This window comes from Bombina bombina, chromosome 10, assembly GCF_027579735.1.
Source record: "Bombina bombina isolate aBomBom1 chromosome 10, aBomBom1.pri, whole genome shotgun sequence".
Lineage (NCBI taxonomy): Eukaryota > Metazoa > Chordata > Amphibia > Anura > Bombinatoridae > Bombina > Bombina bombina.
Genome location: NC_069508.1, coordinates 155,299,773 through 155,443,951, shown reverse-complemented (window position 1 = coordinate 155,443,951; position 144,179 = coordinate 155,299,773). Strand labels below are relative to the sequence as shown.

The following is a 144,179-nucleotide window of genomic DNA, read 5'->3' as shown; positions in this document are numbered from 1 at the left end:
CCAAAAAAGAGGGAACTTTCAGGCCAATCTTGGATTTAAAGATCCTAAACAAATTCCTAAGAGTTCCATCGTTCAAAATGGAAACTATTCGGACAATCTTACCCATGATCCAAGAGGGTCAGTACATGACCACAGTGGATTTAAAGGATGCTTACCTTCACATACCGATTCACAAAGATCATTACCGGTATCTAAGGTTTGCCTTTTTAAACAGGCATTACCAGTTTGTAGCCCTTCCATTCGGATTGGCTACGGCTCCAAGAATCTTTACAAAGGTTCTGGGTGCCCTTCTGGCGGTACTAAGACCGCGAGGAATTTCGGTAGCTCCGTACCTAGACGACATTCTGATACAAGCTTCAAGCTTTCAAACTGCCAAGTCTCATACAGAGTTAGTTCTGGCATTTCTAAGGTCGCATGGATGGAAAGTAAACGAAAAGAAGAGTTCTCTCTTTCCTCTCACAAGAGTTCCATTCTTGGGGACTCTTATAGATTCTGTAGAAATGAGGATTTATCTGACAGAAGACAGATTAACAAAGCTTCTAAATGCATGCCGTGTCCTTCATTCCATTCAACTCCCGTCAGTAGCTCAATGCATGGAGGTGATCGGCTTAATGGTAGCAGCAATGGACATCGTTCCCTTTGCACGCCTACATCTCAGACCGCTGCAATTGTGCATGCTGAGTCAGTGGAATGGGGATTACTCAGATTTGTCCCCCACTCTGAATCTGGATCAAGAGACCAGAAACTCTCTTCTATGGTGGCTTTCTCGGCCACATCTGTCCAGGGGGATGCCGTTCAGCAGGCCGGACTGGACAATTGTAACAACAGACGCCAGCCTTCTAGGTTGGGGCGCTGTCTGGAATTCTCTGAAGGCTCAGGGACAATGGAGTCAGGAGGAAAGTCTCCTGCCAATAAACATTCTGGAATTGAGAGCAGTTCTCAATGCCCTTCTATCTTGGCCCCAGTTAAAGACTCGGGGGTTCATCAGGTTTCAGTCGGACAACATCACGACTGTAGCTTACATCAACCATCAAGGAGGGACAAGAAGCTCCCTAGCAATGATAGAGGTATCAAAGATATTTCGCTGGGCAGAGTCTCACTCTTGCCACCTGTCAGCAATCCACATCCCGGGAGTGGAGAACTGGGAGGCGGATTTCTTGAGTCGCCAGACTCTTCATCCGGGGGAGTGGGAACTTCATCCGGAGGTCTTTGCCCAAATTCTTCAACGTTGGGGCAAACCAGAGATAGATCTCATGGCGTCTCGCCAGAACGCCAAACTTCCTCGCTACGGATCCAGATCCAGGGATCCGGGAGCGGTTCTGATAGATGCTTTGACAGCACCTTGGAACTTCAGGATGGCTTATGTATTTCCACCCTTCCCACTGCTTCCTCGATTGATTGCCAAAATCAAACAGGAGAGAGCATCAGTGATTCTAATAGCGCCTGCATGGCCGCGCAGGACTTGGTATGCAGATCTAGTGGACATGTCATCCTGTCCGCCTTGGTCTCTACCTCTAAGACAGGACCTTCTGATTCAGGGTCCATTCAATCATCAAAGTCTAACTTCTCTGAAGCTGACTGCTTGGAAATTGAACGCTTGATTTTATCAAAACGTGGTTTTTCTGAGTCGGTTATTGATACCCTGATACAGGCTAGGAAGCCTGTTACCAGAAAGATTTACCATAAAATATGGCGTAAATACCTATACTGGTGTGAATCCAAAGATTACTCCTGGAGTAAGGTTAGGATTCCTAGGATATTGTCTTTTCTACAAGAAGGTTTAGAAAAGGGTTTATCGGCTAGCTCATTAAAGGGACAGATCTCAGCTCTGTCCATCTTGTTACACAGGCGTCTGTCAGAAAATTCAGACATCCAGGCTTTTTGTCAGGCTTTAGCTAGGATCAAGCCTGTGTTTAAAACTGTTGCTCCGCCATGGAGTTTAAACTTAGTTCTTAACGTTTTACAGGGTGTTCCGTTTGAACCCCTTCATTCCATTGATATAAAATTGTTATCTTGGAAAGTTCTATTTTTAATGGCTATTTCCTCGGCTCGAAGAGTCTCTGAGTTATCAGCCCTACATTGTGATTCTCCTTATCTGATCTTTCACTCAGACAAGGTAGTTCTGCGTACTAAACCTGGGTTCTTACCTAAGGTAGTCACTAACAGGAATATCAATCAAGAGATTGTTGTTCCATCCTTGTGTCCAAATCCTTCTTCAAAGAAGGAACGTCTTCTACACAATCTGGATGTAGTTCGTGCCCTCAAGTTCTACTTGCAGGCAACTAAAGATTTTCGCCAAACTTCTTCCCTGTTTGTCGTTTATTCTGGACAGAGGAGAGGTCAAAAAGCTTCTGCTACCTCTCTCTCTTTTTGGCTTCGTAGCATAATACGTTTAGCCTATGAGACTGCTGGACAGCAGCCTCCTGAAAGAATTACAGCTCATTCCACTAGAGCTGTGGCTTCCACTTGGGCCTTTAAGAATGAGGCCTCTGTTGAACAGATTTGCAAGGCTGCAACTTGGTCTTCGCTTCATACTTTTTCCAAATTTTACAAATTTGACACTTTTGCTTCTTCGGAGGCTATTTTTGGGAGAAAGGTTCTTCAGGCAGTGGTTCCTTCTGTATAATGAGCCTGCCTATCCCTCCCGTCATCCGTGTACTTTTGCTTTGGTATTGGTATCCCAGAAGTAATGATGACCCGTGGACTGATCACACATAACAGAAGAAAACATAATTTATGCTTACCTGATAAATTCCTTTCTTCTGTTGTGTGATCAGTCCACGGCCCGCCCTATTTTTTAAGGCAGGTACATATTTTTTAAATTATAATTCAGTCACCACTACACCCTTGGTTTCTCCTTTCTCGTTGGTCTTTGGTCGAATGACTGGAGGTGACGTAGAGGGGAGGAGCTATATAGCAACTCTGCTGGGTGAATCCTCTTGCACTTCCTGTAGGGGAGCAGATAATATCCCAGAAGTAATGATGACCCGTGGACTGATCACACAACAGAAGAAAGGAATTTATCAGGTAAGCATAAATTATGTTTTTTAATTTCTTCAAGCAAGAGTTTGTTATTTTAAATGGTACCGGTGTGTACTATTTACTCTCAGGCAGCAGATGGATGAAGACTGCTGCCTGGAGGATGATGACCTTAGCATGTGTAACTAAGATCCATTGCTGTTCCCACAGAGGATGAGGAGTACAGGAAACTTCAGTGTGAGGAACGGTTTCATGCTATGCAGCAGTGAGGTATGTTCAGTCATATTTTTCTGGAGAGACTGTATTTCAGAAAGACTGACATTATACCCAGGAGGGTAAGGGTAAGCAGTAATCCTAGAGCTAAAAGAAGGGCATTACTTAGCTTGCATATGGGGCCAATTACAAACATGGTTGACACTGAATTGCAAATGTTTGTGAGCAAATGTTTTTTTGATTTGGGAGTGCTTCAATGTTTTTGTGGGCAATAACATTTTGGGCAAACTTTATTAAGGGCACACATGGTTAGTTATAACCGCTCTGGTGCGGTTCTTTAAGGCTGTGGAGACATTGAGTGAGATGGGCGGGGCCTATTTTCGACCTCAGATGCACAGTTATTTTTATCAGCAAACTCTAACTCTTGAGGGCCCTGGTGTGTGTTTTGGGCCAAATCAAAGATTTTACCCCACATTTTTGATTCCTGAGGGCAGGTAGGGCCACCGCTGGGCTGTAGCAAGGTGCTGAGAGTGTTTTTTTCCGGATCTGGGCCTATTTTCAATCCGGTTTGCAAATTAAGGGGTTACTTGTTAAAATATTTTGCGGTGCAATCTTAACTACCTATATTGTGTCTACATACAAAATTTTGAAAAATTTGGTGCATGTTTAGGCTGTTTTGCAGAACGTGTATGCTTTTTTTCTCTTAAAGGCGCAGTACCGTTTTTTAAGATTGTTTGTTTATTTTTTCACTAAAGTGTTTTCATGCTTGTTTGTAGTCATTACTAGCCTGTTCAACATGTCTGACATTGAAGAAAGTCAGTGTTCAATATGTTTAGAAGCCATTGTGGAACCTCCACTTAGAATGTGTCCCTCATGCACTGAAAGGTCAATAAATTGTAAAGAACATATTTTAGCTACTAAAAGTATGTTGCAGGATGATTCTCAGTCAGAAGAGAATCAGGTTTTGCCATCTAATTCTCCCCAAGTGTTACAACCGTTAACGCCCGCACAAGCGACACCAAGTTCTTCTAGTGCGTCTTATTCTTTCACCCTGCAAGATATGGCCGTAGTTATGAATACTACCCTCACAGAGGTTTTATCTAAGCTGCCTGGGTTGCAGGGGAAGCGCAGTAGGTCTGGGGTGAGAACAAACGCGGAGCCCTCTGACGCTTTATTTGCCATATCCGATGTACCCTCACAATGTTCTGAAGTGAGGGATTTGCTGGCTGAGGGAGAGATTTCTGATTCAGGAAATATGTTCCCTCAGACAGATTCAGATATGACGGCTTTTAAATTTAAACTAGAACACCTCCACTTATTGCTCAGGGAGGTTTTAGCGACTCTGGATGATTGTGACCCTATTGTAGTTCCAGAGAAATTGTGTAAAATGGACAGATTCCTAGAGGTTCCTGCCTACACTGATGTTTTTCCGGTCTCTAAGAGGATTTCGGAAATTGTTACTAAGGAGTGGGATAGACCAGGTATTCCGTTCGCTCCCCCTCCTACTTTTAAGAAAATGTTTCCCATATTTGATGCCGTGCAGGACTCGTGGCAGACGGTCCCTAAGGTGGAGGGAGCTATTTCTACCCTGGCTAAGCGTACAACTATACCTATCGAGGACAGTTGTGCTTTCAAAGATCCTATGGATAAAAAATTAGAGGGTCTTCTGAAGAAAATATTTGTTCACCAAGGTTTTCTTCTCCAACCTATAGCGTGCATTGTTCCTGTAACTACTGCAGCGTCCTTTTGGTTCGAGGCTCTGGAAGAGGCTCTTCAGGTTGAGACCCCATTAGAGGATATTCTGGATAGAATTAGGGCTCTCAAGCTAGCTAATTCTTTCATTACAGATGCCGCTTTTCAATTGGCTAAATTAGTGGCGAAGAATTCAGGTTTTCCCATTTTAGCGCATAGAGCGTTATGGCTTAAATCCTGGTCTGCTGATGTGTTATCAAAAGCTAAGCTTTTAGCCATCCCTTTCAAGGGTAAGACCCTATTCGGGCCTGAACTGAAAGATATCATCTCAGACATCACTGGAGGGAAAGGCCATGCCCTTCCTCAGGATAAGACGAATAAGATGAGGACCAAACAAAATAATTTTCATTCCTTTCGGAACTTCAAAGGTGGTCCCTCTTCCCCTGTCGCAAAGCAAGAGGGGAATTGTGCTCAATCCAATTCAGTCTGGAGGCCTAATCAGACTTGGAACAAGGGTAAACAGGCTAAGAAGCCCGCTGCTGCCACCAAGACAGCATGAAGGGGTAGCCCCCGATCCGGGACCGGATCTAGTAGGGGGCAGACTTTCTCCCTTCGCTCAGGCTTGGGCAAGAGACGTTCAGGACTCCTGGGCTTTAGAAATAGTAACCCAGGGGTATCTTCTAGATTTCAAAGATTCTCCCCCAAGGGGGAGATTCCTTCTTTCTCAATTGTCTGTAAACCAGACAAAAAGAGAGGGGTTCATACGCTGTGTAGAAGACCTATATACCATGGGAGTGATCTGCCCAGTTCCGAAAACATAACAGGGGCAGGGGTTCTACTCCAATCTGTTTGTGGTTCCCAAAAAAGAGGGAACCTTCAGACCAATTTTGGATCTCAATATCCTAAACAAATTCCTCAGAGTCCCATCCTTCAAGATGGAGACCATTCTGACTATTTTGCCAATGATCCAGGAGGGTCAATATATGACCACCGTGGACTTAAAGGATGCGTATCTACACATTCCTATCCACAAAGATCATCACCAGTTCCTCAGGTTCGCCTTTCTGGACAAGCATTACCAGTTTGTGGCTCTTCCCTTCGGGTTGGCCACAGCTCCCAGAATTTTTACAAAGGTGCTAGGGTCCCTTCTGGCGATTCTAAGGCCGCGGGGCATAGCTGTGGCGCCTTATTTGGACGATATCTTAATCCAGGCGTCAACGTTCCAACTAGCCAAGTCTCACACGGGCATCGTGGTGGCTTTTCTAAGATCTCACGGGTGGAAGGTGAACATACAAAAGAGTTCACTTATCCCTCTCACAAGAGTTCCTTTCCTGGGAACTCTGATAGATTCAGTGGACAGGAAAATTTTTCTGACGGAGGTCAGGAAATCAAAAATTCTATCCATCTGCCGAGCTCTTCATTCCTCGCCCGTCAGTGGCTCAGTGTATGGAGGTAATCGGCTTAATTATAGCGGCAATGGACATAGTTCCGTTTGCATCTCAGACCACTGCAACTTTGCATGCTCAAACAGTGGAATGGGGATTATGCAGATTTGTCTCCTCAGATAAATCTGGACCAAGAGACTAGAGACTCTCTTCTTTGGTGGTTGTCACAGGATCATCTGTCCAAGGGAATGTGTTTCCGCAGGCCAGCGTGGGTCATAGTGACGACGGACACCAGCCTATTGGGCTGGGGTGCAGTCTGAAATTCCCTGAAAGCACAGGGATTGTGGACTCAGGAGGATAAATATTCTAGAACTGAGAGCGATATTCAACGCGCTACAGGCGTGGCCTCAGCTGGCGTCGGCCAGATTCATAAGATTCCAGTCTAACAATATCACGACTGTAGCATATATCAATCATCAGGGGGGAACAAAGAGTTCTCTAGCGATGATAGAGGTTACCAAAATAATTCGATGGGCAGAGACTCACTCTTGCCATCTATCAGCAATCTATATCCCAGGAGTGGAGAACTGGGAAGCGGATTTTCTAAGTCGTCAGACTTTTCATCCAGGGGAGTGGGAACTCCATCCGGAGGTGTTCGCACAATTGATTCAGCAATGGGGCACACCAGAATTGGATCTGATGGCGTCTCGTCAGAACGCCAAACTTCCTCGTTACGGGTCCAGGTCAAGGGATCCTCAGGCAGTACAGATAGATGCTCTAGCAGTACCCTGGTCGTTCAACCTGGCTTATTTGTTTCCACCATTTCCTCCTTCCTCGTTTGATTGCCAGAATCAAACAGGAGAGAGCTTCGGTGATTTTGATAGCACCTGCGTGGCCACGCAAGACTTGGTATGCAGACCTGGTGGACATGTCATCTCTTCCACCATGGACTCTGCCTCTGAGACAGGACCTTCTGACTCAAGGTCCGTTCCAGTATCCAAATCTAGTTTCTCTGCGGCTGACTGCTTGGAGATTGAACACTTGATCTTTTCCAAGCGGGTTTTCTCGGAGTCGGTCATAGATACCTTGATTCACGCTCGAAAGCCTGTCACCAGGAAAATTTATCATAAGATATGGCGTAAATATCTTTATTGGTGCGAATCCAAAGGCTACTCATGGAGTAAGATCAGGATTCCTAGGATTTTGTCCTTTCTCCAAGAAGGATTGGAGAAGGGGCTATCAGCTAGTTCCTTAAAGGGACAGATATCTGCTTTATCAATTCTACTGCACAAACGTCTGGCAGACATTCCAGACGTTCAGTCGTTCTGTCAGGCTTTAGTTAGAATCAAGCCTCTGTTTAGACCTGTTGCTCCGCCATGGAGTTTGAATTTAGTTCTTAAAGTTCTTCAAGGGGTTCCGTTTGAACCTATGCATTCCATAGATATTAAGCTTCTATCTTGGAAAGTTCTGTTTTTAGTTGCTATCTCTTCAGCTCGAAGAGTTTCTGAACTATCTGCATTGCAATTGCGACTCGCCTTATCTTGTTTTCCATGCTGATAAGGTGGTTTTGCGTACCAAACCTGGATTCCTTCCTAAGGTTGTTACTAATAGGAATATCAATCAGGAAATTGTTGTTCCTTCTCTGTGTCCTAGTCCTTCTTCTCAGAAGGAGCGTCTGTTGCACAACTTGGATGTGGTTCGTGCTTTGAAGTTTTACTTGCAAGCGACCAAAGATTTCTGTGAAACATCTTCTTTGTTTGTTGTCTATTCTGGAAAGCGTAGAGGTCAAAAAGCTACGGCTACCTCTTTTGGCTGAAAAGCATCATCCGTTTGGCATACGAGACTGCTGGACAGCAGCCTCCTGAAAGAATTGCAGCTCACTCTACTAGAGCGGTAGCTTCAACATGGGCTTTTAAAAATGATGCTTCTGTTGAACAGATTTGTAAGGCTGCGACTTGGTCTTCACTTCATACCTTTTCCAAATTTTACAAATTTGATACCTTTGCTTCTTCAGAGGCTATTTTTGGGAGAAAAATTCTTCAAGCAGTGGTGCCTTCTGTTTAACCATCTGTCTTGTCCCTCCCGTTCATCCGTGTCCTGTAGCTTTGGTATTGTATCCCACAAGTAAAGGATGAATCCGTGGACTCGTCTTACCTTTATAGAAGAAAAGTACATTTATGCTTACCTGATATATTAATTTCTTCTATGGTAAGACGAGTCCACGGCCCGCCCTGTCATTTTAAGACAGATTATATTTTTTTGATTTAAACTCAGTCACCTCTGCACCTTGTAGTTTCTCCTTTTTCTTCCTGTACCTTCGGTCGAATGACTGGGGTGGTGGAGCTAATGGAGGAGCTATATAGACAGCTCTGCTGTGGTGCTCTTTGCCACTTCCTGTTAGGAAGGATAATATCCCACAAGTAAAGGATGAATCCGTGGACTCGTCTTACCATAGAAGAAATTAATTTATCAGGTAAGCATAAATTTACTTTTTTGACAAAACTGTAGTCTACCTCATTACTTGTCCGGTCAATGTAAACAAGTGCTGAGTGTCTGTTTGGGTTTCTGTGTCTGAGTGTGTTTCTTTGCGTGTCTTCTAGAGTGTCTATATGTAAATCCTTATGTGTGAGTGTGTGTGTGTGTTACTACCTTTACAACATTTCCAAGTTTGACTACACTTAAGAATAAAGTGCATATACATTTAGTCACTTTGTCAAAGAGGGGGGGGGGGGGCCTGATCAATGGTTAAGTCAGGGGCCCCAAAATTTCTAGTGGCAATGCCTGTCTGATCATAAACCCCTTGTTTAAAGGGATAGTAAAGTCCAAATTAAACTTTCATGATTCAGATAGGGTATGTAATTTCTAACAACTTTCTAATTTACTTTTATCATAAAATTTTCTTTGTTCTCTTGTTATTCTTAGTTGAAAGCTCAACCTAGGTAGACTCATATGCTAATTTCTAAGCCCTTGAAGGCCGCTTCTCAGCTGAATGCATTTGACAATTTTTCACAACTAGAGGGCGTTAGTTCATGTGTTTCATATAGAAAACACTGTGCTCATGCACGTGAAGTTATTTAAGAGTCAGCACTAATTGCCTAAAGTGCAAGTCTGTTAAAAGATCTCAGATAAGGAGGCAGTCAGCAGACGCTTAAATACAAGGTAATTACAGAGGTAAAAAGTATACTTCTATAACAGTGTTCACTGTTTGCGATTCTGATGTTCTCTGTGCCAAATTTCTACAGCTGCTACAATAACTAACAGTCACATAGATTACGAGTTTTGAGCAATATAGAGAAATTAACAAAAGTTACGTTATTTAATTTCCTATAGCGCTGCCTTTACATGTTTTCAAACATACACCTTTTGCGTGAGATATGGTTGCGTTGAGCTCCATAACGCACACAATTGGAGCACTGCTGAGACGGGCTCGTGCACGATTTCCCCATGGACATCAATGGGGAGAGCCGGCAAAAAAAAAACAACCCAAACACCTGCGATTGCATAAACAAAAGTTCTGTAAAGCAGCCCCATTGATGTCTATGGGGAAATAAAAATACTGTTTAAACCTAGCACCCTGACATAAAACACCTGAGTCTAAACTCCCCTAACTGCTGCCCCCAACATCGCTGATGCTTGCCTACAGTTATTAACCCCTAATCTGCCGCTCCCGATATCGCTGCTACCCAAATAAAATAATTTACCCCTAATCTGCCGCTCCCGATATCGCCGCCACTATACTACATTTATTAACCCCTAAACCACCAGCCCCCCACATTGCAACAAGCTAAATTAAACTATATTAACACCTAACCCTAACGTGAACCCTAACACCCCCTAACTTTAACATAATAAAAATATAGCTAAATTAAATTTACAATTATTAACTAAATAAACGTATAAACCCCTAAACTGCCAGTCCCCTCAAAACGCAGCAAGCTAAATTAAACTATATTAACACCTAACCCTACCCCCCCCCCTACCTTTAACATAATTAAATTAGATCTAAATTAAATTTAGAATTATTAACTAAATAATACCTATTTAAAACTAAATACATACCTGGTTAATAAAACCTAAGCTGGCTACAATCAGGACCGGTGCTAGGATTTTTGGCCACACAGACGAGGATACATTTTGCCGCCTCCCCCCCCCCCCCCCCCCCGATTACATACCACTCCATTTCTAGTCTTTGACAAACTGTTACAGAGATATGCTAACAAAACCTACAGATAACTATTATCTTTATTTATAGATAAAATAATTACCCATTTGGGTGTTTGCATGTGTGTGCCAGTGTGTGAATATGTTCATATGTCTGTCTATCTGTGCATGTGTTTGTGTGTGTGAAGTGAGGCACTTTGATCAAACTGACAGCTATCCAGCTAAATGGTTATGCGATTCTGCAGAAAGTAGGATCACATAACTCGTTAGCTGTCAGTTTGATTAAATAAGTCCTGAGTACTGTGAATTGTACCATTACTTACCACTAGCACTATTCAGCACCTACAGGGAGTGCAGAATTATTAGGCAAATGAGTATTTTGACCATATCATCCTCTTTATGCATGTTGTCTTACTCCAAGCTGTATAGGCTCGAAAGCCTACTACCAATTAAGCATATTAGGTGATGTGCATCTCTTTAATGAGAAGGGGTGTGGTCTAATGACATCAACACCCTATATCAGGTGTGCATAATTATTAGGCAACTTCCTTTCCTTTGGCAAAATGGGTCAAAAGAAGGACTTGACAGGCTCAGAAAAGTCAAAAATAGTGAGATATCTTGCAGAGGGATGCAGCACTCTTAAAATTGCAAAACTTCTGAAGCTTGATCATCGAACAATCAAGCGTTTCATTCAAAATAGTCAACAGGGTCGCAAGAAGCGTGTGGAAAAACCAAGGCGCAAAATAACTGCCCATGAACTGAGAAAAGTCAAGCGTGCAGCTGCCAAGATGCCACTTGCCACCAGTTTGGCCATATTTCAGAGCTGCAACATCACTGGAGTGCCCAAAAGCACAAGGTGTGCAATACTCAGAGACATGGCCAAGGTAAGAAAGGCTGAAAGACGACCACCACTGAACAAGACACACAAGCTGAAACGTCAAGACTGGGCCAAGAAATATCTCAAGACTGATTTTTCTAAGGTTTTATGGACTGATGAAATGAGAGTGAGTCTTGATGGGCCAGATGGATGGGCCCGTGGCTGGATTGGTAAAGGGCAGAGAGCTCCAGTCCGACTCAGACGCCAGCAAGGTGGAGGTGGAGTACTGGTTTGGGCTGGTATCGTCAAAGATGAGCTTGTGGGGCCTTTTCGGGTTGAGGATGGAGTCAAGCTCAACTCCCAGTCCTACTGCCAGTTTCTGGAAGACACCTTCTTCAAGCAGTGGTACAGGAAGAAGTCTGCATCCTTCAAGAAAAACATGATTTTCATGCAGGACAATGCTCCATCACACGCGTCCAAGTACTCCACAGCGTGGCTGGGAAGAAAGGGTATAAAAGAAGAAAATCTAATGACATGGCCTCCTTGTTCACCTGATCTGAACCCCATTGAGAACCTGTGGTCCATCATCAAATGTGAGATTTACAAGGAGGGAAAACAGTACACCTCTCTGAACAGTGTCTGGGAGGCTGTGGTTGCTGCTGCACGCAATGTTGATGGTGAACAGATCAAAACACTGACAGAATCCATGGATGGCAGGCTTTTGAGTGTCCTTGCAAAGAAAGGTGGCTATATTGGTCACTGATTTGTTTTTGTTTTGTTTTTGAATGTCAGAAATGTATATTTGTGAATGTTGAGATGTTATATTGGTTTCACTGGTAAAAATAAATAATTGAAATGGGTATATATTTGTTTTTTGTTAAGTTGCCTAATAATTATGCACAGTAATAGTCACCTGCACACACAGATATCCCCCTAAAATAGCTATAACTAAAAACAAACTAAAAACTACTTCCAAAACTATTCAGCTTTGATATTAATGAGTTTTTTGGGTTCATTGAGAACATGGTTGTTGTTCAATAATAAAATTAATCCTCAAAAATACAACTTGCCTAATAATTCTGCACTCCCTGTGTAACCAGTGAGTGTCATCTGAGGGACACTTTTCTTATTCCGCTGACCCGCCACCCAGTACTATATTCTATTAGAGCTAGAGGACACACACATTCATACACACTCATAAACAAATAAACATTTTTACACACCTATTTACATACACACACATGCTCATACAAACATATTTACACACAGTTATACACCTACATACATACACACATGCTCATACATACATATTTACACACACAGTTATACACCTACATACATACATGCTCATACACACATATTTACACACACAGTTATACACATACATACATGCTCATACACACATATTTACACACACACAGTTATACACATACATGCTCATACACACATATTTACACACACAGTTATAGACCTACATACATACATGCTCCTACACACATATTTACACACACAGTTATACACTTACATACATACATGCTCATACACACATTTACACACACAGTTATACACCTACATACATACATGCTCATACACACATATTTACACACACAGTTATACACCTACATACATACATGCTCCTACACACATATCTACACACACAGTTATACACTTACATACATACATGCTCATACACACATTTACACACACAGTTATACACCTACATACATACATGCTCATACACACATATTTACACACACAGGTATACACCTACCTACATACATACATGCTCATACACACATTTACACACACAGTTATACACCTACCTACATACATACATGCTCATACACACATATTTACACACACAGTTATACACCTACATACATACATGCTCATAGACACATATTTACACACACAGTTATACACCTACATACATGCATACATACATGCTCATACACACATATTTACACGCAGTTATACACCTACATACATAGATACTCATACACACATATTTACACACACAGTTATACACCTACATACATACATACATGCTCATACACACATATTTACACACACAGTTATACACCTACATACAAACCATACAAACACTATACAAACCCCCACCCCCCAAACTACCAGGGGTCCTTAAAAGGGACTTTTTGGGGGGCCCTTAAAAGTGCATTTTGTAGGGTATTGCCCTGAGATAAACAGCTCTTTTGCTCTAAAAAGAATACAAACCCCCCCAACACTATACAACCCCCCACCCCCAAACTACCAAGGGCCCTTAAAAGGGCCTTTTGTAGGGCATTGCCCTGAGATAAACAGTTATTTTGCTAAAAAACAAAACCTAAAATATACATTACACAAAATAACAAATTACCAAAAATAAAAAAATGATTCCTGTTCTAATACCCATAAAAAAAACACCCCAAAATAAAAAACCTTATCTAGAATAAAATACCAATGGCCCTTAAAAGGGCCTTTTGTATGGCATTGCCCTAAAGATATCAGCTCTTTTATTGAAAAAAAAAAATTACAAAGACCCACTAACATTACAAACCCCCACCCCCCCAAACCCACAAAATAAAAATAAAAACTATCTAAAAAACCTAAGCTACCCATTGCCCTGAACAGGGCATTTGTATGGGCATTGCCCTTAAAAGGGCATTTAGCTCTTTTACTGCCCAGACCCTAAACTAAAAAATAAAACCCACCTAATAAACCCTTAAAAAAGCCTAACACTAACCCCCTGACGATCCACTTACAGTTTTTGAAGTCCCACTTGAACGATCTTCATCCCGGCGAAATCTTCATCCAGACGGCCTCTTCAATCTTCATCACAGCGGTGACGTCTGGATCCAAGCGACGAGAAGTCTTCATCCAGGCGGCCTCTTCAATCTTTAGGATTGACCCGTTCCACGCCGGCTGGATGAAGATCGAAGAGGCCGCCTGGATGAAGACTTCTTGCCGCCTGGATGAGGACTTCGCCGGCTGGATTAAGATAGAAGAGGCTGTCTGGATGAAGACTTCTTGCCGCATGGATGATGACTTTGCCGGCTGGATGAAGATCCTTCAAGCGGGACTTCAACAACTGTAAGTGGATCGTCGGGGGTTAGTGTTAGGTTTTTTTAAGGGTTTTTGTGATGTTTTTTTTTTTAGTTCAGGGTCTGGGCAGTAAAGGAGCTAAATGCCCATACAAATGCCTTTTCAGGGCAATGGTTAGCTTAACCCCTTAATGACCACAGCACTTTTCCATTTTCTGTCCATTTGGGACCAAGGCTACTTTTAAATTTTTGCGGTGTTTGTGTTTAGCTGTAATTTTCCTCTTACTCATTTACTGTACCCACACATATTATATACCGTTTTTCCCGCCATTAAATGGACTTTCTAAAGATACCATTATTTTCATCATATCGTTTAATTTACTTTTAAAAAAATGATAAAATATGAGGAAAAAATGGAAAAAAATCACACTTTTTCTAACTTTGACCCCCAAAATCTGTTACATATCTACAACCACCAAAAAACACCCATGCTAAATAGTTTCCAAATTTTATCCTGAGTTTAGAAATACCAAATGTTTACATGTTCTTTGCTTTTTTTTGCAAGTTATAGGGCAATAAATACAAGCAGCACTTTGCTATTTCCAAACCACTTTTTTTCAAAATTAGCACTAGTTACATTGGGACACTGATATCTTTCAGGAATCCCTGAATATCCCTTGACATGTATATATATTTTTTTTAAAAGACATCCCAAAGTATTGATCTAGGCCCATTTTGGTATATTTCATGCCACCATTTCACCGCCAAATGCGATCAAATAAAAAAAATTGTTCACTTTTTCACAAATTATTTCACAAACTTTAGGTTTCTCACTGAAAGTATTTACAAACAACTTGTGCAATTATGGCATAAATGGTTGTAAATGCTTCTCTGGGATCCCCTTTGTTCATAAATAGCAGACATATATGGCTTTGGCGTTGCTTTTTGATAATTAGAAGGCCGCTAAATACCGCTGCGCACATTATGCCCAGCAGTGCAGGGGTTAATTAGGGAGCTTGCAGGGTTAATTTTAGCTTTAGTGTAGCGATCAGCCTCCCACCTGACACATTACACCCCCTGATCCCTCCCAAACAGCTCTCTACCGTCCCCCACCCCACAATTGTCCCCGCCATGTTAAGTACTGGCAGAAAGTCTGCCAGTACTAAAATAAAAGCTATCTTTGATTTTTTTAAAAAATAAGCATATTTACATATGCTGCTCTGTAAGATCCGCCCTTAGCCCCCAACCTCCCTGATCCCCACCCAAACAGCTCTTTAACCCTCCCCCTCTAGTTTACCCAGTTTACAATAAAATATTTTTTTTTATATTTTTTCTGTAGTGTAGCTTGCCCCCCAAAGACCAACCCCCCACCCCCTCCCAGATCCCTTAGATCATTTTTATTTTATTTTTATATCCCCCTCCCTCTCTGCCACTTTTTGTTCAATATTTTTCTGCAGTGTAGCGGTTCCCACCCGATTCCTGCCCGTGCACGCGCCCGCCCCCCCACGTGCACGCGCGTGCGTCTGTGCGCACCCCTGGCAATCCCGCCCATGATCCCGCCCCCCTCCACATCACACGGCCCATCGATGGCCGCCCACCCGCTTCCGAGACTGGCTCCCACCCACCAACGATGTCGGCCATTGATGTCCAGTGCAGAGAGGGCCACAGAGTGGCTCTCTCTGCATCGGATGGCCAAAGAAGGTTATTGCAGGATGCCTTGATATCGAGGCATCACTGCAATAACCGGAAAGCGGCTGGAAGTGAGCAGGATCGCTTTCCAAGACCAAGGACGTATGCCATACATCCTCAGTCGTTAAGTGTCTTTTTTTTGAGGACGTACGGCATATGTCCTTGGTCCTTAAGGGGTTAAGGGACACTGAACCCAAGTTTTTTTCTTTCATGATTCAGATAGAGCATGCAATTTTAAGCAACTTTCTAATTTACTCCTATTATCAATTTTTCTTCGTTGTATTGCTATCTTTATTTGAAAAAGAAGGCATCTAAGCTTTTTTTGGGTTCAGAACTCTGGATAGCACTTTTTTTTATTAGTGGATGAATTTATCCACCAATCAGCAAGGACAACCCAGGTTGTTCACCAAAAATGGGCCGGAATCTAAATTTACATTCTTGCATTTCAAATAAAGATACCAAGAGAATTAAGAAAAATTGATAATAGGAGTAAATTAGAAAGTTGCTTAAATATTCATGCTCTATCTGAATCACAAAAGAAAAAATTTGGGTTCAGTGTCCCTTTAGGCTATTTTATTTGGGGAGATTGGTTGGGTGGTGGGTTTTACTGTTGGGGGGGGTGTTTGTATTTTTTTTACAGGTAAAAGAGCTGATATCTTTGAGGCAATGGGGCCTATCTATCAAGCTCCGAAAGGAGCTTGACGGCCCGTGTTTCTGGCGAGTCTTCAGGCTCGCCAGAAACAGCAGTTATGAAGCAGCAGTCACAAAGACCGCTGCTCCATAACTTGTCCGCCTGCTCTGAGCAGGAGCACAGACATCGCCAGAAATCAACCCGATCGAGTACGATCAGGTTGATTGACACCTCCCTGCTGGTGGCCGATTGGCCGCGAGTCTGCAGGGGGCGGCGTTGCACCAGCAGCTCTTGTGAGCTGCTGGTGCAATGCTGAATACGGAGAGCGTATTGCTCTGCGCATTCAGCGAGGTCTGTCGGACCTGATCCGCACTGTCGGATCAGGTCCGACAGACCTTTGATAAATAGAGGACAATGTGCTACAAAAGGCCCTTTTAAGGGCCATTGGTAGTTTATTGTAGGCTAGGGGTTTTTTTATTTTGGAGGGGGGGGCTTTTTTATTTTGATAGGGCTATTTGATTAGGTGTAATTCTTTTTTATTTTTGATAATTTGTTATTTTTCGTAATTTAGTTAGTTTTTATTTTTTGTAATTAGATACTTTTTGTAATTTTTAGAGCAGTGTTAGGATTTTTTTATTGGTAGTTTAGTTTAATTTAATTGGTAGTTAGTTTAATTTTAGTTTAGTAATAATAGTTTAATTGTTAGTTTAAAATTATTATTTTTTATTTGACAGGTAAGTTTTAATTTAATTTAAGCTAGGGAAATTGTAATTTTTAATATAAAGTTAGGGGGTCGTTAGGTTTAGGGGTTACTAGTTTAAATTAGTTTATTTCGTTGTGGGGGGCTTTCGGTTTAGGAGTTAATAGTTTATTTTAGTATATTTTGTTGTGGGGGGATTGCGGTTTAGGGGTTAATAGGTTTATCATAGTGGCGGTGTGGGCGGATGGCAGATTAGGGGTTAATAATATTTAAATAGCATTTGCGATGCAGGAGGGTGGCGGGTTAGGGGTTAATACATTTTTTAGTGGTGGCGATGTCATGAGCGGCAGATTAGGGGTTAATAAATTTATTATAGTGTTTGCGATGCGGGAGGGCCTCTGTTTAGGGGTTAATAAGTAGTTTATGGGTGTTTAGTGTACTTTTTAACACATTAGTTATGAGTTTTATGTAACAGCTTTGTAGCGTAAAACTCATAACTACTGACTTTAGATGGCGGTACGGATCTTGTTGTTTTAGGCTGTAACGCTCACTTTTTAGCCAGGACATAAAACTCGTAATACCGGCGCTATGGGAATCCCATGAAAAAACGTCATTTTTACGTGTGCGTGACTGACGTTGCGTTACAGGCTAAAAGTTGTGCAGTTACAGCTATACCGACAACACTTGTAATAGCTGCGGTGCTGTTTTAACGCTGAAAATGCCATATTTTCAGCGTTACAAGCCGCAAAGCAAAACTTGTAATCTAGGTGAGTGTAAGGTTCCTCATCCACCCTACCTCTACCCATTCCTTAGTCCATACTCCTGCTGTCCACTGCCCATTCCAGTAAGCTCCAAACCCTTCAGCCTCAGTGAATAACTAATGTGGTGCTTATTGAGAGGACCTTCCTACCATATCTATCATACATTTGATAAGGCTCTGGAGTTACCATAATCAAATGTATAATAAGATACTGAGCATGCTTAGGGATCCAAAGCATCATTAAAAGGGACAGTCTACTTGAAATGCGTTATTGTTTAAAAAGATAGATAATCCTTTATTACCCATTCCCCAGTTTGCACAGAAAACACGGTCATAATATTATATTTTTTACCTCTGTAATTACCTTGTATTTAAACCTCTGCAAACTGCCCCCTTATCTGAGTCCTTTTATAAAACTTACATTTTAGCCAATCAGTGCTGACTCCTAGGTAAATCCACAGGAGTGAGCACAATGTTATCTATATGGCACAAATGAACTAGCCCTGGCTAGCTCCGAAATACTGTCAAAATGCACTGAGATAAGAGGTGGCCTTCAAGGGCTTAGAAAATAGCATATGAGCCTACCTAGGTTTAGCTTTCAACTAAGAATACCAAGAGAACAAAGCAAAATTGATGATAAAAGTAAAATGGAAAGTTGTTTATCCCTATCTGAGTCATGAAAGTTTTTGACTATACTGTCCCTTTAACTGATGATCCTTTGGGAAATGAGAGGTGTCGGATTAGCCTAAATTTGCCAGGCTCTTTTTTTGGTACCACTGTTATAACCTTTATTATACTGTGTGCACCCACCCTTTAAGAACTTTTTAGTGCTTTTTGCATAATGAGAGTCTACACGTCTTCACTTACTATTTGCTTTAATATTTTTAGTGCACATTTTGCTTGGTGCATACAAACATGTTTGCTGCATGCGCACATTTTGCTTGGTGCATACGCACATGTTGTTTGCTACTTGTGCACATTTTGCTTGGTGCATACGCACATGTTGTTTGCTACTTGTGCACATTTTGCTTGGTGCATACGCACATGTTGTTTGCTACTTGTGCACATTTTGATTGGTGCATACGCACATTTTGTTTGCTACTTGTGCACATTTTGATTGGTGCATACGCACATGTTGTTTGCTACTTGTGCACATTTTGCTTGGTGCATACGCACATGTTGTTTGCTACTTGTGCACATTTTGATTGGTGCATACGCACATGTTGTTTGCTACTTGTGCACATTTTGATTGGTGCATACGCACATGTTGTTTGCTACTTGTGCACATTTTGCTTGGTGCATACGCACATGTTGTTTGCTACTTGTGCACATTTTGCTTGGTGCATACGCACATGTTGTTTGCTACTTGTGCACATTTTGCTTGGTGCATACGCACATGTTGTTTGCTACTTGTGCACATTTTGCTTGGTGCATACGCACATGTTGTTTGCTGCATGCGCACATTTTGCTTGGTGCATACGCACATGTTGTTTGCTGCTTGTGCACATTTTGCTTGGTGCATACGCACATGTTGTTTGCTACTTGTGCACATTTTGCTTGGTGCATATGCACATGTTGTTTGCTGCATGCGCACATTTTGCTTGGTGCATATTCACGTTGTTTGCTGCATGCGCACATTTTGCTTGGTGCATATTCACATGTTGTTTGCTGCATGCGCACATTTTGCTTGGTGCATGTGCACATGTTGTTTGCTGCATGCGCACATTTTGATTAGTGCATACGCACATGTTGTTTGCTGCATGCGCACATTTTGATTGGTGCATACGCACATGTTGTTTGCTGCATGCGCACATTTTTATTGGTTGTTGTTTGCTGCATGCGCACATTTTGCTTGGTGCATACGCACATGTTGTTTGCGGCATGCGCACATTTTGCTTGGTGCATACACATGTTTGCTGCATGCGCACATTTTGCTTGGTGCATACACACGTTTTCTGCATGCGCACATTTTGCTTGGTGCATACACACGTTTGCTGCATGCGCACATTTTGCTTGGTGCATACACACGTTTGCTGCATGCGCACATTTTGCTTGGTGCATACACACGTTTGCTGCATGCGCACATTTTGCTTGGTGCATACACACGTTTGCTGCATGCGCACATTTTACTTGGTGCATACACACGTTTGCTGCATGCGCACATTTTGCTTGGTGCATACACACGTTTGCTGCATGCGCACATTTTGCTTGGTGCATACACACGTTTGCTGCATGCGCACATTTTGCTTGGTGCATACGCACATGTTGTTTGCTGCATGCGCACATTTTGCTTGGTGCCTATACACATTTCATGTCCTCTTGTTGAGATTAGCCGGATATTTTGAAGTAAAACAAAGTAGTTCTGATTTAGTGACGGAGCAGATTCTCTTGTGTCTGACTTAGCTGATGCCAATGAGTTGCTTATATTTGATAAAGCAGAAGCCGAGTTGTTGCCGACTTCAAACTCGATTGTCTGATTGCGCTGTGTTTGCATAAGGAGGTTTGGCTGACCTGTACAGAAGTCATGCAGACTATACAGCTGACTATGGAGGAGTAAGTAAAAGATAAGTATGTTCAGTTTTTGAGGTTGAATAATTTATATAAAGATTCTCTATATTTTTTTTTATTATTGTTTATATACGTACACAATTTTATTGTCTAATTGCTCCAAGTGATGAAACTGTGTTAGATAACAAAGTAGTTATAACAATAAGGGCCACTAGATGGCGGTAAAGGTTAGTTCATGTAGTATACAGTTCATGTATGTAAATTACTATAATATATTTGTATTCCAAAAACCATTTAAACTGTTCAGCCTGCAGCTGTGGGATGTTGCAGGGTACAGTATTATACAGTGAATGAGAGGGGAGACTAATAAAGTGAAGCAGGAAGAATAAATAGTTAGAACTGTATTGTAAAGCGTATGGGGATGGGGCGGCAACTAATGTTGGCTGGTAACTTAGGTGGATGTGTCTCTGTCATTTATTACAGATTGTAGAGTTGGGAAGAGCACTTAGAAGTAGGCTGTAGTAGTCAGTACAAGTTAGAACAAGCAAGGCCTGTGCTAGGATTTTTAGTTACACAGGTGAAGACACATTTTGCCCCCCCCCCCCCCATTAAATTATATACCCTGCTATTACTGCTTATTAGCAAAAAGGCAGTGTAAGAACCAGCATGGGCCTGTAGCAAGCTAAGGGTTAAGGCCAAAGGGAGTGAGATAGGAGAAGAGGGCTGGCTTGTCAGGTTAGTGACAACATTGTTCCTAGAATAGGGAAGAGCCCCCTTCTTACCTTAAAAGTGGAGCACACAGTTTCCTAGCCTTCTTCTTCCTGGATCCTGGAGCAGAGTAGTTTTTCTTTCATGTAATTGGCAAGAGTCCATGAGCTAGTGACGTATGGGATATACATTCCTACCAGGAGGGGCAAAGTTTCCCAAACCTCAAAATGTATATAAATACACCTCACCACACCCACAATTCAGTTTTACAAACTTTGCCTCCGATGGAGGTGGTGAAGTAAGTTTGTGCTAGATTTCTACGTTGATATGCGCTTCACAGCAGGCTGAAGCCCGGTTTTCCTCTCAGCGTGCAGTGAATGTCAGAGGGATGTGAGGAGAGTATTGCCTATTTGAATTCAATGATCTCCTTCTACGGGGTCTATTTCATAGGTTCTCTGTTATCGGTCGTAGAGATTCATCTCTTACCTCCCTTTTCAGATCAACGATATACTCTTATATATACCATTACCTCTGCTGATTCTCGTTTCAGTACTGGTTTGGCTATCTACTATATGTAGATGAGTGTCTTAAGGGTAAGTAAGTCTTATTTTATTCATGACACTCTAAGCTATGGTTGGGCACTTTATATGTAAAGTTCTAAATATATGTTTTAAACTTATATTTGCCATGATTCAGGATAATCATTGTTCTTTCTTTCAGACTGTAAGTTTCATTTTTTGGGAAAATGCATATGAATTAATATTTTTCTTACCTTGAAATTTTCAATTGACTTTTTTCTTCTAAATTGCGGGCTGTTAGGCCCGCGGGTGCAGAAAATGCTACAATTTATTGCGTCATTTTTGGCGCAAGACTTTTTTGGCGCAAAAATATCGTCATTTCCGGCGTCAAGTTTTCACGTGGCTGCGTCGTTTTTCACGCATGTTTGTTGCAGACGTTTTTGGCGCCAAAAATGTGTGCTTCATACTTGGCGCCAAAAAATGTGGGTGTCATACTTGGCGCCAAAAATGTGAGCGTCATACTAGGCGCCAGTTTTTTCACATTATTTCAGTCTCACTTTTTAGTTGCTTCTGGTTGCTAGAGGCTTGTTTTGTTTTGCATTTTTTCCCATTCCTGAAACTGTCATTTAAGGAATTTGATAATTTTGCTTTATATGTTGTTTTTTTCTATTACATATTGCAAGATGTCACTACCTGACCCTGGATCAGAATCTACTTATGGAAAGACGCTGCCTGATGTTGGTTCTACCAAAGCTAAGTGCATTTGTTGTAAACTTTTGGTAACTGTTCCTCCGGCTGTAGTTTGTGTTAGTTGTCATGATAAACTATCTAACGCGGATAATATTTCCATTAGTAATAATCCATTACCTGTTGTTGTTCCTTCAACATCTAATGTTCAGGATGTTCCTGTTAATGTAAGAGAATTTGTTTCTAATTCTATTCGGAAGGCTCTGTCTGTTATTCCTCCTTCTAGTAAACGTAAAAGGTCTTTTAAAACTTCTCATATTTCAGATGAATTTTTAAATGACCGCCATCATTCTGACTTATCTATCTCTGATGAGGATCTTTCTGGTTCAGAAGATTCTGCCTCAGATATTGACACTGATAAATCTTCATATTTGTTTAAGATGGAGTTTATTCGTTCTATACTTAAAGAAGTGTTGATTGCATTAGATATGGAGGAGTCTAGTCCTCTTAATATTAAAACTAATAAGCGTTTAAATTCAGTTTTTAAACCTCATGTAGTTATTCCAGAAGTTTTTCCAGTTCCTGATGCTATTTCAGAAGTAATTTCTAGGGAATGGAATAGTCTGGGTACTTCATTTACTCCTTCTCCAAGGTTTAAGAAATTGTACCCTTTGCCATCTGATAGATTAGAGTTTTGGGAAAAAATCCCCAAAGTTGATGGGGCTATCTCTACGCTTGCTAAACGTACTACTATTCCTATGGCAGATAGTACTTCTTTTAAAGATCCTTTAGATAGGAAGCTTGAATCCTTTCTAAGGAAGGCTTATTTATGTTCAGGTAATCTTCTTAGACCTGCTATTTCTTTGGCTGATGTTGCTGCAGCTTCCACCTTCTGGTTGGAGGCTTTAGCGCAACAAGTGTCAGACCAAAATGCTTATAGCATTGTTAAACTTCTTCAACATGCTAATAACTTTGTGTGTGATGCCATTTTTGATATCATTAGGATTGATGTCAGGTATATGTCTTTAGCCATTTTAGCTAGAAGAGCTTTATGGCTTAAGTCTTGGAATGCAGACATGACTTCTAAGTCAACGTTGCTTTCTCTTTCTTTCCAAGGTAATACATTATTTGGTTCTCAGTTGGATTCAATAATTTCAAATGTTACTGGGGGGAAGGGAGGCTTTTTGCCTCAGGACAAAAAATCTAAAGGCAAATATAGGGCTGCTAATCGTTTGCGTTCCTTTCGTCAGAATAAGGAACAGAAGCCTGACCCTTCCCCTAAAGGAACAGTTTCCATTTGGAAACCTTCTCCAGTCTGGAATAAATCCAAGCCTTTTAGAAAGTCAAAACCAGCTCCCAAATCCGCATGAAGGCGCGGCCCTCATTCCAGCACAGCTGGTAGGGGGCAGGTTACGATTTTTCAAAGATGTTTGGACCAATTCGATTCAAAGTCTTTGGATTCAGAACATTGTTTCTCAAGGGTACAGAATAGGTTTCAAGGTAAGACCGCCTGTGAGAAGATTTTTCCTCTCACGCATTCCAGTAAACCCAGTAAAGGCTCAGGCATTTCTGAAATGTGTTTCAGACCTGGAGTCGGCTGGGGTAATTGTGCCAGTTCTAGATCTGGAACGGGGTCTGGGGTTTTACTCAAATCTGTTCATTGTACCAAAGAAGGAGAATTCTTTCAGACCAGTTCTGGATCTAAAAATATTGAATCGCTATGTAAGGATACCAACATTCAAAATGGTGACTATAAGGACTATTCTGCCTTTTGTTCAGCAAGGGCATTATATGTCTACAATAGACTTACAGGATGCATATCTTCATATTCCAATTCATCCAGACCACTATCAGTTCCTGAGATTCTCTTTTCTAGACAAGCATTACCAGTTTGTTGCTCTTCCTTTTGGCCTAGCAACAGCTCCAAGGATCTTTTCAAAGGTTCTCTGTGCCCTTCTCTCTGTAATCAGAGAACAGGGTATTGCGGTATTTCCTTATTTGGACGATATCTTGGTACTTGATCAGTCTTTACATTCTGCAGAATCTCATACGAATCAACTTGTGTTGTTTCTTCAAAGACATGGTTGGAGGATCAATTTACCAAAGAGTTCCTTGATTCCTCAGACAAGGGTAACCTTTTTGGGTTTCCAAATAGATTCAGTGTCCATGACTTTATCTCTAACAGAAAAGAGACGTCTGAAATTGGTTTCAGCTTGTCGAAACCTTCAGTCTCAATCATTCCCTTCGGTAGCTTTGTGCATGGAAATTCTAGGTCTCATGACTGCTGCATCAGACACGATCCCTTTTGCTCATTTTCACATGAGACCTCTCCAGCTTTGTATGCTGAATCAATGGTGCAGGGATTATACAAATATATCACAATTAATATCCTTAAATCCCAATATTCGAGCTTCTCTGACTTGGTGGTTGGATCACCATCATTTAATTCAAGGGGCCTCTTTTGTTCATCCAACCTGGACTGTGATCTCAACAGATGCGAGTCTTTCAGGTTGGGGAGCTGTATGGGGATCTCTGACAGCGCAGGGGGTTTGGGAATCTCAGGAGGCGAGATTACCAATCAACATTTTGGAAATCTGTGCGATTTTCAGAGCTCTTCAGTTCTGGCCTCTTCTGAAGAGAGAATCATTTATTTGTTTTCAGACAGACAATGTCACAACCGTGGCGTATGTCAATCATCAAGGTGGGACTCACAGTCCTCAGGCTATGAAAGAAGTATCTCGGATACTTGTATGGGCGGAATCCAGCTCCTGTCTAATATCTGCGGTTCACATCCCAGGTGTAGACAATTGGGAAGCGGATTATCTCAGTCGCCAGACGTTACATCCGGGCGAATGGTCTCTTCACCCAGAGGTATTTCTTCAGATTGCTCAAATCTGGGGACTTCCAGAAATAGATCTGATGGCTTCTCATCTAAACAAGAAACTTCCCAGTTATCTGTCCAGATCCAGGGATCCTCAGACGGTGGACGCGTTGTCACTTCCTTGGAATTATCAACCTGCTTATATCTTTCTGCCTCTAGTTCTTCTTCCAAAAGTGATTTCCAAAATCCTAATGGAGCGTTCGTTTGTACTGCTGGTGGCTCCAGCATGGCCACACAGGTTTTGGTATGCGGATCTCATTGCCAACCTTGGACACTTCTGTTAAGGCCAGACCTTCTATCTCAAGGCGCATTTTTCCATCAGGATCTCAAATCATTAAATTTGAAGGTATGGAGATTGAACGCTTAATACTTAGTCATAGAGGTTTCTCTGATTCAGTGATTAATACTATGTTACAGGCTCGTAAATCTGTGTCTAGAAAGATTTATTACCGAGTTTGGAAGTCTTACATTTCTTGGTGTTCTTCTCATAAATTCTCTTGGCATTCTTTTAGAATTCCTAGAATTTTACAGTTTCTTCAGGATGGTTTGGAAAAAGGTTTGTCTGCAAGTTCCTTGAAAGGTCAAATCTCTGCTCTTTCTGTTCTTTTTCACAGAAAAATTGCTAATCATCCTGATATTCATTGTTTTGTACAGGCTTTGGTTCGTATTAAGCCTGTCATTAAGTCAATCTTTCCTCCTTGGAGTCTTAATTTGGTTCTGAGGGCTTTACAGGCTCCTCCGTTTGAACCTATGCATTCTCTGGATATTAAATTACTTTCTTAGAAAGTTTTGTTCCTTTTGGCCATCTCTTCTGCTAGAAGAGTTTCTGAGTTAACTGCTCTTTCTTGTGAATCTCCTTTTCTGATTTTTCATCAGGATAAGGCGGTGTTGCGGACTTCATTTAATTTTTACCTAAATTTGCAAATTCTAACAACATTAGTAGAGAAATTGTTGTCCCTTCATTGTGTCCTAATCCTAAGAATTCTCTGGAGAGATCTTTACTTTCTTTGGATGTAGTAAGAGCTTTGAAATATTATGTTGAAGCTACTAAAGATTTCAGAAAGACTTCTAGTCTATTTGTTATCTTTTCTGGTTCTAGGAAAGGTCAGAAGGCTTCTGCCATTTCTTTGGCGTCTTGGTTAAAGTCTTTGATTCATCTTGCTTATGTGGAGTCGGGTAAATCCCCGCCTCAAAGGCTTATGGCTCATTCTACTAGGTCAGTTTCTACTTCCTGGGCTTTTAGGAATGAAGCTTCTGTTGATCAGATTTGCAAAGCAGCAACTTGGTCTTCTTTGCATACTTTTACTAAATTCTACCATTTTGATGTTTTTTCTTCTTCTGAAGCAGTTTTTGGTAGAAAAGTACTTCAGGCAGCTGTTTCAGTTTGATTCTTCTGCTTATAATTTCAGTTTTTTTCATTATAAGATTAAAACTTTTTGATTTGGGTTGAGGATTATTTTTTCAGCGGAATTGGCTGTCTTTATTTTATCCCTCCCTCTCTAGTGACTCCTGCGTGGAAGTTCCACATCTTGGGTATCTGCTATCCCATACGTCACTAGCTCATGGACTCTTGCCAATTACATGAAAGAAAACATAATTTATGTAAGAACTTACCTGATAAATTAATTTCTTTCATATTGGCAAGAGTCCATGAGGCCAACCCTTTTTTGTGGTGGTTATGATTTTTTTGTATAAAGCACAATTATTCCAATTCCTTGTTTGATGCTTTCGCTCCTTTCTTATCACCCCACTTCTTGGCTATTCGTTAAACTGAATTGTGGGTGTGGTGAGGGGTGTATTTATAGGCATTTTGAGGTTTGGGAAACTTTGCCCCTCCTGGTAGGAATGTATATCCCATACGTCACTAGCTCATGGACTCTTGCCAATATGAAAGAAATGAATTTATCATGTAAGTTCTTACATAAATTATGTTTTTCCCTTGTTCTATCGAGAACTCCAATACAGTACATCGAAAAATCCAATCTGACATCACTTCCGGTGATTCCATACATCTGATTGGCCGGTGTCCAGTGAGTGACAGGATTCACAACCAATCAGATGGGCACTGTAGTCGCCTATCTTCACTATCTATTTTGCCCCCCATTTAAACCTCATTCCCCAAGGTTTACTTGGGGTGTATGCCAAAGGATCGGTGATGTGCCCCCCAGACAGAGGCAAAACAGATACTAAAATAGAAGAGTCACCAGAAGTGTTGTCAGAATTGGAGTTCTCAACAGAACACAATCCTTCCCTTGACATTTGAAGATGGCGGATATCAAAAATAAACAAGTAGGGCGACGGCATAGATATACCTAATCAGGCTAATCTCAGTAAGTCCAGAGCAGTAATTAGGTATCTACCATCTCTGTTTACCCGGTTCAAGTGGCTGAGTAACAGATAACCTCCTGGGGGAAGAACTTTTCCACACCTTGACTGCGGCCCTGTTGCGCTGGAAAGGACGAACGAGGGAGTGATGACCAATATAAAAGTGAGAGGGGTGGACAGCCTCAAGTGCACGTGAGGTGCTCCTCCTTCCCCTTGTGGGTGGGTCATGTGATCTCAGCAACCCCTTAGTAGCATTTCCTTGGGCAGAGGGCCCCTCTGCTGCAGATTCTATTTTTGGGCCAAACCCTTCAGCCTCAGTGAATAACTAATGTGCTTATTGAGAGGACCTATCTGCCATATCCTAACCATGCAAATACTGTAAGAAGACATCCCATGTTTTTAAACCATGTCTGATCTTATCTGCACCTTGTCTTTACCCCTCTTGTTCTCCCTCTCAGTATCTTATCATACATTTGACTGATAAGACACTTTTCCGCACCTTGACTGCAGGAGGTTGATACCCTGTTGCGCTGGAAATGGCGAACGGGGGGAGTGATGACCACCTCCAGCAGCGCTGAGTTTGATTAGCATTCTCTCTTGCCGCCATCTTAGTTCTTGTCGGTTCATTTATTTATGTTATTTAAGTTTAATAAATATTTTTGACCTGTGACGGTCAAAATTTACCTATAAACAGTGGTTGTGTGTTTATTTAATTTAATTAAGATATTAGGGTTCACCACTGCTGGTAACGAATGATAGGCATTTAATCCCTTACTTTCTAGTGATGTATTAAGCAGCCATAGATAACTATTTTTTTATTATTATTTTTTTACAAATGAGAAATATATCTTTTTACTTGTAAGAAATAATACAATGTAAAATGAAAATGTTTCTATAGGCATAAAACAAACAATTTGTACAATTAGGAAACCCTTTTAATATCATAATCTTCCTTTTAAATATAAAGAAATATTTTGGTATTGAAATAAATATTTACAAAAAAATTGAAAGAAAAACAGACATAAGTCATGTGGCGCCCCAGAAACATAAAACTTTATATACTAACAGAATGATATCCCAGTGCTATATAACAAGTGCAGTTTTTATCTGTGCAAGGAATGCAATACTTGTTGCATGAAATATTAAAGGTTAATATTTACTTGTGAAGCCTTTTCAAGATTCCATTTGCTCTTGAGGCTTCCATGGAACAGAGTGCACCAGTCAGTGTACGTATATATACCAATTCTGCTCACAATAAATCAATGTCTACAGTCAGAAAACATCAGGATGTCTATATACATACATTAGCTAGATAGATAGATAGATAGATAGATAGATAGATAGATAGATAGATAGATGAAAGGTAGGTAGATGGATAGATGATAGGTGGGTAAATAGATGATAGGTAGGTAAATGGATAGATAGATAGTTAGATGGATAGATGATAGGTAGGTAAATGGATAAATAGATGATAGGTAGGTAAATGGATAGATAGATGGATAGATAGATGATAGGTAGGTAAATGGATAAATAGATGATAGGTAGGTAAATGGATAGATAGGTAGATGAATAGGTGATAGGTAGGTAGAGGAATAGATAGATGATAAGTAGGTAGATAGACAGATAGATAGATAAATGATAGGTAGGTAGATAGACAGACAGATAGATAGATGATAGGTAGGTAGATGGAAATATAGATGGTAGGTAGATGGATAGATAGATGACATAACACACCAAACTGGTGGCTCTGCACAACATAGTAAATCAGTGGTGGCTCTGCATAATGAATCAAACAGTGGTGACATAATATAAAACACAAACCTGAAAGCAAGATAAGCTTTTTTTTTCCACGATTATACCTAGACTGATACTAGTGTGTCTAACAGGAAGCTGCAGGTGAACTGATATCTTGCTGTATATCAATAGTTGTAGGATTGTCAGTGCTTCTATGAGTGCCCATCAGCCACAGTAATACCCATAAGGCTGTGGGAGGAGGCGAGTCCCACTGCTGTCAGCTCTACCAACTTTTATGAAGACTGCTAAAGTTTTACAGAGCACAGGGGCTGTGCAGTGAGATATTTTATCCAGTTGCTTGCAGCTGTTCTAGCTGACCTGCACTCTTTGCCTCCCTATGTTTTAGGGAAGTCCCCTCCCATTCTAGCCATTATACCACCACATATGGCCCCTATAAAGCCAAAGTTAGGCAGCAAAAATAAATATACACCAGAAAAACAAAAAATGATGTAATGCACCAAATTTGCGGTCCTCTCCTGAAGGATCACCCTTAGGCGGTTGCCTAATTTGCCTCTATTGTAGCACCAGCCCTGTCAATGAGTGAATTAAAGGGATACGGAACCCAATTTTTTTCTTTCATGATTCAGATAGAGTGGGTAATTTTAAGTAACTTTCTAATTAACTCCTATTATCAATTTTTCTTTATTCTCTTGCTATCTTTATTTGGAAAAGCAGGAATGTAAGCTTAGGAGCCGGCCCATCTTTGTTTCAGCACCTGGGTAGCTCTAAATGCAGCCACCAATCAGCAAGCGCTATCCAGAGTGCTGAACCAAAAATGGGCCAGCTCCTAATCTTACATTCCTGCTTTGTCAAATAAAGATAGTTGCAAAGTTGCTTAAAATTGCTGCACTATCTGAATCTTGAAAGAAAAAAAATTGGGTTCAGTATCCCTTTAATATTAGTGTATTAGTATATATATATATATATATAAGCTCATCTTTGCTTTGAATAAATAATTTTATTTAGTGCTTATTTACTGTTTAAGCATGAAATGTGCTCTCCAGTGAGACAAATCTCCCCAAATCCTTATTCTTCTGTATATATCACTTGAGACTTCTCTCCTCATATTAAGGAATATACAGCTCAGTATAGCAAGTGTAAGACTCATGTGAGAGCCCTCTGTGTTAGAGAATATACAGTGCAAGTGCTTCAGTTGCCAGTGGTTCTGTCCTGCACTGCACTCATGATGTCATGTGCTGGGGTTCACATCCCCTAATGGGCCTAGATTAGTTTTAGATTCTCATAAATATCTCACAGCTTATTTGCTTTCTACTGTATTCATTTTTGTTGCTTTCTAAATAATTGTGAATTATTGAAGAGGAGCTTTTAGCAAACAAATATTGGAGCAATCAATAAAACTTATATTGTAAGTGGAGGAGAATTTACGGGATTTTTACATGATGCATTTAACTCTTATGTGATATCTAAGGACAGAGACAGTACGCTTTGGAAGGGAAGGAGTTAAAGTGATGGTAAATTTCAGACTAAAAGAATGTTGCAATGAAAAATATATCAGTTCACAAGTTAAACCCCATAATTTGTATGTGTGTGTATATATATATATATATATATATATATTATAATCCTCTACCTCCCTTCATTTCCTTTTTTGGCTGTGATGTATAAAGCAGTCCCACCCACTCTCTACATGGGCTTTCTAAGGGCTTTAAAGGGGCTGGACTTCAAGATTGTCAAATGACACACGTGTTGATTGGACGTTTACTGTAATTGTCATAAAAATAAAAAAAAAGTTCATCCCAGTGGGCCGGCATAACATTGCAATTGAAGCATTACTTCATGCACTGATTAAACCCTTTCACAGATGGATTAAAAAAAAAAAAAGTACACATATACTTTTTAATGGCAATGATTAAATATATGGCATTTGATTAGCATTTACCTAATCAAATGCCATATATTTAATCATTGCCATTAAAAAAGTATATGTGTACCTTTTTTTTTTTTTTTTTTTTAATCCATATTTTTAATCCATATTTTTTACCATCACTTTAATGGTGCCCATTACTGCTGCTGATATAAATGTATTTTAATCATAGGCACTAAACTGCGCCCTCCCAGCGTCATGTCATTAGGTGCATAACTTGCTGGTCTGCTGATATCACAGGAAGAACGTAACTATATCATTACTAGGCGATAAGCCTGCCCAGAAGGTAGTCTATTTAAAAAAAACTACAACCCGAAGGCTAGAATTACACACAAAAAAATGTATAATTAGAGAAAAAATAAACAAAGCTATCCAAAATAAAAAAATTAAACCTAAACTAATACCCCTATATAAAATACCCCTACAATAAAAAATCCCCCCAAATAAAAACACCCCCTAATCTAATACTAAACTACCAATAGCCCTTAAAAGAGCTTTTGTAGGGCATTGCTCTAAGTCAGTGTTTTTCAACCAGTGTGCCGTGGCACACTAGTGTGCCGTGAGAGATCCTCAGGTGTGCCACAGCAGACTGACAACAGTGTGACATATTTTTTAAACTTTGCTTGTTTTTTACTCCCAGTGCAGGGGTAGTTTGTAGGAGGCATGGCATAACAGCACAATACATACAGTATGTGTGTGTTTGTGTTTATGTGTATATATATATGCTGTATTAGGCTACAGTGTGTGATTTTTTTTTTAAATTTTGGGATGGTGGTGTGCCACAGGATTTTTTAATGTAAAAAAGTGTGCCTCTGCAAAAAAAAGGTTAAAAATCACTGCTCTAAGTTAAATAGCTATTTTACCTAAACAAATGACCAGTTACCTCATAACAATAAAAAAAACCCACCCACCAAACCCCCCAAAATTAAAAAAAACTAACACTAAAACAAACTAAACTTTCCATTGCCCCTAAAGGGGCATTTGTATGGGAATTGCCCTTAAAAGGGCATTGAGCACTTTTACTGCCCTTAAAAGGGCAATCAGCTCTTTTCCAGCCCTAATCTTAAAAATAAAAAAGAAACCAAAAATAAAAATAAATCCTAACACCAAGCCCCATATAGGTACTCACTGTTCCGGAAGTCCGGCGGAGAAAATTTTCTTCCAGGCGGCTCCATCATCTATCTTCATCCGGAGCGAAGACTCGGGGAGCAAAGGTGCGGAGCTGTGGATCCACAGCGGCGGTCCTCAACGACGATGGTCCTTGGCGGCATGGAGGCTCCTCCGATGTCCGTCGCACACTAAAGATTGAATGCAAGGAACCGCAATCAATTTGAGGTACCTTGCATTCCTATTGGCTGAAATTTTGAAATCAGCCAATAGGATTCGAGCTACTGAAATCCTATTGGCTGTTCAAATCAGCCAATAAGATTTTAGTAGCTCTCATCCTTTTGGCTGATTTCAAAATTTCAGCCAATAGAAATGCAAGGTACCCCAATAAATATGGGGTACCTTGCATTCAATCTTCAGTGTGCGACGGACGATCACATGAAGAGGAGCCTCCACGCCGCTGAGGACTGCCGCCGTTGAGGACCGCTGCTGAGGATCCAGGCATCGGGAAGACAGCTCTGCACCTCTGCTCCGCGCCACCTTCGCTCAGAATGAAGATAGAAGATGATGGAACCGTCTGGAAGAAGACCTTCTCCGCTGGACTTCAGGAACGCCGTTCCTGGAACGGTGAGTACCTATTTGGGGCTTAGGTTTAGGCTTTTTTATTTTAATTTTTTGGGTGTTTTTTTTTAGATTAGGGGGGTTTTGTTGGCTTGAAAAAGAGCTGATTGCCCCTTTTATGGTCAGTAAAAGAGCTGAATGCCCTTTTAAGGGCAATGCCCATACAAATGCCCCTTTAGGGACAATGGATAGTTTAGTTTTTTTTAGTGTTAGTTTTTTTTTATCTTGGGGGGTTTGGTGGATGGGGGGTCCTACTGTTAGGGGGGGACTTAGTCTTTTTTAGAGGTAAAAGAGCTGTTTAACTTAGGGCAATGCCCTACAAAAGGCCCTTTTAAGGACTATTGGTAGTTTAGATTAGGGGATGTTTTTATTTGGGGGGGGGGGGCTTTTTTATTTTCAAAGGGATAAAAAAAAATATTTTTGATAATTTTGTTAATTTTTTTCTGTACTGTTAGACTTTTTTATTTTTTGAAATTTAATGTTAGTTTTTTTTAATTTTAATTGAAATTTAGTAGTAATTTGGGTTAATTTATGGGGTGTTAGGTTAGGGGGCCTAGTAATTAAATTAGTTATTTGTGTTGTGGGGGTTTGGCGGATTAGAGGTTAATAGGCTAATTAGGTTGATTGCGATATGGGTGTTTGGCGGTTTAGGGTTTAATAGGTTAAATAGGTTTATTGCGATGTGAGGAGTTTGCGGTTTAGGGGTTAATGGGTTAATTAGGTTTATTGCGATGTGGGTGGTTGACGGTTAAGGGGTTAATATTTTAATTATGTTATATGCGGATTAGGAGTTAATTATTTTATTGTTTTGCGATGTGGGGGTTGACGGTTTAGGTGTTTATTAATACTTTGTGCGGGAGGTTATTTTTTTTGTTATACTTTTTGCGGGTGGTTATGTGTTTTTTTTTTTTTATTTCTTGTGGGCAATTATGTGTTTTTTAGTTATTTTGTGCAGGCGGATGCATGTTTTTTTTTTTTAATGCTTCGGGTTTGCCTACGCTGCATCCAGGTGGATTCCAAAAATGGCAGGGTGGTAGCTCTTGCTAGTGAGGCGCTGCACCTGACGTCACTATACTGAGTCCTGAGTGTTTCTGCACACTAGTAATACACAATGCAGATGCGATGGAGCCGGATTTGATCCCTGTGAGCAAGCAATGGATAAAACAGCTGCCTTAACTCTGCTAACTTGTAAGCCACAGTGCGGCGTAGCAAGTTGCAACTTACAACACTGGTCCTGGTGAGTGCGGCAGCTTGATTGGCAATGGCACTATATATTTTTATATAGGCATTGCCAATCAATCTGAAGCACTCACCATGGCCAGTGTTGCTATGCACTGTGGTTTACAAGTTAGCAAAGTTAAGGCGACTGTTCCATTGCTCCTCTGGCAAAGCGCTGCTGCGGCTGGGACTGCTGCTCAGTGCTTACAGAACTCTCCGGTAGAAGGGACCATCATACTAGTGCAGCTAACGGAGTAATAAGCACTAAAATAACTTTCCTTTTGGGGGAAATTTGTCGGGTGGGCAACTGTGAGAGGGGGAGTCAGACTTTCTGCAAAAGGGTCCAAAAAGTGCCGGGGTCCAAAAAGTGCCGCCCCTCCCAAGCTGCCGCCCTAGGCACAGGCCTTGTGTGCCTAGGCGGTAATACGCCCCTGCACAGGTACTCTGAATAGAGGAACTGTTCATATTGGACATTTATTCATATCAAGTTTCTACATTGCATTAATTGCATTTTTTTGTTATTTATTTATTGTATTTTGTGTGTGTATATATACATTGAGCACATCCGGGTAGGAGATGTTGTTTCTCAACACTGGATTATTAGCTGGGAATGCTTCATGTGTTTTTAGGAATACAATACTGTATTGGCAGACCTGGACTATAGAAGGGCAACTGAAGGCCAGACATACAACATGGTAACCACATCCCAGAATTACAGTGTGGTAACCATAGTTTAGGAATACAATATGGTAACAGACCAGGAATACAGCTGAGTAACTGCAGGCCAGGAATACAACATGGTAACTGTAGGCCAGGAATACAACATGGTAACTGTAGGCCAGGAATACAACATGGTAACTGTAGGCCAGGAATACAACATGGTAACTGTAGGCCAGGAATACAACATGGTAACTGTAGGCCAGGAATACAATATGGTAACTGCAGGTCAGGGATATAACACAGTATCTGCAGACCAGGCATATACTACTGTAACTGCAGGAAAGGATACAATATAGTAACTATAGATCATGAATACAAAGTAGTAACCACAGGCCAGGCATGATTCTATTTTCTCTTTGTTCTAATAGGTGCTAGTCAAGATACTATTTCTGTTTTTCCTCCAACTTAAAAGTAATTAATATCCTAGACGAACAAAGCAGAGGGCACTTCATGTGCACATAAGTTTTCAAATAAACAGTGCAGTGTAATATGCATACAGGGTACTCACAAAATGCAGCAGCGCTCTGTTGTGCTGATAGGCGCGTTCTGGGACTCTCAGTGCTCCAGTTCACTGCACAGTGGTAATCAGCTCCCTTCCAGAAGGTCAAGTAGACAAGATTTAACACATGTAGACCAGAGGCGTGTTTTAAAACATCAAAATCATTTTTAATATAAAACTGTTTTAGGGATAAAACAATTGTTTTAAAATTTGAGGGTTAAAACATTCATTCAGAGCCCCAATAAAATGCAACGCATTTCTCCGCTAGTACAGCAGTTTCCTCAGGCATAAGAAAATAATGGTATATCACATAGCAGGCATGCTCTCCTTTTAAACAAAAAATAACAAAAAATAACCAATCAATTATCTTAATTGCTCAGAACACACCTGTTTTGGAAAACTCATCAGTTACCTACTGCAGGTCCCTGATAACAGATCCTATTAGGTCTAAAACCACACACCTACTTATCGCTAATTGGTCTACAATGGTTTTCAACTCATATATTGACAATATTGTTTCTATGTATCAAATGTACAAAAACTTCTAAACTTATCTTAAAGGGACACTGAACCCAAATTTTTTCTTTCGTGATTCATATAGAGCACACAATTTTAAGCAACTTTCTAATTTACTCCTATTACCAATTTTTTTTGGTCTCTTGTTATCTTTATTTGCATCTAAGTTATTTTTTTGGTTCAGCACTTGTTTATTGGTCGGTTAAATCAATCCACCAATCAGAAAGAACAACCCAGGTTGTTCACCAAAAATGGGCCGGCATCTAAACTTACATTTTTGCTTTTCAAATACAGATTCCAAGAGAATGAAGAACATTTGATAATAGAAGTAAATTAGAAAGTTGCTTAAAATTGCATGCTCTATCTGAATCATGAAAGAAAAAAAATTGGGTTCAGTGTCCGTGTCCCTTTAAGTGTATAATAAAATAGTGAAAAAGTACTCAAGAGTTTCTTTTTATCAAATGTCTAATTTATGCGAAAACTGCTGGCATAAAGTAAATCTTAACTCTGATTTGTTTAAATGAGCTCATCACATCGCATTGGACATTTGAAAGTATGTGTCGTATGACACTTTTCCTCCAAAAGATGTAATTGCTATTTCTGCTCTAACTGATCCATGATAGGTTAATTTGGGCTTTTATGTCCCTTTTAATATGTCACTGGTGTTAATCCAGCTGTAGATCATCGTCATCATACCGACAGCTGCTATTATAATGGGTTATTCCCTCCTTACTAAAACGGGGAACTGAAGAGACCCAGGTAAGTTAGGGAGTGTTACAGAAGCATTAGTTATTTTGTTGTGAAGAGCTTATTTCCCTGCAGCAATGCCTGAACCAGCAAGCCAGCGCCTAAGAAGGGCTCCAAGAAAACCGTAACAAGTATCATTTCATAAAGAGTTAACTCTTTTTTTTCAGCTTTTAGAAACTATTGTCTAATCACCTCTGGAGCCAGACTGCTAATTGATAAGATGAACTTGTAAACTTGTTATCTTAAGTACTGTAATCCTATTGTGGCCTGTCAAAGGACAGTGCTCTCTATCTAAATGTGTGATGGGGAATTTTGTGCTTCCCCCCCTCTCCCCCTGGGAGTGCCCTGTGTGCATGTAACCTTAATAAAAAGCAGGCTGGGCATCCCAGTCCTGAGTTCTTGTTTGACCCTCAATCGCAGCGTTGACTCGTTTTTGTGGGCAGAAGGGTATCCTAGCGGTACTGCAGCTAAGGGAGATTATTCTATATTTGCGAGACTCATATAGAATACTATGGAAAGCAGCTTCTCCCCTCTTTAGCAATAGGGATCCAGGCTACTAAGCGGTCCATCTCTCAGCGAGACTAAGGGTAACCGTAACATTTGGCGGCAGCGGCGGGATTTTCCTGGATTTCCTAGGAGAGGTACAGAACGGATGGAGAGCGCTTACGAAAAATTGAAGCGTACAACCCAAAAGGATTTACTTGAAAGCAGAGGGGGGTACGCCAGCAACCGGCCGAGGAGAGAGCTGATCGCAGAATTGACCGAACTGGATCAGAGCTTCACAATGGCGGAAACACCGACCACGATTAGTGACGAAAAAACCAGGATTGTTCGGGAAAGGCTCTCATTATACGGGCCGAACCCCTCCATGGAATTGGTACAGCAGTTGATGGCAGAGGCGGACGAGGATATACGAGAGACTCGAGCCCACGAACTCAACCTAGCGAATGCACACCGCAATGCTGAAGCCCCGCAGGTAATCATCCCTGTCGAAAATGCTGGGAGGCCCAAGATACCCTATGCGGCATTTCGACCCTTCCTAGAGAGCGAGACAGGGATTGATGAATATTTGGCGGACTTCGAAAGGCAATGTGCCCTGCACCAGATTCCCAACAGAGAGTGGCCCACGATATTGTCTGGGAAACTATCCGGGCGAGCCCTGGAAGCCTTTCGTACTCTGGGTGCTGAGGAAGTGACACAGTATGAGCTAGTTAAGGAGACACTGTTGCGACGGTACGCTGTAACTCCGGACACGTATCGCCGACAGTTTCGGGGCACGGAAAAGAAGCCTAACGATACCCATATGGAATGGGCGCACCGAATGCGGAGAGCGGCAAATCACTGGCTGAGCGGAAGTAAAGCGGTGACTGGGGAGGAAATTTTACAATTGTTTCTCTTAGAACATTTTTATAATGGCATGGAACAGCAAGGGAAGGAATGGCTGCGAGACAGGCGGCCTTCTACCTTTGAAGAAGCAGCCAAATTGGCCGATGAACATTATGACTCCCGTCTTCACGAACCCATGAACTACCGAGCTCCAGCACGGGTCGAACCCAGAGAGGTTTACCGTGCACCCCCTCGTACTGAATTCCGAGCCCCGGTGCCCACAAGGCCCGTCCGACACTCAGGACCACCCAATAACAGCTCTGAGCGTCCCAGACCGACTTGCCACCGATGCAAGCAACCAGGGCATTTCATGGCTAGCTGCCCCCTTAATACGCACCAGACACCCAGGAATTACAATTACCCCTCTGGGTCCTATCGTCCGGCCCGGGCCCTCTGTGTTAACCAAGAGGCCCCTATGGAGGGATATGTGGGGCCGCTTCACGAGGCAGACCCTGTATATGCTGCCTCAGATAACCGCCAGCACCATCGGTAGAGGGTATGGCTCGAGGGGCGATCTACCGAGGGATTGCGAGACACAGGGGCTACTATCACGCTGGTACAGAGTCATTTGGTGCCAGAGCACAAGCGATCCGGACAGACTGTGGCCGTTAGAGTGGCGGGGGGGGATGTGTACAAAATTCCAACAGCTAAAGTGCATCTTGATTGGGGAGCGGGAAAGGGGGCTGTGAACGTGGGCCTAATGGATAATTTACCTGCCGAAGTACTACTGGGCAACGATTTGGGCCCCATGACTTCTGCCTATGCTCCAGTATGCAACAACGAGGCGGACCCAGTGACTACACGGGCCCAAGCCCGGACGGAGCGAGAGCTCTCACCAGTGCGGGAGACACAGGTAAGACCTACCCCGACCTTGCCTGACAGGTTAGGCCCCATACCCTGGGACACCCCAGATGCTTTCGAGGCAGAGTCTAAGACTGACCCGACCTTACAAAAGTACCGGGAACGAGCAGAGACCGGAGGGGGCGGGGCAGATAACGAAACATTCTTATGGGAAAAAGGGAAACTATACCGCTGGACAGAGAAAAGGGGACAGCGTAGGCGACAGCTGGTAGTGCCCCACAAATACCGTCAAGAAATCCTCAAAATAGGCCACGACATCCCCTTAGCAGGCCACCTAGCCGTTACCCGTACCCTACACCGCATTACTCACACGTTCTTTTGGCCAGGGGTGCACGCTGACGTTAGAACTTACTGTAACACCTGCGATGTGTGTCAACGAGTAGGAAGGCGAGGCGATCACCCTAAAGCCCAGCTAGTAAATATGCCCATTGTAGAGGAACCCTTCAGCCGGGTTGCTATTGACCTAGTGGGACCACTGGCTACCCCTAGTCCCTCCGGTAAGCGATACATTCTTACCGTAGTGGACTACGCTACCAGGTACCCAGAGGCTGTCGCCCTATCCAACATACAAGCGGATACGGTAGCGAATGCACTAGTACAGGTGTTCTCCCGGGTAGGATTTCCAAAAGAAATCCTATCCGACCGAGGCACCCAATTTACGGCTGAATTGACCCAACAACTCTGGCAGGTTTGCAAAATTAAGTCCCTCCTGAGCTCCCCATACCACCCCCAGACGAACGGGCTGTGTGAGAGGTTCAATGGGACCCTCAAGCAAATGCTCAAGACGTTCACTCAGGAATACCGAGACTGGGAACGCTTCCTGCCGCACCTCCTATTTGCTTATCGGGAGGTGCCCCAGGAAACGACAGGGTTCTCTCCCTTCGAGTTGCTCTACGGAAGAAAGGTACGGGGACCCCTAAACCTGATCCGGGAGCACTGGGAGGGAGAGATGGAGGCTGACGGTGTCCCCATTGTGCCATACGTGCTGGAACTCAGGGACCGAATGGAGCAATTAGCCAAATCCGTGCGGGCTAATCTCCAGTTGGCCCAGAGAAGACAGAAAGTATGGTACGATCGGGGGGCCCGAAAGAGAATCTTCACCATAGGACAAAAGGTGTTAGTACTTAAGCCGGTGAAGACAGACAAATTGCAGGCGTCCTGGCAGGGTCCCTACCAGATCGTAGAGAAAAGGGGAGACACCACTTATGTGATAGCTAGCTGCCACGACAACAATCTTAGAAAGACATTCCATGTAAACATGCTCAAGGAATATTTTGAGCGGCCAGAGAACGTGACGGCCGTATGTTGTTCCCCTCAGGAAGACCCCGACAGTTTACCCATTCCAGACCTATTAGAAAAGAGCATCCCCACAGGTATAGTGGCGCAGGTTCAGATAGGGGACCGACTTAGCCCCACTGAAAGGGAGCAGCTCAACCAACTCCTCCAGTCTAAACACCTCACCTTCTCCCCGAAGCCAGGGTACACTACTTTAACCACCCACCAGGTAGATACTCCGGGACAAGCTCCCTTGCGCCAGGCTCCGTACCGAATCCCCGAAGCAGTTAGGACAGGAATGAAGAAGGAGATCGATGAGAAGCTCCAGCTCAGGGTAATTGAGCCCTCCGATAGTCCCTGGGCCTCCCCAGTTGTCTTGGTGCCCAAGAAAGATGGGACCACCCGGTTCTGCGTAGACTATCGGAGGCTCAATGAAAATACCGTGACGGACGCTTACCCTATGCCCAGGGTAGACGAGCTACTCGATCGTATAGCCAGGGGAAATTACCTGACCACTATTGACCTCTGCAAAGGTTACTGGCAGATTCCCCTGGCCCCGGAGGCTATCCCCAAGTCGGCATTCGTCACCCCATTCGGCTTATATCAGTTTAGGGTAATGCCGTTTGGGATGAAGAATGCCCCAGCTACATTCCAGCGCTTGGTGGATAGGCTCCTGGATGGCTTCCAGAGTTTTGCTTGCGCCTACCTGGACGACATAGCGATCCACAGTGAGTCCTGGGAGGACCACTTAGCTCATGTGGGAATGGTTCTGGATCAGATCCGGGCTGCTGGCCTGACTCTGAAGCCAGAAAAATGCCACTTTGGGATGGCCGAGGTACAGTACCTGGGTCACCGGGTGGGGTGTGGAAAGCAGCGACCAGAGCCGGCCAAAATAGAAGCTGTCGCCAATTGGCCCACCCCCATCACTAAGACTCAGGTCCTAGCCTTCCTGGGCACGGCAGGGTACTATAGACGGTTCGTACCAGACTACAGCACACTTGCCAAACCCCTGACTGACTTGACCAAGAAGAACTTACCTCGACAGGTCCTGTGGTCTCCCCACTGTGAAACGGCTTTCCAGGCTCTCAAAAATGCTCTAATTAACGCTCCTGTCTTGGCGGCCCCAGCCCTTAACAAACGTTTTATCGTCCATACAGATGCTTCCATGTTCGGGCTGGGAGCCGTCCTCAGCCAAGTAGGCGAAGATGGAGGGGAGCATCCAGTTGCCTACATCAGCCGGAAGCTCCTGCCCCGCGAAGTCAGCTATGCAGCGGTCGAAAAGGAGTGTTTGGCTTTGGTGTGGGCATTAAAGAAATTGACTCCCTATTTATATGGTCAGGAGTTCACTCTGGTCACCGACCATAACCCGTTGGTGTGGCTGAACCGGGTCTCTGGAGATAACGGCAGGCTATTACGTTGGAGCTTATCGTTGCAACCCTTCAATTTCACCATTACTTACAGACCTGGGAAACAGAATGGCAACGCCGACGGGTTGTCCAGACAAACCGACCTCAGCCCCGCATAATCAGCGGTCTGGACAGCCTTAGTCTGCCCCGAAAAGGGGTCAGACCGTGTCTGCCAGAGTGTTCCACAGAAAGGGAGCACTGTTACAGAAGCATTAGTTATTTTGTTGTGAAGAGCTTATTTCCCAGCAGCAATGCCTGAACCAGCAAGCCAGCGCCTAAGAAGGGCTCCAAGAAAACCGTAACAAGTATCATTTCATAAAGAGTTAACTCTTTTTTTTCAGCTTTTAGAATCTATTGTCTAATCACCTCTGGAGCCAGACTGCTAATTGATAAGATGAACTTGTAAACTTGTTATCTTAAGTACTGTAATCCTATTGTGGCCTGTCAAAGGACAGTGCTCTCTATCTAAATGTGTGATGGGGGATTTTGTGCTTCCCCCCCTCTCCCCCTGGGAGTGCCCTGTGTGCATGTAACCTTAATAAAAAGCAGGCTGGGCATCCCAGTCCTGAGTTCTTGTTTGACCCTCAATCGCAGCGTTGACTCGTTTTTGTGGGCAGAAGGGTATCCTAGCGGTACTGCAGCTAAGGGAGATTATTCTATATTTGCGAGACTCATATAGAATACTATGGAAAGCAGCTTCTCCCCTCTTTAGCAATAGGGATCCAGGCTACTAAGCGGTCCATCTCTCAGCGAGACTAAGGGTAACCGTAACAGGGAGGTGATCAGCCAGTCGTGGCATCAGAGCCACTGATCTGTGGGACCTCACTACATCAGTGACAAACAAGGCTGTCACCAGTGGCTTAAGAAACGCTTTGAAAAATGCTAATAAAAAACATCTCTCTTTCTTTAAATTCAAATCCGTAATTATCCCAGGAGATCCAACAGTAATCCTCTCCTTTTATATCCCTAATTGTTGTAGAAGTTCATAACAGAAGCTTTGCAAATGTTAATGCTCCACGGAGGATTAATTTTTTCCCAGTAAGAAGTTAAGATTTCAATCGTACTAAATGCTTTTATTTAATTATTCATTAGCTTAGAAACATGTACGTCATGCTAAAGTTTAAGAACCTTTTTAAGGTTTGTTTGTCTTTGTTGTTTTTTTAATTCTTTGTGGTTTACGTAGCCATATCAAATTTTATTTCAGCACTTTTATATTTACAATTTTCTAGTGTCTGAACACTTAATTGGGATCATAAACTATCTATTTATTTATCTATCTATCTACCTATCTACCTAATCTATCCAGATATATGTATTCAGTAGGCCTGAACATTATTTCTTTGCATGTTTATTGCATGTTGCGTGCTTGTTTACTTGCAGTGAGCGATATCTGCAGGATTCTCTAGTATTCTATTATTCATGGCTAAGTATATACAGTGAATAAATAAGTAAAGACGCCAGCAGATTAAAGGGACACTCAAGTCAAAATTAAACTTCATGATTCAGATACAGCATACAATTTTAAACAACTTTCCAAATTACTTCAATTAACAAAATGTGCACAGTCTTTTTATATTTACACTTTTTGAGTCACCAACTCCTACTGAGCATGTGCAAGAATTCACAGCATATACGTACGTATATGCATTTGTGATTGGCTGATGGCTGTCACATGATACAGGGGGAGTGGAGATAGACAGAACTTTGCAATTTATTTAACAAAAATCTACTACTCATTTGAAATTCCGACTAAGTGCTATTGCATTGTCTTTTTATCATGCATTGATTATGCAAATCTACTGTATTGACTGGTCCTTTAAGTGAGTACACGGGCACTAAGCTATAAAGACTTTGCGTGACACAGGACTCCCAGACAATAAAATATCCACGTTTAGAACTTGAAGAACAAAAGCGCAGACAGGAGGAAGGTAATTAGACAAGTGGGTGTCAGGCCGGTGTGCTCTGTTCTTGTCACCAGGGTTGCACAACAAAGGCTTCCGGCTCATCAATAGGGACAATTCTAAGCTTTCAAGTCCGGTTTCACCAGCTGCAGCACAAGTGATTTAAGATAAGATTTCATCTTCTCATCCTCCTCCTCCTGTAGTTTCTTTACTAATGAGTTTAGCTGTGGCACTCAGGGTGCCACCTCTGTACATTACACACGTGACCTTACTTATCGTTATCCAGAGTGACAACAAAATGTAACTTCATCCAAAGGAATCTACTCTCAAACCAGGACCTGGAATTCTGAGCAATAACCTTATTCTGTATGAGGAGAGGTGTGCTGGAGGGGCGCATGCACAAGCCTCAGCTTCACTACTAGTTTAGGTGTGCTGGAGGGGCGCATGCACAAGCCTCAGCTTCACCACCAGTTTAGGTGTGCTAGAGAGGCGCATGCACAAGCCTCAGCTTCACCACCAGTTTAGGTGTGATAGAGAGGCGCATGCACAAGCCCTAGCTTCACCATCAGTTTAGGTGTGCTAGAGAGGCGCATGCACAAGCCTCAGCTTCACCATCAGTTTAGGTGTGCTAGAGAGGCGCATGCACAAGCCTCAGCTTCACCATCAGTTTAGGTGTGCTAGAGAGGCGCATGCACAAGCCTCAGCTTCACCATCAGTTTAGGTGTGCTAGAGAGGCGCATGCACAAGCCTCAGCTTCACCACAAGTTTAGGTGTGCTAGAGAGGCGCATGCACAAGCCTCAGCTTCACCACCAGTTTAGGTGTGCTAGAGAGGCGCATGCACAAGCCTCAGCTTCACCACCAGTTTAGGTGTGCTAGAGAGGCGCATGCACAAGCCCTAGCTTCACCATCAGTTTAGGTGTGCTAGAGAGGCGCATGCACAAGCCTCAGCTTCACCACAAGTTTAGGTGTGCTAGAGAGGCGCATGCACAAGCCCTAGCTTCACCATCAGTTTAGGTGTGCTAGAGAGGCGCATGCACAAGCCTCAGCTTCACCATCAGTTTAGGTGTGCTAGAGAGGCGCATGCACAAGCCCTAGCTTCACCATCAGTTTAGGTGTGCTAGAGAGGCGCATGCACAAGCCTCAGCTTCACCACAAGTTTAGGTGTGCTAGAGAGGCGCATGCACAAGCCTCAGCTTCACTACCAGTTTAGGTGTGCTAGAGAGGCGCATGCACAAGCCCTAGCTTCACCATCAGTTTAGGTGTGCTAGAGAGGCGCATGCACAAGCCCTAGTTTCACCATCAGTTTAGGTGTGCTAGAGAGGCGCATGCACAAGCCTCAGCTTCACCACAAGTTTAGGTGTGCTAGAGAGGCGCATGCACAAGCCCTAGCTTCACCACCAGTTTAGGTGTGCTAGAGAGGCGCATGCACAAGCCTCAGCTTCACCACAAGTTTAGGTGTGCTAGAGAGGCGCATGCACAAGCCCTAGCTTCACCATCAGTTTAGGTGTGCTAGAGAGGCGCATGCACAAGCCTCAGCTTCACCACAAGTTTAGGTGTGCTAGAGAGGTGCATGCACAAGCCCTAGCTTCACCATCAGTTTAGGTGTGCTAGAGAGGCGCATGCACAAGCCCTAGCTTCACCATCAGTTTAGGTGTGCTAGAGAGGCGCATGCACAAGCCTCAGCTTCACCACAAGTTTAGGTGTGCTAGAGAGGCGCATGCACAAGCCCTAGCTTCACCACCAGTTTAGGTGTGCTAGAGAGGCGCATGCACAAGCCTCAGCTTCACCACAAGTTTAGGTGTGCTAGAGAGGCGCATGCACAAGCCCTAGCTTCACCATCAGTTTAGGTGTGCTAGAGAGGCGCATGCACAAGCCTCAGCTTCACCACCAGTTTAGGTGTGCTAGAGAGGCGCATGCACAAGCCTCAGCTTCACTACCAGTTTAGGTGTGCTAGAGAGGCGCATGCACAAGCCTCAGCTTCACCACCAGTTTAGGTGTGCTAGAGAGGCGCATGCACAAGCCTCAGCTTGACCACCAGTTTAGGTGTGCTAGAGAGGCACATGCACAAGCCTCAGCTTCACTACTAGTTTAAGTGTGCTGGAGGGGCGCATGCACAAGCCTCAGCTTCACCACCAGTTTAGGTGTGCTAGAGAGGCGCATGCACAAGCCCTAGCTTCACCACCAGTTTAGGCGTGCTAGAGAGGCGCATGCACAAGCCCTAGCTTCACCACAAGTTTAGGTGTGCTAGAGAGGCGCATGCACAAGCCTCAGCTTCACTACTAGTTTAAATGTGCTGGTGAGGGCGCATGCACGAGCCTCAGCTTCACTACCAGTTTAGGTGTGCTGAAGGGAGGTGCATGCATGGGTCTCTACTTCACCACCAGTTTATTTGTGCTAGAGAGGCGCATGCACAAGCCTCAGCTTCACCACCAGTTTAGGTTACTGGAGGGGGCGCATGCACAACTCTCAGCTTCACTAGCAGTTTAGGTGTGCTAGGGAGAAGCACATATGTGCATAAGTATGTACAGTATATATATATATGTACATCAGTATGTATGTGTATGAATTAGTATATGATAAGTATATATATATATATGTACATCAGTATGTATGTATGTGTATGAATTAGTATATGATAAGTATATATATATATGTACATCAGTATGTATGTGTATGAATTAGTATATGATAAGTATATATATATATGTACATCAGTATGTATGTATGTGTATGAATTAGTATATGATAAGTATATATATATATGTACATCAGTATGTATGTATGTGTATGAATTAGTATATGATAAGTATATATATATATGTACATCAGTATGTATGTATGTGTATGAATTAGTATATGATAAGTATATATATATATGTACATCAGTATGTATGTATGTGTATGAATTAGTATATGATAAGTATATATATATATGTACATCAGTATGTGTATGAATTAGTATATGATAAGTATATATATATATGTACATCAGTATGTATGTATGTGTATGAATTAGTATATGATAAGTATATATATATATGTACATCAGTATGTATGTATGTGTATGAATTAGTATATGATAAGTATATATATATATATGTACATCAGTATGTATGTATGTGTATGAATTAGTATATGATAAGTATATATATATATATATGTACATCAGTATGTATGTATGTGTATGAATTAGTATATGATAAGTATATATATATGTACATCAGTATGTATGTATGTGTATGAATTAGTATATGATAAGTATATATATATATATATGTACATCAGTATGTATGTATGTGTATGAATTAGTATATGATAAGTATATATATATATATATGTACATCAGTATGTATGTATGTGTATGAATTAGTATATGATAAGTATATATATATATATATATGTACATCAGTATGTATGTATGTGTATGAATTAGTATATGATAAGTATATATATATATGTACATCAGTATGTATGTATGTGTATGAATTAGTATATGATAAGTATATATATATATATGTACATCAGTATGTATGTATGTGTATGAATTAGTATATGATAAGTATATATATATATATGTACATCAGTATGTATGTGTATGAATTAGTATATGATAAGTATATATATATATATGTACATCAGTATGTATGTATGTGTATGAATTAGTATATGATAAGTATATATATATATATGTACATCAGTATGTATGTGTATGAATTAGTATATGATAAGTATATATATATATATGTACATCAGTATGTATGTATGTGTATGAATTAGTATATGATAAGTATATATATATATGTACATCAGTATGTATGTGTATGAATTAGTATATGATAAGTATATATATATATGTACATCAGTATGTATGTGTATGAATTAGTATATGATAAGTATATATATATATGTACATCAGTATGTATGTGTATGAATTAGTATATGATAAGTATATATATATATGTACATCAGTATGTATGTATGTGTATGAATTAGTATATGATAAGTATATATATATATGTACATCAGTATGTATGTGTATGAATTAGTATATGATAAGTATATATATATATGTACATCAGTATGTATGTGTATGAATTAGTATATGATAAGTATATATATATATATGTACATCAGTATGTATGTATGTGTATGAATTAGTATATGATAAGTATATATATATATGTACATCAGTATGTATGTGTATGAATTAGTATATGATAAGTATATATATATATGTACATCAGTATGTATGTATGTGTATGAATTAGTATATGATAAGTATATATATATATGTACATCAGTATGTATGTATGTGTATGAATTAGTATATGATAAGTATATATATATATATGTACATCAGTATGTATGTGTATGAATTAGTATATGATAAGTATATATATATATGTACATCAGTATGTATGTGTATGAATTAGTATATGATAAGTATATATATATATGTACATCAGTATGTATGTATGTGTATGAATTAGTATATGATAAGTATATATATATATGTACATCAGTATGTATGTATGTGTATGAATTAGTATATGATAAGTATATATATATATATATATGTACATCAGTATGTATGTATGTGTATGAATTAGTATATGATAAGTATATATATATATATATGTACATCAGTATGTATGTGTATGAATTAGTATATGATAAGTATATATATATATGTACATCAGTATGTATGTGTATGAATTAGTATATGATAAGTATATATATATATGTACATCAGTATGTATGTATGTGTATGAATTAGTATATGATAAGTATATATATATATGTACATCAGTATGTATGTGTATGAATTAGTATATGATAAGTATATATATATATGTACATCAGTATGTATGTGTATGAATTAGTATATGATAAGTATATATATATATGTACATCAGTATGTATGTATGTGTATGAATTAGTATATGATAAGTATATATATATATGTACATCAGTATGTATGTGTATGAATTAGTATATGATAAGTATATATATATATGTACATCAGTATGTATGTATGTGTATGAATTAGTATATGATAAGTATATATATATATGTACATCAGTATGTATGTATGTGTATGAATTAGTATATGATAAGTATATATATATATGTACATCAGTATGTATGTATGTGTATGAATTAGTATATGATAAGTATATATATATATGTACATCAGTATGTGTATGAATTAGTATATGATAAGTATATATATATATATATGTACATCAGTATGTATGTATGTGTATGAATTAGTATATGATAAGTATATATATATATGTACATCAGTATGTATGTATGTGTATGAATTAGTATATGATAAGTATATATATATATGTACATCAGTATGTATGTATGTGTATGAATTAGTATATGATAAGTATATATATATATATATATATGTACATCAGTATGTATGTATGTGTATGAATTAGTATATGATAAGTATATATATATATGTACATCAGTATGTATGTATGTGTATGAATTAGTATATGATAAGTATATATATAAATATATGTACATCAGTATGTATGTATGTGTATGAATTAGTATATGATAAGTATATATATATATATATATATATATATATGTACATCAGTATGTATGTATGTGTATGAATTAGTATATGATAAGTATATATATATATATATATATGTACATCAGTATGTATGTATGTGTATGAATTAGTATATGATAAGTATATATATATATATGTACATCAGTATGTATGTATGTGTATGAATTAGTATATGATAAGTATATATATATATATATGTACATTAGTATGTATGTATGTGTATGAATTAGTATATGATAAGTATATATATATACACACACATACACACAGATATACACACACATATATATATATACATAAGTATGTGTATGTTTATGTACGGGTGTATAACTATATGTATGTATGTGTATGAATTAGTATATGATAAGTATATATATATATGTACATCAGTATGTATGTATGTGTATGAATTAGTATATGATAAGTATATATATATATACACACACATACACACAGATATACACACACATATATATACATAAGTATGTGTATGTTTATGTACGGGTGTATAACTATATGTATGTATGCATGGGTGTATGTAAATATATATATATATATATATATATATACACACACATACACACAGATATACACACACACATATATATATATACATAAGTATGTGTATGTTTATGTATGGGTGTATAACTATATGTACGTATGCATGGGTGTATGTAAAACACAACATGATTTAGGGTAGCATATTTATTTCAGCAAGTGTTTTATGCTTCTATAAACCGATATGGTGTCCTATCAATAAATTGTTCCTTGTCTTATTCAGTGACATTTGCCACTTTTATCTGTGCAGATGAGAAACGTGGCTGTCTGAGGAGCAGTTTCCTGCAGACATTTATAACAGCCGCTGTGCCAGACACTGGCATTCTGATTGTCGCCTGGCATGTCATATCTCATCTGATAGCTGCTGCGCTGACTGTGAGACACATGCAGGGGGCTTCACTCCGCCAACCTCAGGACATTATACTGAGAGGAAGCCAGATGACTACTATAGATATCACAGCAACCGTCAGCACTTAGTGCGCAGACTATAGAACTCTGCTCTCACTGGGATCTGATTCTCTGCAACTCTCTGGCATGGGGTGAAATATCACACCGATCCTCACATGTGCAGACCTTACTCAGACCTCAATTCCTATCTGTCCAACATTATCGTTCAATATAAAAAATGAGGATCAGGTGTTATTTTTAAACATTTTTTTATCCAAATGTTCAGAATCTTATCGACACAGCTGAGGTTGAAAACTCACACAAGCACTATCTCCTACAATAAAACTGTTATGGCTAGATTGCAAGTGTTGCGGTACGGCTTTTAATGCTGAAAAAATTGCCATTCCAGTGTAATGGCCAGTAACGCATATTATGAGTCGCGGCGGTATAACTATACCGCAAGCATTTTAGCCTGTAACGCAACGTACATTCCGCACTCAAATATTTTTTTTGTGTGGGATTTTTATAGCACCAGTATTACAGGTTGTGCGGTCCGGCTAAAATGCTTGCATTACAGCCTATACCGAAATGATCCATACCTCCATCTAAGAACAGTAGTTATGGATTTTGTGAAACAAAAATGTTTCACAAAACTCATAACTAAAATGTTACAAAGTACACTAACATCCATAAACTACCTATTAACCCCTAAACCGCCACCCTCCCGCATCGCAAACACAATTTAAAATGTATTAACCCCTAATCTGGGGGAGGGGGGGAGAAAGAGAGAGGGGGGAGAAAGAGAGAGGGGGGAGAGAGAGAGCAAAAGAGAGGGGGAGAGAGAGAGCAAAAGAGAGAGGAGAGAGAAAGAACAAAAGAGAGGGGGAGAGAGAGGGGGAAGAAGGAGCAAAAGAGAGGGAGAGAGAGAGCAAAAGAGGGGAGAGAGAGAGAGCAAAAGAGAGAGGGGAGAGAGAGAGCAAAAGAGAGGGGGGAGAGAGAGAGCAAAAGAGAGGGGGGAGAGAGAGAGCAAAAGAGAAGGGGAGAGAGAGAGAGAGCAAAAGAGAAGGGGGAGAGAGAGAGAGCAAAAGAGAGAGAGGAGAGAGAGAGCAAAAGAAATGGGGAGAGAGAGAGAGCAAAAGAGAGAGAGAGAGGAAAAGAGAGGGGGAGAGAGAGAGCGCAAAAAAGAGGGGGGAGAGAGCATAAAAGAGAGGGGGGAGAGAGCGCAAAAGAGAGGTGGGAGAGAGCGAAAAAGAGAGGGGGAGAGAGAGCACAAAAGAGAGGGGGAGAGAGAGCGCAAAAGAGAGGGGGAGAGAGCGCAAAAGAGAGGGGGGAGAGAGAGAATGCAAAAGAGAAGGGGGAGAGAGAGCGTGCAAAAGAGAGGGGGGAGAGAGAGGGGAAAGAGAGAGCAAAAGAGAGAGGGGAGAGCAAAGGAGAGGGGGGAGAGAGGGAGCAAAAGAGAGGGGGAGAAAGAAAAAGAGAGGGGGGAGAGAGCAAAAGAGAGGGGGAGAGAGAGCAAAAGAAAGGGAGAGAGAGAGAGAGCAAAAGAGAGGGGAGAGAGAGAACAAAAGAGGTGGAGAGAGCGCAAAAGAGAGGGGGGGAGAGAGCAAAAGAAGGGGGGGGAGAAAGAAAGGGGAGAGAGAGGGGGAGAGAGAAAAAGCAAAAGAGAGGGGAGAGAGAAAGAGCAAAAGAGAGGGGGAGAGAGAGAGAGCAAAAGAGTGGGAGAGAGAGCAAAAGAGAGGAGGAGAGAGAGAGAGCAAAAGAGAGGGGGAGAGAGAGAGAGAGCAAAAGAGGGGGAGAGAGAGCAAAAGAGAGGGGAGAGAGAGAGAGGGGGGTGAGAGCAAAAGATAGGGGGGAAAGAGAGAGAGGGGGGAGCGAGCAAGCAAAAGAGAGCAGGGAGAGAGAGGGGGGGAGAGAGATCAAAAGAGCGGGGGAGAGAGAAAGCGCAAAAGAGAGGGGGAGAGAGAGCAAATGAGAGGGGGAGAGAGAGAGGGGGAGGGAGAGCAAAAGAGAGGATGGGAGAGAGAGGGGGGGAGAGAGAGAGATGGGGGGGAGAGAAAAAGAGGGGGGGATAGGGGGGGAGAGAGAGAGCAAAAGAGAGAGGGGGAGAGAGAGCAAAATAGGAGGAGAGAGCGAGCAAAATAGGGGGAGAGAGAGCGAACAAAAGAGAGGGGGGGAGAGAGAGAGAGCAAAAGAAAGGGGGGAGAGAGAGAGCAAAAGAGAGGGGGGAGAGAGAACAAAGGAGAGGTGGGAGAGAGAGCAAAGGAGAGTGGAGAGAGAGAGAGAGCAAAAGAGAGAGGGGTGAGAGAGAGAGCAAAAGAAAGGGGAAGAGAGAGAGCAAAAGAGAGAGAGAGAAAGAGAGGGGGAGAGAGAGAGAGAGAGCGCAAAAGAGAGGGGAAGAGAGAGAGCGCAAAAGAGAGGGGAGAGAGAGCACAAAAGAGAGGGGGAGAGAGAGCACAAAAGAGAGGGGGAGAGAGAATGCAAAAGAGAGGGGGAGAGAGCACAAAAGAGACGGGGAGAGAGAGAGCGCGCAAAAGAGAGGGGGAGAGAGAGTGCGCAAAAGAGAGGGGGGAGAGAGAGAGATAGAGGGGGGGGAGAGCAAAAGAGGGGGGGAGGGGGGGGAGAGAGAGAGCAAAAGAGAGAGGGGGAGAGAGAGCAAAATAGGAGGAGAGAGAGAGCAAAAGAGAGGGGGAGAGAGAGCAAAGGAGCGGGGGGGAGAGCGAGCAAAAGAGAGGGGAGAGAGAGAGCAAAAGAGAGAGGGGAGAGAGAGAGAGCAAAAGAAAGGGGAAGAGAGAGAGAGAGAGAGAGAGAAAGAGAGGGGGAGAGGGGGAGAGAGAGAGCGCAAAAGAGAGGGGGAGAGAGCACAAAAGAGAGGGGAGAGAGAGCACAAAAGAGTGGGGGAGAGAGCGCAAAAGAGAGGGGGAGAGAGAGCACAAAAGAGAGGGGGAGAGAGAACGCAAAAGAGAGGGGGAGAGAGCGCAAAAGAGAGGGGGGAGAGAGAGAGCGCAAAAGAGAGGGGGGAGAGAGAGAGAGCAAAAGATAGGGGAGTGAGAGAGCGCAAAAGAGAGGGGGAGAGAGAGCGCGCAAAAGAGAGGGGGAGAGAGAGCAAAAGAGAGGGCGGAGAGAGAGAGCAAAAGAGATGGGGGAGAGAGAGAGCAAAAGAGAGGGGGGAGAAAGAGAGCAAAAGAGAGGGGGAGAGAGAGCAAAAGAGAGGTGGAGCGAGAGAGAGCGCAAAAGAGAGGGGGGAGAGAGAATGCAAAAGAGAGGCGGGGGGAGAGAGTGCAAGGGGTGGGACCGCTGTACTGCAAAAAGCTATATTTAAATAAATAAAAACTTACCTGTGGAATAATAATAAACCTAACATTAAACTATAAATTAACTTAAAATAACTATTCTAATAGAATAAAAAAATACTACCAATTAAAATATCTAAATTACAAATTTAAAAAAAAACAACACCACGAAAAAAATAAAAAAATCTAAAATTACAAAAAATAATAAACACTAAATTACGAAAAATAAAAAACACTAAACTTACAAAAAATAATAAACTAAATTATCAAAAATAAAACCAATTACACCTAATCTATAAAAACAAAAACACCCTCCTACAATAAACTACCAATAGCCCTTAAAAGGGCCTTTTGTAGGGCATTGCCCTAAGTTAAACAGCTCTTTTACCTGTAAAAAAATACAGTAAAACCCACCACCCAACCAACCCCCCAAAATAAAAAACCTGACTCTTTACAAAAGCCCAAAGCCCTAATCTAAAAAAAAAATAACAACCAAAAAAAAACCTAACACTAATCCCAGAATATCTACTCACGGTTCCTGAAGTCCAGACAACCATCTTTATCCAGGCGGCGAGAAGTCTTCATCCAGGCAGTGACACCTTCATCCATCTCGGGGACATCTTCTATCTTCATCCCGGTGGCGCGGAGCAGAGCTATGTCCCATAAAAGGCCCTTTTACGGGCTATTGGTAGTTTATTGTAGGCTAGGGGGTGTTTTTATTTTGTTTTGTTTTTTATTTATATAGGGATATTAGATTAGGTGTAATTGTATTTATTTTTTTTTATTTTTTTTTTATTTTTTTTTTTTATTGAGGAATTATACAAAATACAAGTCTCACATAGTCATACAGGAAATAAATCTTATTCATACAACAGACATTGTATTAGGAATGTTAATAAGATGCATTAACTTAAATCCTCTTTTTAGTCCCTTTACATAAAGGTTAAGACCACTTTTGGATCTTTGATATTGATAAAGAAAACAAAGAGGGAATAGGGAATGGAAAGACCAAAGCCAAATTTGGGAATGTGACGTGGGATATATAGTGTATTGATCTCTGCTCTTATACAGAACACAAAGTAGGGTGGGGACCTATAAACCTGGTTAGTAGAGGTTTTAAGACTTAAAGGCAGCAGAGCAAATATAAAATCTTAATGGTGTTGGAGTATGGGAATTATAAATCTTATATGGGAGTAGAATTAATTGCCAGCCCCTAATGCATTGCTGAACAGATAAATTCTAAACGATACAGACATAACAATTAATCTTCATATTCTTCAGGGCTTAGGTTGGTACATTTTTACACTCCCCATGTAGCAGTTTGTATGTGGTTAAACTCTATTAATTAATATGTTATGTTCCTATAGCACAGATAGAAACAAGAATTTTCCTCCTTCCCCGTAGCCCCGGCCGCTGGCCACAAGAGAGGAGGCTACCACATTACTGGGTAGACACATGTAATTCAAAACTGTATGTTGGGAAGTGTCGCATCTATATCATGTATAGCCTAGTAAGTAGATGCAGCGAGTATCAATGAAGCCTAAAGGTCATTATCCCACTTATTGCTTTAATCCCATGTTTTTAACCAGAACAGAAGATATAATGTTAACTATAATACATTTAACAAGACACCGACAATAATTGCCAACAGTACCCTTCCCACATTAACATAGCCTGTTTCTTTTAATTAGTGGTAGGGGAAGCATTTCGTGAAAACATTGTCAACCCCAGGATTTAGCCCTCAGGAAGTGCTGAATCTTACTCGTGCTGTAAGCGTCTCTGTGAAAAGAGTTAATATAGCAGGCTTTTAGCAAGAATGATATGACGTCTAAGTCTGCTATAGTCCCTTCTACCGAGCTCGTGAACCACTTGTCATTCTTTCCCAAGGGAAGAGCCTCAAGGTGATAGGTTTTGTTAGTGAATAAAGTGTCCAGCTCATTGTTGCAAAGCAGGGAACCTTCATGTTGTTTATTCTTGGCAGTCCGGGAGTACACCCCCGCCTCCAGTCCCGCCATGCGTGCTGCTAAATATTTTCCCATCTTTAAAAATTCTCTTTGTGTATCGGCATATATCTTGTTGGTCGTGGTATTTACAGGATGCCCTTTGTCTGGAACAGCTGTTAAATCACTATAAGAGGCTTCCTTTGTTGAGTCGCCTTGTTTTGAAACGAGTAACATCTCAGGGTTGATCACATAATAAAGAGGTTCTGATTTCTGCGTGTTTATGTCTATGCCCATCTCCTCTGTGGACTTTATCACTGTGTCTGCAGTGCCGATCCGGTTGATCAGGAAGTCATATGGAGCACTGTCTATAAGTCGCTGACATAGTTTTTCAAATCTGGACATGATGCACTCCATGCTGTCTTTTAGGTCCGGTTGCGTTGCGGTAGCCATTTTAGGTGCAGAGATTACACGGATTCTAGTGTTGTTTCTCCTTAATTAATCGTAGCTCCGCTGCCAATATCCCCTCTTGCTGTAAAGTTATATGCAGAGAATCTGAGTAATTCTGGCAATGGCGGGAACCCTCGATTGCTCGAGGGGGGTGACGCTGCCTATGTGTGAGCCGCCGCTCTAGGCCTTCTTATCCGATGCCGGGCTCCGACTTCACTTATACAGTGCAATCCTTCAGTATGTAAGACTTCGCTGGGCAGTAAAGTCTTATAGATTAAAATTTATGTTTTTGCTCTGTTAAATCCCTCTTGTAATCGGCGGATTAGGAGTGTTCAGATGGAGCTCAGGAAAAATGCGACCATACGAGATCGCTGTTCGGACACGCCCCCGTAATTGTATTTATTTTTGATAATTTAATTTATTATTTTTTATAAGCTTAGTATTTTTTATTTTTCGTAATTTAGTGTTTTATACGCTGTCGGCATTTATCAATAAGCAGCGGACATGATACGCTACTTTGTATCATGTCCGCTCGCACATTGATAAATATGCCCCACAGACTGAACTGAGCAGACACACAGACTGCACTGAGCAGAAACATACACACACAGGGGCCGATTTATCATGTGTCTGGCGGATCTTAAGATCGCTGCTTCTTAACTCCTGTTTCCGGGAAACCTGAAGGCTTGCACTGAATTATCAAGCTCCGAATGGAGCTTGAAGCCCCTGTTTCCGCGCAAGCCTTCAGGCTCGCCGAAAATAGCAGTTATGAAGCAGCAGTCTTAAGACTGCTCCATAACTGGCCCGCTGCCTCTGAGGCTGCGGTCTTCAATCTGCCTGATCCTATACGATCGTGCTGATTGACACCCCCTGCTAGCGGCCTGCAGGGGGCGGCATTGCACAAGCAGTTCACCAGAACTGCTTGTGCAATGTTAAATGCCAACAGCGTATGCTGTCGGCATTCAGCGATGTCTGTCAGACATGATACACTACAGCACTAAGCAGACACATACACTCTATCTCACACACTCTCACTCACACCAACACACTCACACAGACTGCACTGAGTAAACATACCTACTCACACACAGACTGCACAGAGCAAACCCGCATACTCACAAACAGACTGCACAGAGCAGACCCACATACTCACACACACACACACACAGACACTGCACTGAGCAGGCACACACACTCACACAGACTGCACTGAACAGACACAGATACACACACAGACTGCACTGAGCAGACACACCTACTCACACAGACACTGCACTGGACAGATACATACAAACAGGCACTACACTGAGCAGACACACATACTCACAAACAGCACTAAGTAGACACATACTCACACAACCACTGTACAAAGAAGACACATACACTCTCTATCTCACAACATATTGTCTCTCTCACACACACACTCCCACTGCAAAAAGCAGACACACACACAGACTGCACTGAGAAGAAACACACACACTCACACACACACAGACTGCACTGAGCAGACACACACAGACTGCACTGAGCAGATACACACACACACACACAGACTGCACTGAGAAGAAACACACACACTCACACACAGACTGCACTGAGCAGATACACACACACACACACTGTGCACACACACACACAGACTGCACTGAGCAGACACACATACTCACACACAGACTGCACTGACCAGACATACAGACTGCACTGAGCAGACATACATACACACACATAGACTGCACTGAGCAGACACACTCACACACAGACTGAACTGAGCAGATACATATACTCACACACAGACTGCACTGAGCAGACACACATACCCACACACAGACTGCACTGAGCAGACACACAGACTGCACTGAGCAGACATACATACACACACATAGACTGCACTGAGCAGACACACTCAAACACAGACTGCACTGAGCAGATACACATACTCGCACACAGACTGCACTGAGCAGACACACAGACTGCACTGAGCAGACATACATACACACACACACATAGACTGCACTGAGCAGACACACTCACACACAGACTGAACTGAGCAGATCCATATACTCACACACAGACTGCACTGAGCAGACACACATACTCACACACAGACTGCACTGAGCAGACACACAGACTGCACTGAGCAGACATACATACACACACATAGACTGCACTGAGCAGACACACTCACACACAGACTGAACTGAGCAGATACATATACTCACACACAGACTGCACTGAGCAGACACACATACTCACACACAGACTGCACTGAGCAGACACACAGACTGCCCTGAGCAGACACACAGACTGCACTGAGCAGACATACATACACACACATAGACTGCACTGAACAGACACACTCACACACAGACTGAAATGAGCAGATACATATACTCACACACAGACTGCACTGAGCAGACACACATACCCACACACAGACTGCACTGAGCAGGCACACATACTCACACACAGACTGCACTGAGCAGACACACAAACACTGCACTAAGCACACACATACACTCCATCTCACAACTCACTCTGGGGTAGATTTATCATAGTGTGAGCGGACATGATACAATATAGTGTATCATATCCACCTCACATCGATAAATGTCGACAGCATACGCTGTCAGCATTTATCATTGAACCAGCAGTTCTTGCTGGGGTGTCAATCAACCCGATCGTATTCGATCGGGTTGATTTCTGTCTGCGGCCTCAGAGCAGATGGACAAGTTATGGAGCAGCTGTCTTTAGACCGCTGCTTCATAACTTCTGTTTCGAGTGAGCCTGAAGGCTCGCCCGGAAACAGGGGCATCAAGTTCCATACAGAGCATGATAAATCAGCCCCTCTCTCTCACACACACTCTCCCACCTCAACACACTCACACAGACTGCACAGAGCAGACTCACACACAGACTGCACTGAGTACACATACATACTCATACACAGACTGCACTGAGTACACATACATACTCACACACAGACTGTACTGAGAACACATACATACTCACACACAGACTGCACTGAGTACACATACATACTCACACACAGACTGTACTGAGTACACATACATACTCACACACAGACTGCACTGAGTACACATACATACTCACACACAGACTGTACTGAGTACACATACATACTCACACACAGACTGTACTGAGTACATATACATACTCACACACAGACTGTACTGAGTACACATACATACTCACACACAGACTGTACTGAGTACACATACATACTCACACACAGACTGCACTGAGTACACATACATACTCACACACAGACTGTACTGAGTACACATACATACTCACACACAGACTGTACTGAGTACACATACATACTCACACACAGAATGTACTGAGTACACATACATACTCACACACAGACTGCATTGAGTACACATACATACTCACACACAGACTGCACTGAGTACACATACATACTCACACACAGACTGTACTGAGTACACATACATACTCACACACAGACTGCACTGAGTACACATACATACTCACACACAGACTGTACTGAGTACACATACATACTCACACACAGACTGCACTAAGTACACATACATACTCACACACAGACTACACTGAGTACACATACATACTCACACACAGACTACACTGAGTACACATACATACATACTCACACACAGACTGCACTGAGTACACATACATACTCACACACAGACTACACTGAGTACACATACATACTCACACACAGACTGCACTGAGTACACATTCATACTCACACACAGACTGCACTGAGTACACATACATACTCACACACAGACTACATTGAGTACACATACATACTCACACACAGACTGCACTAAGTACACATACATACTCACACAGACTGCACTGAGTACACATACATACTCACACACAGACTGCACTAAGTACACATACATACTCACACACAGACTGCACTGAGTGCACATACATACTCACACACAGACTGCACTGAGTACACATACATACTCGCACACAGACTGCACTGAGTACACATACATACTCACAAACAGACTGCCCTAAGTACACATACATACTCACACACAGACTGCACTGAGTACACATACATACTCACACACAGACTGCACTAAGTACACATACATACTCACACACAGACTGCACTAAGTACACATACATACTCACACACAGACTGCACTAAGTACACATACATACTCACACACAGACTGCACTGAGTACACATACATTCTCACACACAGACTACACTGAGTACACACATACTCACACACAGACTGCACTGAGTACACATACATACTCACACACAGACTACACTGAGTACACATACATACTCACACACAGACTGCACTGAGTACACATACATACTCACACACAGACTGCACTGAGTACACATACATACTCACACACAGACTGCACTAAGTACACATACATACTCACACACAGACTGCACTGAGTAAACATACATACTCACACACAGACTGCACTGAGTACACATACATACTCACACACAGACTGCACTGAGTACACATACATACTCACACACAGACTGCACTGAGTACACATACATACTGACACACAGACTGCACTAAGTACACATACATACTCACACACAGACTGCACTGAGTACACATACATACTCACACACAGACTGCACTGAGTACACATACATACTCACACACAGACTGCACTAAGTACACATACATACTCACACACAGACTGCACTGAGTACACATACATACTCACACGCAGACTGCACTAAGTACACATACATACTCACACACAGACTGCACTAAGTACACATACATACTCACACACAGACTGCACTGAGTACACATACATACTTACACGCAGACTGCACTAAGTACACATACATACTCACACGCAGACTGCACTAAGTACACATACATACTCACATGCAGACTGCTCTAAGTACACATACATACTCACACACAGACTGCACTGAGTACACATACATACTCACACACAGACTGCACTGAGTACACATACATACTCACACACAGACTGTTCTGAGTACACATACATACTCACACACAGACTGCACTGAGTACACATACATACTCACACACAGACTACATTGAGTACACATACATACTCACACACAGACTGCACTGAGTACACATACATACTCACACACAGACTGCACTAAGTACACATACATACTCACACACAGACTGCACTGAGTACACATATATACTCACACACAGACTGCACTAAGTACACATACATACTCACACACAGACTGCACTGAGTACACATACATACTCAGACGCAGACTGCACTAAGTACACATACATACTCACACACAGACTGCACTAAGTACACATACATACTCACACACAGACTGCACTGAGTACACATACATACTCACACACAGACTGCACTGAGTACACATACATACTCACACACAGACTGCACTGAGTACACATACATACTCACACACAGACTGCACTGAGTACACATACATACTCACACACAGACTGCACTAAGTACACATACATACTCACACACAGACTGCACTGAGTACACATACATACTCACACGCAGACTGCACTAAGTACACATACATACTCACACACAGACTGCACTAAGTACACATACATACTCACACACAGACTGCACTGAGTACACATACATACTCACACACAGACTGCACTAAGTACACATACATACTCACACGCAGACTGCACTGAGTACACATACATACTCACACGCAGACTGCACTGAGTACACATACATACTCACACGCAGACTGCACTAAGTACACATACATACTCACACGCAGACTGCACTGAGTACACATACATACTCACACGCAGACTGCACTAAGTACACATACATACTCACACGCAGACTGCACTAAGTACACATACATACTCACACGCAGACTGCACTAAGTACACATACATACTCACACGCAGACTGCACTAAGTACACATACATACTCACACACAGACTGCACTAAGTACACATACATACTCACACGCAGACTGCACTAAGTACACATACATACTCACATGCAGACTGCACTAAGTACACATACATACTCACACACAGACTGCACTGAGTACACATACATACTCACACACAGACTGCACTAAGTACACATACATACTCACACGCAGACTGCACTAAGTACACATATATACTCACACGCAGACTGCACTGAGTACACATACATACTCACACACAGACTGCACTGAGTACACATACATACTCACACACAGACTGCACTAAGTACACATACATACTCACACGCAGACTGCACTAAGTACACATACATACTCACACGCAGACTGCACTAAGTACACATACATACTCACATGCAGACTGCACTAAGTACACATACATACTCACACGCAGACTGCACTAAGTACACATACATACTCACACGCAGACTGCACTGAGTACACATACATACTCACACGCAGACTGCACTGAGTACACATACATACTCACACACAGACTGCACTGAGTACACATACATACTCACACACAGACTGCACTGAGTACACATACATACTCACACGCAGACTGCACTGAGTACACATACATACTCACACGCAGACTGCACTGAGTACACATACATACTCACACGCAGACTGCACTGAGTACACATACATACTCACACGCAGACTGCACTGAGTACACATACATACTCACACACAGACTGCACTGAGTACACATACATACTCACACACAGACTGCACTGAGTACACATACATACTCACACACAGACTGCACTGAGTACACATACATACTCACACACAGACTGCACTGAGTACACATACATACTCACACGCAGACTGCACTGAGTACACATACATACTCACACACAGACTGCACTGAGTACACATACATACTCACACACAGACTGCACTGAGTACACATACATACTCACACACAGACTGCACTGAGTACACATTCATACTCACACAAAGACTGCACTGAGTACACATACATACTCACACACAGACTGCACTGAGTACAGATACATACTCACACACAGGCTGCACTGAGTTCACATACATACTCACACACTGAGCAGACACACTGCCCTGAACAGGCACATCAAGTCAAGTTAAGAATACTTTATTAGCATGACATTATTACATGTGTTGCCAAAGTAATAAGTAACAATAAAACAGATCAATAACAATTTATAAAGTAGGAGTATAATGGGTAAATATCCAACAATTCATTTAATCTGATAGGGGGTTCTGTTCATATGACAGTCTGTTACATATTTTGCTACTATCCTTTGTTTTTTTTCTCCTAAGAGTACACATAGGGGCCGATTTATCAACAGTCGGACGGACATGATCCACCCGACATGGGCTGTGCTCTCACTGATGTGGTTTTGCAGGTCTGTTACACACACAGACTGCACTGAGCAGACACACACAGACTGCATTGAGCAGACACACCTACTCACACAGACACTGCACTGGACAGAGACATACAAACAGGCACTGCACTGAGCAGACACACATACTCACACTCTGCACTAAGCAGATACATACAATCTATCTCACAACACATTCTCTCTCTTACACACACTCCCACTCCAACAAGCAGACTCACACAGGCTCCCACCCCACCCCAACACACTCACACAGACCAGACCCACAAACAGACTGCACTGAGTAAACATAAATACTCACACACAGACACTGCACTGAGCAGACACACATGCTCACACACAGACTGCACTGCGCAGACACACATGCTCACACACAGACTGCACTGAGCAGACACACATGCCCACACACAGACTGCACTGACCAGACACACATACTCACACAGACTGCACTGAGCAGATACACTGCCCTGATCAGACACACATACTCACACAGACTGCACTGGGCAAACACACTACCCTGAACAGACACACATACACACACACACACACACAGACTGCACTGAGCAGACACATATTCACACACAGACTGCACTGAGCAAACACATATTCACATACAGACTGCACTGGACAGACACACTCACACACAGATTGCATTGAGCAGACACACCTACTTACACAGACATTACATTGGACAGGCAGACACACACACACAGGCACTGCACTGAGCAGACACATATACTCACACACACTGCACTAAGCAGACACATACACTCTATCTCACAACAAATTATCTCTCTCACACACACACTCTAACTCCAACACACACTCACACTGCACTAAGCAGACACACACACTCACACATGCTCCCACCCCAACACACTCACACAGACTGCGCAGAGCAGATCCACACACAGACTGCACTGAGTAAACATACATACTCTCACGCAGATGGCACAGAGCAGACACACAGACTGCACTGAGCAGACACACAGACTGCACTGAGCAGATACACACATGCTGCACTGAACAGACACACACACACAGAGACTGCACTGAACAGACACTCTCACACACAGACTGCACTGAGCAGACACACATACTCACACACAGACTGCACTGAGCACACACAGACTCTCTCTCTTACAACTTACTCTCTCTCACACACACACGCTCCCACTCCAACACACACTCACACTGCACTAAGCAGACACACACACACTCACACACACTCCCACCCACTGCACAGAGCAGACCTACACACACACACCTCACTGAGCAGACACACATACTCACACAGACTGCACTGAGTAGACACACATACCCTTACACAGACAATGCACTGAGCAGACACACTGCACTGAACAGACACACATACATACACAGACTGCACTGAACAGACACATACACACAGACTGCACTGAGCAGACACACAGACTGCACTGAGCAGACACACATAAACACACTGCACTGTGCAGACAAATACTCACACACAGACTGTACTGAGCAGACAAACATACTCACACAGACTGCACTGGACAGACACATACTCACACACAGACACTGCACTAAGCAGACATACATACACACACTGCACTGAGCAGACACACATACTCACAGACTGCACTGAGCAGACACATATACTCTGCCTCACACACAGACTGCACTGAGCAGACACATATACTCTGCCTCACACACAGACTGCACTGAGCAGACACACATACTCACACAGGCACTGCACTGGACAAACACACATACTCACACAGACTGCACTGAACAAACACACATACTCACACAGACTGCACTAAGCAGACACACTTTCTCACACAGGCACTGCACTGGACAAACACACATACTCACACAGACTGCACTGAACAAACACACATACTCACACAGACTGCACTGAACAGACACACCTACTCACACTGGCACTGCACTGGACAGACACACATACTCACACATACTGCACTGGACAGACACACCTACTCACACAGACACAGCAAAGACTCACACAGTCACTGCACTGAGCAGACACACATATTTACACACAGACTGCACTGGACAGACACTTACACAGACACTGCACTTGGGAGACACACATACACAGTCACTGCACTGAGCAGCCACACATACTCTCACACACACACACTGTACAGATCAGACATATAAAAAGACACACATACTCACACAGACTTCACTGGACAGACACACATACACAGTCACTGCACTGAGCAGACACACATACTGTTAGGATATGTTAGACTTACCGACGCCATCTTGTTTTAGTTGCCATTTTGTCTTAGGCATCCATCTTGTCTAAGAAAGGTTTATTCTAACAGCTTATTAGGTATCAAGAAATATGTAGATGTTATGAATATTTGTATAGCTAGAATGGCCTTGTGGATGTTCCTGGCGATGCGCCTGGAAGCCAATTATCATTATAAGATGCCCACACGGCCTTGCTTTGGGATGCAATAGAAATACTCCTTTTCACCCAATTATATTTTAATTAGTTTCGTTTCTTCAATGTGAAATATGGTGTGAGATGATGTAGTTATGAACACGTCATTGTTTAACCCTCTATACTGTAACTATTGCCTATAAAAAGTGTTGTTCATCTTCTAATAAACAGAACAGATGTTAGACTAATTGCTGCGTGGTCTGATTCCTGTTCTCCGGGATATCCCATCAAGTAATCCATTCATTTCCAGGTGACAGTGTATGATCCAGGCCATCAGTGATGTGATGTGATGTTTCAGTGAATGTAAGTATATGTGTTGAATTTCAGGTTGATTCTGGTTATTAAAAGTTTGTGTTGGCTGTTAATGTTTTGTTTTGTGTAATGGACAGTTGGTTTTAAGTGTTTTCTAAGAGAATGTTATGTTTTTATTGTTATAGTGAATGTGTTTGGAAGGGTGCTGTATGAATGGAATATTGAATATTGAGGTGTATTTGATTTTGCCTGATGTTAAGAATAGTATACTACGGAGTGCATGAATTGTTTTTTAGTTTGCTGTTATATTGTGTTTGCATGACACATAGGGTGTTTCACGCAAACAAAGGGGGAAGTATTGATGAGTATTGATGAGTATCTTTATGTGATTTGGGGGATTGCTTTGTTTTCAGTAAGAAAATAAACCTAAAAAAAATATTTTTTTTCTTGTTATTAATACAATATTTGTATTTGCAGGATGAGATCATGAAGCTGTATCCAGAAAGTAAAAAAAAACACTAACTAAATTATTTTTGAGTTTTTCATATTTAGGTAAAATCTGTACAGATAAAATTCCATAGTGCACTCTCCAAAAGATTGAAGATTGCAAGTAAACCTTTTAAATAAAGAGATGCCTGGTGCCTAGGTGAAGAAAAGAAAAAGAAGATAAAAGAGCTTTTGTCAAGTTTGTTTTAACCACCATACGGCAGTAAAAGTTGCTGAACTATCTTTGGATCCATTCTTTGCACGCTGGTACCAGCCCCAGAACTGGACTCTGGGTAATCTATGACTGTTCCCTATGATGTGTGTCTACAGAACATAAAGACTATCCTTCTATTGACTGTGCCTTGCCTGTTGGAATTGAGGACTTGTTACGCTGTTACAGAGTCATCCACATTTAAATTAGGGGAGTATTGTTTTAACTTGTTCACTTATATTGCTTGTTTTGTATTCTCTTGTAATTGTGTTATTTTTGTTGATTATATTAGTTATAAGAAGTCATATAGCTTTGTTTGCAGAAAAGTATGCCTTATTTGTATTAGTACACATTGTAGTTTATGTACTTGAACAAAGTAACCCTCTAGATAAGTGTAACTCGAAACCTTGCAGTATTGTAACCTATTGAATGGCCCACTGAGTATAGAGAATATGTTTGCACCTGTATAGTTTAAAGAAAATGCTGCAATATCTCAGAATAGTCTAGACCCTTCACCATGTAGAACACAGAAGGCTCACCCATGTTTTTAGTAGTTTATTATAGTGATATTGATGGTATAATTTCTACCTACCATGGCTCTTATTGGAGCTGTGTTATTAAAGCAAATGTAGGTTTTCCTTTTATTAACTGGTATGGTATCTGCAATTTGAGTTTTTTAAAGGTTTGTCAGTGAAAGGAATTATCTTACCATAAAGATGTGTTTACCTTTAAAAGATTTTGTAGTTTTAATAATGTTATGATTGTATTCTTTCCTCATACAGGAGTGTGAGAGAATGTAGGTTGCATAAAATAATTAGTAAACTAGTAGTGTTTATATCAGATGAGACAGCTGATTCTATTAAGATCATATTTAGAAAATTATAAACATTACATATAGTAGCTTTGCAGAATAAAGCAACACTAGGTTATTTGTTTTAGTAGTTCAAAGAGAAAGTGTGAAGAAATTCATTTTAAAGGAAATATTTTTATTGACTGTTTTATTTTTTATTTTTGTTGCAGGGCAGGCCTTAGCATAAGTTTCTTAGCATAGCCATACAGCCTCTTGATGAAGTCTAGCAGTTTTTACTTGCTTAGTATTCATGAAATATCATTTAAATTGTATAGAGAAGCTGTGAGTTATTCTCTTTAAAAGTTTCAATGTATTTAGTTTGTATTATATATCCACAATGTTTTCCTGGTTTTAAATTACATAGGATAAGTTAAGCTATTAAAGGAATGGTGATGCTTACAAAAAAGGTGAAAGAAGTTTTATTTGGACAACATTGTGATTGTATCAGGGTGTGTGCTCATCTTGTGCTGTTTTGTTTCCTTCTTAGACCCCTTCTGACTCGAGTGTCTGCTTGCTATGGGGATCCACCTGCTTTCCTTGACTACCCCATGAACAAACCATCGGACTTCCAGCATCTACCTGGAGAAGAACACTGGATAAGCACCCCTACTGCAAATGGACTATGGTATTGAAGCAGAGTGTCTGAGGAAGGTGGAGCTCTAAGTGGACAAAGACTGTTCTTAAAGTGATCAGAGGCCACCCAGAGACACTGTGGAGAATGTACAGAGCAAGAAACTGTCGGCAATATTGGGGGTTGCAGGCTATGCAGGTTGAGAAATAAAGATGCAGCGTTGTTTGGGGGTAAATAGGGGGCTGGTTGGGTCTTTGTGCAGATAGACCAGTAGTTTGAGGATGCTGGGAGGTAGACTGAGAGTATTGGAGAGGCCGTACCTATGTGCAGTGACAAATTGTGCCCTATTGGCCTATAAAATTATAGCAGTAAATGTGAATACATTTCTCTACAATATTCTCACATAGATGCATGTTATACAGAAGTATTAGGCTTATATTGTTGTTAACGGATTTACTAATTTTCTGTGGTTTTCCTTTTATGTTATTCTGGTAGAATAAAAGGGTGGTATGTTAGGATATGTTAGCCTTACCGATGCCATCTTGTTTTAGTTGCCATTTTGTCTTAGGCATCCATCTTGTCTAAGAAAGGTTTATTCTAACAGCTTATTAGGTATCAAGAAATATGTAGATGTTATGAATATTTGTATAGCTAGAATGGCCTTGTGGATGTTCCTGGCGATGCACCTGGAAGCCAGTTATCTCTATAAGATGCCCACACAGCCTTGTTTTGGGATGCAATAGAAATACTCATTTTCACCCAATTATATTTTAATTAATTTCGTTTCTTCAATGTGAAATAAGGTGTGAGATGATGTAGTTATGAACACGTCATTGTTTAACCCTGTATACTGTAACTATCGCCTATAAAAAGTGTTGTTAATCTTCTAATAAACAGAACAGATGTTAGACTAATTGCTGTGTGGTCTGATTCCTGTTCTCCAGGATATCCCATCAAGTAACCCATTAATTTCCAGGTGACAGTGTATGATCCAGGCCAAGTGCTGACTGACACACTCTCCCCCTGAGAATAACACCTACCACATACTCACACACAGACTGTACTGAGCAGACACATACTCACACACAGACACTGCATTGAACAGACACCCATACAAATTGATCTGTGCAGACACACATACTCACACACAGACTGCATCTGATTTGGCTAATCCCTCCTCCAGCCAACCCAGGATGCATCTGTGGGGTAGAAACCTTGCTATCTCACAGCTGACCCTATGGGGTAGATTTATCAATGTGCGGGCGGACATGATCTGCTGTAGCAGGTCATGTCCGCCATCGGCATTTATCATTGCACAAGCATTTCTAGTAAAATGCTTGTGCAATGCCGCCCCCTGCAGATTTGCGGTTAATCGGCCGCTAGCAGGGGGTGTCAATCAACCCGATTGTATCTGATCGGGCTGATTGCTGTCCGCCACCTCAGACGTGGCAGACGAGTTAAGGAGCAGCGGTCTTATGACCGCTGCTTCTTAACTTACATTTCCGGCGAGCCGGAAAGTAGGGGGTAAATAACAGCATCCGCTGCTTGGAAAATCGACACCATTAACTTTTAATTTGAATTGTCACAGGATTGTGAGAGCAACTGTAAGGCAAGAAAATACCCATTGTTTAGCTTCCTTTCTGTCATTTGAAGACATATTCATATTCTCAATACATACACTATTCTGTCATATAAAGACATATTTATACATTAAATACATACACTATTCTGTCATATGAAGACATATTCATACATTAAACACACACACTATTCTGTCATATGAAGACATATTCATACATTAAATACATACACTCTTGTCACGTGAAGACATATTCTTACATTGAGGCCTACTTATCAAGCCGTCAACTTACTTGCATTCAACGGCACCAATACGCTCGCCTGACATCGCCTAAGTTCGCTGCCGCGGACCTGAATGCGTTCTCCATATTTAACAAAAAAGCTGTCAAAAAGCCGCGCACCAAGTACAGGGTGATGATCAGCGGACTGTTCTTAACTAACAGTCATCGATCTCACTGCTCTTCGGCTTTTTCCCAGCTTTATTTGTATACTGTCACTAAGCACCCACACTATACTAAACTGTTTAACCCCTATCCCGCCGCTCCCCGACCCCGCCGCAACTAAATAAAGTTATTTACCCTTAAACCGCCGCTCCCGGACCCCGCTGTCACTCTAATAAAGTTATTAACCCCTATTCCTCCGCTCCCGGAGCCCACCACCACCTACATTATGTTAATACCCCCTAATCTGCTGCCCCTACACCTCCGCCACCTACATTATACTTATTAACCCCTAATCTGCCACCCCCTATACCGCCGCCACCTACATTATGTTATTAACCCCTAAACCGCCAGCCCCCCACATCGCCATAAACTAAATTAAACTATTAACCCCTAAACCTAACAACCCGCTAACTTTACATTAAATTTTAACTCATCCCTATCTCATAATAAATTTAAACTTACCTTTAAAATTACATTAAACTATATTAAATTAATAATTAACCTACCCTAACGGTTATACTAAAATTACATTAAACTATATTAAACTATTAATGAATCTACCCTATTATAATAGAATTACATTAAACCATATTAAAATAAAAATTTATCTAACCTAACTTTTAAACTAAAATTACATTAAACTACAAATTAAATTAACTATATTATATATTTAAACACCTAACCCTACTCATATAATTTAAATCTACACTAAAAAATTACAAAGTTACAAAAAACTAACAATTAAGTTACAAAAAATAACAAACACTAAGTTACACAAAAAAATAAACACTAAGTTACAAAAAATAAAAAAGAATTTATCAAAGATTTAAACTAATTACACCTTATCTAAGGGCCCTATGAAAATAAAAAAGCACCCCAAAAATAAAAAGAAACCCTAACCTACAATAAGCTACAAATAGCCCTTAAAAGGGCCTTTTGCCGGGCATTGCCCCAAAGTAATCAGCTCTTTTACCTGTAAAAAAAAAAATACAAACAACCCCCCCAACAGTAAAACCCACCACCCACACAACCAACCCCCCAAATTATATCCTAATCTAAAAAAACCTAAGCTCCCCATTGCCCTGAAAAGGGCATTTGGATGGGCATTGCCCGTAAAAGGGCATCTAAAACTAAAACCCACCCAATAAAACCTTAAAAAATCCTAACACTAACCCCAGAAGATTCACTTACAGTTTTGAAGATCCAACATCCATCCTCCAAGAAGCCGGCAGAAGTCTTCCTCCAAGCCCCAAGCCCGCAGAAGTCTTCACCCAGACGGCATCTTCTATCATTATCCATCCGGCGCGGAGCGGCTTCATCTTCAAGACATCCGACGCGGAGCATCCTCTTCTGACGACGGCTTCTTCGGAATGAAGGTTCCTTTAAATGATGTCATCCAAGATGGTGTCCCTTAGATTCCGATTGGCTGATAGAATTTTATCAGCCAATCACATTTAAGGTTGAAAAAATCCTATTGGATGTTGCAATCAGCCAATAGGATTGAGCTGGCATTCTATTGGCTGATTGGAACAGCCAATAGAATGCAAGCTCAATCCTATTGGCTGATTGGATCAGCCAATAGGATTGAAGTTTAATCCTATTGGCTGATTGCAACAGCCAATAGGATTATTTCAACCTTAATTCCGATTGTCTGATAGAATTCAATCAGCCAATCGGAATCTAAGGTACGCCATCTTGGATGACGTCATTTAAAGGAACCTTCATTCCGAAGAAGCCGTCGTCAGAAGAGGATGCTCCGCGTTGGATGTCTTGAAGATGGAGCCGTTTCGCGCCGGATGGATGAAGATAGAAGATGCCGTCTGGGTGAAGACTTCTGCGGGCTTGGAGGAAGACTTCGGCCGCTTGGATGAAGACTTCTGCCAGCTTCTTGGAGAATGGATGTCGGATCTTCAAAACTGTATGTGAATCTTCTGGGGTTAGTGTTAAGATTTTTTAAGGTTTTATTGGGTAGGTTTTAGTTTTAGATTAGTGTTTGGAGAGCTTAGGTTTTTTTAGATTAGAATTTTATTTGGGGGGGGTTGGTTGTGTGGGTGGTGGGTTTTACTGTTGGGGGGTTGTTTGTATTTTTTATTTACAGGTAAAAGAGCTGATTACTTTGGGGCAATGCCCAGCAAAAGGCCCTTTTAAGGGCTATTTGTAGTTTATTGTAGGTTAGGGTTTTTTTATTTTGGGGGGGCTTTTTTATTTTCATAGGGCTCTTAGATTAGGTGTAATTAGTTTAAATCTTTGATAAATTCTTTTTTATTCTTTGTAATTTAGTGTTAATTTTTTTTGTGTAACTTAGTGTTTATTATTTTTTGTAACTTAGTTGTTAGTTTTTTGTAACTTTGTAATTTTTTAGTGTAGATTTAAATTATTTGAGTAGGGTTAGGTGTTTAAATATATAATATAGTTAATTTAATTTGTAGTTTAATGTAATTTTAGTTTAAAAGTTAGGTTAGATTAATTTTTAATTTAATATAGTTTAATGTAATTCTATTATAATAGTTAGGGTAGATTAATTAATAGTTTAATATAGTTTCATGTAATTCTAATAGTTAGGGTTGATTAATTAATAGTTTAATATAATTTTAGTATAACAGTTAGGGTAGATTAATTAATAGTTTAATACAGTTTAATTTAAATCTAAAGGTAAGTTTAAATTTATTATAAGATAGGGATGAGTTAATATTTAATGTAAGGTTAGCGGGTTGTTAGGTTTAGGGGTTAATAGTTTAATTTAGTTTATGACGATGTGGGGGGCTGGCGAGAGCGGCGGGATAGGGGTTAATAACTTTATGTAGGTGGCGGCGGTGTCGGGAGCGTCAGATTAGGGGTTAATAACTTTTATTTAGGTGGCGGCAGTGTCGGGGCGTCAGAATAGGGGTTAATAAGTATAATGTAGGTGGCAGCGGTGGTGGGGCAGCAGATTAGGGGTTAATAACATAATGTAGGTGGCGGCGGTGTAGGGGGCGGCAGATTAGGGGTGTTTAGACTCGGGGCTTATGTTAGGGTGTTAGGTGTAAACATAACTTTTATTCTCCCATAGAAATCAATGGGATATCGGGCAGCAGCGAACATAAGCTTTCCCTGCTTTCAGACTTCCATTGATTCCTATGGCATCCGCCACCTCCAGGGCGGCGGATTGAAAACCAGGTACGCTGGGCCGGAATAGTGACTAGCGTACCTGCTAGGAATTTGCTAACTAGCAACAGTAGTCAGATAGTGCCGAATTTGCATTCGGAACATCTGTAGTGACGTAACCATTGATCTGTGTCGGACTGAGACCGGCGGATTGTATGTTACGTCACAAAATTCTACTTTTGCCGGTCTGTAGCCTTTGATAAATAAGGTGAATCAAGCTCTCCACAATTACACTGCGGAATTCCAGCGTATTTGCGGTTGACGGCTTGATAAATAGGGGCCATTAAATACATACACTATTTTGTCATATGAAGACATATTCATACATTAAATACATACACTCTTCTGTCATGTGAAGACATTCATACATTAAATACATACACTCTTCTGTCATATGAAGAGATATTTATACATTAAATACATAGAGGCCTATTTATTATATGTCTGTTGGACCTGATCCGACAGTGCGGATCAGGTCTGACAGACATCGCTGAATGTGGAGAGCAATACTCTCTCCGTATTCAGCATTGCACCAGCAGCGCAGCCCCCTGCAGACTCGCGGCCAATCGGCCGCCAGCAGGGGGTGTCAATCAATCCGCTGCTTCATAACTGGTGTTTCTGGCGAGCCTGCAGGCTCGCCAGAAACACGGGCCCTCAAGCTCTGTATGGAGCTTGATTGATAGGCCCCATACACTATTCTGTCATATAAAGACATATTCACACATTAAATACATACACTATTTTGTCATATGAAGACATATATATATATATCTATATATACATTAAATACACACACTATTCTGTCATATAAATACATATTCATACATTAAATGCATACACTATTCTGTCATATAAAGATATATTCATACATTAAATACACATAGTATTCTGTTATATAAATACATATTTATATAGTAAATACATACACTCGTCTGTCATATGAAGACATATTCATACATTAAATACATACACTCTTGTGTCCTGTGAAGACATATTCATACATTAAATACATACACTCTTGTGTCCTGTGAAGACATATTCATACATTAAATACATACACTATTCTGTCATATGAAGACATATTCGTACATTAAAGGGACATTCCTGTCAAAATTTACATGCACATGGATTAATTACATCTTTGAACAAAAACACATTTGCAATATACATGTATTAGCAAAAATGCTTCTAGTGAAAGTTATCACTGTATTAGTGTTCACATTTTTCTCTGCATGTGCATGTGAAGCATAGCTAGATATTTCAAGTGCACCAGCATATAAATTAATGCAGCTGTTCAGAGCGCCAGTGGGCTTGTATCATGCCAGCAAATAACAAATTGAATAATTACCAGATGATGCAAGCCCCTTAGGCAATTTTGGCTGGAATGTCCCTTTAAATACATACACTATTAAAACCTATGTGAATATATTTTATACATAGTAAACTATTTCTTACAACAAGCTCATTTACATCTGGGCATTGATTGGTCACAGCAAATGAGACAAGGTAAACATACTCAGGTCTAGGGCCATTATAGTGATATATGACATGCTCTAATTTGTTACTCGCTGCAGTGCTATGTGTTTAACCCCCTGCAAATGTGTTAAGCACATAGTTGAAGTACCACTGGGGATCTGGAGAGGCTGGGGTGCTAAGTGATCTGGAGAAGCTGGGGATGTCAGTGACCTGGAGAGGCTGGTGAGGTCAGTTATCTAGAGAGGATGATGAGGTTGGTGACCTGCAGAGGCTGGTGAGATCAATTATCTGGAGAAGATGGTGAGGTCAGTGATCTGGAGAGGCTGGGGTGGCCAGTTATCTGGAGAGGCTGGGGAAGTCAGTTATCTGAAGAGGCTGGTGAGGGCAGTGATCTGGAGAGGCTGGTGAGGTCAGTGACCAAAGAGGCTGAGGAGGTTGGTTATCTGCAGAGGATGGGGAGGTCATTATCTGGAGAGGGTGAGGAGTTTTGTTATCTGGAGACACTGGGGAGATCAGTGACCTGAGGAGGCTGGGGAGGTCAGTTATCTACAGAGGCTGGTGAAGTCAATTATCTGGAGAAGCTGGTGACGTCAGTGATCTGGAGAGGCTGGGGAGGTCAGTTATCTGGAGAGGCTGGTGAGGTCAGTTATATGGGGAGGTCAGTGATCCCTGCAAAGGTGTTAAGCACATAGTTAATGTACCACTGGGGATCTGGAGAGGCTGGGGCGGTTAGTGATCTGAATAATCTGGGGAGGTCAGTGACCTGGAGAGACTGAGGAGGTCATTGATTTGGAGCTGGGAGGTCAGTGACTTGGAGAGGCTGGGGGGTCAGTTATTTTGAGAGGCTGGAGGTCAGTTATCTAGAGAGTCTGGTGAGGTTAGTTATGTGGAGAGGATGGTGAGGTTGGTGACCTGCAGAGGCTGGGGGGGTCAGTTATCTTGAGAGGCTGGTGGGGTCAGTTATGTGGAGAGGCTGAGAAGGTCAGTTATGTGGAGAGGCTGGGGAGGTCAGTTATGTGGAAAAGCTGGTGATGTCAGTTATTTGAAGAGGCTGGGGAGGTCAGTTATGTGGGGAGGCTGGGGAGGTCAGTTGTGTGGAGAGGCTGGGTAGGTCAGTTATGTGGAGAGGCTGGGAAGGTCAGTTATGTGGAGAGGCTCGGGAGGTGACTTATGTGGAGAGGCTGGGGAGGTCAGTTAGGTGGAGAGGCTGGGGAGGTCAGTTAGGTGGAGAGGCTGGGGAGGTCAGTTAGGTGGAGAGGCTGGGGAGGTCAGTTATGTGGAGAGGCTGGTGATGTCAGTTATGTGGAGAGACAGGGGAGGTCAGTTATTTGGAGAGACTGGGAAGGTCAGTTATGTGGAGAGGCTGGTCATGTCAATTATGTGGAGAGGCTGGGGAGGACAGTTATGTGGAGAGGCTGTGGAGGTCAGTTATGTGGAGAGACCAGTTATTTGGAGAGACTGGGAAGGTCAGTTATGTGGAGAGGAGGCTGGGGAGGTCAGTTATGTGGCGAGGCTGGGGAAGTCAGTTATGTGGAGAGGCTGAGGAGGTCAGTTATGTGGAGAGGCTGGGGAGGTCAGTTATGTGGAGAGGCTGGGGAAGTCAGTTACGTGCAGAGGCTGGGGAGGTCAGTTATGTGCAGAGGCTGGGGAGGTCAGTTATGTGGAGAGGATGGGGAAGTCAGTTATGTGGAGAGGCTGGGGAGGTCAGTTATGTGGAGAGGCTGGGGAAGTCAGTTATGTGGAGAGGCTGGGGAGGTCAGTTATGTGCAGAGGCTGGGGAGGTCAGTTATGTGCAGAGGCTGGGGAGGTCAGTTATGTGGAGAGGATGGGGAAGTCAGTTATGTGGAGAGGCTGGGGAGGTCAGTTATGTGCAGAGGCTGGGGAGGTCAGTTATGTGGAGAGGATGGGGAGGTCAGTTATGTGGAGAGGCTGGGGAGGTCAGTTATGTGGAGAGGATGGGGAGGTCAGTTATGTGGATAGGATGGTAAGGTTGGTGACCTGCAGAGGCTGAGGGTCAGTTATCTTGAGAGGCTATGGGTCAGTTATCTGCAGTGCCTGGTAAGGTCAATTAACTGGAGAGGTGGATAAGAGTGCTAAATGAATTTTGCCCTAAATAAGATGTTGCACTTGACAGACATGGGCCCCATCACTGAGGATCAGGCTGTTCCAGTCAGTGCCCATCCCTTGTCTTGTGGATGATGCCAGATTCCCATATCCATTCATTAGACAGCAGATCTCCCAGACCTGGGATCCCAGCAGAGTGACACAGTGATGCTCTGGGCGCTGCTGAAATAGGGAGTTACCACCAGTTAACCCTTTCAGTTCTGCAGTAGTTCATTTTCAGTTCTCCTGATGCTTTCACTGGGTGCACATACACAGCTGTCTACATATTCTACATTATCCCTATGTAATATGCAAATATTCATTACATTTTCTGAAGCAGTGCATTCTGGGCCATGACAAACACTGACTCCCCTTCCCATTAACCCTTTGCCTTTCTAGCTGAGAGGCCAATAATGTGCCTGCCAGCAGTGCAAGTGTACTGATATAAGTCTAGATCACATCACACTTTATAATGATACATTACATTTGTCTTAGGATGACATAAAAGGTAACATTTTCTATTAAATGTTAAAAGAGTGAAATACATTTTGCATGAAATAAAAGCTGTTTCTACTTTCTAACTATATAGTTTGTGCACTGCTTATATTGCAGTACAAATAGCCATTGGCTGGTCTCTTTGTTTTGACATAAATACAATCTCACAGTCCTGCAAATCACATTAGAAAATACAAATAAGAAACATTCCTGGGCAGCACATCTGTGACACTGTTTAATATTCTCTTTAGGATGAAACAAATATTTATATGTAACAAGTCTATTTGTTAAGGTGGGATAAGTTATGAGAGAGAGAATAATACCAGTTGTCTTACAAAACAGACAGATATATGAACTGGAAGCAGCAACAGACACATGAAGGGAAGATGATAGTTACAGACCAATAAATGGCATAGCTAACACAACATGTGATCATGTTATAGACAAATGGTGCCAACAGGTAAAAACAAACCTGTGATAATTACCTGCCAGAAGTGGCACAACAAGAAAAACAGTGACATCTCCATATCCCAGCCAGTCCCAGCATTTCCAGCTGTAAGATTCCTGAAGAAAATCTGCATTAACTCAGGGTGGGTATAAAACACAAGGGTTTATGTGACTGGCATGTTAGGTGTATGAGGAGCTGCATTTATTCAGGGTGAGTATGATGCATAAGGGTACTGTGAATTACATGTTAGGTGTATAAGGAGCTGCATTTACTCAGGGTGGGTATGATACACAATGTTTATGTGACTTGCATGTTAGGTGTATGAGGAGCTACATTTACTCAGGGTGGGTATGATGCACAAGGGTACTGTGACTTGCATGTTAGGTGTATGAGGAGCTGCATTTATTTAGGGTGAGTATGATGCACAAGGCTACTGTGACTTGCATGTTAGCTGTATGAGGAGCTGTATTTATTCAGGGAGGGTATGATGCACAAGGGAACTGTGACTTGCATTTAATGTGCACGAGGAGCTGCATTTATTCAGGGTGGGTATGATGCACAAGGATACTGTGACTTGCATGTTAGGTATATGATGAGCGGCATTTATTCAGGGTGGGTATAAAGCACAAGGGTTCTGTGATGTGCATGTTAGGTGTATGAGGAGCTGCATTTATTCAGGGTGGGTTTGATGCACAAGGTTTCTGTGACTTGCATCTTAGGTGTATGAGGAGCTGCATTTATTCAGGGTGGGTATGATGCACAAGGGTTCTGTGACTTGCATGTTAGGTGTATGAGGAGCAGAATTTATTCAGGGTGGGTATGATGCACAAGGGTTATGTGACTTGCATGTTAGGTGTATGAGGAGCTGCATTTATTCAGGGTGGGTATGATGCACAAGGGCACTGTGACTTGCATGTTAGGTGTATGAGTAGCTGCATTTATTAAAGGTGGGTATGATGCACAAGGGTTCTGTGACTTGCATGTTAGGTGCATGAGGAGCTGCATTTATTTAGGATGGGTATAAAGCACAAGGGTACTGTGACTTGCATGTTAGGTGAATGAGGAGCTGCATTTATTCAGGGTGGGTATGATGCACATGGGTTCTGTGACTTGCATCTTAGGTGTATGAGGAGATGCATTTATTCAGGGTGGGTATGATGCACAAGGGTTCTGTGACTTGCATGTTAGGTGTATGAGGAGCTGCATTTATTCAGGGTGGGTATGATGCACAAGGCTACTGTGACTTGCATGTTAGGTATATGATGAGCTGCATTTATTCAGGGCGAGTATGACGCATAAGGGCACTGTGACTTGCATGTTAGGTGTAGGAGGAGCTGTATTTATTCAGGGAGGGTATGATGCACAAGGGAACTGTAACTTGCATGTTGTGTGTATGAGGAGCTCTATTTACTCAGGGTGGGTATGATGCACAAGGATACTGTGACTTGCATGTTAGGTGTATGAGTAGCTGCATTTATTAAAGGTGGGTATGATGCACAAGGGTTCTGTGACTTGCATGTTAGGTGTATGAGTAGCTGCATTTATTAAAGGTAGGTATGATGCACAAGGGTTCTGTGACTTGCATGTTAGGTGTATGAGGAGCTGCATTTATTCAGGGTGGGTATAAAGCACAAGGATACTGTGACTTGCATGTTAGGTGTCTGAGGAACTGCATTTACTCAGGGTACGTATGATGCACAAGGGTACTGTGACTTGCATGTTAGGTGTATGAGGAGCTGCATTTATTCAGGGTGGGTATGATGCACAACGGTTATGTGACTTGCATGTTAGGTTATGAGGAGCTGTATTAATTCAGGATGGGTATAAAGCACAAGAGTTCTGTGACTTGCATGTTAGGTGTATGAGGAGCTGCATTTATTCAGGGTGGGTATAAAGCACAAGGGTTCTGTGACTTGCATATTAGGTGTATGAGGAGCTGCATTTATTCAGGATGGGTATGATGCACAAGGGCACTGTGACTTGCCTGTTAGGTGTATGAGGAGCTGCATTTATTCAGGGTGGGTATAAAGCACAAGGATACTGTGACTTGCATGTTAGGTGTCTGAGGAGCTGCATTTACTCAGGGTACGTATGATGCACAAGGGTACTGTGACTTGCATGTTAAGTGTATGAGGAGCTGCATTTATTCAGGGTGGGTATGATGCACAACGGTTATGTGACTTGCATGTTAGGTTATGAGGAGCTGCATTAATTCAGGATGGGTATAAAGCACAAGAGTTCTGTGACTTGCATGTTAGGTGTATGAGGAGCTGCATTTATTCAGGGTGGGTATGATGCACAAGGGTTCTGTGACTTGCATGTTAGGTGTATGAGGAGCTGCATTTATTCAGGGTGGGTATAAAGCACAAGGGTTCTGTGACTTGCATATTAGGTGTATGAGGAGCTGCATTTATTCAGGATGGGTATGATGCACAAGGGCACTGTGACTTGCCTGTTAGGTGTATGAGGAGCTGCATTTATTAAGGGTGGGTATGATGCACAAGGGTTCTGTGACTTGCATGTTAGGTGTATGAGGAGCTGAATTTATTCAGGGTGGGTATGATGCACAAGGGGTCTGTGACTAGCATGTTAGGTGTATGAGGAGCTGAATTTATTCAGGGTGGGTATAAAGCACAAGGGTTATGTGACTGGCATGTTAGGTGTACGAGGAGCTGCATTTATTCAGGGTGGGTATGATGCACAAGGATACTGTTACTTGCATGTTAGTAGTATGAGGAGCTGTATTTATTCAGGGAGGGTATGATGCACAAGGGAACTGTGACTTGCATTTAATGTGCACGAGGAGCTGCATTTATTCAGGGTGGGTATGATGCACAAGGGTACTGTGACTTGCATGTTGTGTGTATGATGAGCTGCATTTACTCAGGGTGGGTATGATGCACAAGGATACTGTGACTTGCATGTTAGGTGTATGAGGAGCTGCATTTATTCAGGGTGGGTATGATGCCCAACGGTTATGTGACTTACATGTTAGGTGTATGAGGAGCTGCATTTATTCAGGGTGGGTATAAAGCACAAGGGTTCTGTGACTTGCATGTTAGGTGTATGAGGAGCTGCATTAATTCAGGATGGGTATAAAGCACAAGGGTTCTGTGACTTGCATGTTAGGTGTACGAGGAGCTGCATTTATTCGGATGTGTTTGATGCACAAGGGTTCTGTGACTTGCATCTTAGGTGTATGAGGAAATGCATTTATTCAGGGTGGGTATGATGCACAAAGGTTCTGTGACTTGCATGTTAGGTGTATGAGGAGCTGCATGTATTCAGGGTGGGTATAAAGCACAAGGTTTCTGTGACTTGCATGTTAGGTGTATGAGGAGATGCATTTATTCAGGATGGGTATGATGCACAAGGGCACTGTAACTTGCATGTTAGGTGTATGAGGAGCTGCATTTATTAAGGGTGGGTATGATGCACAAGGGTTCTGTGACTTACATGTTAGGTGTATGAGGAGCTGCATTTATTCAGGGTGGGTATAAAGCACAAGGATACTGTGACTTGCATGTTAGGTGTATGAGGAGCTGCATTTACTCAGGGTACGTATGATGCACAAGGGTACTGTGACTTGCATGTTAGGTCTATGAGGAGCTGCATTTATTCAGGGTGGGTATGATGCACAACGGTTATGTGACTTGCATGTTAGGTTATGAGGAGCTGTATTAATTCAGGATGGGTATAAAGCACAAGAGTTCTGTGACTTGCATGTTAGGTGTATGAGGAGCTGCATTTATTCAGGGTGGGTATAAAGCACAAGGGTTCTGTGACTTGCATATTAGGTGTATGAGGAGCTGCATTTATTCAGGATGGGTATGATGCACAAGGGCACTGTGACTTGCCTGTTAGGTGTATGAGGAGCTGCATTTATTCAGGGTGGGTATAAAGCACAAGGATACTGTGACTTGCATGTTAGGTGTCTGAGGAGCTGCATTTACTCAGGGTACGTATGATGCACAAGGGTACTGTGACTTGCATGTTAGGTGTATGAGGAGCTGCATTTATTCAGGGTGGGTATGATGCACAACGGTTATGTGACTTGCATGTTAGGTTATGAGGAGCTGCATTAATTCAGGATGGGTATAAAGCACAAGAGTTCTGTGACTTGCATGTTAGGTGTATGAGGAGCTGCATTTATTCAGGGTGGGTATGATGCACAAGGGTTCTGTGACTTGCATGTTAGGTGTATGAGGAGCTGCATTTATTCAGGGTGGGTATAAAGCACAAGGGTTCTGTGACTTGCATATTAGGTGTATGAGGAGCTGCATTTATTCAGGATGGGTATGATGCACAAGGGCACTGTGACTTGCCTGTTAGGTGTATGAGGAGCTGCATTTATTAAGGGTGGGTATGATGCACAAGGGTTCTGTGACTTGCATGTTAGGTGTATGAGGAGCTGAATTTATTCAGGGTGGGTATGATGCACAAGGGGTCTGTGACTAGCATGTTAGGTGTATGAGGAGCTGAATTTATTCAGGGTGGGTATAAAGCACAAGGGCTATGTGACTGGCATGTTAGGTGTACGAGGAGCTGCATTTATTCAGGGTGGGTATGATGCACAAGGATACTGTTACTTGCATGTTAGTAGTATGAGGAGCTGTATTTATTCAGGGAGGGTATGATGCACAAGGGTACTGTGACTTGCATGTTGTGTGTATGATGAGCTGCATTTACTCAGGGTGGGTATGATGCACAAGGATACTGTGACTTGCATGTTAGGTGTATGAGGAGCTGCATTTATTCAGGGTGGGTATGATGCCCAACGGTTATGTGACTTACATGTTAGGTGTATGAGGAGCTGCATTTATTCAGGGTGGGTATAAAGCACAAGGGTTCTGTGACTTGCATGTTAGGTGTATGAGGAGCTGCATTAATTCAGGATGGGTATAAAGCACAAGGGATCTGTGACTTGCATGTTAGGTGTACGAGGAGCTGCATTTATTCGGATGTGTTTGATGCACAAGGGTTCTGTGACTTGCATCTTAGGTGTATGAGGAAATGCATTTATTCAGGGTGGGTATGATGCACAAAGGTTCTGTGACTTGCATGTTAGGTGTATGAGGAGCTGCATGTATTCAGGGTGGGTATAAAGCACAAGGTTTCTGTGACTTGCATGTTAGGTGTATGAGGAGATGCATTTATTCAGGATGGGTATGATGCACAAGGGCACTGTAACTTGCATGTTAGGTGTATGAGGAGCTGCATTTATTAAGGGTGGGTATGATGCACAAGGGTTCTGTGACTTACATGTTAGGTGTATGAGGAGCTGCATTTATTCAGGGTGGGTATAAAGCACAAGGATACTGTGACTTGCATGTTAGGTGTATGAGGAGCTGCATTTACTCAGGGTACGTATGATGCACAAGGGTACTGTGACTTGCATGTTAGGTCTATGAGGAGCTGCATTTAGTCAGAGTGGGTATGATGCACAAGGGTTCTGTGACTTGCATGTTAGGTGCATGAGGAGCTGCATTTATTTAGGATGGGTATAAAGCACAAGGGTACTGTGACTTGCATGTTAGGTGTATGAGGAGCTGCATTTATTCAGGGTGGGTATGATGCACATGGGTTCTGTGACTTGCATCTTAGGTGTATGAGGAGATGCATTTATTCAGGGTGGGTATGATGCACAGGGGTTCTGTGACTTGCATGTTAGGTGTATGAGGAGCTGCATTTATTCAGGGTGGGTATGATGCACAAGGCTACTGTGACTTGCATGTTAGGTATATGATGAGCTGCATTTATTCAGGGTGAGTATGACGCATAAGGGCACTGCTGTGACTTGCATGTTAGGTGTAGGAGGAGCTGTATTTATTCAGGGAGGGTATGATGCACAAGGGAACTGTGACTTGCATTTAATGTGCATGAGGAGCTGCATTTATTCAGGGTGGGTATGATGCACAAGGGTACTGTGACTTGCATGTTGTGTGTATGAGGAGCTCTATTTACTCAGGGTGGGTATGATGCACAAGGATACTGTGACTTGCATGTTAGGTGTATGAGTAGCTGCATTTATTAAAGGTGGGTATGATGCACAAGGGTTCTGTGACTTGCATGTTAGGTGTATGAGGAGCTGCATTTATTCAGGGTGGGTATAAAGCACAAGGATACTGTGACTTGCATGTTAGGTGTCTGAGGAGCTGCATTTACTCAGGGTACGTATGATGCACAAGGGTACTGTTACTTGCATGTTAGGTGTATGAGGAGCTGCATTTATTCAGGGTGGGTATGATGCACAACGGTTATGTGACTTGCATGTTAAGTGTATGAGGAGCTGCATTAATTCAGGATGGGTATAAAGCACAAGAGTTCTGTGACTTGCATGTTAGGTGTATGAGGAGCTGCATTTATTCAGGGTGGGTATGATGCACAAGGGTTCTGTGACTTGCATGTTAGGTGTATGGGGAGCTGCATTTATTCAGGGTGGGTATAAAGCACAAGGGTTCTGTGACTTGCATATTAGGTGTATGAGGAGTTGCATTTATTCAGGATGGGTATGATGCACAAGGGCACTGTGATTTGCCTGTTAGGTGTATGAGGAGCTGCATTTATTAAGGGTGGGTATGATGCACAAGGGTTCTGTGACTTGCATGTTAGGTGTAAGAGGAGCTGAATTTATTCAGGGTGGGTATGATGCACAAGGGGTCTGTGACTAGCATGTTAGGTGTATGAGGAGCTGAATTTATTCAGGGTGGGTATAAAGCACAAGGGTTATGTGACTGGCATGTTAGGTGTATGAGGAGCTGCATTTATTCAGGGTGGGTATGATGCACAAGGGTACTGTTACTTGCATGTTAGTAGTATGAGGAGCTGTATTTATTCAGGGAGGGTATGATGCACAAGGGAACTGTGACTTGCATTTAATGTGCACGAGGAGCTGCATTTATTCAGGGTGGGTATGATGCACAAGGGTACTGTGACTTGCATGTTGTGTGTATGAGGAGCTGCATTTACTCAGGGTGGGTATGATGCACAAGGATACTGTGACTTGCATGTTAGGTGTATGAGGAGCTGCATTTATTCAGGGTGGGTATGATGCCCAACGGTTATGTGACTTACATGTTAGGTGTATAAGGAGCTGCATTTATTCAGGGTGGGTATAAAGCACAAGGGTTCTGTGACTTGCATGTTAGGTGTATGTGGAGCTGCATTAATTCAGGATGGGTATAAAGCACAAGGGTTCTGTGACTTGCATGTTAGGTGTACGAGGAAATGCATTTATTCAGGGTGGGTATGATGCACAAAGGTTCTGTGACTTGCATGTTAGGTGTATGAGGAGCTGCATGTATTCAGGGTGGGCATAAAGCACAAGGGTTCTGTGACTTGCATGTTAGGTGTATGAGGAGCTGCATTTATTCAGGATGGGTATGATGCACAAGGGCACTGTAACTTGCATGTTAGGTGTATGAGGAGCTGCATTTATTAAGGGTGGGTATGATGCACAAGGGTTCTGTGACTTACATGTTAGGTTATGAGGAGCTGCATTTATTCAGGGTGGGTATAAAGCACAAGTGTTCTGTGACTTGCAGGTTAGGTGTATGAGTAGCTGCATTTATTCAGGGTGGGTATGATGCCAAAGGATTCTGTGACTTGCATGTTAGGTGTATGAAGAGCTGCATTTATTAAGGGTGGTTATAAAGCACAAAGATACTGTGACTTGCATGTTAGGTATATGAGGAGCTGCATTTATTCAGGGTGGGTATGATGCACAACGGTTATGTAACTTGCATGTTAGGTGTATGAGGAGCTGAATTTATTCAGGGTGGGTATAAAGCACAAGGATTCTGGGACTTGCATGTTAGGTGCATGAGGAGCTGCATTTATTCAGGATGGGTATAAAGAACAAGGGTTCTGTGACTTGCATGTTAGGTGTATGGGGAGCTGCATTTATTCAGGGTGGGTTTGATGCTCAAGGGTTCTGTGACTTGCATGTTAGGTGTATGAGGAGCTGCATTTATTTAGGGTGGGTATAAAGCACAAGGGTTCTGTGACTTGCATATTAGGTGTATGAGGAGCTGCATTTATTCAGGATGGGTATGATGCACAAGGGCAGTGTGACTTGCATGTTAGGTGTATGAGGAGCTGCATTTATTAAAGGTGGGTATGATGCACAAGGGTTCTGTGACTTGCATGTTAGTTGTATGAGGAGCTGCATTTACTCAGGGTAGGTATGATGCACAAGGATACTGTGACTTGCATGTTAGGTCTATGAGGAGCTGCATTTAGTCAGGGTGGGTATAAAGCACAAGGGTTCTGTGACTTGCATGTTAGGTGTATGAGGAGCAGCATTTATTCAGGGTGGGTATGATGCCAAAGGATTCTGTGACTTGTATGTTAGGTGTATGAAGAGCTGCATTTATTCAGGGTGGGTATAAAGCACAAGGATACTGTGACTTGCATGTTAGGTGTATGAGCAGCTGCATTTACTCAGGGTGGGTATGATGCACAAGGATACTGTGACTTGCATGTTAGGTGTATGAGGAGCTGCATTTAGTCAGGGTGGGTATGATGCACAAGGGTTCTGTGACTTGCATGCTAGGTGTATGAGGAACTGCATTTATTTAGGGTGGGTATAAAGCACAAAGGTACTGTGACTTGCATCTTAGGTGTATGAGGAGCTGCATTTATTCAGGGTGGGTATGATGCAAAAGGGTTCTGTGACTTGCATGTTAGGTGTATGAGGAGCTGAATTTATTCAGGGTGGGTATAAAGCACAAGGGTTATGTGACTTGCATGTTAGGTGTATGAGGAGCTGCATTTATTCAGGGTGGGTATGATGCACAAGGCTACTGTGACTTGCATGTTAGGTATATGATGAGCTGCATTTATTCAGGGTGAGTATGATGCATAAGGGTACTGTGACTTGCATGTTAGGTGTATGAGGAGCTGTATTTATTCAGGGAGGGTATGATGCACAAGGGAACTGTGACTTGCATGTTGTGTGCATGAGGAGCTGTATTTACTCAGGGTGGGTATGATGCACAAGGATACTGTGACTTGCATGTTAGGTGTATGAGGAGCTGCATTTATTCAGGGTGGGTATGATGCACAACGGTTATGTGACTTACATGTTAGGTGTATGAGGAGCTGCATTTATTCAGGGTGGGTATAATACACAAGAGTTCTGTGACTTGCATGTTAGGTGTATGAGGAGCTGCATTAATTCAGGATGGTTATAAAGCACAAGTGTTCTGTGACTTGCTTGTTAGGTGTATGAGGAGCAGCATTTATTCAGGGTGGGTATGATGCCAAAGGATTCTGTGACTTGTATGTTAGGTGTATGAGGAGCTGCATTTACTCAGGGTGGGTATGATGCACAAGGATACTGTGACTTGCATGTTAGGTGTATGAGGAGCTGCATTTACTCCAGTGACGTGCAGTAATAGGAGGCAGGGGAGGCAGTGCCTCCCCTGTCCAATCAGAGAAAGGAAGATTTTAGATTAATTTTTTTTTTTTAAAGAGTAATTTTGTCTTTTTTTTGCCACCCCCACCCCCAAGGGTACCCCCCACCCCCGCCGATGATTACCCACATCATCATTATTATAATATTTCCTACTGCGCTTGCGCTGGCAAAAGAAATTCAGCATCCATGTTGCGCAATTAGGAGGCAGTGAGCCGGTCCGCTTCCCTCCATTAATTGCGCAACATGGATTTGTCTTAGTTCCACTGCTCACTTAGAGCTAGCGCCACCCAGTGGTGTCTTGCGCGCCCCCATACAAGCTCCAATGGAGGCGGTTCTCAAAACCGCCTCCATGATGGAGCTAGATCACACAGCCAATCAGCATCAGCGCTGCCGTGGAGGCATGCCTGCTGAGTGATAGTGTGGGTGATGTCGCGCCAACAGACTTCAGGCAGGAAGAAGAGTCAGTACAGGAGGGAGCTGCTGAAGGAGACTAGTGTGCAAGTGCGTGGTGTGCCTGCCCTGCCCTGTTGAATCCATTTGCGTGCCGTAGAAGGGAACTTCAGTGAAGTGGTCAAGTGCCGGTGGACTCGGTCAACCAGGGAGACAGTGAGTGACTAATAGAGCCATCCAGCCCAGGAGGAGCTGTCAGCTGCTGACTGTTGTGTGGACTGCGGAGGACGGTGGACGGAGGAGCGAGCCAGAACCATGGTGGAGTGACAGTCTCACTGCCGACCGAGCTGCTGAGGAGAAGAAGAAGACATTGACAGTGCTGACCCGCCACAGTCTGGTGAAGACGACGTATACTGTAAGTAAAAAAAAATTAAGTTTACTCCCCGTAGCTTTCCTCCCTAGCCCCTTCCTTTAGTCAGTGTTTGTGAAATCGCAGGAACTAGCCCCCAGGAACTGGAGTTCATTTCGGGAGCAGATATTACTTTGCTGCAAATTACTTGCTTAGGGATTAGAGGATCTGACTGTGTGTATATGTTTTTTAATTACGTCTCTATGATGGCTGCAGTATGAGTACCGCTGGCTATAGATGTCTGAATTATCTGCAGTTTTAACGATTCACTGGTGAACCTGCTCAACTGACATCAGTAGAAACTTCGAAGGACAAATAAAATCAATTATATCAGTCAACGCAAAGTAATGGATCTAGAATATCATGTGACTGTTTTTGCATCAGAACATAAGTATAACAGTATTCAGTTGTTAATTGCTATTCTGCACCCCTTGCTTAAAATTCAACTTTTGGTATATAAAGCACTAAACAAATACCCTGAATCTTATATGTTGAAATAATAAGCATAACTTATACTGTCATATATTTTTACTGATGCAGAGCAGCTTTCCTTTACAGTCTGTTATCTGTGTGTGTTATTGCATGGTGTAATATATAGCACATACTGATTGCATACAACAGGCGTAGGTGATATTTAAGCAAATGTTTCTGATGAAATACGGGATCTAAAATGTTACTATTTGGTGTGTGAATGGACATTTAAACCCTTGGTTATCAGAGTAGTTCAAATTCTACTACTATAATTCTATGATGAGAGGCTTGAGGAAATGTAAGACTAATTAGATTGCTGGCAAACTGTACATTTCTAATGTTTTTGCCCTTTAGCAGTTCTCACACTTTTAATGCCCCAACTAGAATCCCTAATACTATACATAGCATACAGACCCAACATGCATGCTATTCATTTTAGACTTGTAACTAAAAGGGTTAATACTTCATGTGTGTTTTGTTCGCCTCATTTCTCACTTATCTTCTCAAATTCGTTGAAACACTCTACTCTGGGTGTTATAACAAGTTAATATTGACATCCTGGTTGAATGTCCTTCTCTCTCTTTCTCTCTCTCTCTTTCTCTCTTTCTCCCTCTCTCCCTCTCTTTCTCCCTCTACTTCTCTCTCTCCTCCCTCTCTCCCTCTCTTTCTCTCTTTCTCCCTCTACTTCTCTCTCTCCTCCCTCTCTCCCTCTACTTCTCTCTTTCTCCCTCTATCTCTCTTTCTCCCTCTACTTCTCTCTCCCCTCTCTCTCTCTCTCTCTCTCTCTCTCTCTCTCTCTCTCTCTCTCTCTCTCTCTTTCTCTCTCCCACTCTATTTCTCTCTCTCTCTGTCTCTCTCTCCCTCTCTCTCTCTCTCCCACCTCTATTTCTCTCTCTGTCTCTCTCTCCCACCTCTTTCTCTCTCTCCCACCTCTATTTCTCTCTATCTCTCTCTCTCACCTCTATTTCTCTCTCCCTCCCACCTCTATTCCCTCTCTCCCTCCCTCCCACCTCAATTTCCCTCCCTCCCTCCCTCCCTCTCTCTCGCTCTCTCTCTCTCTCCCTTCCTCTCTCTCCCACCCTTTCTCCCTCTCTCCTCCCTCTCTCCCTCCAATTCTCTCTCCCTCTCTCTCTCCCACCCTCTCTCTCTCCCACCCTCTCTCTCTCCCACCCTCTCTCTCTCTCCCACCCTCTCTCTCTCTCCCACCCTCTCTCTCTCTCCCACCCTCTCTCTCCCACCCTCTCTCTCTCTCCCACTCTCTCTCTCCCTCTCTCTCTCCCACCCTCTCCACCCTACCAGGGCCGTCTTTAACACAGGGCAAAAGGGGCAGCTGCCCAGGGCCCAGTCTCTGTTGAGGGGCCCAAGAGTCCTAAAAATGGGCCCCTGACTAGACTGCTGATGTGACATGGGGAACACAAACATTCAGTCTTAATACTATCACAGTCAAAAGTACTCTGCTTATATATATATATATATATATATATATATATATATTTTTTTTTTTTTTAAACTGTGCCAGACCGTGCCGGTGTCATGTGACATGCCAAGCTATTGCTATGTGCTGTTTTAGCTGTGCACTGTGCAGCACTGAATGCAAAGCCCTAACTCGGCATCCAGCCATTTCCACTGTATCAGAAAAGGTCCTGCTGGGTTACCACTGTTACCAGGTAACTGCTCTGGTTGTGGGGATTGTTTCTGGGTAGGGCTGACTGTAGGCGCATGTAGCAGAAAGCTGGAGCGGCAGGCACGTGAGGATTTGAGCATCTGTGCAGCTGCATACACTGCTCTCCATCCATGCAGCCTTGGACAGACAGCATCCAGTCTACTGGTCCCCTTAGCCCTGCTCTTTCAGCTGTGGCCCTAAGATCAACTAAATGAATTTTGCTAGGGGAACAGTGCTTTGTAGAAAGGTGTCAGTGGGAAGAATAAGCGAGTGCACACACGCCCCTCCCCATGCAGCATTGTCTAGTGCAGGGTGAGATGGAAATTGTTCCTAGCAAAGAAGCGACATGTGCTGCTGTGGCTGATGTATAGTGTCATGCTGATACTTCACACATTAATGTAAGGTTTATTTTTATAGTTTTTATTTTCTCTCTGTCTCAGATTTTACAGCTTCCCATAGTAGTTCTGCTGTTCCAGTCAGTAAACTTATATTTGTCTGCACCTCCATGCTTCCTCCTCAGTCTTTACCTTGCTTTGCTCCTATTTGCTGCCCTAAATCTCTTTAACCAGCTAACCTCACACCAGAATCACATTCAAAAGAATATTAAATGAATCCACAGTGGAGGAATTGATATATTTATTTACTTATTAGTATTGCTTAGGTCCAGTTTCACATATTGCAATTTATTTCATTTTTTTTTTTAAATGATTAGCCCAGCAGTGGATGATCCACCTCTGGGCTAATAATTAAAAAAAAAAAAATACACTTAAATGTAGAACTTGATAAATTCCATGTACTCTCAAACTTTGTCATTAATAAAACCAAATCCAAAATCCTGAATATAAACTTGTGACACCGAGAGACGAACCATTAAAAAACTTACCACGTGGGGGCGTGTCCGAACACCGACTAGAATGGCTGCTTTTTGTCTATGGCTGTGAATCTGGGCAGATAAATCCGCTGTTTATCGCCCATCAGCACTAAAATTCAAGGCTTCTTCAAGTACTATTGTGCTGTCTACCTCTACCGGAGCAGTATTTTACAGTTTTTTCCAGCCCTGCAGACCAGACCTTATGAGGTACGCAGCGGAGGCCTAACATCGGCCTGGATCCTCATTCGCCCTCCCCAATTTCCTGATAAGTCAGGTCCGGCAGCTGATATAGCTGAGCAGCTACAAGAGCTGAATTTTAGCCGTACAACACAGCAAACACTGTGAACTTTATCATACTAATGGAGTTGAACCACGTAAAACTGCTGAAGTTGGTGGACTGTTTATTTCAAGACCACATTTCGCGCTTTACAGAGACCTTACATCTAACATGGGGGAGTCTGAGTAAAACCGCGACACCAAGGCTACTGCTCCCTTCGGAGGGCAAATCAGCTCTGCCACCAGACACCCATTTAATGGAACCTGTGGAGACAATGTGCCAGGTAGATAGAGTGGCGACAACCTCCCGGGGCAGTGGGAGCAATATGGCAGTACTTGGTGCAGCTGACAGGTCGGTACAGAAGGAGAGTGAGGAGGTCGCTAAGACAAGACATGGGGATATGTCCGGTGATCCGGCTACCGTTAAGACCCGCTCCAAGACCCCAAATCAAGGACAAAATGAGGAGAGAGATCATATGAGTGAAATGGCGTATGGTCAAAGCCCTGACTCCCAGCTGTTAAGAGACGTCCTGGACGAGTTGGTGTCTTACACCCGCTGTGAATCTCAGAGTTCCACACTGGAGCAGTGGTCGCTTACAATAGCGGGACTCCTTGGTGCAGAACACGAGTCACGCTACAAGATCACCTCTGCACTCGAGATTCAACTGAGCGGACTCAAATTGTTTCTGTGCCCCAGATCAGGAGTGGGGTAGCTTATTACTATGTTATTTAGGAGTCAATTAATCACTTGGCGGGACTGATTTACTGACTCTCACATCTCGATGGATGTTACTTGTTAGCTATGTCCCGTTTATATTTAGTGTTTCCACTCTGTTTATAGGTGCTTACTGTTGGCCACACAAGTTTGTCTGTACTTTTTCTTAAGTTAATAATATGCATTGGATAGGTTATATCCCACTTTTACTACTAGTTAGCTACGCACAGCTCATAGAGAGTCAAGCCGTCTGGGATGATATGATATTATGCACAGAGGCGGGCTTGTAACAATTCCCCCATTTGTGCCACCCCATGGACTCCTTGCTTACTGTTTTTACTTATTAATTAGTGCCAACTTTAATCTTATTTCTAGGTCTATTGATAGTCTACATTCATTTACTCCCTCTGCCCTTACAAGCGTTAATAAACAGGTGGTACAACTCCTCTGATATTAGTATACCATCTTGAATATGTATATCTATAGATCCATATCCCCTAAGATGGTATATCGTTAGATTAGAAAGACCAATCTCAGACCTTCTTTCATAGTTTGTAAAATTATTATTCACAGTTGCCCAACCAAGGTTTTTCTTTTTTCTTTCTTTTTCTAGCATATCACTGTTGATGGTGTTGGTTTTCTAATATCCTAGTCCATATTGATTACATTCCCATGTATATATGCGGCAAGGGTCCAAGAGTGGCCCTATATATTCAATAATCACTGAGTGACCCCTATAACCCCTCTTTCTACTCTTTCCTTAGGGTAAGAGTACACGTGAAGCTATTGTTTACTTTAAGAGGGAACCTGTTTTTTTTCTAAAAGCCTTTATATTTCCATTTAGGGGTCACTCCTAATTCTCATTGTATCATCTATAGTTCTATAAATACAAAAGAGGATTATATAGCTAATGTGGGCATAATAATGTTTATATTTCTCTGTAATATGATATGAGTAATTTAACACACTCTGTAAGATTTATTTGATTGGTTGCATTCTGTGTTTCTACCCTCTGTATTTAATGAGAAGGGTTTGGCTTCTTGTTAAGTATAATTTTTTGTTTTTACTTTTTGCCTTACACTTTCTATTTGTAAATTTGTAAGCTTTTATCCTCAATAAAATTATTTGGGAAAAAAAAAAACTTACCACGTTTTCATGGTGCCACTCAGCATTAAATTACCTAGGTATTAAACTCGCCCCAACATTTGCAGATATGTTTACTCTGAACTACGTCCCAATTAAGCGGACAACTATTAATTATCTCTCCTCGTGGAGATCTAAACAAATTTCTTGGTTAGGATGCATAGAGGTAGTTAAAATTAACGCTTTACCAAGAATACTTTATTACCTCCAAACGCTACCCATCCCACTCCCGACAAATTATCTGCCCTCCATACAAAAAGCATTTGGAGATTATATTTGGAACAAAAAACCCCAAAGAATCAATCGGCACATAATGCAGTCCCCCAAGACACAGGGAGGATTGGGAGTCCCAAATCTTGAGTTATATAGGCAGGCCATATTCCTGCAGCGAATTGTGGATTGGAATATCCACTTCCACCATAAACGTTGGGTCCCATTAGAACATTTAATAGCACAAAAACCCCATCTCGATCAACTATGCTGGTATGATACACATAAACACAAAATTGCAACATACGATAACCCAATAACACAAGATACCTTTCAGCTTTGAAAAAAGACCATCAACACATCGCTATTTATTTCCTCTATTCCATCCCCCCTGACATCCTTAATAGAAAATGGAGAATACACACTACAGCCTTACAAAACTTAATCGACGAAACAGGTAATAGAGACTTTGCGGTACACTATATGATAGCAAACGAAAACGTACGTTCCCAATTAGATCTCATAGCGGAGGGGCATGAAAGTTTTAATAATTGGTTTACATATAGACAAGCTAGAAATTATATACTCAAACAAAAGCAACTCAACAATATGACTAGACCAATGACTAACTTTGAATCTCTTTGTATCCAAGCCCCCCCCCCACTTAGACATACACTTTCACAAATATACAAATTATTAATTCAAAAGCCACCAGGATATATACCCCCATACCTAGAGAGATGGGAAACCGACTTCGGAATTATAATTACCCCTCAGACGAGTACTGCGGTACTCCAGGCCACAATGAAATCATCTATATCATCCTCCATTCTGGAGACCAATTTTAAACTGTTACACAGATGGTACTTTACCCTCCAGAAATTACATAGGCTATTCCGCTCACAATCAAATAAATGTTGGAGATGCGGGCACATTAATAGTAACGCCGCACATATGTGGTGGTGGTGTAATGCCATCAAAAACTTCTGGAGACAAATAATCACTGAGACTGAATATATTCTAGGAATTGTGTTTCCACTAGATCCACTGATATGGTTATTGAATAAACCTCCTCCCATTAAACATAAACCTTACCTTCGTTTATTCAGGATTATGACCAACGGAGTTAAAACACTGCTTGCGAAAAATTGGAAGCATAGTGGGGTTCCCTCAGTAGATTTGTGGGTTAAAAAGGTAACAGATTTGATAGAATTAGAAGAATACTATTATCTTAAAACCGGGAAAATGGAGATCTATGCCGAGATCTCCTGTTCTTGGGACGCATATTTACAGTCAACCAAAGAAAAAACATAAACGTGAGATATAGGTTCGGTGGGGTGTGGTGGGTAGGACGGGACGGTCCTCCCCTCTAATTTTTTTTTTCTCTCTCTCCTCCCCCTCTCTTCTTTTCCTACCTCTTTGATTATATTCCTCCTTTCTTAAGAGTATTGTATATTGTTACGGACCTCAGTTGAGGATCACAAAAACAAGGAACTTTTGTATGTTGTTATAATTTTTTTTACGAATTGGTTATGTGAATTAATAAAATGTGACAACTATTGAAATTGAACTAATGAGTAGCTGTGCCTCCTAACACTTGTACTATTTTGATTAAATTTCAATAAAGTTGTTTTTTAAAAAAAAATGATTTAGTTGTTTTTTGGGATGTTGGGGTGGAGAGCGAAATTGCGTGGGGGGGTCCAAGACAATTTTTGCCCAGGGTACAGTCAATATTAAAGACGGCCCTGCACCCTACCCCTCTCTCTGTCCCTCTCTCTCTCTCTCTCTCTCTCCCCCTCTCTCTCTCTCCCACCCTCTCCACCCTAACCCTCTCTCTGTCCCTCTCCCACCCTCTCTCTCTCTCTCTCTCACCCTCTCTCTCCCACCTTCTCTCTCTCTCCCTCTCTCTCCCACCCACCCTCTCTCTCTCTCCCACCCACCCTCTCTCTCTCTCCCACCCACCCTCTCTCTCACTCATACCCTTTAACTCTCTCTCTCCCACCTTCTCTCTCTCCCACATTCTCTCTCACTCATTCTCTCTCCCTCTCTCCCTCTCTTTCTCCCTCTCTCCCTCTTTCTCCCTCTACTTCTCTCTCCCCTCTCTCTCTCTCTCTCTTTCTCTCTCCCACCTCTATTTCTCTCTCTCTCTCTGTCTCTCTCCCTCTCTCTCTCACCTCTATTTCTCTCTCTCTCCCACCTCTATTTCCCTCTCTCCCTCCCTCCCTCTCTCTCTCTCCCACCCTTTCTCCCTCTCTCCTCCCTCTCTCCCTCTCTCTCTCCCACCCTCTCTCTCTCCCACCCTCTCTCTCTCCCACCCTCTCTCTCTCCCCCTCTCTCTCTCCCACCCTCTCCACCCTACTCCTTTCTCTGTCCCTCTCTCTCTCTCCCCCTCTCTCTCTCCCACCCTCTCCACCCTAACCCTCTCTCTGTCCCTCTCCCACCCTCTCTCTCTCTCTCCCTCTCTCTCTCACCCTCTCTCTCTCTCTCTCTCTCTCTCTCTCTCTCTCTCCCACCTTCTCTCTCCCACCTTCTCTCTCCCTCTCTCTCCCACCCAACCTCTCTCTCTCTCACCCACCCTCTCTCACTCATACCCTTTAACTCTCTCTCTCCCACCTTCTCTCTCTCCCACATTCTCTCACTCATTCTCTCTCACTCTCTCCCTCTCTCTCCCACCCACCCTCTCTCCCACCCACCATCTCTCTCTCCCACGCTCTCTCTCTCCCACCCTCTCTCTCACACACCCTTTAACTCTCTCTCCCTCTCTCTCCCACCATCTCCCTCTCTCTCCCACCCTCTCCCTCCCTCTCCCTCCGACCATCTCCCTCTCCCACCCTATCCCACCCTCTCCCTCCCTATCCCAACCTCTCTCTCACTCTCTCACTCTCCCACACTCTCTCTCTCCCTTTCTTTCTCTCTCCCTCTCTTTCTCTCTCTCCTTCTCTCTCCCTTTCTCCTTCCTTCTTTCCCCCCACACTATATGTGAAGCAGTTAATTGCAGTGCTTTTTAAGGTCTTGATTGCTGCAACCTCTCATTTTGTGTCATTATGATGATCCTGTCCTTTGTTCTTACTACCTTCTGCACTATATGTAAGTGCATGTGTTAATGTGCTGCAGCCTCTCTTTTTGTGACATTGTGCAACTTGCTAATTTTATCGTAAATTTAAAATACCTCTATTGGGTTCATATATGTGCTTCTTGTGCGTATCATAACTAGGCCTCACCAACCTCTGACCTCAATGCACGTCACTGGAGTGCATGTGTTTATGTGCTGCAGCCTCTCATTTTGTGTCATTGTGCAACCTGCTAATTTTATCGTACATTTACGATACCTCTATTGGGTTCATATATGTGCTACTTGGGCGTATCATAGCCAGTGCCTCACTAACCTCTGACCTCACCGCACATCACTGATTTACTCACAGTAGGTATGATGCACAAGGATACTGTGACTTGCATGTTAGGTCTATGAGGAGCTGCATTTAGTCAGGGTGGGTATGATGCACAAGGGTTCTGTGACTTGCATGTTAGGTGCATGAGGAGCTGCATTTATTTAGGGTGGGTATAAAGCACAATGGTTCTGTGACTTGCATCTTAGGTGTATGAGGAGCTGCATTTATTCAGGGTGGGTATGATGCACAAGGGTTCTGTGACTTGCATGTTAGGTGCATGAGGAGCTGCATTTATTTAGGGTGGGTATAAAGCACAAGGGTACTGTGACAGTGACTTGCATCTTAGGTGTATGAGGAGCTGCATTTATTCAGGGTGGGTATGATGCACAAGGATACTGTGACTTGCATGTTAGGTGTATGCGGAGCTGCATTTATTCAGGGTGGGTATGATGCACAAGGCTACTGTGACTTGCATGTTAGGTGTATGAGGAGCTATATTTATTCAGGGAGGGTATGATGCATAAGGGTACTGTGACTTGCATGTTAGGTGTATGAGGAGCTATATTTATTCAGGGAGGGTATAATGCACAAGGGAACTGACTTGCATTTAATGTGCACGAGGAGCTGTATTTATTCAGGGTGGGTATGATGCACAAGGGTACTGTGACTTGCATGTTGTGTGTATGAGGAGCTGTATTTACTCAGGGTGGGTATGATGCACAAGGATACTGTGACTTGCATCTTATGTGTATGAGGAGCTGCATTTATTCAGGGTGGGTATGATGCACAAGGGTTCTGTGACTTGCATGTTAGGTGTATGAGGAGCTGAATTTATTCAGGGTGGGTATAAAGCACAAGGGTTATGTGACTTGCATGTTAGGTGTATGAGGAGCTGAATTTATTCAGGGTGGGTATAAAGCACAAGGGTTATGTGACTTGCATGTTAGGTGTATGAGGAGCTGCATTTATTCAGGGTGTGTATGATGCACAAGGATACTGTGACTTGCATGTTAGGTGTATGAGGAGCTGCATTTATTCAGAGTGGGTATGATGCACAAGGCTACTGTGACTTGCATGTTAGGTATATGATGAGCTGCATTTATTCAGGGTGAGTATGATGCATAAGGGTACGGTGACTTGCATGTTAGGTGTATGAGGAGCTGTATTATTCAGGGTGGGTATGATGCACAAGGGTTCTGTGACTTGCATGTTAGGTATATGAGGAGCTGCATTTATTCAGCGTGGGTATGATGTACAAGGGTTCTGTGACTTGCATGTTAGGTGTATGAGGAGCTGCATTTATTCAGGGTGGGTATAAAGCACAAGGGTTCTGTGACTTGCATGTTAGGTGTATGAGGAGCTGCATTTATTCAGGTTGGGTATGATGCACAAATGTTCTGTGGCTTGCATGTTAGGTGTACGAGGAGCTGGATTTATTCAGGGTGGGTATGATGCACAAGGGTACGGTGACTTGCATGTTAGGTGTATGAGTAGTTGCATTTATTCAGGGTGGGTATGATGCACAAGGGAACTGTGACTTGCATGTTAGGTACATGAGGAGCTGCATTTACTCAGGGGGTGGGTATGATGCACAAAGGTTCTTTGGCTTGCATGTTAGGTGTATGAGGAGCTGCATTTTCTCAGGGTGGGCATGATGCACAATAGTAATGGGACTTCGCACTATTTCTTCATGCCCCACAAGTGGGGCACTGCAGAAATAGATTTTTCAGAGTTACCAATGCAGAGGGGGCCACTATGTGGCCCTCTCTGCATCGGCCAGCAGTGGTGCCAATCTTTGGTGGATGGCAGCGTAAGGAGGGAGGCGGGTGGGTATCCAATTGCTGGAGGAGGCCGAGAGTGGGTGGGACCACTCAGCCACGCTACAGGGTATAGGGGGAAAAAAAAAGCTGGGGAGGGAGGAAGGGCAATAAGGGAGATCCAATTTGGGATCCATTGTGGGAAAGGGATCTAGGAGGGGGAGGAAGGGAGGGTAATGAGGGGGTGCAGCTACACTATGGAAAAAATAGTTTTTTTTGTTTTTTTTTAAATGCATACATTGAAGCAAACTGGGTACTGGCAGACAGCTGCCAGTACCTAAGATAACAGCAAATAGGTAGAGGGGGTTAGAGAGCTGTTTGGGAGGGGGATCATACACTGCAAAAAATATTTATTTATTTATATATATATATATATATATATATATATATATATATATATATATATATATATATATAGCTATAGCAGCCTTTTAATTTAGTACTGGCAGACTTTCTGCCAGTACTAAGGATGGGGGTGAAAATTGTGGGGTGGGGAAGGAAAGAGAGCGGTTTGAGAGGGGTCAGGGAGGGATCAGGGGAGGAATGTGTCAGGTGGGAGGCTGATCTCTACACTAAAGCTAAAATTAACCATACAAGCTACCTAATTAACCCATTCACTGCTGGGCATAATACAAGTGCGGTGCGCAGCGGCATTTAGTGGCCTTCTAATTACCAGAAAGCAATGCCAAAGCCACATATGTCAGCTATTTCTGAACTAAAGGGGATCCCAGAGAAGAATTTACAACAATTTGTGCCATAATTGCACAAGCTGTTTGTAAATAATTTCAGTGAGAAACCTAAAACTGTGAAAAAGTTAACAATTTTTTTTTATTTGATCGCATTTGAAAATGCATTTTGAAATGGTGGCATGAAATATACCAAAATGGGCCTAGATCAATACTTTGGGTTGTCTACTAAAAAAAAATATATTTTTGATATTGGTAAATATATATATAAAAAAAGGCTCTATTTATGTTTAAATGTAGTGATGGCAAAAATGCTAAAAATGCTCTAGTCCTTAAGGGGTTAAGCAAAGCACTTTAATAATACATAGACCCAGAGGGACGCACACCGTGCACAATGAGGCATGAGCTTTATTAGCAGACTGACCAATCATCTGCCTGCGTTTTCAGTACAGCAGAACTCAACATAAATAAATTAGTTGCTAAATTAAAGAACGCTACTAAATTGCTTTATACCAGGAATCTAGATATTTATAAAATGTTGAACAAGTGAAGAGAATAAAAGAGAAGTGCTATAGCAGCACAGCTCGATCTCAGATGTTCTGTTGTGCACAGAATCACTACAGGACTCACCTCCCTGCAGGGGTGGTAGAGGCAAGCAAGGGAATTAAGTGCAAAAATACCAAGTGCTTCAGTCCATGGGAAGATCCAGTGACCCCTTATGAAAAGCCACCCTAGGTTCTGCCAGAGGCAGTGATTTTACCACTATTGCCAAAAGCAGACAAGAGCAATGATATAACCGTTATGCCAAAAATAAAGGGCACACACATAGGTCATTGCGGTAAATCCCCTTGTTGCTGACAGTGACACATAAAGATCTATGGGTTAAAACAAAACAAAAATATTTGAGATACAACACTCTAAAGATGACTCTCTCTCTATGCTAATCCCTAAAATGTAAACAGTCCTCCAGTCCTGTTACCAATAAAATGCAATACAGACAAAAAAATAAGGGAAGCGCTAAAAAAGCTGAAAGAGCTCTCTTGGGTAGGTGGTATATATGTGAATGAATTGTTTAAAACCAAGGTGTGTGGTACAGATGTACAAAAGAACAATGTTAATCATATTAAACAAATAAAAACAATTGAAGTGGAGAATGAAAAACTTAAAAAATAAAATGTAAATGTTAAAAATGATTTGAAGAAAAAGATGCCGGCATCAGATAAATTATACAATCTAATGAAATATCTAGATGTTACTGATAGAATTATATATATTGACAAAAAATATGTGTATGTATATGTGTTACATTTGTATCAAAGCAAACATAGTATCACTTTAAGTATAAAAAATATAAAATCAAGAAAAGATATGAAGTCTCATTTGGGCAAAGAAACTGAGCTAATCGCACAGATCCCGGTTAACAGGATAGAATGTCCCAGAGTAGATAGGTTGAAGATTTTTCCTTTTTGGGGTATTTTAAACTGAGAAGGGGTGATACCTTATGAGAAGTTAATCTCCGGTAAGTCCATCCGTATTGGAAATGCGTGAGTTGGCTGCGATATTGAATTGCGGTGGTCTTGTAACTCGTTCCTCTTTAGACCAATCAGAAGGTGGTAGTACCGGGTTGCAGCCAATATAGGAGCAGTATGGTGATACTGATTATCGAGTGATATCCTGGCTCAGAATAGCTGTATCATAAACGCCCATTCAAATGAAGTGATAGTGCAAATGCTTTTTGAGGGGGTTCTGTCTCAGGGATTAGGCATATGTAGTGTACTCAAAGGATCCGTAGAGTACCTTGCACCTGTGAAGAACCGTTCTTGAAGAAGTGTAAGGGTTTGCTGATAGATTATGGAGCAGGAATTACGTATATAGAGTGCACTCGTATTTCACAAAGTGACTCGATGCCCCTGTCCTACTATCAAAGCCCTAAAGGCTGTAAGTATATAATATACAGTGGAGTGAGCAAATCTACGCGTTTCAGCCGCACGGGCCTTTATCAAGAACTATGGGTTAACCTTTTTTTTTCAGCAACACACACAGATTAATTATTTTACATCTATCACTGCCAGTAACACACAGGGAACAATGTGCCAGTAGCAGTAGAAGATATTAGTCAGTTTACTGCATTAGTTGCCAGTAAAACACATACAGAAATAATATAACCTACATATGCCAGAACACACATCAGCCTCTAATAACCAGAGATGTATGGTTCCATCCCTTAAAGGGATATGAAACCCCAAAAACATTCTTTCATGATTGAGATAGGGAATACAATTTCGAATAACATTCCAATTTACTTATATTATTTAAATTGCTTTATTCTCTTGTTATTCTTTGCTGAAAAGTTTAAGAAAGCTCAGGAGCAGCAAATAACCTATGGCTAGATTACGAGTTTTGCGTTATGAGGGGTGCGGTGCTAACTTGCACGTTATTGTCACTGCTCACTTACCTACAGCGCTGGTATTACAGGTTTTCAGAAACTAGGCAAGAAGTGAGCGTAGAGCAAAATTGTGCTCCATACCGCACTCCCATACCAGCGCTGCTTAAGTCAGCGGTGAGCTGGTTTTACGTGCTCGTGCACGATTTCCCCATAGACATTAACACCTGCAATAAAGCAGCGTAAAGCTCCGTAACGCAGCCCCATTGATTCCTACGGGGAAACTAAATTTATGTTTACATCTAACACCCTAACATGAACCCCGAGTCTAAACACCCCTAATTTAACACTTATTAACCCGTAATCTGCCGCCCCCGACATCGCCGACACCTACATTATACTTATTAACCCCTAATCTGCCGCCCAACATTGCCGACACCTACATTATACTTATTAACCCCTAATCTCCCGCACCCAATGTCGCCACAACCTACCTACACTTATTAACCCCTAATCTCCCGCTCTGGACATTGCCGCCACTATAATAAACATATTAACCCCTAAACCACCGCACTCCCGCATCGCAAACACTAGTTAAATATTATTAACCCCTAATCTGCCGCCCCTAACATCGCCGCCACCTACCTACATTTATTAACCCCTAATCTGCCACTCCAAACGTCGCCGCCACTATACTAAAAGTCTAACCCTAACCCTAACACCCCCTAACTTAAATATAATTAAAAGAAATCTAAATAAGACCTACTATCATTACCTATAACTAATAGTTACATTGTAGCTATCTTAGGTTTTATTTTTATTTCAAAGCTAAGTTTGTATTTATTTTAACTAGGTAGAATAGTTACTAAATAGTTATTAACTATTTACTAACTACCTAGTTAAAATAAATACACATTTACCTGTAAAATAAAACCTAACCTGAGTTACACTAACACCTAACCTTACACTACAATTAAATAAATTACCTAAATTAAATACAATTACCTAATTTACAAAAAAACAACAACACTAAATTACACAAAATAAAAAAAGAAATGATCAGATATTTAAACTAATTACACCTAATCTAATAGCCCTATCAAAATAAAAAAGCCCCCCCAAAATAAAAAAAACCCCCTAGCCTACAATAAGCTACCAATAGCCCTTAAAAGGGCCTTTTGCGGGGCATTACCCCAAAGAAATCAGCTCTTTTAACCTGTACAAAAAATACAAACACCCCCCCCCAACAGTAAAACCCACACAACCAACCCCCCAAATAAAAACCTAACTAAAAAAAATGTAAGCTCCCCATTGCCTTGAAAAGGGCATTTGGATGGGCATTGCCATTAAAAGGGCATATAGCTCTTTTTCAATTGCACAAAGCATAATGTAAAACTAAAACCCACCCAATAAACCCTTAAAAAAACCTAACACTAACCCCTTAAGATCCACTTATAGTTTTGAAGAGCCGATATCCATCCTCAACGAAGCCAGAAGAAGTCCTCAGCGAAGCGGCAAGATGTCCACAACGAAGCCGGGAGAAGTCTTCATCCAAGCCGGCAGAAGTGGTCCTCCAGATGGGCAGAAGTCTTTAACCAGATGGCATCTTCTATCTTCATCCATCCGGCTCAATCCTATTGCGAGCTCAATCCTATTGGCTGATTGGATCAGCCAATAGGATTGAAGCTCAATCCTATTGGTTGATTGCATCAGCCAATAGGATTTTTTCACCTTCAATTCCGATTGGCTGATAGAATTCTATCAGCCAATCGGAAATGAAAGGACGCCATCTTGGATGATGTAATTTAAAGGAACCTTCATTCGTCTTTAGTCGTCGGAAGAAGAGGATGCTCCGCGCCGGATGTCTTGAAGATTGACCCGCTCCGTGCCGGATGGATGAAGATAGATGATGCCGTCTGGATGAAGACTTCTGCCCGTCTGGAGGACCACTTCTGCCGGCTTGGATGAAGACTTCTCCCGGCTTCGTTGAGGACTTCTTGCTGATTCGCTGAGGACTTCTCCTGGCTTCGTTGAGGATGGATGTCGGCTCTTCAAAACTGTAAGTGGATCTTCAGAGGTTAGTGTTAGGATTTTTTAAGGGTTTATTGGGTGGGTTTTAGTTTTAGATTAGGCTTTGAGCAATTGAAAAAGAGCTAAATGCCCTTTTAAGGGCAATGCCCATCCAAATGCCCTTTTCAGGGCAATGGGGAGTTTAGTTTTTTTTTAGTTAGGTTTTTATTTGGGGGGTTTGGTTGTGTGGGTGGTGGCTTTTACTGTTGGGGGAGTGTTTGTATTTCTTTGGGGCAATGCCCCGCAAAAGGCCCTTTTAAGGGCTATTGATAGTCTATTGTAGGCTAGGGTTTTTTTTATTTTGGGAGGGCTTTTTTATTTTGATAGGGCTATTAGATTAGGTGTAATTAGTTTAAATATCTGATCATTTCTTTTTTTATTTTGTGTAATTTAGTGTTTATTTTTTGTAATTTAGGTAATTGTATTTAATTTAGGTAATTTATTTAATTGTAGTGTAAGGTTAGGTGTTAGTGTAAATCAGGTTAGGTTTTATTTTAAAGGTAAATTTGTATTTATTTTAGCTAGGTAGTTAGTAAATAGTTAATAAATATTTAGTAACTATTCCACCTAGTTAAAATAAATAAAAATTTAGCTGTAAAATAAAAAATAAACCCTAAGCTAGATACAATGTAACTATTAGTTATATTGTAGCTAGCTTAGGGTTTATTTTACAAGTAAGTATTTTGTTTTAAATAGGAATTATTTAGTTATTAATAGTAGGTTTTATTTAGATTTAATTATATTTAAGTTAGGGGGGGTTAGGGTTAGACTTAGGTTTAGGGGTCAATAACTTTAGCATAGTGGCGGCGACATTGGGGGCGGCAGATTAGGGGTTAATAACTGTAATGTAGGTTGCAACGATGTTAGGGGCGGCAGATTAGGGGTTAATAATATTTAACTAGTGTTTGTGATGCGGGAGTGCGGCGGTTTAGGGGTTAATATGTTTATTATAGTGGCGGCGATGTCCGGAGCAGCAGATTAGGAGTTAATAATTTTATTATAGTGTTTGCGATGCGGGAGGGCCTCGGTTTAGGGGTTAATAGGTAGTTTATGGCTGTTAGTGTACTTTTTAATACTTTAGTTATGAGCTTTATGGTACAGCTTTGTAGCGTAAAACTCATAACTACTGACTTTAGAATGTAGGATATGTAGGATATGTTTAGTTTTCTGCATACAGTAGTGATATGTTTTGTACATACAGTAGGGATATGTTTAGTTTTGTACATACAGTAGGATATGTTTAGTTTTGTGCATACAGTAGGATATGTTTAGTTTTGTACATACAGTAGGATATGTTTAGTTTTGTGCATACAGAAGGGATATGTTTAGTTTTGTGTATACAGTAGGATATGTTTAGTTTTGTGCATACAGTAGAGATATGTTTAGTTTTGTACATACAGTAGGGATATGTTTAGTTTTGTACATACAGTAGGGATATGTTTAGTTTTGTGCATACAGTAGGACATGTTTAGTTTTGTACATACAGTAGGGATATGTTTAGTTTTGTGCATACAGTAGGATATGTTTAGTTTTGTACATACAGTAGGATATGTTTAGTTTTGTACATACAGTACTAGTAGAGATATGTTTAGTTTTGTGCATACAGTAGGATATGTTTAGTTTTGTACATACAGTAGTGATATGTTTAGTTTTGTGCATACAGTAGGATATGTTTAGTTTTGTGCATACAGTAGGATATGTTTAGTTTTGTATATACAGTAGAGATATGTTTAGTTTTGTGCATACAGTAGGGATATGTTTAGTTTTGTGCATACAGTAGGATATGTTTAGTTTTGTGCATACAGTAGGATATGTTTAGTTTTGTACATACAGTAGGATATGTTTAGTTTTGTGCATACAGTAGGGATATGTTTAGTTTTGTGCATACAGTAGGATATGTTTAGTTTTGTACATACAGTAGAGATATGTTTAGTTTTGTACATACAGTAGGATATGTTTAGTTTTGTACATACAGTAGGATATGTTTAGTTTTGTGCATACAGTAGGATATGTTTAGTTTTGTACATACAGTAGTGATATGTTTAGTTTTGTGCATACAGTAGGATATGTTTAGTTTTGTACATACTGTAGGATATGTTTAGTTTTGTACATACAGTAGGATATGTTTAGTTTTGGGCATACAGTAGAGATATGTTTAGTTTTGTACATACAGTAGGGATATGTTTAGTTTTGTGCATACAGTAGGATATGTTTAGTTGTGTACATACAGTAGGATATGTTTAGTTTTTTGCATACAGTAGGATATGTTTAGTTTTGTACATACAGTAGGATATGTTTAGTTGTGTACATACAGTAGGATATGTTTAGTTTTGTGCATACAGTAGGATATGTTTAGTTTTGTACATACAGTAGTGATATGTTTAGTTTTGTGCATACAGTAGGATATGTTTAGTTTTGTACATACAGTAGGATATGTTTAGTTTTGTGCATACAGTAGGGATATTTTTAGTTTTGTACATACAGTAGGGATATGTTTAGTTTTGTACATACAGTAGGATATGTTTAGTTTTGTGCATACAGTAGAGATATGTTTAGTTTTGTGCATACAGTAGGATATGTTTAGTTTTGTACATACTGTAGGATATGTTTAGTTTTGTACATACAGTAGGATATGTTTAGTTTTTTACATACAGTAGAGATATGTTTAGTTTTGTACATACAGTAGGATATGTTTAGTTTTGTACATACAGTAGAGATATGTTTAGTTTTGTACATACAGTAGGATATGTTTAGTTTTGTACATACAGTAGGATATGTTTAGTTTTGTACATACAGTGGGGATATGTTTAGTTTTGTACATACAGTAGGATATGTTTAGTTTTGTGCATACAGTAGGATATGTTTAGTTTTGTACATACAGTAGGATATGTTTAGTTTTTTACATACAGTAGAGATATGTTTCGTTTTGTACATACAGTAGGATATGTTTAGTTTTGTACATACAGTAGAGATATGTTTAGTTTTGTACATACAGTAGGATATGTTTAGTTTTGTACATACAGTGGGGATATGTTTAGTTTTGTACATACAGTAGGATATGTTTAGTTTTGTATATACAGTAGGATATGTTTAGTTTTTCATACACAGTAGGGATAGGTTTAGTTTTGTGCAAATTGCCTGAAAAAAAAAACCAATCTGAAGTAAAATATGTTTGAAATTAAATGGACACTAATACTGCAGTATCAGTTGTGTATTTCTTACTAAATTCCTGACAATATCCATTGGCTGGTACTTCCTGAAAATGGTCATTGGCTTATAGGTACTTCCTGACAATGGTCATTGGCTTATAGGTACTTCCTGACAATGGTCATTGGCTTATAGGTACTTCCTGATAATGGTCATTGGCTGACAGGTACTTTCTGATAACAGTCAAAGGCTGAAAGTGACTTCCTGACATTGGTCATTGGCTGATAGGTACTTCCTAATAATGGTCATTGGCTGATAGATGCTTCCTGATAATGGTCATTGGCTGATAGATTTTTCCTGTCAATGGTCATTGGCTGATAGGTGCTTCCTAACAATAGTCATTGGCTGATAGGTACTTCCTGATAATGTTGATTGGCTGATAAGTACTTCCTGAAAATGGTCATTGGCTGATAGCTGCTCCTGACAATGGTCATTGGCTGATAGGTACTTCCTGACAATGATCTTTGCCTGATACGTACTTCCTGACAATGGTACTTCTTGATATTGGTCATTGGCTAATAGGTACTTTCTGATAATGGTCATTGACTGATAAGTACTTCCTAATTATGGTTATTGGCTGATAGGTGATTCCTGATAATGGTCATTGGCTAATAGATATTTCCTGACAATGGTCATTGGCTGACAGGTACTTCCTGGTAATGGTCATTCGCTAAAAGGTAAAAAGCTAAAGATAATGGTCATGTTTATAGGCTTCACTTTCACATGAATGATAGAAACAAATTGAGTACAATAACCCTTTACATGAACAATTCTCATTAAACAAGTTCCCAGGAAATTCCCTGTTAATGCCACTCAATACAAACAAAACTACACATGATGTTAAACTCCATGTAATGAAATGGTTTTGTTATTTGTGTATCATATAGAGAAGAAAACATATCAGTGTCATCCATTGTTCCCTCTAAAGCCAGTTTTGTGAGCAGGCCAGCAGTGAAACAGTTAATAAGGGAACCACACCTTACAGTCTGCATTGTGTAGTGTTTGTTAATTGATCTAATTAACTGTTTCAATGCAGGGCCACTTACAAAACTGGCCTTAGAGGGAACACTGGTTTCATCTTATTTCAGAGGGACAGTCACTAATTCTGAGCACTGTCCTTCTCAGACATCCATGTTTCCCTATTTGCAGAATTTACCTTTTCCCTGCCCATAGACTTCCGAGACACTCCCATAAATGGTCAGACACCTACACACTGCCTACAAATGACCACCGATAAACCAGACACTCCCATTATCAACCCATGACCTTGCACCTCCCAACATGGCCATGCCCATATAATAGCCACATCCCTCTCAGCCTCCTGAGTCCATAATACCTAGTCACAAATGTTGTGAGGTATGGTCATCATAAACTGTAAATTTTATGTTGAATATTGTGTAGCGTAGAATGAGGAATATATGATACAATGGGCTAACGTTACTGGAGGTGAAACATACCTACAGCCTCTTCAGGAACATTACTGCCATATTAATACTCTGTTACGCTAATATTGAGTATGCTCAAGAGAGAACAAATAGAAGATAATCAGCTGTAACCAGATATCACAAGTGACACCCCTGTGTGCACCAAATAGAGCACATCAGCTTGTTACAGTTGGGTTCATCATGGGCATCTACATTATAATGTGAAGAAACATGTATTAATTGTTTCAAATGAGCCCAGGATCATGTAAAGGGTAACATGTTTTCTTCAATATCTCATAAATACAAACAATATCACGCAATATCAGGGAGACTAAAGGGTCAAAATTAATCTGAGCAGCTTCTACTTGAAAGTGTTTTATGGCGAGGGAGTAGGTGGGGGAGGGAGTGATGTATGAGGGGAGCAGTATATTTGGGGAGGGAAGTATATATATACATATATATATATGGGGTGCACTAGGTGGGGAGGGAGTTATTCATGAGGGGAGCAGTATACTTGGGGAGGGTTGAGTGTGTATATATATATATATATATATATATATATATATATATATACTGTGTATATATATATATATATATTATATATATATATATATATATATACTGTGTGTATATATATATATATATATATATATATATATATATATATATATATATATATATATATATATACATACACAAAACACGGAAGGGGACTGCACTCTTATAACGGACCGGGTACACATCCTATGACCCTGCAACATGCTCAGCCCTGGGTGCTCACGGGCACTCACAGGAAGCTATGCTGTCCCCAGAGTCACAGGCAGTTAACCCCAGACAGGTCTGGGTGCAAGAACCATAGGGAAAATTACAAAACAAATTAATGCAACACACAGAGAAAGTCCAGCACTCACTTACAATCACCCTAGACATATACAAAACACAGAAGGGGACTGCACTCTCATACCGGACCGGGTACATATCCAATGACCCTGCAACATGCTCAGCCCTGGGTGCTCATGGGCACTCACAGGAAGCTGTGCTGTCCCCAGAGTCACAGGCAGTTAACCCCAGACAGGTCTGGGTGCAAGAACCATAGGGAAAATTACAAATTAAATTAATGCAACACACAGAGAAAGTCCAGCACTCAAAAGCTCTCAGCTAAGATTTAAAAGCAAATATGGAAAGGTTAGTTACCGCATCTGGCCAAATGGGACAAGCCCAGGTACCACATCAAGGTCCTTTCCAATAACTGGGACCCTAAAACAGACACACAATGCAAGCTCTCAAATCCAAATACACTGGGAATAAGGGAAGGGGGCACAGGCTTATGTAATCACCCTAGACATATAAAAAAACATGGAAGGGGACTGCACTCTCATACCAGACCGGGTAAACATCCCATGACCCTGCAACATACTCAGCCCTGGGTGCTCACGGGCACTCACAGGAAGCTGTGCTGTCCCCAGAGTCACAGGCAGTTAACCCCAGACAGGTCTGGGTGCAAGAACCATAGGGAAAATTACAAAACAAAGTAATACAACACACAGAGAAAGTCCAGCACTCACTTACAAGCTCTCAGCTAAGATTTAAAAGCAAATATGGAAAGGTTAGTTACGGCATCTGCCAAATGGGACAAGCCCAGGTACCACGTCAAGGTCCTTTCCAATACCTGGGACCCTAAAACAGCCACACAATGCAAGCTCTCAAATCCAAACAAACTGGGAACAAGGGAAGGGTGCACAGGGTTATGTAATCACCCTAGACATATACAAAACACGGAAGGGGACGGCTTCCTCTGAGTGCCCATTGAGCACCCAGGGCTGAGCATGTTGCAGGGTCATGAGATGTGTACCCGGTCCGGTATGAGAGTGTAGTCCCCTTCCATGTTTTGTATATGTCTAGTGTGATTACATAAGCCTGTGCACCCTTCCCTTGTTCCCAGTTTGTTTGGATTTGAGAGCTTGCATTGTGTGGCTGTTTTAGGGTCCCAGATATTGGAAAGGACCTTGACGTGGTACCTGGGCTTGTCCCATTTGGCCAGATGCTGTAAATAACCTTTCCATATTTGCTTTTAAATCTTAGCTGAGAGCTTGTAAGTGAGTGCTGGACTTTCTCGGTGTGTTGTATTAATTTGTTTTGTAATTTTCCCTATGGTTCTTGCACCCAGACCTGTCTGGGGTTAACTCCCTGTGACTCTGGGGACAGCACAGCTTCCTGTGAGCACCCAGGGCTGAGCATGTTGCAGGGTCATGAGATGTGTACCCAGTCCGGTATGAGAGTGCAGTCCCCTTCCGTGTTTTGTATATGTCTAGGGTGATTAAATAAGCCTGTGCACCCTTCCCTTGTTCCCAGTTTGTTTGGATTTAAGAGCTTGCATTGTGTGGCTGTTTTAGGGTCCCAGTTATTGCAAAGGACCTTGACGTGGTACCTGGGCTTGTCCCATTTGGCCAGATGCTGTAACTAACCTTTGCATATTTGCTTTTAAATCTTAGCTGAGAGCTTGTGAGTGCTGGACTTTCTCTGCGTGTTGTATTAATTTGTTTTGTAATTTCCCCTATGGTTCTTGCACCCGACCTGTCTGGCGTTAACTGCCTGTGACTCTGGGGACAGCACAGCTTCCTGTGAATGCCCGTGAGCACCCAGGGTTGAGCATGTTGCAGGGTCATGGGATGTGTACCCGGTCCAGTATGAGAGTGTAGTCCTCTTCCGTGTTTTCTATATGTCTAGGGTGATTACATAAGCCTGTGCACCCTTCCCTTGTTCCCAGTTTGTTTGGATTTGAGAGCTTGCATTGTGTGGCTGTTTTAGGGTCCCAGGTATTGGAAAGGACCTTGATGTGGTACCTGGGCTTGTCCCATTTGGCCAGATGCGGTAACTAACCTTTGCATATTTGCTTTTAAATCTTAGCTGAGAGCTTGTGAGTGCTGGACTTTCTCCATGTGTTTTATATATATAGGGTCCAGTAGGTAGGGGAGCAAGTGATGTATAAGGGAAGCAGTATATTTGGGGAGGGGGCAGTGTATATATAGGGGGTTGGGCTAAGTGTGGGAAGGAATGAGGAGATATTCCCACTTTAGAAAGCACTTCAGCACTCTCTGCCCTGACTACTAAAGGCAGAGTTAAAAGAAATATTAAAAATGAACTTTTATTTATATATACGTACATACTGTATAAAATTTGGTAGAAATGGTACATAAAAACATAGAAATAAGAGTGTTAGAGTAGTGAGCCCTGGTTAATTTATAGATTGTAGGCCTTTGTGGTTCAATGACCTTAAATGATCAATCCAGGTTTGATATATATGGAGCAGTTTTATCACTGGAGGAGTAAATGTAGTTAATAACAATATAGTGTCTCCTAGCTAGTGACCATGTACATAATATAAAGTAGTGACCATGTACATAATATAAAGTAGTGACCATGTACATAATATAAAGTAGTGACCATGTACATAATATAAAGCTAGTGACCATGTACATAATATAAAGCTAGTGACCATGTACATAATATAAAATAGTGACCATGTACATAATATAAAGTAGTGACCATGTACATAATATAAAGCTAGTGACCATGTACATAATATAAAGCTAGTGACCATGTACATAATATAAAGCTAGTGACCATGTACATAATATAAAGTAGTGACCATGTACATAATATAAAGCTTGCTAGTGACCATGTACATAATATAAAGCTAGTGACCATGTACATAATATAAAGTAGTGACCATGTACATAATATAAAGCTAGTGACCATGTACATAATATAAAGCTAGTGACCATGTACATAATATAAAGTAGGGACCATGTACATAATATAAAGTAGTGACCATGTACATAATATAAAGTAGTGACCATGTACATAATATAAAGCTAGTGACCATGTACATAATATAAAGTAGTGACCATGTACATAATATAAAGTAGTGACCATGTACATAATATAAAGCTAGTGACCATGTACATAATATAAAGTAGTGACCATGTACATAATATAAAGTAGTGACCATGTACATAATATAAAGCTAGTGACCATGTACATAATATAAAGTAGTGACCATGTACATAATATAAAGTAGTGACCATGTACATAATATAAAGCTAGTGACCATGTACATAATATAAAGTAGTGACCATGTACATAATATAAAGTAGTGACCATGTACATAATATAAAGTAGTGACCATGTACATAATATAAAGCTAGTGACCATGTACATAATATAAAGCTAGTGACCATGTACATAATATAAAGTAGTGACCATGTACATAATATAAAGCTAGTGACCATGTACATAATATAAAGCTAGTGACCATGTACATAATATAAAGTAGTGACCATGTACATAATATAAAGCTAGTGACCATGTACATAATATAAAGTAGTGACCATGTACATAATATAAAGTAGTGACCATGTACATAATATAAAGCTAGTGACCATGTACATAATATAAAGCTAGTGACCATGTACATAATATAAAGCTAGTGACCATGTACATAATATAAAGTAGTGACCATGTACATAATATAAAGTAGTGACCATGTACATAATATAAAGCTAGTGACCATGTACATAATATAAAGCTAGTGACCATGTACATAATATAAAGTAGTGACCATGTACATAATATAAAGTAGTGACCATGTACATAATATAAAGCTAGTGACCATGTACATAATATAAAGCTAGTGACCATGTACATAATATAAAGCTAGTGACCATGTACATAATATAAAGTAGTGACCATGTACATAATATAAAGTAGTGACCATGTACATAATATAAAGCTAGTGACCATGTACATAATATAAAGCTAGTGACCATGTACATAATATAAAGCTAGTGACCATGTACATAATATAAAGTAGTGACCATGTACATAATATAAAGTAGTGACCATGTACATAATATAAAGTAGTGACCATGTACATAATATAAAGCTAGTGACCATGTACATAATATAAAGCTAGTGACCATGTACATAATATAAAGTAGGGACCATGTACATAATATAAAGTAGTGACCATGTACATAATATAAAGTAGTGACCATGTACATAATATAAAGTAGTGACCATGTACATAATATAAAGCTAGTGACCATGTACATAATATAAAGTAGTGACCATGTACATAATATAAAGTAGTGACCATGTACATAATATAAAGCTAGTGACCATGTACATAATATAAAGTAGTGACCATGTACATAATATAAAGTAGTGACCATGTTCATAATATAAAGCTAGTGACCATGTACATAATATAAAGCTAGTGACCATGTACATAATATAAAGTAGTGACCATGTACATAATATAAAGTAGTGACCATGTACATAATATAAAGCTAGTGACCATGTACATAATATAAAGTAGTGACCATGTACATAATATAAAGTAGTGACCATGTACATAATATAAAGTAGTGACCATGTACATAATATAAAGTAGTGACCATGTACATAATATAAAGCTAGTGACCATGTACATAATATAAAGCTAGTGACCATGTACATAATATAAAGTAGTGACCATGTACATAATATAAAGCTAGTGACCATGTACATAATATAAAGCTAGTGACCATGTACATAATATAAAGTAGTGACCATGTACATAATATAAAGCTAGTGACCATGTACATAATATAAAGTAGTGACCATGTACATAATATAAAGTAGTGACCATGTACATAATATAAAGTAGTGACCATGTACATAATATAAAGCTAGTGACCATGTACATAATATAAAGTAGTGACCATGTACATAATATAAAGTAGTGACCATGTACATAATATAAAGTAGTGACCATGTACATAATATAAAGCTAGTGACCATGTACATAATATAAAGTAGTGACCATGTACATAATATAAAGTAGTGACCATGTACATAATATAAAGTAGTGACCATGTACATAATATAAAGTAGTGACCATGTACATAATATAAAGCTAGTGACCATGTACATAATATAAAGTAGTGACCATGTACATAATATAAAGCTAGTGACCATGTACATAATATAAAGCTAGTGACCATGTACATAATATAAAGTAGTGACCATGTACATAATATAAAGTAGTGACCATGTACATAATATAAAGTAGTGACCATGTACATAATATAAAGCTAGTGACCATGTACATAATATAAAGTAGTGACCATGTACATAATATAAAGCTAGTGACCATGTACATAATATAAAGTGCTAAGTGGTTTGGGAACATTTCTGGTATGTAAGGGTGTCGTATTCATGTATTTTTATTGCTCACTGTATTAGGCAGTGCAACAAGAATCATTTTATAAACCTGCAATGGTAACAATAGTGATCATGCCTGATTTAAACAACGTAACATGTGATGTAATGGCACAAGGTTGCAGCTTGTGCAGGCACTATCTATGTTTGGAGTATTTTGAATTATAGTGATCTGTACATATCATAGACATACGGCTGTTCTAGCTCACTTGCTTACTGCTGCTGTAGTATCCATTACACAGTTGGGGTTACTTATGATGGTGTGTATAAGTCAGGTGGCATAGAAATAAGTACCCCTGATTAATGGAGATAATATCCACTAGACTGGAATGACCACTATTATCATCGATGCCGTTATGCAAACTTGTGTATGGTTATTATACTGGATGTCCCCCAATGTGAATAAGTACCTACAGAAACCAGCTTTAATATATATAACTAGAAGAAGTTAATTGAGTCCAACGTGATTGTCATTCAGCTGGCCGCTGCGGTAAACATGAACTGGGTGAACATTACACTTTATGTGAGCTACCAGTGCTGTGTGTGTATTTCACTGTGCATAACATCAATACTCAATATAATCAATATATACCCTCCAGCTGTATATATAGGGGGTGCAGTAGGTTATGGAGGGAGTGATGTATGAGGGGAGCACTATATTGGGGGAGGGGGCAGTGTGTGTATATATATATATATATATTAAAGTCTGCTAAAATGTCAGGTTTCTGTGATGTAAAAAAATGAGGCAAAGATAAATAATTTCAGAACTTTTCCCACCTTTAATGTGACCTATAAACTGTACAACTCAATTGAAAAACAAACTGAAATGTTTTAGGTAGAGGGAAGAAAAAATATAAAAATAAAATAATATGGTTGCATAAGTGTACGTTGTTGTAGCACCTTTTGATTTTATTACAGCACTCAGTCTTTTTGGGTATGAGTCTATCAGCATGGCACATATTGACTTGGTAAGATTTGCCCACTCTTCTTTGTAAAAACACTCTAAATCTGTCAGAATGCGAGGGCATCTCCTGTGCACAGCCTTCTTCAGATCACCCCACAGATTTTCGATTGGATCTGGGCTCTGGCTAGGCCATTCCAAAACTTTAATCTTCTTGTGGTGAAGCCATTCCTGTGTTGATTTGGATGTATGCTTTGGGTCGTTGTCATGCTGAAAGATGAAGTTCCTCTTCATGTTCAGCTTTCTAGCAGAAGGTTTTGTGCAAATATTGACTGGTATTTGGAAATGTTCATAATTCCCTCTAGTTTAACTAAGGCCCCAGTTCCAGCTGCAGAAAAACAGCCCCAAAGCATGATGCTGCCACCACCTTGGTTCACTGTGGGTATGGTGTTCGTTTGGTGATGTGCAGTGTTGTTTTTGCATATTAATAAGGATATTTCAGCACTCTAGCTAGGTGTTGCAAGTCACCCAAGGGCCACTGCCTAGACCCAAAAGTACACATAAAAACTAAAAACAGAAGGGTGTGTATCTAGTAACACACAACCGGGCACTAACACACAGTGATATTTAGAACAATAGTGGTAAAATTAAGCAGGCATTATAAATACACAGCAATTTACAGACGCAAACACAATAATAATGTAAAACAAATAAAAAGAAAGTCCATCCGTTGGAATAATAAAAGTCTGTATGTTGCTTACTTACAGCATGTAGGTGCCATATATATGATGATAAATAATATGCTCATAAATGAGGTATAGTCATGCTGCTCCTCCAAATACGGGTAAACTCCACTGTCCCCAACAAGATGCACTGTGAATGATAGAAGGGGAGAAGCGCGGACTCAAGTGCAGTAAAGAAAGTTTTATTGATTATTTAACATGCGACAAATAAACACTCACAAGATGCTATAGCGGTCTGTACACATCAAAAGCCGACTGCTATATACCAAACTGGATTCTTTGCAATTGTGCCTCCGGATGTATGTGCCCAGTCCGTTCCAGTCTCTCTCGTAGGAATACAGCTCCACTGGGTTTACAGGCAATCCTGCTCTGCAGTCGAGGGATGGATGACGTCTCCTGCAGAGCGGGATTGCCTGTAAACCCAGTGGAGCTGTATTCCTACGAGAGAGACTGGAACGGACTGGGCACATGCATCCGGAGGCACAATTGCAAAGAATCCAGTTTGGTATATAGCAGTCGGCTTTTGATGTGTACAGACCGCTATAGCACCTTGTGAGTGTTTATTTGTCAAATGTTAAATAATCAATAAAACTTTCTTTACTGCACTTGAGTCCGCGCTTCTCCCCTTCTATCATTCACAGTACATATAAAAAATAGCAAGCGGGTGACAGCAAATTCCAATATAAATTTATTCAAAAAAGACAAAAATAGGGCAACGTTTCGGGACCTTATCCCTTAGTCATGCCATGCTTAACACAAAACTAGAGTGATTTATATACAGTTGTACCACTAGGTGGCGATCAAGAATAATTAACCCTGTCCTTACATATATATATATATATTCACAATTTAACTATATCATTTTAAGTCACAATATTATCAATTCATCACTCCTGACATGTATAGCAGCAACCAATATATTAAAAAATATATTTAAATCAATATCATTTCATTATAGAAAGTAATTTCATCGTATAGGATTCAATATTTACAATCATCATTAATTCATCATAAGAATACAGTGAGATCTCAGTCTTTATTTAACCCTTTAGGTTCTAAACCCTCAAGTTCATATATCCAATAGGACTCTTTTTGTTTGAGCATTATCTCCCTATTACCCCCTCTTCGTGGAGTGTTAATACTGTCAATGATCTGAAATTTCAATTGACTAATGGAATGGCCAGCCTTCAAAAAGTGAGCAGCTAGGGGGGCTTTCATATTACTAGTCCGTATATTACTTTTGTGTTCAATAATTCTGTCCTTAGCAGATATAGTGGACTCTCCTACATATACCCCCCCACACGGACACTTAATCATGTATATTATGAAAGAGGTTAAACAAGTAAAGAAGCCTTTGATATTATACTTCTTCCCAGTGTGGGGGTGATAGAATACTGCCCCTTTAGTCATGTTGCTACAACAAGAACACCCCAAACAGGGGTAACAACCTTTATTTTTAGTGGTGATATATCCCAGACCTGTTCTAATACTTGAACCAATATCTGCTTTGACCAATTTACTCTGCATATTAGCGCCCCTTTTAAAGGCAGGCATAGGAGGTCTTTGGAATTCAGCTATAGTGGGGTTACCGTCAGATAATATACTCCAATGCTTCTTCATAATTCGTAGTATTTCTTTACTTTGAGCATTGTATTCAGAGACAAAGATTAATCTATCATTTTTCTTACCCATATTCTTAACTTTATCCTCAAATTTCGAGGCGGAGCTTGGCCGTGCTAGAACATGGCCGCATAGTGTGTGAGCTCCGGTGCAACCCTTCCCCACTGACCGGGATATGAGCCTTTATTCAACCTGAAAATCAAAAGCAAAATGCCCTGAGGCCCCTAGCTAGTCAGGATACCTCCTTAAACTAACAAATTCTCGGAGAGAGACACGGGTACCGCGATCCGGTTCAAAGACTCACAAGAGCCCCTGGAGTAGCGCAAAAACAACATGCGGGCCGGTTGTCTCTCTGAAGTGATACAGCGGCGACTGTTTTCTTCTCTCCCCACACTGCGGCACCGAATAGACATACAGGAGAAGAAAGATACCCCATGCGGTGAAGTTCCGATCGCCATCTTGGCCCGCCCACAGCTCTCTAATGGCCTCAGCCACAAACGCTTCAGCAGCATGAGACTGTAAAATGGTAAGAGTTACCTAAAAGAGCACTGACACACCATATGAGTATACCTACTCGCAATAAATATGAGAGATTTAACTGGCATTATTATATAACACATAAACAACGGTTATACAAATCATCACTGGGACTCAACAGAGAGGGGGGAGAGATCCTTCAATCCTAATATATACCTCATATTCTGTCTCAGCCATATTGAACTGGAGACTTTGGAGCACTATAACTCTCCATAATAAGGCACCACTCAAAACAATCAAGAGAAATTAAAAAGGGGAATCTGCATTAATAAAATAAACCCCCCAGCAAGGAGGGGAATTTTGAAGTTAAATAAGAAATATATAAACCAGGGTTCTCAATAATACCATTGATTGGGCAAAGATACTAACACTACATTTTATTGAAACACCATGTCGTCCAGAAGACCAGCAAAACCTGACAAAAATGGCAAAACTACAGCCCAGACAACACCTGTATCTGCCTACTTTTCTCCTTCAGAACATACTCGAACAGACACAACCTCATTGACAAAGGATACTCCGCAGCCTGTTTCTCCCACAGCGCCAGACCACGTAGCAAACTATTCCATCACGCAGCAACAACTTACAACACTGCAAGCTACTATAGATAAATTACCCTCCAAGTCCGACATAGCGGACCTCAAATCATTTATACAATCTGAAATCTCCACTGTCAAAAGAGAAATTGGAACTTTGGGAGCTAGACTAGATGACTTAGAAGAGAGCCAAGAAGTTATTAACACCATGTTAAACACGACAGAGTCTGGTCTATCGCAACAAGCTACCCTGATACATACGCTCCAGGATAAAGTGGAGGACTTAGAAAATAGGAGTAGGAGAAATAACTTAAGGATTCGCAGAATCCCAGAAGACATACCTACAGAAGAACTCCACTCCTATTTAACAAAATTATTCAACCATCTCACCAATTCTACCTCCTTCACAGAGACAGCAATAGAAAGGGCCCACAGGGCTCTAAGACCTCGCCCCAGCTCATCTGCTCCGCCGAGAGATGTTGTCATCAAACTGCTTCATTTTAAAGACAGGGAATCCATATGGACGGCGGCTAGGAACACTCATCCCTTGACATTTCAAGATAAAAATCTACAAATATATCAAGATCTATGTCCATCTACCATAGAAAAACGGAAATCTCTGAAATTCCTAACATCAGCTCTCCAAGAACACCACATCAAATACCGATGGGGATTTCCTTTCAGCTTATTAATACCACATGCTGGCAAAATGCTAATCTATAGAGAGTCTTCGGACTTGGACACTCTCTCAAAGGCCCTAGGTATCAACTTTATTGTACCAACTTCCTCTACAGAAGCAGCAGATTCTTTGTCAACCCAGTCCAAGAATAGAACAGCAACAGATGCACGGTTTAACTGGTCTACAGTGCCCAAAAAATCTAAGAAGCAAGTCTCCAATGTTCATCAAAACCTCCCTCCATGAAGTCCTAAATACACTGGGTGTGTTTTACCGTCCTCGCGACAGATAAGTACATTCTTATTTAACTGTTTATAATGCTCACCCTCGTAGAAGAGACGTCAACCTGGCATGTCTGCTCCATTAAACTCTTTAATATGGAGGGGAGGTTATTAACATACAAACAGTTCAAAACTTTTTCAATATATGTTGTTTTTGAACAGATTCTTAACCTGTTACATTATGTCCTACTATATAGCAACTAACATGGTTTATTATCAAGTAAATTGTTTTGAAGGTATAAATTGTTCCAAACCATCTGCGCCTATTAGATAGGCTATAATTATCACTCATAGTCACGAATAGGTTGTGTATGAAATTGCTTACCAGTCTTGCCATACCTTTTAACTAAGTGCAGTGTATGAGTTGCACAACGCCTTATAAAGTTAAATGCTCCTTAGGGACCCATATACTAGGGGTCAATGGAAAACCTTCATTGAATCCCCGGCGGTTGGGGAAGAGTGGCCATTCCTCAACTTTGTCTTCCCTAAAAGGAAGTACTGTTTTATTGTTTTTCTATATCATTATTTTTACTCTAAGTAGAAATGTATTACAACGTTACATGTTATTCTGTGTTTTTGTTTGAATTGTTATGTTTTAAGACTGTTCCAGACTGGACAACCACACGTCACATACATCATAGTCTCACTCTTCAAAGACATCTCACTATGCTTCTTAGATTAATAGCTATTTCAACCCCTCTCTTTTACCATGGCCTCAAAAATATCTAAAACAGTTGACAATAGGTCCATAAATTTCATTTCTATAAACTCAAAGGGCCTTAATTCCCCTAGAAAGAGGTCAACGGCACTCACAGATTTTAAACGCAAGGGGGGAGATATAATCCTACTCCAAGAAACCCATTTTCTAAAATGGAGGGAACCCAAAACATTCAATTTCAAATTTGGTAAAAGTTACTACGCGTCACATCCCCAGAAAAAGATCCAAGGGGTAGGCATCCTAATCAAAACTGGGATTCCATTCCAAGAGATAGCGGTACATAGGGATAGGGATGGTAGATGGCTACTACTAACAGGGCTGCTTTATGGCCTACCTATCACAATAGTTTCCCTATACGCCCCAAACGCAAAACAACACTCTTTCCTTAAAAAAGTGTCAAATGTAATAACTGAATATCAAAAAGGCATGTTGCTAATAGGAGGGGATTTTAATCTAACCTTCAACCCCTTCACGGATAGTTCCTCGCATACAACATCCAATTCTAAAGTAAGCATCAAAAAATCAAACAATATATTGAAACAGCTTGGATGTCTAGACGTTTGGAGAACTTTACATCCAGAGTCTATGGACTATACATTCTATTCATTTCCCCACAAAACATATAAGAGAATTGACTACATATTCACCGACATCACAAGCATGAGTCTGGCTAGAGCAGCAAACATATCCCCAATAACATGGTCAGATCATGCGAGTGTGAGCTGTATTTTTAACTGGCCAACCAAACCATTGAAACAGTATATTTGGAAATTAGACGATAGCCTACTTGCTGACCCAGCCATTACGCTAAAACTCCAAACTCGAATAGAGGAATTTTTCCTCCATAACAAACATACTGATACATCTCCACAAAACAATTGGGAGGCACACAAATGCACTATAAGAGGGGAATTAATAGCTCACAAAGCTCAAATTAATAAACTCAGAAGAGAAGCAACCACTAACCTCATTAAAGAAATAGCACAGCTTGAGGACATACATAAAAAAAATACTAAAGATGATACCACTCTACAAACCCTACAAGCTAAACGCTTTAAATTAGCCTCCATCCTCAACAAAGAACAAAGTAGGCGCATTTTCCTGTTCAGACAACACTCATACATGGACCTAAATAAGCCAGGACGTTCAATGGCCAGATACATAAAGAAAAAAAACAAATCTAATTATATTCTTCACATCAAAGATAGTAAAAACAAATCACATAGCTCTACAAAAGCCATAGCTAAAGCATTCAGAGATTACTACCAAAAACTATATAATCTGCCAAAACCGAATTCCGAGTCACTCACCGACACCACCTCCAGTCAAGAATCTATCATGGAATACCTCTCAAACCTACACCTTCCCAAGCTGACTCAAACACAAAAAGAGACTCTAGACGAACCCTTCTCATTAGAAGAATTACAATTAGTAATTAAAAATCTCCCTAACAACAAATCACCAGGGCCTGATGGTTTTACATATAAATACTACTCAATGTTCGCTGAACAATTATCCCTACACCTTCTGCACTATTTTAATTCAATTGATCTCACACACCCCTTCACAAATTCAGCATTAGAAGCCCATATCACCACACTATTGAAGCCAAATAAACCCCCAGACTTGACTACAAGCTATCGCCCAATCTCACTCCTATATTCGGATATAAAAATGTATTCTAAATTATTAGCGAACTGAATTAATGTCTTACTCCCAGACCTCATCCACCCTGATCAGGTGGGGTTTTTGCTAGGAAGAGAGGCAAAGGACAACACGGTCAGGGCCCTTAATACAATCTTTTTCGCGCAAAAACAAAAACTCCCATTAATCTTACTGTCTATCGATGCTGAAAAGGCCTTTGACCGTGTTGCATGGGACTTCCTACAGCTAACCTTACAAACATTCGGATTCGGGGAGGGTATACTACAAAAAATATTCTCCCTATATGCTCACCCAAGTGCGAAAATACAAATAAATGGAGCTCTGTCTGACTCATTTGAAATATCTAATGGGACGAGACAGGGCTGTCCGCTATTCCCCTTGCTATTTGTATGCGTAATAGAGACCTTAGCAGCCAAAATTCGATCACACCCAGGGATTGAGGGAGTTACAATAGATAATCAGAGATATGTAATCTCTCTGTTCGCAGACGACATTCTTTTCACATTAACCAACCCAGAAATATCCTTACCATTACTAATAAAAGAATTAGACAGCTTCCACACTCAATCGAACTTCCTAGTAAATATTCCTAAATCTGAGATTCTTAATATCACATTAGACGCACATAAAAAGAAAATAGCCGAGAAACTTACCCCATTTAAATGGAACATGGTGTCTCTTAAATATTTAGGAATTTACCTTACCACGTCTATAGAAACTATGCACCAACTCAATTATGATAGGATTAAACGGGAAATTATACGAGATCTATCAAGCTGGAGATCCAAGAACCTGTCTTGGCTAGGCCGAATCAATCTGATAAAGATGAATATATTCCCTAGAATACTGTACATTCTACAAACTATGCCAACCCCCCTAACGGACAAATACTTAAGCTCACTACAACGAGCACTCAATGATTTCACATGGCACAAAAAACACCCTAGAATCAATAAACAGCTTATGTCCCTACCCAAAACACAGGGGGGACTTGGCCTACCTAATATAACCTATTACAGATACGCAATATTCTTGCAAAGAATAATTGATTGGAATATACATGGAAAGTTTAAACGATGGGTGGGTATGGAACAAGGAATTGCCCAAACCCCAAATCTTAGTAGACATTGCTGGACATTCCCAACACACAAAATTAAACACTTAGACATCAACCCCTTGATATCAGAAACATACAAGATGTGGAATAAAATACTGATACACTTTCCGAACCTCTCTTCTAGACCCTCTCCTCTCACGTCCTTAGTAGCTAACGGTGAATTTAATATGGGCCCAAGTATAGAGAAACACTGCTACCCTTCTCATATCCGTGACTTCCCGATATATTGGCTCATACAAAACGAGCAGATTAAACCACAAACCGAACTAACACAACAAGGCTTTACCTGTCTTGAAAATTGGTTCACATATAGGCGTATTCATAGCTTTCTCACTACGCACAAACAATCTCCAAACATGATTAGACCGTTAACTAACTTCGAGCAATTATGTATTAGGAGCCCCCCAGTTCGACATACGCTATCACTGATATATAAGATTCTGATTACCCCATTCCCAGGACATCCCCTCCCATACCTGGAAAGTTGGGAAAAAGAAATAGGAATCATAATCCCACCACACATAGGTATGAAGATAGCCCAATCCACACTAAAAACCTCCATCTCCATGGCCACTCTGGAAATTAATCTAAAAATACTTCACAGGTGGTACTACACACCCCAAAAAATCCACCGTTTATTCCACAGAGCTAGCAACAAATGCTGGCGCTGCGGCCACGTCAATAGTGGTATGATCCACATGTGGTGGTGGTGTACAGCTATACAAAATCTGTGGAGATCTATCATTGCTGAAGTGGAGGATATACTAGAACTACAATTCCCGTTAGACCCACTACTTTGGCTATTAAATAAACCCCCTAAGATAAAACATAAACCATTTCTCAAATTATTTTCAATCATGTCTAATAGTGTAAAATTCTTGATAGCCAAGAATTGGAAATCAAAAGACCCACCCACACTTGAAATGTGGGTACAGAAGGTATCTGAGTCAATCCATCTTGAAGAACTATACTACCTAAAACACGATAAACTAGACATATACTCAGACATCCTGACAACATGGGAATCGTACATCAAGAATAGATAACTTCGTTCTGAGTTCACATATAGCTAGATCGACAATAGTGTCAAGATTACAACACAGACCCATGAAATTTCTACAGTCATATAGAAAAGTGAGAACGATCAGAAATCAACTCCTCTCTACACAAAATTACACATAGAAATTACAGTGATTGTTCTTCAATCGACGTGGGTTGTTCCAGTCCAAAGTTAAATTGTTTTGTTAAAATTAATTAGCTTAAAAATCGCTATAAGTATTATTACACGTGCATTGTAATGAATATGGATCTGCGTCTCCAGGAACTGTAACTTTACTTCATAATTTACATAATAAAGCTGATTATAAAAAATAAAAAAAAAACTTTATCCTCAAATTTCAATAAGTTAGACCTGGGGATAGATTTAACAACTTCAATCTCTTTGGTAATTAAATTAATCGGGTATCCCCTCTCTATGAACCTATCAACCATCTCTGTCAATCTTTTATCGAGCATTTCATCATCTGATATGATCTTACGTACTCGTAACATTTCACTATGGGGAAAGGATCTAAGAAGAGAGGGGGGTGAGCACGTTCAAACCTCAACAGGCTATTCCGATCTGTATTCTTTTTAAATAAATCAGTTTTAAATCTGTTACCTGTTTTAATTACCCTCACGTCCAGGAAGTCTATCTGTTCTTCACTCCAGGTAAGTTTGAATTTAATATAATTAGTTGAAACATTCAAATCATTAACAATATCTTCCAGGGTTCCAGCCAAACACCAAAAATATTGCGCCATATCAAACAAATAAATCACTTGAAAAAACATATTTTTCTTCAAAAACATTTATAAAAATATTGGCGTAGTTGGGGGCGACGTTGGAACCCATGGCAGTACCTTGGAGTTGAAGGAAGTAGTCATCCTGGAAAAGAAAGTAATTACCACACAATATGATAGTAAGAAGATGAATAAAAACATTTACTTGAATAGAGTTATACTTTCTATCAGTCATCAATATTGTATCAACTGCATCAATCCCACTAGTGTGTTTAATATTGGTGTAAAGGCTTTCTAAATCTAAACTAAGCATGATAAGTGTATTAGTGGGTAAATCAAGGGAGTCCAATTTAAGTAGAAAATCACCTGTATTTTTGATGAAAGAACTAGATATTTCAACATAAGGGCGCAGGATTTTATCTAAAAATATTGAGATATTGGTAAACACAGAGTTAGTGCTTGCAACAATTGGACGACCGGGGGGGTTAGTTACATTTTTGTGCACTTTAGGAAGAGTGTATATAACTGGAGTGCAAGGTTTATCAACTTTTAGAAATGAAACCACATCTTTACTTATAATCCCACTATTAGCTGCTTTAGAGATTTTTATATTTATCTATTTCTGTAATTTAAATATAGGATTATAGCCAAGTTTTTTTTATAGACTAAATTGTTGCTCAATTTATTTCTAATTTCATTAATATAATTACCCTTATCTAGCACAACAGTTGCACCACCCTTATCCGCCCTCTTCAAAATAATGTCAGGCTGGTTTTGAAGTTTTTGTAATGCTGTACGCTGATCTACTGAAATATTAGTACCCTTTTGTTTATAATACTTCCCAGTACTATTAAATCTCTCAACCTTCAATTGAAGTTTAGCTATATCTCTCTGAATTAGGGATATGTACGTTTCTATACTGTGATTATTCACATTAGGGATTTATTTACTTTTATTCCTAAGACCTAGTTGTTTCAAATGAATCATAGGACCCTCATTATCCGGAGCTGAATTTTCAGCCCAGTTTTAAGCTTTAAAGACCTGTCTGAACATATCTTTTTGTAATTGAAAAAAAATGACAGTTCTTTTCCGGACAGAACGAGAGTCCCTTATTCAGCAGTTCAGTTTCAGCATTAGACAGATCATAATTAGAGATATTAATGAAATTACCATGTTGTACTTCCTTAAGGGTGGGCTTGCCAATGCCATCTATAGTGCTAAGGCTTACCCTTAATATCCCGGTGTCATTAGTATCATCCTTCAATGTCCCCGTCTTGACTGGAGTTGCCTGGCTGACTTTTTCTTTGCATCCTTGTTTATGCTGCCGCCGGTGTTTACGTCCACCGCGTCTTGTTCCTGATCCGACTCCCCCGGTGATGTATCTTGCGACTCCATACTACTGCCGCTCTGCGTCGGCCCATGGCTCTGACGTCTTCGTGTATGTGACGTGTATCTCCGTCGGGCGCCTTCTGGGTCATAGCGCCATCTATACACTCTCCCAGAGGAGTAATCCTGCTCATCTCGAGCGAACTTAGTGCGTTTCCTTTCTTCTATGGATTTCTTCAAGTCAGCGATCTTTGCATTGGTATCTAGCAGTATTTTATCCAATTCTTCTGATGGTAAGGATTTCTTAAGATTACTATCCATTACGGATAATTTGACACTCTGCTCCTCCATTTCTTTATTAAGGCACTCTAAGGTCAAGACAATCAGATCCATTGAACACTTATTCAGTATATGTTCAAACCTGTTGCAATATTCTTGGTTGTCGCTCATCAATGTGTGTCTTGCTCCCATCCGTAATCCTCTAGGGATCCTCTTGACACAATGGTATTCAGCCAAAGTATTTGTATGCAAATTAAATGCCAAGTTCTTTTTAGACAGTTTTTCATATTCCTGGGCTATGTGTTCAGATGGAGCAGTCTTTAAAAAATCTCTTGAACCCTTAGTCAAAGTGGTTATTCTTGCTGCTTCCATGTCAGAGTAAGAGAAAGTTATACAAGCATCTAGTCTTTCCTCCATTTTTAAAGCCAGGTGCACGAAATTTAGGCAGGAGAAATAGTATATCAATAAGGATATTTCAGCACTCTAGCTAGGTGTTGCAAGTCACCCAAGGGCCACTGCCTAGGCCCAAAAGTGCATATAAAAAATAGCAAGCGGGTGACAGCAAATTCCAATATAAATTTATTCAAAAAAGACAAAAATAGGGCAACGTTTCGGGACCTTATCCCTTAGTCATGCCATGCTTAAAGGGACACTGTACCCAAAAAAATTCTTTCGGGATTCAGATTGAGCATGAAATTTTAAGCAACTTTCTAATTTACTTCTATTATCAAATTTTCTTCTTTCTCTTGGTATCTTTATTTGAAATGCAAGAATGTAAGTTTAGATGCCGGCCCATTTTTGGTGAACAACCTGGGTTGTCCTTGCTGATTGGTGGATAAATTCATCCACCAATAAAAAAGTGCTGTCCAGAGTACTGAAACCAAAAAAAGCTTAGATGCCTTCTTTTTCAAATAATGATAGCAAGAGAACGAAGAAAAATTGATAATAGGAGTAAATTAGAAAGTTGCTTAAAATTGCATGCTCTTTCTGAATTACAAAATATTTTTTTGGGTACAGTGTCCCTTTAACACAAACACTAGAGTGATTTATATACAGGTGTACCACTAGGTGGCGCTCAAGAATAATTAACCCTGTCCTTACACATATATATATATTCACAATTTAACTATATAATTTTAAGTCACAATATTATCAATTCATCACTCCTGACATGTATAGCAGCAACCAATATATTAAAAAATATATTTAAATCAATATAATTTCATTGTATAGGATTCAGGAACAAGACGTGGTGGACGTAAACACCGGCGGCAGCATAAACAAGGATGCAAAGAAAAAGTCAGCCAGGCAACTCCAGTCAAGACGGGGACATTGAAGGATGATACTAATGACACCGGGATATTAATGGTAAGCCATAGCACTATAGATGGCAATGACAAGCCCACTCTTAAGGAAGTACAACATGGTAATGTCATTAATATCTCTAATTATGATCTGTCTAATGCTGAAACTGAACTGCTGAATAAGGGACTCTCGTTCTGTCCAGAAAAGAACTGTAATTTTTTTCAATTACAAAAAGATATGTTCAGATATATAAGGACTTTAAAGCTTAAAACTTTAAACTGGGCTGAAAATTCAGCTCCGGATAATGAGGGTCCTATGATTCATTTAAAACAACTAGGTCTTAGGAATAAGAGTAAATATATCCCTAATGTGAATAATCACAGTATAGAAACGTACATATCCCTAATTCAGAGAGATATAGCTAAACTTCAATTGAAGGTTGAGAGATTTAATAGTACTGGGAAGTATTATAAACAAAAGGGTACTAATATTTCAGTCGATCAGCGTACAGCGTTACAAAAACTTCAAAACCAGCCTGACATTATTTTGAAGAGGGCGGATAAGGGTGGTGCAACTGTTGTGCTAGATAAGGGTAATTATATTAATGAAATTAGAAATAAATTGAGCAACAATTTAGTCTATAAAAAACTTGGCTATAATCCTATATTTAAATTACAGAAAGAGATAAATATAATAATCTCTAAAGCAGCTAATAGTGGGATTATAAGTAAAGATGTGGTTTCATTTCTAAAAGTTGATAACCCTTGCACTCCAGTTATATACACTCTTCCTAAAGTACACAAAAATGTAACTAACCCCCCCGGTCGTCCAATTGTTGCAAGCACTAACTCTGTGTTTACCAATATCTCAATATTTTTAGATAAAATCCTGCGCCCTTATGTTGAAATATCTAGTTCTTTCATCAAAGATACAGGTGATATTCTACTTAAATTGGACTCCCTTGATTTACCCACTAATACATTTATCATGCTTAGTTTAGATGTAGAAAGCCTTTACACCAATATTAAACACACTAGTGGGACTGATGCAGTTGATACAATATTGAGGACTGATAGAAAGTATAACTCTATTCAAGTAGATGTTTTTATTCATCTTCTTACTATCATATTGTGTGGTAATTACTTTCTTTTCCAGGATGACTACTTCCTTCAACTCCAAGGTACTGTCATGGGTTCCAACGTCGCCCCCAACTACGCCAATATTTTTATGAATTTTTATGAAGAAAAATATGTTTTTTCAAGTGATTTATTTGTTCGATGTGGCGATATATCGACAATATTTTTGGCGTTTGGCTGGGCGACGTTGGAACCCTGGAAGATTTTGTTAATGATTTGAGTGTTTCAACTAATTATATTAAATTCAAACTTACCTGGAGTGAAGAACAGATAGACTTCCTGGACGTGAGGGTAATTAAAACAGGTAACAGATTTAAAACTGATTTATTTTAAAAGAATACAGATCAGAATAGCCTGTTGAGGTTTTAAAGTGCTCACCCCCCCCCCTCTTCTTAGATCCCTTCCCCATAGTCAAATGTTATGAGTACGTAAGATCATATCAGATGATGAAATGCCCGATAAAAGATTGACAGAGATGGGTGGATGGGTGATAGGTTCATAGAGAGGGGATACCCGATTAATTTAATTACCAAAGAGATTGAAGTTGTTAAATCTATCCCCAGGTCTAACTTATTGAAATTTGAGGATAAAGTTAAGAATATGGGTAAGAAAAATGATAGATTAATCTTTGTCTCTGAATACAATGCTCAAAGTAAAGAAATACTACGAATTATGAAGAAGCATTGGAGTATATTATCTGACTGTAACCCCACTATAGCTGAATTCCAAAGACCTCCTATGCCTGCCTTTAAAAGGGGCGCTAATATCCAGGGTAAATTGGTCAAAGCAGATATAGGTTCAAGTATTAGAACAGGTCTGGGATATATCACCACTAAAAATAAAAGTTGTTACCCCTGTTTGGGGTGTTCTTGTTGTAGCAACATGACTAAAGGGGCAGTATTCTATCACCCCGACACTGGGAAGAAGTATAATATCAAAGGCTTCTTTACTTGTTTAACCTCTTTCATAATATACATGATTAAGTGTCCGTGTGGGGGGGTATATGTAGGAGAGTCCACTAGATCTGCTAAGGACAGAATTATCGAACACAAAAGTAATATACGGACTGGTAATATGAAAGCCCCCCTAGCTGCTCACTTTTTGAAGGCTGGCCATTCCATTAGTCAATTGAAATTTCAGATCATTGACAGTATTAACACTCCACGAAGAGGAGGTAATAGGGAGATAATGCTCAAACAAAAAGAGTCCTATTGGATATATGAACTTGAGAGTTTAGAACCTAAAGGGTTAAATAAAGACTGGGATCTCACTGTATTCTTATGATGAATTAATGATGATTGTAAATATTGAATCCTATACAATGAAATGACTTTCTATAATGAAATGATATTGATTTAAATATATTTTTTAATATATTGGTTGCTGCTATACATGTCAGGAGTGATGAATTGATAATATTGTGACTTAAAATGATATAGTTAAATTGTGAATATATATATATGTATGGAATGGGTTAATTATTCTTGAGCGCCACCTAGTGGTACACCTGTATATAAATCACTACAGTGTTGTTTTTGCGCCAAACATATCTTTTGGAATTATGGACAAAAAGTTCAACCTTGGTTTCATCAGACCATAACGCCTTTTCCAACATGCTTTTGGGAGACTTCAGATGTGTTTTTGCAAAATGTAGCCTGGCTTGGATGTTTTTCTTCGTAAGAAAAGGCCTTCGTCTTGCCACTCTACCCCATAGCCCAGACATATGAAGAATACGTGAGATTGTTGTCACATATGCCACACAGCCAGTACTTGCCAGATATTCCTGCTGCTCATTTAATGTTGCTGTAGGCCTCTTGGTAGCCTCCCAGACCAGTTTTCTTCTCGTCTTTTCATCAGTTTTGGAGGGACGTCCAGTTCTTGGTAATGTCACTGTTGAGCCATATTTTCTCCACTTGATGAGGACTGTCTTCACTGTGTTCCGTGGTATATCTAATGCCTTGGAAATTCTTTTGTACCCTTCTCCTGACTGATACCTTTTAACAATGAGATCCCTCTGATGCTTTGGAAGCTCTCTGTGGACCATGGCTTTTGCTGTGGGATGCGACTAAGAAAATTTCAGGAAAGACCAACTCGAGCTGCTGAACTTTATTTGGGGTTAATCAGAGGCACTTTAAATGATGGCAGGTGTATGCTGCCTCCTATTTAACATGATTTTTAATGTTATTGCTTAATTCTGAACACAGCTACATCCCCAGTTATAAGAGTCTGTGCACACTTATGCAACCACATTATTTTAGTTTTTTTTTGTTTTCTTCCCTCCACCTGAAAGATTTCAGTTTGTTTTTAAAATGAGTTGTACAGTTTATAGGTCACATTAAAGGTGGAAAAGTTCTGAAATTATTTATCTTTGTCTCATTTTTTTTACATCACAGAAACCTGACATTTTAACAGGGGTGTGTAGACTTTTTATATCAACTGTATATATATACAGTGGGGCAAAAAAAGTATTTAGTCAGCCACAAACAATTGTGCAAGTTCTCCCACTTAAGAAGATGAGAGAGGCCTGTAATTTTCATCATAGGTATACCTCAACTATGAGGGACAAAATGTGGAAACAAATCCAGACAATCACATTATCTGATTTGGAAAGAATTTATTTGCAAATTATGGTGGAAAATAAGTATTTGGTCAATATCAAAAGTTCATCTCAATACTTTGTTATATATCCTTTGTTGGCAATGACAGAGGTCAAACGTTTTCTGTAAGTCTTCACAAGGTTGTCACACACTGGTGCTGGTATGTTGGCTCATTTCTGCATGCAGATCTCCGCTAGAGCAGTGATGTTTTGGGGCTGACGCTGGGCAACACAGACTTTCAACTCCCTTCAAAGGTTTTCTATTGGGTTGAGATCTGGAGACTGGCTAGGCCACTCCAGGACGTTGAAATGCTTCTTACGAAGCCACACCTTCGTTGCCCGTGCGGTGTGTTTGTGATCATTGTCATGCTGAAAGACCCAGCTGATGGAAGGAGGTTTGTACTCAAAATCTCACGATACATGGCCTCATTCATTCTTTCATGTACATGGATCAGTCGTCCTGTTCTCTTTGCAGAGAAACAGCCCCAAAGCATGATGTTGCCACCCCAATACTTCACAGTAGGTATGGTGTTCTTTGGTTGCAACTCGGCATTCTCTCTCCTCCAAACACGACGAATTGTGTTTCTACCAAACAGTTCTACTTTGGTTTCATCTGACCATATGACATTCTCCCAATCTACTTCTGGATCATCCAAATGCTATCTAGCATACTTCAGACGGGCCCGGACATGTACTGGCTTAAGCAGGGGGACACATCTGACACTGCAGGATCTGAGTCCCTGGCAGCGTAGTGTGTTCCTGATGGTAGCCTTTTTTAGGTTGGTCCCAGCTCTCTGCAGGTCATTCACTAGGTCCCCCCGTGTGGTTCTGGGATGTTTGCTCACTGTTCTTGTGATCATTTTGACCCCACGGGGTGAGATCTTGCGTGGAGCCCCAGATCGAGGGAGATTATCAGTGGTCTTGTATGTCTTCCATTTTCTAATTATTGCTCCCACAGTTGATTTCTTCACACCAAGCTACTTGCCTATTGCAGATTCAGTCTGGTGCAGGTCTACAATTTTGTTTCTGGTGTCCTTCGACAGCTCTTTGGTCTTCACCATAGTGGAGTTTAGAGTGTGACTGTTTGAGGTTGTGGACAGGTGTCTTTAATACTGATAACAAGTTCAAACAAGTACCATTAATACAGGTAATGAGTGGAGGACAGAGGAGCCTCTTAAAGAAGAAGATACAGGTCTGTGAGAGACAGAAATCTTGCTTGTTTGTAGGTGACCAAATACTTATTTTCCACCATAATATGCAAATACATTCTTTCCAAATCAGACAATGTGATTGTCTGGATTTGTTTCCACATTTTGTCTCTCATAGTTGAGGTATATGTGAAAAGAGAGAAAGAGAACAGCACTCCTGAGATAGAACAAAAGCTAGAATAACTTCCATGCCTGATCATTTATATTTGCAACTCAGGGTGCAGGTTCTTTTAGCACACTATGCCGCTTCACAGAGAAAAAATATCCTGTAGCACATCAGTCTGATCCTGCCCAATGACAGTCCAGCGCCAAAATACCAGGCAATTCTTCTATGAACAAGGGAAGCAACAACCCCAGACGATCGTTTCGGCCTTCAGTGGGCCTCGTCAGTGAGGTGCAGTTGAATCTCTCTAAGAGCATGTGTGCACGTGGTCCACGTCTGGCTTACCCATTACTCTTAGGGAGACCCAAGAGTAATTTACATAAATGTGAAAAAAGAGGGAGAGAACAGCACTCCTGAGATAGAACAAAAGCTAGAATAACTTCCATGCCTGTTCATTTATATTTGCAACTCAGGGTGCAGGTTCTTTGTTGAGGTATACCTATGATGAAACTTACAGGCCTCTGTCATTTTCTTAAGTGGGAGAACTTGCACAATTGGCGGCTGACTAAATACTTTTTTGCCCCACTGTATATATGGTGCAGTAGGGGGGGAGGTATAAGGGGAGCAGTATATTTGGGGGTCAGTGTATTTATATATAGAGAGTGCAGTAGGTGGGGGGAGGGAGTGATTTTTTGAGAGGAGCAGTATATTTGTGGGGCATTGTGTATATATAGGGGTGCAGTAGGTGGGGGAGGGAGTGATTTTTGAGAGGAGCAGTATATTTGTGGGGCATTGTGTATATATAGGGGTGCAGTAGGGAGTAATGTATGAGGGGAGCAGTATATTTGGGGAGGGGCAACAGTATATATATATATATATATATATATAGGGGCGCAGTAGGTGGGGGAGGGAGTGATGTATAAAGGAAGCAGTATAATTTGGGTAAGGGCTATGCATGTATGAGAGTGATGTATGAGGGGAGCAGTATATTTGAAGGGGTAATGTGTATATATAGGGGTGCAGTAGGTGGGGGAGGGAGTGATGTATGAGGGGAGCAGTATATTTGGGGGAAGTGCATATATAGGGGTTTCAGTAGGGGAGGTAGTGATGTATGAGAGGAGCAGTATATTTGAGGAGGGGGCAGTATATCTATAGGGGTGATGTATGAATGGAGCAGTATTTTTGGGTAAGGGGTGTGCTAGGGAATAAGCTGGGTAAGGTAGGGCTATGTATAGTGAGAGAGTTAGCTCAGTTTACAGGCACTTGGCCTGTTATACAGAGGGTGGGCACTGGGAGGGGTCGGGCTTAGTATACAGGGGGTAGGCTGACTATAGAGGGGTCGGGCTCAGTATACAGGGGGTGGGCTGGGTATAGAGGGGTTGGGCTCAGTATACAGGGGGTGGGCTGACTGTAGAGGGGTTGGGCTCTGTATACAGAGGGTGTCTGACTAAAGGGGGTGGGTTGAGCAGTATATTTGGGGCGGGGCAGTGTATATAGGGGGTGCAGTAGGTGGGGAGGGAGTGATGTATGAGGGGAGCAGTATATTTGGGGAGGGGCAACAGTATATATATATATGTATATATATGTAATATATATATATATAGGGGTACAGTAGGTGGGGGAGGGAGTGATGTATAAAGGAAGCAGTATAATTTAGGTAAGGAGTATGCATGTATGAGGGTGATGTATGAGGGGAGCAGTATATTTGAAGGGGTGATGTATATAAAGGGGTGCAGTAGGTGGGGGAGGGAGTGATGTTTTTCAGGGAGCAGTATATTTGGGGGACAGTGCATATATAGGGGTTTCAGTAGGGGAGGGAGTGATGTATGAGGGGAGCAGTATATTTGGGGGACAGTGCATATATAGGGGTTTCAGTAGGGGAGGGAGTGATGTATGAGGGCAGCAGTATATTTGGGGGACAGTGCATATATAGGGGTTTCAGTAGGGGAGGGAGTGATGTATGAGGGGAGCAGTATATTTGGGGGACAGTGCATATATAGGGGTTTCAGTAGGGAAGGTAGTGATGTATGAGAGGAGCAGTATATTTGAGGAGGGGGCAGTATATATATATATATATATATATATATATATATATATATATATATATATATATATATATAGGGGTGATGTATGAATGGAGCAGTATTTTGGGGTAAGGGTGTGCTGGGGAATAAGCAGGGTAAGGTAGGGCTATGTATAATGAGAGAGTGAGCTCAGTAGTTTACAGGCGCTGGGCCTGTTATACAGAGGGTGGGCTGAGTATACAGGAGGTGGGCTGAGTATAGAGGATCTGGGTTGACTATAGAGGGGTCGGGCTGAGTATAGAGGGGTGGGCTGAGTAGACTGAGGGGTGGGCGCTGTGTTCGGGTCGGGGCTTCGTCTGTGTGGCAGTTCTCGTTACCGGTACAGCTCCCTCAGAAGCGGGTACACGGAGCGGTATCACGGGGGGATGGAGCGGTATCGGGCTGGGGAGAGCAGCAGCAGCGGGGAGCCGAGCTGTGCTGCCAGCATCATTTCTGCACCGAGCCGGTGACCGACGGGTAAGTGTGATGGCCCCGGGGCCCATATATAGTATGTACCGGTGTAATGACAGCGCTGGTGCCTGCGAGACGCCTGTAAAGGGGGATTATGGGAACCGGGGAGGTCCCGTTATACAGATGTCTATTGTACCCGATGTGTGTGTAGTACTAGTGCCCGGGCTAACGTATTGTCTGCTCTGAGTATGTACAGTGCGTGTATAATGTATATGTGCAGTCAGTGTGTGTGTATATGTATAGTGTATAATGTATATGTATAGTGTGTATATGTATAGTCAGTGTGTGTGTATATGTATAGTCAGTGTGTGTGTATATGTGTATAATGTATATGTATAGTGTGTATATGTATAGTCAGTGTGTGTGTATATATGTATATGTGCAGTAAGTGTGTGTGTATATGTATAGTGTATAATGTATATGTATAGTCAGTGTGTGTGTATATGTATAGTGTATATGTATAGTGTATAATGTATATGTATAGTCAGTGTGTGTATCTGTATAGTGTATAATGTATATGTATAGTGTGTATATGTATAGTCAGTGTGTGTGTATATGTATAGTGTATATGTATAGTCAGTGTGTGTGTATATGTGTATAATGTATATGTATAGTGTGTATATGTATAGTCAGTGTGTGTGTATATATGTATAGTGTATAATGTATATGTACAGTCAGTGTGTGTGTGTATGTATAGTGTATAATGTATATGTATAGTGTGTGTATAATGTATATGTATAGTCAGTGTGTGTGTATATATGTATAGTGTTTAATGTATATGTACAGTCAGTGTGTGTTTGTATGTATAGTGTATAATGTATATGTATAGTGTGTGTATAATGTATATGTATAGTCAGTGTGTGTGTATATATGTATAGTGTATAGTGTATATGTACAGTCAGTGTGTGTGTGTATGTATAGTGTATAGTGTATATGTATAGTCAGTGTGTGTGTATATATGTATAGTGTATAATGTATATGTATAGTGTGTATATGTATAGTCAGTGTGTGTGTATATATGTATAGTGTATAATGTATATGTACAGTCAGTGTGTGTGTGTATGTATAATGTATATGTATAGTGTGTGTATAATGTATATGTATAGTCAGTGTGTGTGTATATATGTATAGTGTATAGTGTATATGTACAGTCAGTGTGTGTGTGTATGTATAGTGTATAATGTATATGTATAGTCAGTGTGTGTGTATATGTATAGTGTATAATGTATATGTATAGTCAGTGTGTGTGTATATGTATAGTGTATAATGTATATGTATAGTGTATAATGTATATGTATAGTTAGTGTGTGTGTATATGTATAGTGTATATTTATAGTCAGTGTGTGTGTATATGTATAGTGTATAATGTATATGTATAGTCAGTGTGTGTATATGTATAGTGTATAATGTATATGTATAGTCAGTGTGTGTGTATATATGTATAGTGTATAATGTATATGTATAGTCAGTGTGTGTATATGTATAGTGTATAATGTATATGTATAGTCAGTGTGTGTGTGTATATGTATAGTGTATAATGTATATGTATAGTCAGTGTGTGTATATGTATAGTGTATAATGTATATGTATAGTCAGTGTGTGTATATGTATAGTGTATAATGTATATGTATAGTCAGTGTGTGTATATGTATAGTGTATAATGTATATGTATAGTCAGTGTGTGTGTATATGTATAGTGTATAATGTATAAGTATAGTCAGTGTGTGTGTATATGTATAGTGTATAATGTATAGTGTATATGTATAGTCAGTGTGTGTGTATATGTATAGTGTATAATGTATATGTATAGTGTATAATGTATATGTATAGTCAGTGTGTGTATATGTATAGTGTATAATGTATATGTATAGTCAGTGTGTGTATCTGTATAGTGTATAATGTATATGTATAGTCAGTGTGTGTATCTGTATAGTGTATAATGTATATGTATAGTCAGTTTGTGTATCTGTATAGTGTATAATGTATATGTATAGTCAGTGTGTGTGTATGTATAGTGTATAATGTATATGTATAGTGTATAATATATATGTATAGTGTATAATGTATATGTATAGTCAGTGTGTGTGTATAATGTATATGTATAGTGTATAATGTGTATATATATATATATATAGTCAGTGTGTGTATCTGTATAGTGTATAATGTATATGTACAGTCATTGTGTGTATATGTATAGTGTATAATGTATATGTATAGTCAGAGTGTGTATCTGTATAGTGTATAATATATAGTGTATAATGTATAGTGTATAATGTATATGTATAGTCAGTGTGTGTATCTGTATAGTGTATAATGTATATGTATAGTCAGTGTGTGTATCTGTATAGTGTATAATGTATATGTATAGTCAGTGTGTGTATATGTATAGTGTATAATGTATATGTATAGTCAGTGTGTGTGTATATGTATAGTGTATAATGTATAAGTATAGTCAGTGTGTGTGTATATGTATAGTGTATAATGTATAGTGTATAATGTATAGTGTATATGTATAGTCAGTGTGTGTGTATATGTATAGTGTATAATGTATATGTATAGTGTATAATGTATATGTATAGTCAGTGTGTGTATATGTATAGTGTATAATGTATATGTATAGTCAGTGTGTGTATCTGTATAGTGTATAATGTATATGTATAGTCAGTGTGTGTATCTGTATAGTGTATAATGTATATGTATAGTCAGTGTGTGTATCTGTATAGTGTATAATGTATATGTATAGTCAGTGTGTGTGTATGTATAGTGTATAATGTATATGTATAGTGTATAATATATATGTATAGTGTATAATGTGTGTATATATATATATATATATATATATATATATATATATATATATATATATATATATAGTCAGTGTGTGTATCTGTATAGTGTATAATGTATATGTACAGTCATTGTGTGTATATGTATAGTGTATAATGTATATGTATAGTCAGAGTGTGTATCTGTATAGTGTATAATATATAGTGTATAATATATAGTGTATAGTGTATAATGTATATGTATAGTCAGTGTGTGTATCTGTATAGTGTATAATGTATATGTATAGTCAGTGTGTGTATCTGTATAGTGTATAATGTATATGTATAGTCAGTGTGTGTATCTGTATAGTGTATAATGTATATGTATAGTCAGTCTGTGTATCTGTATAGTGTATAATGTATATGTATAGTCAGTGTGTGTATCTGTATAGTGTATAATGTATATGTATAGTCAGTGTGTGTATCTGTATAGTGTATAATGTATATGTATAGTCAGTGTGTGTGTATGTATAGTGTATAATGTATATGTATAGTGTATAATATATATGTATAGTGTATAATGTATATGTATAGTCAGTGTGTGTGTATAATGTATAGTGTATAATGTATATGTATAGTCAGTGTGTGTATATGTATAGTGTATAATGTATATGTATAGTCAGTGTGTGTGTGTATATGTATAGTGTATAATGTATATGTATAGTCAGTGTGTGTGTATAATGTATATGTATAGTGTATAATGCATATGTATAGTTTATATGTATAGTCAGTGTGTGTGTATATGTATAGTGTATAATGTATATGTATAGTCAGTGTGTGTGTATATATATGTATAGTGTATAATGTATATGTGCAGTCAGTGTGTGTGTATATGTATAGTGTATAATGTATATGTATAGTCAGTGTGTGTGTATATATGTATAGTGTATAGTCAGTGTGTGTGTATATATGTATAGTGTATAATGTATATGTACAGTCAGTGTGTGTGTATAATGTATAGTGTATAATGTATATGTATAGTCAGTGTGTGTATATGTATAGTGTATAATGTATATGTATAGTCAGTGTGTGTGTGTATATGTATAGTGTATAATGTATATGTATAGTCAGTGTGTGTGTATAATGTATATGTATAGTGTATAATGCATATGTATAGTTTATATGTATAGTCAGTGTGTGTGTATATGTATAGTGTATAATGTATATGTATAGTCAGTGTGTGTGTATATGTATAGTGTATAATGTATATGTATAGTCAGTGTGTGTGTATATGTATAGTGTATAATGTATATGTATAGTGTATAATGTATATGTATAGTCAGTGTGTGTGTATATGTATAGTGTATATGTATAGTCAGTGTGTGTGTATATGTATAGTGTATAATGTATATGTATAGTCAGTGTGTGTATATGTATAGTGTATAATGTATATGTATAGTCAGTGTGTGTGTATATATGTATAGTGTATAATGTATGTGTGTATATGTATAGTGTATAATGTATATGTATAGTCAGTGTGTGTATATGTATAGTGTATAATGTATATGTATAGTCAGTGTGTGTGTATATGTATAGTGTATAACGTATAAGTATAGTCAGTGTGTGTGTATATGTATAGTGTATAATGTATATGTATAGTCAGTGTGTGTGTATATGTATAGTGTATATGTATAGTCAGTGTGTGTGTATGTATAGTGTATAATGTATATGTATAGTGTATAATATATATGTATAGTGTATAATGTATATGTATAGTCAGTGTGTGTGTATAATGTATATGTATAGTCAGTGTGTGTATATGTATAGTGTATAATGTATATGTATAGTGTATAATGTATATGTATAGTCAGTGTGTGTGTATAATGTATATGTATAGTGTATAATGCATATGTATAGTTTATATGTGTAGTCAGTGTGTGTGTATATGTATAGTGTATAATGTATATGTCAGTGTGTGTAAATGTATATGTATAGTTTGTGTATAATGTGTGTGTATAATGTATAAGTACTGTCAGTGTATGTGTATATGTATAGTGTATAATGTATAGTGTGTGTATATGTATAGTGTATAATGTATATGTATAGTCGGTGTGTGTGTGTATATATGTATAGTGTATAATGTATATGTACAGTCAGTGTGTGAATATGTATAGTGTATAATGTATGTGTATAGTTTGTGTATAATGTGTGTGTGTATATGTATAGTGTATAATGTATATGTACAGTCAGTGTGTGTATATGTATAGTGTATAATGTATATGTACAGTCAGTGTGTGTAAATGTATATGTATAGTTTGTGTATAATGTGTGTGTATAATGTATAAGTACTGTCAGTGTGTGTGTATATGTATAGTGTATAATGTATAGTGTGTGTATATGTATAGTGTATAATGTATATGTATAGTCGGTGTGTGTGTGTATATGTATAGTGTATAATGTATATGTACAGTCAGTGTGTGAATATGTATAGTGTATAATGTATGTGTATAGTTTGTGTATAATGTGTGTGTATAATGTATAAGTACAGTCAGTGTGTGTGTATATGTATACTGTATAATGTATATGTATAGTCAGTGTGTGTGTATATGTATAGTGTATAATGTATATGTATAGTCAGTGTGTGTGTGTATATGTATAGTGTATAATTTAAATGTATAGTCAGTGTGTGTGTGTATATGTATAGTGTATAATGTATATGTATAGTGTTTGTGTGTATAATGTGTGTGTGTGTATATATATATATATATATATATATATATATATATATATATATATATATATAGTGTGTGTGTATACTGTATATGTATAGTGTATAATGTAAATGTATAGTGTGTGTGTGTGTGTAATGCATATGTATAGTCACTGTGTGTGTGTATATGTATAGTGTATAATGTATATGTATAGTGTGTGTATAATGTATATGTACAGTCAGTCATGTATAGTCAGTATAATGTATATGTACAGTCAGTGTGTGTATATGTATAGTGTATAATGTATATTTATAGTGTATAATGTATATGTATAGTCAGTGTGTGTATCTTTATGGTGTATAATGTATATGTACAGTCAGTGTGTATCTGTATAGTGTATAATGTATATGTATAGTGTATAATGTATATGTATAGTCAGTGTGTGTATCTGTATAGTGTATAATGTACATGTATAGTCAGTGTGTGTATCTGTATAGTGTATAATGTACATGTATAGTCAGTGTGTGTATCTGTATAGTGTATAATGTATATGTATAGTCAGTGTGTGTGTATATGTATAGTGTATAATGTATATGTATAGTCAGTGTGTGTGTGTATGTATAGTGTATAATGTATATGTATAGTGTATAATATATATGTATAGTGTATAATGTATATGTATAGTCAGTGTGTGTGTATAATGTATATGTATAGTGTATAATGTGTATATATATATATATATATATATATATATATATATATATATATATATATATATATATATATAGTCAGTGTGTGTATCTGTATAGTGTATAATGTATGTGTATAGTTTGTGTATAATGTGTGTGTATAATGTATAAGTACAGTCAGTGTGTGTGTATATGTATAGTGTATAATGTATATGTACAGTCAGTGTGTGTAAATGTATATGTATAGTTTGTGTATAATGTATAAGTACTGTCAGTGTGTGTGTATATGTATAGTGTATAATGTATAGTGTGTGTATATGTATAGTGTATAATGTATATGTATAGTCGGTGTGTGTATGTGTATATGTATAGTGTATAATGTATATGTACAGTCAGTGTGTGAATATGTATAGTGTATAATGTATGTGTATAGTTTGTGTATAATGTGTGTGTATAATGTATAAGTACAGTAAGTGTGTGTGTATATGTATACTGTATAATGTATATGTATAGTCAGTGTGTGTGTATATGTATAGTGTATAATGTATATGTATAGTCAGTGTGTGTGTGTATATGTATAGTGTATAATTTAAATGTATAGTCAGTGTGTGTGTGTATGTATAGTGTATAATGTATATGTATAGTGTTTGTGTGTATAATGTGTGTGTGTATATATATATATATATATATATATATATATATATATATATATATATATATATATATATATAGTGTGTGTATACTGTATATGTATAGTGTATAATGTATATGTATAGTGTGTGTGTGTATAATGCATATGTATAGTTGGTGTGTGTGTGTGTGTATATGTATAGTGTATAATGTATATGTACAGGCAGTGTGTGAATATGTATAGTGTATAATGTATGTGTATAGTTTGTGTATAATGTGTGTGTATAATGTATAAGTACAGTCAGTGTGTGTGTATATGTATACTGTATAATGTATATGTATAGTCAGTGTGTGTGTGTGTATGTATAGTGTATAATTTAAATGTATAGTCAGTGTGTGTGTATATGTATAGTGTATAATGTATATGTATAGTGTTTGTGTGTATAATGTGTGTGTGTGTATATATATATATATATATATATATATATATAGTGTGTGTGTATACTGTATATGTATAGTGTATAATGTATATGTATAGTGTGTGTGTGTGTGTGTATAATGCATATGTATAGTCACTGTGTGTGTGTATATGTATAGTGTATAATGTATATGTATAGTGTGTGTATAATGTATATGTACAGTCAGTGTGTGTATATGTATAGTGTATAATGTATATGTATAGTCAGTGTGTGTATCTTTATACTGTATAATGTATATGTACAGTCAGTGTGTATCTGTATAGTGTATAATGTATATGTATAGTCAGTGTGTGTATCTGTATAGTGTATAATGTACATGTATAGTCAGTGTGTGTATCTGTATAGTGTATAATGTATATGTATAGTCAGTGTGTGTGTATATGTATAGTGTATAATGTATATGTATAGTCAGTGTCTGTGTATGTATAGTGTATAATATATATGTATAGTGTATAATGTATATGTATAGTCAGTGTGTGTATAATGTATATGTATAGTGTATAATGTGTATATATATAGTCAGTGTGTGTATCTGTATGGTGTATAATGTATATGTACAGTCATTGTGTGTATATGTATAGTGTATAATGTATATGTATAGTCAGTGTGTGTATCTGTATAGTGTATAATGTATATGTAGTCAGTGTGTGTATCTGTGTAGTGTATAATGTATAGTGTATAATGTATATGTATAGTCAGTGTGTGTATCTGTATAGTGTATAATGTATATGTATAGTCAGTGTGTGTATCTGTATAGTGTATAATGTATATGTATAGTCAGTGTGTGTGTATGTATAGTGTATAATGTATATGTATAGTGTATAATATATATGTATAGTGTATAATGTATATGTATAGTCAGTGTGTGTGTATAATGTATAGTGTATAATGTATATGTATAGTCAGTGTGTATATGTATAGTGTATAATGTATATGTATAGTGTATAATGTATATGTATAGTCAGTGTGTGTATCTGTATAGTGTATAATGTACATGTATAGTCAGTGTGTGTATCTGTATAGTGTATAATGTATATGTATAGTCAGTGTGTGTGTATATGTATAGTGTATAATGTATATGTATAGTCAGTGTGTGTGTATGTATAGTGTATAATGTATATGTATAGTGTATAATATATATGTATAGTGTATAATGTATATGTATAGTCAGTGTGTGTGTATAATGTATATGTATAGTGTATAAATAATGTGTATATATATAGTCAGTGTGTGTATCTGTATAGTGTATAATGTATATGTATAGTCAGTGTGTGTATCTGTATAG

General features: G+C 40.3%; 1 protein-coding gene across 2 annotated transcripts in view; it reads left to right on the top strand.

The window, feature by feature from the left end:
- Positions 1-135,435: 135,435 nt before the first annotated feature.
- Positions 135,436-144,179, top strand: part of B4GALT2 (beta-1,4-galactosyltransferase 2) — a 297,187-nt gene continuing 288,443 nt past the window's right edge. For both annotated transcript variants that reach the window (XM_053693401.1, XM_053693403.1), the window contains exon 1: positions 135,436-135,626. The gene's annotated coding sequence lies outside the window, so the exon portion shown is untranslated. The remainder of the gene's footprint in view (positions 135,627-144,179) is intronic.